At 40.0% G+C, this 144179-nt stretch overlaps 1 protein-coding gene across 1 annotated transcript; it reads left to right on the top strand.

Moving 5' to 3' along the window:
• The first annotated feature begins 29021 nt into the window (after positions 1–29021).
• LOC126452257 (uncharacterized) lies at positions 29022–140847 on the top strand. The gene is made up of 10 exons (XM_050091049.1): positions 29022–29172; positions 57762–57941; positions 64463–64619; positions 75563–75728; positions 130016–130149; positions 130229–130388; positions 132425–132600; positions 134324–134476; positions 136495–136673; positions 139785–140847. Exons 1-10 carry the CDS (start codon positions 29072–29074, stop codon positions 139966–139968), a joined length of 1590 nt encoding a protein of 529 aa, XP_049947006.1. The 5' UTR covers positions 29022–29071; the 3' UTR covers positions 139969–140847.
• The last annotated feature ends 3332 nt before the right edge of the window (positions 140848–144179 follow it).

Genomic DNA, 144179 nt, shown 5'->3' with positions numbered 1-144179 from the left:
TACAAATTATTTGACAGATAACAAAGTGCACACGCACTGAAAAAAATTCTTTAGCATTTTCAGAACAAATAAACAGAATGGCAGAAAATCATGTTGATAAGTGACATGAGTGTACTCGCACTGGAGTTAAGAACATATCAGCAAATGACGAAATGTATATACAATGAGTAACAAATGACGTAAGTGCATACGCACTGAAGTATTGAACATACAGAATGAGTACAAATCATATTGAAAAATGAGAAAAGTGCACAGGCACTGAAGTTCAGTAGAAAACATATTAACACCTAACATAAGTGCACATGCACTGTAGTTCAGAACATATCATCAAAATAAAAAATGTATATACAATATAAAAGACAAGAGTGCACATATACTGTACTTCAGAACAAATCGAAAAAATGTCTTCAGCATTTTCGCAATAAATAAACATAATGGCAAAACATCATGTCGACCAGTGACATAAGTGTACTCACACTGGAGTTCAGCGAATCGAAAAAAAATGTATAACCCATGAACATAAATGATGTTAGCAAAAAAATGATTTTCACTATGTGACAAGAATTAGGATAGGAAAGGGAAGGATTGCATCATGGTTGTAGCACTTTAGATTGCACACAGCTGTTCTGAAAGTCCATATCTTTCCACAGAAGTACAACACCAAGTGACACAATTTGAAGTTCTTTTCCCATCAGAATTTATCAGCGTAGCCAAGACACTGAACTGTCGTAGTAATATTCCATGTTTTCATTTTGGCAGTACATTAGGTACACCAAACAGTGGGACCATAATAACGTCTCCATCGCTCACAGTGGTGGACAGCATGTCGTGTCAACACCACGCTCTTACAAGGCACACCAACGTAGAATTAGTGCAAAACCAAATATAGTGCTCCATGATCACTAGGATAAACAGGACAAATGGACATTGCAGTAATTCAGGGTAGTTAGCTCATAAGGTGAAGGACATTAGGTCACATACCAGTCTTCATTAGTAGCTTGCGGCATTCATAGCCCAGTTATTGAACATTTCTGTACCAAGTATGTAGTATTACAGAAAAATGTTCATTAATTGTTTTACATATAATCAGTAGCCTTCTTTTCCTAGTTACAAAGCATTATTAAATAATCGCATTCTTTTCCAGTTACAAAGCATAATTAAGAATCATTAGCCTTCTCCTAATTACAAAGCATTATTAAACAATCGCATTCTTTTCCAGTTACAAAGTATGGCATAGTTAATTAATCATTTGTCATTCCAATATAGTATTAATCATTAGCCTTCTCCTAATTACAAAGCATAGCATCATTTGTCATTTCAATATAGTAAGAATCACATTAATCAATATAGTAAGAATCATTAGCCTTCTCCTAATTACAAAGCATTATTAAACAATCACATTCTTTTCCAATTACAAAGCATAATTAATCATTTGTCATTTCAATATAGTAAGAATCATTAGCCTTCTCCTAATTACAAAGCATTATGAAACAATCGCATTTTTTTTCAATTACAAAGCATAGCATAACTAATTAATCATTTGTCATTTCAATAGTAATAATCATTAGCTTTTTCCTAATTACAAAGCATTATGAAACAATCGCATTCTTTTCCAGTTACAAAGTATAGCATAGTTAATTAATTATGTGTCATTCCAATATAGTAATAATCATTAGCCTTCTCCTAATTACAAAGCATTATGAAACAATTGCATTCTTTTCCAGTTACAAAGTATGGCATAGTTAATTAATTATTTGTCATTCCAATATAGTATTAATCATTAGCCTTTTCCTAATTACAAAGCATTATGAAACAATCGCATTCTTTTCCAATTACAAAGCATAGCATAACTAATTAATCATTTTCCAAGTGACATATTATTCATTGCTGTTCAGCATTACTCAGAACTTTCTCAAATTGGTATCACTATTTGGGACTGGTAATACATTTTTTTGTTAGCAATGCATTGCGTTGGGATCGATAATTAATTGCTGAGGCATAACACTATTTGCTTTTGACCTATTGCTGCAAATGAGGATAGGTAACGTCATTCGTCATGAGTCAGCTGTAGCAAGGTTATGTAACAAGGCAGTACATGTGATCACATTTATAAATGATAGACACAAATGGGTAAAAAATAAAAATGCAAGTACTAGAACAGGTATAATAAGTAACAGGTTTAGTAAGTATCATGAAAAGCTTCTCCTGGAAAAAATACAAAATGGATTATTGACCTGAAAGAAGAAACGCACACTATGCTGAAAAGTAGTGAACTTCGAATTAACAGGTAGTGAAATGTGTATAAAAATGTGTTCCATAGCTGTCCTTTCCAAAACCTTCAGTCATTATACTGTGCAATATAACACCTGCTGTCAAAACGAACTGCAACAAATACTTAAATAACTACATACCATAAATACATAACTTCAACATTATCCTCATCTGTAAAGAAAAAACTTCATTATCAATCACTTCATTATCCATATTATCATAACTTCATTATTATCATCACCTGTAAAGAAAAACTTCATTATTCATAACAGCATATTCTTCATCATTATTCATCAGTATTCATTATCATCTGCAAAAAAAATCACTTCATTACTCATTACATAACTATTCCTTATCTCTAGCATATTTCATCACTAAAACTAAGATGTGTAGTTCTGTCTGACAGCCTGCATCAATCACCTTGTATTCTGAAAGAAAAAATTAGTTAAGACTGCTATTCTACGATGAGCATAGTATATTCTTGTTAATGCTTGTTAATCCTGATCCATTTACTCTTCCTCATAAAGTTATTGCATCTTCTTTCGTTTATTCCGTAGGTGAAATTCCCATTTCTGTTGAATTTATTTCTTACACGCATCATTTCTTTCTGAAATTGATGAACAAAGATTAATGTCTTGCATTTAAATCATACACCCACTAAATAATGACTGGTTTATGGTAACATAATTAACCATACAGCATAACATGACAGAAAACGTAATATGTCAAAGACATTGACAGTGTTCAGATGCAAAAATGTACACAGAATAATACAATGCAGCAGCAAAAAATGTAAAACAGTCACGATCTTGAGGAGTCATAGGGCAACAAAAATGTCAAAGTCAACTGCTGTGTGTTATATCTTAACTATTTCACAGTGCATACAAACAAAACTGGAGTACAATCATATACACAAAAAAAATGGAAAATGTGCACGGTCTGATGTGTAACGACAAGAAAAGCGACCTGCTAACCTTACCTTGCCGGGCACTTGCCAAGAAAAAATACGATAATCATCAGTAATTAGTCAGGTGAATATAATTGCATTAGTAAATGGCATCATAGTGTGTTGAATCATACAGTGTCTTCATTCAATAAAGGGTTTAATATTTGACCAATGGTGGTTGCCTTTCGATTTTCTGGTTCTCAAAGTTTCGACGTGTACAACATTGGGGTGAGGGATGCTGCGAATCCGATATGGACCTGCGTATAGAAGTTCAAATTTACTGCACTTACCTTTTAATTTACTGGATAAATAGTGTGTACGTACTAATATTTTCTGTCCAACGTGAAAGTCGCGGCGTGTACAAACCTGTTTTTGCTGTCTTCTCCGGCGCTCTGCGGCACGTTTGATGTTGTTCAGCGCAATGTCAATTATTTCGTGGTGTCTTAGTCGACGACATTTAGGGAAGTTTACTAATTCTTTAATTTTGTTTGGTGGTTGAACGTTTTTCAATATAACAGACGGAGATAGCATAGTGGATTCATTTGGAATGGAATTAATTACATCTTGGAATGTGTGTATCCCAATCAATATGTCTTTTGTGGCAGTATATTCGGCACAGCTTACCAATTTCTTTCATTAATCTTTCACAGGGGTTCGAAGAAGCATGGTACTTGGATATATAGATCGGAGAAATGTTTCTAGCTCGTAACATACGTGTCCATATGCTAGAACGAAATTGAGATCCATTGTCACAAATTACTTTCATCACATGCCCTACATGAAATAGAAAATGTTTTACAAATGCTTTCGAAACAGTTTTAGCAGTAGCTTTGCGTAATGGAGTGAAAGTAACAAATTTTGAAGTGAGCTCAACAGCGACAAAGATGTAGCAAAAACCTCTGTTAGTTCTCGGAATCGGACCAAAAATGTCTACAGTGGCCATGTGTCTTAATTTAACAGGTACAATGGGATATAAAGGAGGAATATGTGAAGTGGTGTCTGATTTAGCTTTCTGGCAAATTTTACAAGACGCTAAAACTCGTCGTATACGTTTCTCCATGTTGGTAAAATAACAGTTCTGTCTCAGTATAAGAAAACATTTTCGTGCTCCGTAATGTGCGTAACTTAAATGAGTGTACCAGATTAGTTTGTTAACCAGTTCGTCAGGAATGCATAATAACCAATTGTTGCTGTCAGGATGAGAGCGGCGAAACAGAATGTCATTGCGTACAGTGTAGTGGTTTCTAATCGTAACATTATTCCTATCTTGCCAAAGGTGTTTAATTTCTTTCCACACATTGTCTTTATTTTGCTCTTGTGCTATGTCCTGTAATGACGATGAAATAAAGTTTTCAAATGCAACTTGCTGAATGTACATGACACTGAAATTTGTTTTGCAGAAGTTGGTTGCTACGTCTTGCTGATTGTTGCCGAGAGAACGCGATAGTGCGTCTGCTATAACATTTTGTGTGCCGGGAATGTGAACTATTGTAAAATTAAATTCCTGTAAATAAAGTTTCCATCTGCTTAATCTGTCGTGAGTGAATTTGGCCGAAAGTAAAAATTGTATCGCTCTGTGGTCTGTGTAAACGGTGGTATGTCTGCCATAAAGAAAGTGCCGAAATCTCGTAAAAGCCCATACAACACATAATGTTTCAAGTTCTGTAACAGAATAATTTCGTTCAGCAGGTGACAGAATGCGACTTGCAAATGCGATGTTTTTAATTACTATTGAACCATCTTCTTCAATTTCCTGGAAAATGTGTACGCCTAAAGCGGTATTGGAACTGTCGGTGGCAATGGAAAAATTTCTAGTAAGATCTGGGTGCGATAAAAGTGGAGCATTCAACAAAGCATGTTTCAGGTTCACGAATTCAGAGTGTGCTTCCTTATCCCAAGACCAAATAGTGTTTTTACCTGTTAATTGGCATAATCTAGGTGTATCTAAAGCAGAGTGATGAATAAATTTACGAAAAAAATTAATTAAGCCAAAAAAATGCGTAATTGCTTTTTTGTCGTAGGAATAGTAATGTCACGTAGAGCTTGAAGTTTTTCCGGATCAGGTGCAATGCCTTCTGCTGAAATTACGTGTCCAAGAAATTTTATAAAAGTTTTGCCAAAGTGCGATTTACTAAGGTTAACTGTAAGTCCTTGAGCATGAAAAGTTTGCAACAGTCGTTCTAAAATCACATTGTGTTCAGACCAGTTAGGTTCTGCGATAAGAATGTCGTCTACATACGTCGTAATTCTGTCCTTCAGTTCTGTCGGAAGTATTGTGTTCAAACCGCGAATAAAAGCTGCTGAAGAAATAGTTAATCCGAATGGTAATTTGCAAAATTGATAACAGTCGCCGAAACAGAGAAAAGCTGTATATTTTCTGCAATTTGGATGAAGTTGAATTTGCCAAAATCCCGATTTCAAATGTAATGTGGAATAAATAGCAGTACCATGAAACTTCTGTAAAAGTTCCTCTAGTGTCTGTGGTCGATCTGTTTCATTAATAATAATGTCATTAATGTGACGTGAATCAAGTACGAGGCGAAGTGAGCCATCTTTTTTCTTAACAATATGTAGCGGGTTTATGTACGGACTAACTGCCGGTTCTATAATTCCTTGGTCAAGCATATCCTGCAATTCTTTCTTAACTTGTTCTCTATGGATATACGGAATGGGATAATGTTTAGCTTTAAATGTATCGTGCTGTTTGACTTGAAATTCATACATAAATCCGGACATAGTACCAGGAATGTTGTCGAAAACTGGAGCTTGCTGTAAAAGAATTTTGTGTAACTGCGCGCGTTCGTCGTCTGTATTTGCACTGCTCTCTTTAACCTTATCAGAAATCATCTGCATTACGTCGTAGCCAGCTTCGTCTGGAGTGTTATAGTTGTGTACATACGTATCCGTGAACAATGTGGAATTACAATCAATGTTACGTGTTGCGGAAATGACCTCTGTGCGATTAATTGTTTGTTCTTCCGCAGATAAAGAGTGCTGAAATTCTAAAGCAAGTTGTACATTTTCATCCTTTAACATTAAATAAGAATTCTGAAAATCAATGACTGCGTCGTGTTGTACCAGAAATTTCGTACCTAAAATAACGTCTGTTGTCAATAAAGGAACAATCCAAAAATTTGAGTGGAAAGTATGACCTCCAATACAAAATGATAAATGCGTCTGTAATTTAACGTCTACTCCTTTACTCGATACTGCTCCTTTTACTTTCGTCTTGCCTAAAGGTAATGTGGGATAAGTATTCTCTTTGTTGCACTCGTTGAAAGTCTCCTCATTTATTACTGATATAGGTGATCCGGAATCGATTACTGCTGAAAATTTCGATGAACCAATTTTAATTTCGATAACAGGATGTGAAATAGTTTAGTGAACAAATGGTCTTTCCTGCAAGAGAGTGTCTCTGATATCGTCAAAAGTAATTACATTTTCATGAATAACATTCTGTGTGTCTAAAGTAGTACTTGTATTATTGGAAGATGCGACCTGTACAGTATCTAGTCAGATTCTATCTGATGTGTTTCTATTTTCAGCTGGATGTTGTGGCATTTCTACTATTTGAACTGTTCTATTACTTCTTCCAGACGTATTACGTTCTGGATGGTACCTACTGTCGGGTTCATTCATGAGAATATGTTCTTGTTGATTACTTTGTTGCTGGTAAGACCGACTGTTATTATATGTACGCCGATAATTGTGCTCATCGTTTTTACGTCTGTCGTGATAGTCATTCCTATACGGTGCATTGCGATAGGAATTGAAATATTGTCTTCTTTGTACGTAGTTGTTTCCTTGCTGTCGTGCGTTACTATTTGTTGGATCTGTGACTATACGTGCACGCGGCGGAACATTAAAGCCTGGTTGACCTTGTGCATTACATTGTTGGTTACGTATACTAACCGGTTGACTTTCATGCTGTTGCGGTGGAAAACTTCTATTGCTACCAAAATGTGCTTCCTGTTGCTGAAAATTTTGACGATATTGATAATCTGAATTTTGTCTGTGATTTAAGTTCTCGTAGTTGTCGTTCCTAAAGCGTCTGTTACTTTTCCTATTGAAATTACGTCCCTGATCATAATTACTGTAAGTATGTTGACCTTGGTTATTATACGAAAAGTTTTTGTTTACAAATGAATAATCAGATTGCTGTACTTCTAAAAGCTGCAACAGATCCCTGAATGCTGAAATGTTTTCTTTTTGCTGGCCCGTTAGAAGTGACACTCGTAATGACCGTGGTAATTTGGAAATGCATAATTGTATAAGTGCAGATTCACTGTACGGTTCACTCAGGTATTGGTTTTGTTGTACCATGTGCTCAAAAAATTGCGTCACACTGGGAAAATTTGAGTTCTCGTAATTCGGCAAACTAATTAACTGATCTTTAATTCCGCGCTGTGTCGTCTTCGACCAGTACGCTGATAGAAAAGCATTCTGAAACTCTTCTACCGAATAGCACTGTCTCGCGATCGGTCTCATACGAGTTGCCGGTTCGCCTTCCAAAAAGCTGCAAATAAATTCAAGTTTATGCGTAACAGGCCAAGTCGGTGGAAAAGCAAAGCTAAACTGTTGTATCCAATCCAGTGGGTGAATCTGTGTTCTGTCGTTTTTAAACACTTTAAACTTTCTCACTGACAGAAAATGTTTGTAATCAAAATCATCGTCTCTGTGTGATAGAACAGGTTCAGGATTGTAAGAGAATCTATTGAACTGTGGTTGTTCGGAATCTAAGTCCCGTACTCTCTGTAGATTACCCAAATTATACGCGCTGCGTGAGTCTGACAAATGTTCATAAAGTGGCGTCTGTTGTGGTAAGTTATTATTAACTGAAATACTTTTCATCTCTGTTACTTCTTGTTGTAAACTCGATAACTTTCTACGCAACGTGTTATTAGACGAATCGATTTCATTAATTGTCTGCTGTAAATTTTGAAATTCAGGTGTTTGGTTAAATGAAACCGGTGCAGTATCATCTGATATATTATCATTATCACTTTCAATAGCATCAATACGACTGGCTAATTCATCATATTTTTCAGTCAGTATTTTTGCCTGATCATCGGTTTTAGAATCGGATGCATTAATCTGTTTTTGCAGCTTACGTGTAGTTTCGCTCAGTTTTTTAACATCAGCTTTGATGACATCGCAATTCTGTGTTAGTTCTAATTGTTCGAATCTGTCTTGTCACTGTTTGAATATTTACTGTGTGTGTATCTGTTTTTGATTTAAGATCAGAAATTTCATCACGTAATTCCGCGTTCAACTGTTCTATGGTATTAATTTTGTCGGACACTGTAGTAATATTATTGTCTACATACGTTTTTGCCTTCGCAAACATTTTACGTTTGTCTTCCTGTCTCTGTGCTGCGATTGTTTCCATTACTTGTCGTTTCACTTTGTTTTGATCCTGAATAAATTTGCGGAAACGCGTATCACTGTTTTGTATATGGTGATTAAGACGTTCGTTAATTTGAGAGTTCTGTTGTTCGAATTTCGCGTCTATCTTTGCGTCCATTGTGCGCGAAAGTTCTACCGTCATTGCTTTAAACTCTTCCCGTAATTGTGTAGCTTTTTCAGACCATTGTTTAGCGACTCCGCTAATTTCGTCTCTGAGTGTGTCTGTTGCGGCTGTTTGCATTTCCCTTAATTCCTGCGCAACAGACTTAATTTCTTCGCTATTTTTTTTTTTTTTTGAACAAGCCTCAATTTCCGCGCGCAACTGTTCCTTAGTGTCATGACACTGCGCGGCAACAGCTCTAATTTGTTCACTAAGCTGTCTGGAATTGTCTTCTAATTTTTCATTTAACTGTCTGGAATTGTCGTCTAATTTTTCATTTAACTGTCTGGAATTGTCATCTAATTTTTCATTTAGCTGTTTGTTCTGTTGTTTGACCTGTTCACTAAGTTGTTTGGAATTTACATCATTATAGTCTAGTTTTTCATTAATTTTATTAAATTTTTCATTAAACTGTTTGAAATTTTGCCGCAAAAATGCCATAATTGGATCCGATTCAAAATTAGCATTTCTATTCTCTGTGCTATTCAATGGTCGATCTGGAATTGTCTCGTTTTGCGTGACAATTTGGTCATTCTGTAATTTACAAAAAGGTTTGCCAGTTAAACATACACTGTCAGTCCCTATTTCGGAATTAAATAAATCCGTCGTACTTTCACTACACTGACCATTTTCATTCGAAAAATTTGTTTGTATGTTACTTGAATTTTCCAAACCGGTTGTGTTAAGCTGGGTAGCGCTCATTACAATGGAGCGTCCTGCGTCATCAATTGTCGTCAAATTAACAGAAGAGACAATTGAGTTTGTTTGTTCATCATTAAGATAAAAGTCATCATTAGTGGTTGGAACGCATTGACTGTCAGTGAACGCAGGATTGTCATCATTACACTGCGTGTCACAATTACTATCGGTCACGTTGTTTAAGTCGGTAAATTCATTCATAATACCTCGCGATACACTATTCACAGTCTTTCGCGGCATTTTTACAGTAGTCACAATTATTCACAAAACAATAAGCACAAATGCAAAAGCAACACACAAATACAATAGAGCAACGAATTGCCGTTGACCTGTAGAAAGAAAGTCACAAGATTAGTAAAAGTGTAGCGCCAAATCCTAATTATACTTAAGCAAATAAGAGCAGATATCTGACAATTTTTCAAAAGACTCTCAACGAAATACGATCCTGGACTGGGTGTCGCCAAGTGTAACCTCCCCACCGAAATTTTAATGACAATATTTAATAGAAATGGAGCCAGGCGTAACCTCCCTAGCAATTAAATTTAATGACAATAAAAGTGAGAATCGCAATCTGACTCAAGGTGTAAGCTGTCACGAAAATAATGAAAAACAATTCAATGCTAATGAGACTTCAGTGACAATGTAAACTCAATTAAACCAAAATATCGGTCTTTGGCCCTGTGCAAAAAAAAAAATCAGAATTAATTTCTTACCTCATTGAAACTGTTTGTCAAATTTCTGCTCTTATTGTTGGCCACGGCTTGGAGGAACTGCATTGCAAATAATATTTTTTTTTTTTAAATTTAACTGAAACTTTTCTTTAAGGGAAATGGAAGGAAATCGTTGATTCAATTAAATGCTTCTTTTGTTAAAAATATTGCTTTGAAATCAAAATTATTATTGGGGCACTTGTTGAAAATTAATTACAATAAATAAACTTTACATTATCTGATGATTACCTTAATTAACAATATACCTCATTCAGCATCTTGACCAGAATGCCATGTGGACGCTCGCCGACTCCTCACACACACAACTGCACTCGACTGCTACTACCGGCATACTGGACGCAACTGAACTGAGCTACTGCTATCGACAGACAGTACTGCACGACGACTACTAGCGTACTGCTCGCAACACTCGCGCGGTCAAGTGCAGACTAACCACGATAAAAGGCTCTCTGGTCAAAGATTTTATCATGCCTCACCATCGCTGCTACGTTACATACGTGTTTCAACCCATCATTAACAGGAAAGCTACGTGGAGACGATATGCAGCCATTCAGGGGCCCCATATTCCCAAACAACGACCGAATTTTTATGTATGACAACTCGCCACGTCACAGGGTCACAAGTGTTCGCGATTGGTTTGAAGGGTATTCTGGACAGTTCGAGCGAATGATTTGACCAGCCAGATCGCACGACATGAATGCCATCGAAAATTTACGGGACATAATTTCAGTTCGCGCACAAATACATGCATCGGCAACACTTCCGGTATTACGGACGGCTATAGAGGCAGCAAGGCTCGATATTTCTGCAGGGGACTTCCAGCGACTTGTTGAGTCCATGCCACGGCGAGTTGCTGCTCTAGGCCAGGCATAAGGAAGTCTGTCACGACATTAGAAGGTGAGCCGTGACTTTCTACATCTACATCTACATTTACACTCCGCAAGCCACCCAACGGTGTGTGGCGGAGGGCACTTTACGTGCCACTGTTATTACCCCCCTTTCCTGTTCCAGTCGCGTATGGTTGGCGGGGAGAACGACTGCCGGAAAGCCTCCGTGCGCGCTCGAATCTCTCTAATTTTTCATTCGTGATCTCCTCGGGAGGTATAAGTAGGGGGAAGCACTATATTCAATACCTCATACAGAAACGCACCCTCTCGAAACCTGGACAGCAAGCTACACCGCGATGCAGAGCGCCTCTCTTGCAGAGTCTGCCACTTGAGTTTGCTAAACATCTCCATAATGCTATCACGCTTACCAAATAACCCTGTGACGAAATGGGCCGCTCTTCTTTGGATCTTCTCTATCTCCTCTGTCAACCCGACCTGGTGTGGATCCCACACTGATGAGCAATACTCAAGTACAGGTCGAACGAGTGTTTTGTAAGCCACTTCCTTTGCTGAGGGACTACATTTTCTAAGGACTCTCCCAATGAATCTCAACCTGACATCCGCCTTACCAACAATTAATTTTATATGATCATTCCACTTCAAATCGTTCCGTACGCATACTCCCAGATATTTTACAGAAGTAACTGCTACCAGTGTTTGTTCCGCTATCATTTAATCATACAATAAAGGATCCTTCTTTCTATGTATTCGCAATACATTACATTTGTCTATGTTAAGGGTCAGTTCCCACTCCCTGCACCAAGTGCCTATCTGCTACAAATCTTCCTGCATTTCGCTGCAATTTTCTAACGCTGCAACTTCTCTGTATACTACAGCATCATCCGCAAAAAGCCGCATGGAACTTCCGACACTATCTACTAGGTCATTTATATATATTGTGAAAAGCAATGGTCCCATAACACTCCCCTATGGCACGCCAGAGGTTACTTCAACGTCTGTAGATGGAGCGGTCTAAGGCGCTGCAGTCATGGACTGTGCGGCTGGTCCCGGCAGAGGTTCGAGTCCTCCCTCGGGCATGGGTGTGTGTGTTTGTCCTTACGATAATTTAGTTTAAGTAGAGTGTATGCTTAGGGACTGATGACCTTAGCAGTTAAGTACCATAACATTTCACACAGAATGAATTTTTTTTAACGTCTGTAGACGTCTCTCCATTGAGAACAACATGCTGTGTTCTGTTTGTTAAAAACTCTTCAATCCAGCCACACAACTGGTCTTGTATTTTTTTATCAGGCGACAGTGCGGAACTGTATCGAACGCCTTCCGAAAGTCAAGGAAAATGGCATCTACCTGGGAGCTTCACCTTAGCGTATAAGCCTAGACGATTCTGCTCTATCAGAGTCCGTAGAAAACATGGCATCTTTGTACAGCGTAGAAGTTAATAAGCATGATTTGAAAGAAGAAATTTTGCACTTAAAAAGATCCATGCAGCTACATTTGGGTCTGAGTCACTTTCCACTCTGCTCCTTCTGAATGCTATTCGTTGGTGCACTTTTTAATAACATAGGGTGCTTTCAAATATAATGGTAGCCTTACGGATTTTCTGAATTTTGATTGTTACTGTTGACCAAGTAGAGCGGTCATTCAGCTTTCTTGCAAGAGCAAATTGTTTGAGAACTACAACGAGGCAACGGCAGATTGTTGGATTAGCTCTGGTTCGAACTGAGTCAGAGTTGGCTCAGTCATTAGCTCATACCGGGATTATAAGTAAAGTTCAGATTTACGAAAAGCTAGATAGAAAGTAAAATTTTGTTAAGTCTCGAATTTATGTGAACTGCGAGCATCAAAAAAGGTTATTGAAAATGCATTGTTTGACTTTTTTACATTAATATTTACTGACTTAATCCAGAAAACCAAAGTTTAATGTATAATTTGGGGGAGGAGCTTAAGAACAACTCCCCGGTGTCAGAAAATCGTGGAGCCGGCACTGGACATAGTATAGTAAGTCAGGTAATGATGGAAAGCATAGGAGGTAAGAATTGTAGAGAGAGCAAAAGCAGAATCAAATGGACGTATATTACATGAGTTGTGCAGAGAAATGAAGACACTTGCACAGGATAGACTGGCGTGAGAAACTGCAGCAAAACCAATCTTCGGACTCAAGACGGCCACAACAACAACAGCAACAACTCGTTGTTGATGTTGTTGTCTTCAGTCTGAAGACTTGTCTGATGCCGCTCTCCATGCTACTCTATCTTGTGCAAGCCTGTTCATCTTTGAGAAACTATTGCAACCTGCATCCGTCTGATTCTGCTTGCTGTATTCATCTCTTTGTCTCCCTCTACCATTTTATCCCCCTCCTCCACCCTCCCCCTCCGCCACTTGCCTCCAGAGTACTACAGTAGATCCCTTGACGTCTCAGAATATGCCCTACCATCCAATCCCTTCTTTTAGTCAGGCATTGGCATAAATTTCTTTTCTCATTAATTCTGTTCAGTACATTTCCATTAGTTACGTGATCTACCCATTTAATTGTCAGCATTTTAATGTAGCGCCACATTTCTAAAGCTTGTATTCTGGTCTTTTCTAAACCGTTTATCGTCTATTTTTCACTTCCATACAAGGTTATGCTAGATACAAATACTTTCAAAAAAAGATATCCCAACACTTAAATCTGTACTTGATGTCAACAAATTTCTCTTCTTCAGATGCGCTTTTCTTGTCCTTTTACATCTTCTCTACATTTTAAATCTTCTTTACTTCGGCCAACATCAGCTATTTTGTTGCCCGAATAGCAAAACTTATTTATTACTTTAAGTCTCTCGTTTCGTAATATAATTCTCTTACCATCACCTTATTTAGTTCGACTGCATTCTATTAGTCTTGTCTTGCTTTTGCTGATGTTCATCTTATAGCCGGCCGGAGTGGCCGTCCGGTTCTAGGCACTACAGTCTGGAACCGAGCGATCGCTACGGTCGCAGGTTCGAATCCTGCCTCAGGCATGGATGTGTGTGATGTCCTTAGGTTAGTTAGGTTTAATTAGTTTTAAGTTCTAGGCGACTGATGGCCTCAGAAGTTAAGTCACATAGTGCTCAGAGCCATTTGAAGCCATTTCATCTTATACCTTCCTTTCAAGATGCTGTTCGTTCTGTTCAACTGCTCTTCCTGGTCCTTTACTGTCTCTGACAGAATTACAATGTCATCGGCAAACCTCAAAGTTTTCATTTCTTCTCCATGGATTTTAATTCCTACTCCTTATTCTTCTTTTGTTTCTTTTACTGCTTGTTCAGTATACAGCTTGAATAACTACGGGGCTAGGCTACAAACCTGTCTCACTCCCTACCCAACCACTGCTTCTCTTTCATGCCCATCGACTCTTGTAACTGCTGTCTGGTTTCTGTACATGTTGTAAATAGCCTTTACCTCCCTGTATTTTACACCTGCTACGCTCAGAATTTCAAACAGAGTGTTCCAGTCGACATTGTCAAAAACTTTGTCTAAGTTTACAAATGATATAAACGTAGTTTTGCCTTTCCTTAACCTACAGAGTGACAATTATTGAACTATGTGAAAAAAAACGCAAATTAGTTACAAATTACTGCTTTCGAACACATTATTCAACATGAAATCGTCACTACAGATACTCGGATTAATGTTACGACATGTTCGATATGCCTGCCATCATTGACGGTGATGTGGCGCAGACGAATAGCGAAATTCTGCATGACCCTTTGAAGTGTCGGAACATCGATGCTGCCGATGACCTCCTGAATGGCTGTTTTCAGCTCAGCAACGGTTTGGGGGGGGGGGGGGGGGTTATTGGTGTACACCTTGTCTGTAATACAACCCCACAAAAAGGAGTCACATATATACAGATCTGGAGAATACGGCGGCCAATCAGGGCCCTCGCCTGGGGCCTCTGGGACCCCATAGCCAAAAAACTGTTCCCAGATTGCTCCTCCAGGACATGAAACACTCTCCTGCTTCGATGGGGTCGAGCTCCGTCTTGCGTGAACCACATCTTGTCTAAATCAGGGTCGCTTTGGTTAATGGAGATGCAATAATCCTCCCAAACCTTCCTGTGCCTTTCGGTAGCCACCGTGCCATCAAGTAATATCGCACCAATTATTCCGTGAATGGACATCTCACAGTCACCCATTGAGGGTGAAGAGACGTTTCTATACAAAATTGGCCACTTGTCGACAAACTGCCTGTTGCCTATTATGTGATCTTCGATCGACATTCGTCCGATGATTTTACTGACGTTTCGCCAGCACGGGTGGCTGGCATTGTCAAAGCTTAACCCTCCATTGCTGGTGATGAACTGGAGTGGAGCTCGCGGCTGTAGACTATATGTACCTGAAACGTCAATGTCCGAGGGCTTCTCCACGGTCATATTCGCTGTGGTTCTCCTCTTGCTACCTGCGATGGTCGTTCTTTGCAGCACGGGAAGCCAGGATCCGTTTACCTTGAGGCTTTCTTCTTTCTTGTTGAAGCTATTCTCGTGTTTGCGGTTTTCTATAGCTTCTCTGAACAAGCAGGTGTGATAGTTCTTCTCTACAGCCAGAACTTCCATGTCGGGGAATTTTACTTTATGGTCAGTCTCATACAATGCATGCTCTGCCACGGCCGATTGCCCAAACACGGCGTAAAGACGATTTTCAAACAGACTGAGAAGATCAAATTGTGTCTGAGAGCAGCAAAGGAGAGAAGGGACCCACTTGCAATATCAGGTATATATTGCATACCATGCACGTGTGAAAAGGTTTGTGTCGGAATGACTGGACGATCGATCACAGAACATAAGCGACATTGCGGGTTGGGTTTGTTCAGAGAAGCTATAGAAATACAAAAATACTGGAACAGTTTCAACAAGAAAGAGGAAAGCCTTAAGATAAACGGATCCTGGCTCCCCGTGCTGCAAAGAACGACCGTCGCAGGTAGCAAGAGAAGAACCGCACCGGTAATGGTCGCGGAGAAGTCCCTTGGGCGTTGGCTCGCCAGATATATAAAATATCCTGCGGCCGCAAGATCTGCTCCAGTTCACCACTAGCAATGAAGGGTGAAGCTCTGACAATGCCAGCCACTCATGTTGGCGAAACGTTAGAAAAACTATCAGACGAGTGTCGGCTGAAGAGCCCGAGACAGAAGCCAATAGGCAGTTTGTCAGACTACTCTGATGCGAAATGCGGATTCTCAGTCCCTCAAATGTACCAATTTTGCTTATCGATGAGACTATCCAAATGAAAGTGGGCTTCATTGCTAGATCAAACCATACATCACATGCTAATTCCCATCATGCCCCATGGCTAACCGTGCAGCTGAATGTCCTAACGCAAGCTGTTCAGAAGTTATGATGCTTTTATTTCATATAGTTCACTAACTGTCACCTTATATCTTTGAAACGTCCCCTTAGAAGAATTATGCATGACTGTGCTTAAACTGACACACAGTACTTTTAGCGCAACGCAATCTGACTTTCAATAATCCCCACAAAAGAATGGCCCTGACTAGCAATAACCTATACCTTTCATGAATCATTTACCTCACAAAAATCTTCATTACTCTAACTACTGCAATACAGCGAGCGCCACTACTGCCAGCTAAATAAAAGATTCAAACTACTGAAGGCACTAACTACTTATAGGCATAGTTAGCAAATGAAAGATTTGATAGAGGACAAACAATGTATTTACCTTAATGGTGTTCAAAAGTCATAATATATATAGCAGTTCATGACATCCAGTCTTACAAATTTACTGTCTCTGATGGACACATGTCCAGATCATCCGCTCTCAAAACTCCGCCATTTCTCTCCCCACATCCACCACTGCTGTCGGCTCACCTCCAACTGCACAGCACAGCCAGTGATTTTCATACAGAGCGCTACATGGCGGTGGCGTTACCAATATAAAAGCCTAAATAGCCTACTCCCCACAAAAAATTATACAAATTGTTTTGGGCAGTGGCCAATACAGATTTGAAAAAATTTTTCATAGTTACAATAACAAAGATATAAAATGCACACACTTATTGATACACTGTTGGTCAAAAGCAAAAACTGTCCTCATAAAGACAGTCCTGATCATTTATCACAATAGTAATTACAGTTTTTTTCTCAAAGTCTCATTAGTAAAAGAAATTGCACACAGAAGTAGTGGATTTCCATGTAGTCTTCAAGAAGGAGTGTTGTCCTTCCAATGGAAAGACAGTGCTGACTCTTGACATGCAGACAGGCAATGGGCCACAACAGAGAAAACCCACAGCAGAGTCAGTCGAAGTTGAAGAATATTGGTAGGTAGGTCATCACAGAGCAGACCACTGTAGTCTTGTTAGAGATTACGGTATTGGTAGGTAGGTCATTTGGTAGGTAGGTCATCACAGAACAGACCACAGTAGTCTTGTTAGAGATTATGGTATTGGTGGGCCACCAGAGGTGCAGACCCACAGCAGTCCTTGTAGAAATAATGGTATTGGTGGGCCATCAAAGATGCTGACCCACTGTAGTCCTTGTAGAAATAATGGTATTGGTGGGGCATCAAAGATGCAGACCCACTGTAGTCCTTGTAGAGACGGCCAGCAGACATATGTTGCGTCTGTGCAGGGGCACAATCACCATCGAAGAGTCTTGCAGACATTATAGCATGTCCATAAACCACCACTTGTGCACTCACAAAGTTTTTGGAGTTGACCTTAGAACCAGCAATGCTGTTAACCAGTCCCTTGCTGAATTATAAACACATGTGCAAACACTAACGATCCCAACTTCTCACATATTGTGCATATACTATGACCAACAGAAACATGTGCACTGTAATGAATGCTTACAAGTTACTTAATTTGTTGAACTGGTGTCCATTACAATTTTATAACATAAGAATACAATTACAAAGATACAGAAAACATCATTAAAAACATAATAATACAGGCAACATTTGTAGTAATACAGGCTTTACAAAAGAATAGAAATAAACATATACATCAGTGTTACAAGAATTATGACATAAGTAAACATATAAAATAATGAGAATAGTTTTCAAAACCTTAATTTCACACATGAGCATTGAAACAGAACAGAATTAATAATGTCTATAAACATCTTTACAAAGAAAATAACATATTATTAACGCAAATTATATTTGAGGATAAAAGTACTCCTCATCATAGTGAATGTAGCTTAGTACTAGAAAAATTCTACAACATAAACCTTATTAGCTAAACACATAAAGACAGGAAAAACACAAATACACAAGGGTACACAAACACATAGCGGAATAACACAAAAGGAGAGGACAGGGTTTGTATTACTGCAGTAATTTGCAAACAAAACTTTCTTTTTCTTGGAGAACTCCCTTTGTTCATCATTATTCCCAAAAAGTCCTATCTAAACCTGCTTTCTGTATTCTATTCATCCTCTTTTAAAATAAATATTTCTCATTGTACAATACTCATTTTTGCCAAAATCTTTTTCATATAACTTCTCAATGCATTCTTTCCCTATTCTTCATAGTTAGTTTCTTATACAGTCTACCCCCTCTTAAGCTAACGTAAATCTACTGAGCTCAGATGCTAAACTACGGGAAGAGGCAATGCAGCAGTACAAAACAATTAACACAAACAGCAATGACTAAAAATACAAATTGGCAAAGCTAGCAGCAGTAAATCTAAATTAGCAAAGCAAATGCAACATTACAACTAATATGAGCCAATGTGCAGCAACAAGAAAAATAAATCAGCAGTAAAACTGGCTTAACAGAGTAATACAAAGTGAAATTCAGTGGCACTATGCCTGGCAAAAAGCAGCAGCAAATGCAATAAGTAATATCTAAACATGACAAAGCTCAAGCAGAAAAAATAGTACACTAAAGATGGCCATGTTTAATACATATATCACATCTTAATACTAGAGTGATGCATCATGATAACTTACTCTAGCAGACAAGTTACCAAATCATTGACAAAAATTATGTATGCAATTCCTGTGAAGTGGAAATATCTTTTTGTGCTCCCTCTTTTTTTTGGAAGTAGATCATAAAATTATTATTTACTGGATCTGTAGGCGTAAAATATCTATATTAGTACATCTATTAAATTTTATTTTAACCAATGTGGCAGCGCAGCTAGAAACTAGATATTAAACAAAGTGAGTAAATAAATTCAAAGCATGAAACATCATTCACTAGGTAAATGGCGTCTCCAAAGGCAGTAAAAAAATCTCTCAGCTAGAAAGACAATAGATGTAAAATGTTTCTCATCATTTCATTATGCATTTTAGTAAATATCATAAATTAAGATCTCCACAGTGTAATCATGTTTTCAAGTTTGAGTGTGTCATATTTGGGATGCTTTCTACAAAGAAATGTCAATAGCGAGGATAATGGCCTCTTTTTTTCTCCACCTAATGGTTTTCTTTTTTCAGGCGGCTGGCACAGCTGGCCGCTCACAATGCATTACATCAATGTCACTTACCTTTCTTACCGAAATATTTACGACAGCAGTTTGCACTGCAGTGACAGTCTCATATAAAAAATTTCACAGGTCGAGAATTTGCATTACAAATGTGTAGAAACAAAATCCCATAAATATAACAGTGTCCAAAAAATTTTCGCCAGCATTGTGATACATTCACGCATGTACACACATTTCATAACTCTTAAAGTACGATTTTTGGTTTCCAACAACATTTTTCACAAACCAGAGTCCCTAACCACTACTCATTATTCCTTACCTTATTACACATATACATATTCGTCGACACTTCTTCAATATTTCATCATAACAGATACATAGCATAATCAAATTCCTCATATAGCATCATCTTATTGATCATAAACATACCTCAGCAGCATAATACACATCGTCGTCGTAATAATAACATCATAACACCTCAGTCAAATCTTAAAAACGTCGTAGCTTTCTGCAATAATTTCAAAACCTAAAAAAAAGTTCTCTGCTCATTTCAACAGTGTCATCTACCTCAAACGTACTTTAAAAATCATGAGCCCATACCAAATACATAATTCAAAGCTCTCATAGTATCACAATGGTTCCAAAAAATATGAACAGTTCAGTCAGTGCAGACAAAAATACAATTTCATAAATGTGGAATTATCCAACTGTGTAATTGTGTAAACATGTGTCACTGACATAGTAAAAAAATATTTGTTTCTCTGTTAAATAATCAGATAGCTGTGTAATTCTGTGTTAAGAGAAATATGGTACCGATGTGTAAAGTTGTATAAGCAAATACCATATTAGCTAGGGCTCCTTGTGCTTGCCAAACACATGGTACACAAAGTAAGCGTGTATCCCCCTGAGGATTAATGTAATTATACCCTCAGGTGTTACAGATTACAGCAATGGAATGAAACGTATCACGGAAAACCTTTGTATCATTGTAATTCAAAAATCTTTAAAAATAAATGTTTTAAGTACGAAATTAACCACTCAAATGCGCGTCCTGTAGCGCTAAATGTGTGTCTTGCTATAAGATAATTCTGTGGAACTGTCGGAGTTATCGTCCTCTGTAAGCAAAGTTCTGCTGAAGCCAATGTACTCACCTCCTCATAAATAAAAGTGAAATCCTTTGCGTATAGATATCTTAGCTATTACGCTTATTGCCGTGATGAAGAAAGTACTGTGCTGTAACGTATTGTTGTGCTATGGAAAAGGCTGTCTCATTGTAGCTATACCACAAAAGTTACTACTGAAACATGTTTTACTTTCCAGAAGAATTCAGAAAAACTGTGCAGATATAAAACAGATACAGCGCAAAAGCAATAATATAAATTGTGTCACTCATTAGTAGCGTCGTGATATAATCGTGTAGCCGTCAAATAAACTAACCACTGTGTCATCTGGTATCTCTCACAAAGTACTTTAAATCCAAAATGTATTTTCATGTAAACCAAAATGTTGCATTACAATCTCATTAGCAGTACCGGTACATGTTCTAAGTATGTCAGCCTTATAGTCGTTATGTAATCGTGCAACTAACAAGCAAGAATGTACACACACAATAACACTGTGTCGTCTGTTCACTATAACAATGCACTCATTAATACTGTCTAAATAAGTTCCCTAAGTTCTTAACTGGATAGTTAACTTTAAAGCATAGTTGCATGTTAACAGTGCATGTTAAAAGTGTGACAAAGAGTACTAGTAACGTGAAGTGAAAAATTTTATAGCAAATACTAAGTTAAAAAGCAGATTATATCTCAAAAAATGGATTTACATGTGAAATGTAGTGTAATCCTTTACTCTTCCTAGTGCGCAGGGTTTCAAATTGAACGCAATTACCATGCAGTATACGTCGGGAAAGAATACTGGAATTTTTCTCAATGTTGGCGTCTATGTTATTTTTCTCTGAGCCAGCCGGTGCACGTGTCTGCCTGCGGTGCGAGTCATTGTCTGTCTCTTCGTTGGCGCGCGTCGTTATTGGGATTAGGAGACCTAACTTCTACAAATTCACCTTGACGAGAAGGCTCTGCCCTGTTTGAATCTCGCCAGTTCTGATGAAATTCAGGTCTGTTGTTAAGATTATATCGTCTGTTGTCATGTCGGTAGTTCCTGTAGTTTCTTTCCTGTCGGTTAAGTGGTGGAGAATTTCTCCCTGAATTATCACTGCACGGTGGACCGTTGCGTCTGAAGTTATTCTGTCTCCCTTGATAATAATTGTTTTGGTTCCCATATTGTCTGTTTCTATGGTTATCTCTGTCATATTCATTACTATGGAAATGAGATCTTTCTCTGTACTATTACTCTGCCAGTGGTTGTCATATGGGTGGTGTCTGTTTTGTTCACGATTTGAATTGTAAGAATAGCCTTGTTGTGTCCAGTTATTATTTCTGTCATCGCGGAATTGTGACAGATGTGACCTGTAATTGTTGTGCTCCTGTTTTCGAGGTCCGCGATTGTCTGTGTCAGTTTCCAATTCTTGTAACAGTCCCTGAAATGCTTCAATGTCGTCTTTGCTACGTCCTGCCAAAATCATATGTCGTAAATGTCCAGGCAATTTGATTAACCAAATGCGGATGAGTTCTGAGGGGCTGTATGGGTTTGACAGGTACTGATTCTTGTGCAACATGTCTTCAAAATATTTCACAAGACTGGAAAATTCAGATTGTTAGAAATGTTTCATCATTATGATGCTATGTTTTAGTCGGTCTTGTGCATCTTGAGACCAATATGCTGAGAGGAAGGCATGATAAAAATCTCCTTCACTGTGACAATCGTGAATGACCTATCGCATTCGGACAGCTGGTTCATTCTCTAAATAGCCACACATAAATTCTAATCTGTGCTCTAATTACCAGCTGGGAGGAAAACAATGAGAGAATTGATGGAGCCACGCTTGTGGATGAATGTCGTTGCCGGAATTCTTAAATATTTTGAATGTACGTGTAGTAATAAACAGCTTGTAGTGAAAATCATCATGTCGGCAAGTCGCATATCGGTCATTGTTACTTCGTTTTGGCGGTTCCATCTCAAACTTCGGTGTACCTTGCCAATTTCTTTCATAATTTCCGAAGTGCCTCGTGTTATTATTTTGTGGCTGTTCCGTATTTCTATGTCCCTCTTCCCGTATTGGAGCGCGTGTGTCCTCTGAAATATGTAATTGTCGTATGAAATGAAATGATCGTATGGCATTGTTGGCCGGGAGGCCCCATGCGGGGAAGTTCGGCCGCCGTATTGCAAGTCCTTTTTAGTTGACGCCACTTTGGCGACTTGCAAGTCAATGATGATGAAATGATGATGAACACACAACACCCAGTCATCACGAGGCAGAGAAAATCCCTGACCCCGCCGGGAATCGAACCCGGGACCCCGTGCGCAGGAAGCGAGAACGCTACCGCAAGACCACGAGCTGCGGACTAATTCTCGTATTACCTGCGTTAACTGATCTTGTACTTCCCGGATTTCTCTTTAGTATTGTGTACTGATTTGATTTTGATTTTGTTTGAATTTTTCTAATTTGTTCATACTCTTCTTTGTCAGTGAAGGCTACGGGTCTTGTGTCATTCAGATCATCATCTACCTTTGTAGATAAGTTAAGGAACTGATCCGAAAGTTCGGCTACTTTCTCCAATAGTGAACAGATTTCCTCAGTGTGTTTTTCTGAACCAAGTTTCAGAGTGTCAATTTGTGTTGAAATCGTATCTACTGTGTCCTTTAAGTTTTCCTGAGTTTTTGCAAGTTGCATAACCAAATCGGTAGATGCAACTGAGTCAATTTTAGCTTGCAAGGTGTCGTGATTTTCATGAACAATAGTTTGCAGTTCTTTTATGGCTGATTCGTGATTCTGTAATGCATTTTCATGACGCGAAAAAATAGGTTGAAAATGCTCACAAATTTGTGTTTTTACGTCATTACAGACTTTTTGACATTTCGATTCGATTTTAAGTAACTCAGCAGTTAAACCTTCACGTGTTTGTTCAAGTGTTTGTTCCATTGAGTCTAACTGTTTGAACCTGTTGCTGTGTTTGTCTCTGATTTTGTTCCATTGTATCTAACTTTTGAAGATTTTGTCCCATTTGTTTCTGATTTTGTTCAAGTGTTGTGTCTAACTTTTGTAGCCTTTGTCCCATTTGTTGCATTAACTGTAATAAGGATGCATTGGTGTCTGAAACATGTTCCTCAGTGCTATTCGGCAGTGCAATTGAACCGACAATATTCGCATTTTGAAAAAAGCAGAAAATGTGTCGTGACTTATTTGAGAAAATGGTGAGGACGCAAAACCTGAATATACAGTATTTGAAAGATTGTGTCCTGTCATTTCGGATTCCTGAGGCGAGCTGTTGCCAACCGATCGATTGATAATGCTTCCCTGTTAACTAATTGTTTCACTGTCTACACCATTATTTGCAGCCCTCTCCATTTCCCTACGCAGAATTACCAAATTACTACTTTGAACATTAGTTAATTCATTACACGGTGGCGCTAACACACTGCTTTCGTCTTCACTGTCATTTCTTAGTTTACTTTGGAGCCTAGTATTACGTTTTTCACACGCCATCATTGTCACAATATTTCACATGATAACACAGAAAAGCCCAATTTGAAGAGCAAACTAAGAAAACACATTAGCATAGCACTGAAAATAATATCTAGTTAATTGCAAGTGCAGCTGCGAAATACTTGGTGCAAATCTGCATCCATGCCACAACTGTTGTACTGTACAAAAATGAAAAACTACAACTACAAAGAAGATTCTCTCTATAATTACGCGCTAGCAAATAAACAATAGCTACACTAATTACACAAACTACAAGAAAAAATTCCAGTGAGGTATCCTCGGCTAAGGATCGACATATGAAACGTCCCCTTAGAAAAATTATACATGACTGTGCTTAAACTGACACACAGCACTTTTAGCGCAACGCAATCTGACTTTCAATAATCCCCACAAAAGAATGGCCCTGACTAACAATAACCTATACCTTTCATGAATCACTTACCTCAAAAAATCTTCGTTACTCAAACTACTGTAATACAGCGAGCGCCACTACTGCCAGCTAAATAAAAGATTCAAACAACTGAAGCCACCAGCTACTGATAGACATAGTTAGCAAATGAAAGATTTGATAGAGAACAAACAATGCATTTACCTTAATAGTGTTCAAAAGTCATAATATATATAGCAGTTCATGACATCCAGTCTTACAAATATAATGTCTCTGATGGACATACGTCCAGATCATCCGCTCTCAAAACTCCGTCATTTCTCTCCCCACATCCACCACTGCTGGCGGCTCACCTCCAACTGCGCAACGCTACACGCTGTTAAAAGCCAACTGCCCAACACTACAATAGCAAATTCCAACAATGCCACCCAGCCACAGACTGCACACAACACAGCCAGTGATTTTCATACAGAGCGCTACGTGGCGGTGGCGTTACCAATATAAAAACCTAAACAGCCTACTTACGTCTTCTATAAAGAGTCGTGGTGTCAGTATTGCCTCGCGTGTTCCCACGTTTCTTCAGAATCCAAACTAATCTTCCACGAGGTCGGATTCTGCCAGATTTTTCCATTCTTCTGTGTTGTTGTGGTCTTGAGTCCAGAGACTGGTTTGATGCAGCTCTCCATGCTACTCTATCCTGTGCAAGCCTCATCATTTCCGAATAACTACTGCAACTTACATCCTTCTGAATCTGCTTAGCGTAGTCATATCTTGGTCTCCCTCTACGATTTTTACCCTCCACGCTTCCCTCCAGTACTAGTCTGGTGATCCCTTGATGCCTTAGGAAGTGTCCTACCAACCGATCCCTTCTTCTTGTCAAGTTGTGCCACAAATTCCTCTTCTCCCCAGTTCTATTCAGTACCTGCTCATTAGTTACGTGATCTACGCGTCTAATCTTCAGCATTCTTCTGTAGCACCACAGTTTGAAAGCTTCTCTTCTCTTCTTGTCTAAACTGTTTATAGTCCAAAGTTTCACTTCCGTACATGGCTACACTCCATAAGTTTCACTTCCATACGTGGCTACACTCCATACAAATACTTTCAGAAAAGACATATTGGCACTTAAATCTATATTCGATGTTAACAAATTTCTCTTCTTCAGAAACGCTTTCCTTGCCGTAGGTAGTCTACATTATATATCATCTCTACTTCGAGCATCCTCAGTTATTTTGCTCCCCAAATAACAAAACTCGTTTACTACTTTAAGTGCGTCATTTCCTAATCTAATTCCCTCGGCATCACCTGATTTAATTCGACTACATTCCATTATCCTCTTTTTGCTTTTGTTGATGTTCATCTTATATCCTCCTTTCAAGACACTGTCCACTCCGTTGAGTTGGTGTTTCAGGCCCTTTGCTGTCTCTGACAATTTAAAATGTCATGGGCAAACCTCAAAGTTTTCATTTCTTGCACTTGGACTTTAATTCGCACTCCATTTTTTTTCTTTTCTGTTCTTTACTGCTTGCTTAGTATTCAGATTGAATAACATCGGGGATAGGCTACAACCCTGTCTCTACTTTCTCTACCACTGCTTCCCTTTCGTGCCCCTCAACTCTTATAGCTGCCATCTGGTTTCTGTGCAAACTGTAAATAGCTTTTCACTCCCTGTGTTTTACTCCTGCCACCTTCAGAATTTGAAAGAGAGTATTCTAGTCAACATTGTCAAACGCTTCCTCTAAGTCTACAAATGCTATAAACGTACGTTTGACTTTTCTTAATCTATCTTCTAATAGATGTCGTAGGGTCAGTATTGCCTCGCGTGTTCCCACATCTCTCCGGAATCCAAACTGTCCTTCCCCAAGGTCGGCTTCTACCAGTTTTTTCATTCGTTTTTAAAGAATTCGTGTTTTTTTGCAACCAAGATTTATTGAAATGATACGTCGGTAATTTTCACACTTGTTAACGCCTGCTTTCTTTTGGATTTGAATTATTATATTCTTGTGGAAGTCCGAAGGTATTTCGCTTGTCTTATACAGGGTGGTTCACTGATAGTGACCGGGCTAAATATCTCACGAAATAAGCATCAAACGAAAAAATTACAAAGAATGAAACTCGTCTAGCTCGAAGGGGGAAACTAGATGGCGCTATGGTTGGCCCGCTAGATGGCGCTGCCATAGGCCAAACGGATATGAACTGCGTTTTTTTTTTAAATAGGAGCCCCCATTTTTTATTACATATTCGTGTAGTACGTAAAGAAATATGAATGTTGTAGTTGGACCACTTTTTTCGCTTTATGGTAGATGGCGCTGTAATAGTCAGAAACGTATAAGTACGTGGTATCACGTAACATTCCGCCCGTGCCGACGGTATTTGCTTCGTGATACCAACTGCGGAAAAGGTCGATATCGTGTTGATGTTTGACTCCTGTTATCAAAATGCCCAACGGGCGTGTAATATGTATGCTGCTCGGTATCCCGGACATCATCCAAGTGTCCTGATCGTTCGCCGGATAGTTACGTTATTTAAGGAAACAGGAAGTGTTCAGCCACATGTAAAACGTCAACCACGAACTGCAACAAATGATGATGCCCAAGTAGGTGTTTTAGCTGCTGTCGCGGCTAATCCGCATATCAGTAGCAGACAAACTGCGCGATAATCGGGAATCTCAAAAACGTCGGTGTTGAGAATGCCACATTAACATCGATTGCACCCGTACCATATTTCTATGCACCAGGAATTGCGTGGCGACGACTTTGAACGTCATGTACAGTTCTGCCACTGGGCACAAGTGAAATTACGGGACGATGACAGATTTTTTGCACGCGTTCTATTTGGCGACGAAGCGTCATTCACCAACAGCGGTAACGTAAACCGGCATTATATGCATTACTGGACAACGGAAAAGCCACGATGGCTGCGACAAGTGGAACATCAGCGACGTTGGCGGGTTAATGTATGGTGCGGCATTATGGGAGGAAGGATAATTGGCCCCCATTTTATCGATGGCAGTCTAAATGGTGGAATATATGCTGATTTCCTGCGTAATGTTCTACCGTTGTTACTACAAAAAATGGTTCAAATGGCTCTGAGCACTATGGGACTTAACATCTATGGGCATCAGTCCCCTAGAACTTAGAACTACTTAAACCTAACTAACCTAAGGACAGCACACAACACTCAGCCATCACGAGGCAGAGAAAATCCCTGACCCCGCCGGGAATCGAACCCGGGCGTTGGAAGCGAGAACGCTACCGCACGACCACGAGATGCGGGCGTTGTTATTACAAGATGTTTCACTGCATGGCAGAATGGCGATGTACTTCCAACATGATGGATGTCCGGCACATAGCTCGCGTGCGGTTTAAGCTGTATTGAATCGCATATTTCATGACAGGTGGATTGGTCGTCGAACCACCATACCATGGTCCTCACGTTCACCAGATCTGACGTCCCCGGATTTCTTTCTGTGGGGAAAGTTGAAGGATATTTGCTATCATGATCCACTGACAACGCCTGACAACATGTGTCAGCGCTTTGTCAATGCATGTGCGAACATTACGGAAGGCGAACTACTCGCTATTGAGAGGAATGTCGTTACACGTATTGGAAAATGCATTGAGGTTGACGGACATAATTTTGAGCATTTATTGCATTAATGTGGTATTTACAGGTAATCACGCTGTAACAGCACGTGTTCTCTGAAATGATAAGTTTACAAAGGTACATGTATCGCATTGGAACAACCGAAATAAAATGTTCAAATGTACCTACGTTCTGTATTTTAATTTTAAAAAAACCTACCTGTTACTAACTGTTCTTCTAAAATTGTGAGCCATATGTTTGTGACAATTACAGCGCCATCTGTCACAAAGCGAAAAAAGTGGTCCAACTAAAATATTCATATTTCTTTACGTACTACACGAATATGTAATAAAAAATTGGGGTTCCTATTTTTAAAAAAACGCAGTTGATATCCGTTTGACCTGTGGCAGCGCCATCTAGCGGGCAAACCATAGCGCCATCTGGTTTCCCCCTTCAAGTGAGACAAGTTTCATTCTTTGTAGTTTCTTCGTTTGACGCTTATTTCGTGAGATATTTGGCCTGGTCACGGTCAATGGTCCACCCTGTACATGTTGCTCACCAGATGGAAGAGATTTGTCATGGCTGGATTAATGTAAAGAGTAACGATCTTCCAGCAGATCCTTGGGTTACTCCCCAGATTGCTTTTACGTCTGTCAGTATCGCCCCGCGATTTAGGAATCCCAGCGGCCAGGACACACACCGTACCCTCCGCCGGCGAGAGCCGCCGGTGAGCAACTGCCCGCCCGCAGTCCCTGCCTCAAGGTCAGCCGGCTGCATGAGGCCCCCTTGTTCGTTTTGGCGCCGCCTCACACGGATGCCAACGTCTGAGCGGCAGCAGAAGTGCATCTCGTAGCCACCGCCCAGGCGGCCACCCCGTACCACGGAAGCGGCTGGCGTAACCCCCCGCCCCCTTTGGAGTTTCCCACCCAGCAGCCTCGAACACCCCCGGCTATAGCCGTTGCCGAAGTCTTTGGACGAGTCGCTGCCGCTCGCAGCGTGCACAGCCGGCCGCCGGGTTGGCACTGCGCATGCGCGGAGCGTTGACCGCGCTCCAGGCAGCGGAGTCCAGCGCAGCGTCCCGCGCCGACGTATCCGCCACCGCCGCCGCTGCCCGTGCCTTCTCAAGCAGGTGAGTGCGTTTGGGTTTCCTCTGCTACCGTAACACGTGGACTGCACGTGCGCACAAATGCCAACGCCTTTGCGCCAGCTGTCTTATATCGCCTCGGCGGCGAGCACGCACTATTGTGTAGCCGAAGTGCTCAATGACCTGACATAACCGGTGCAGTGGGAACGTCAGACTACAAAGGCTGCCCGACGAGCAGACCTTTAAATAAGAAAACTGGAGAGGAATTCCGCGTTATGCAAGACACGGGTTTAGTTTTGTTTTACCCAGACGTGTTGCAGTCTTTTAAGTGCTACCTTCAATGGCATTCTTGTTTACTTCCTTTCCGAAAAATTGTTACATGTTAACCTCTTCTGTAAGTTATATGAATATTGGCTCAAAATTATTTACATTTGTAAAAGGAAGCGATCATTACACGTCACATGTCTTCCATTAGTTAAGACATATCACTGAGTGAGGGAGTGTATGTTGTTCTTTTACAATGTCTTTAAAGGTATTAGTTTTCCATTACATTTAAAAATAGTACGGATACACATTTGTTTACATACCTCAAACGACGTTGTTGCTTGAGTACGACGATTGCTTTAATTCTACCACACGTTCTACAGCCTGTCATCTGCAAACAAGCGAAACGTTTTCTATGCACTGTTTGTCGTTCATTTCCGACTGAGACTCGCTATATATATCGCGTTATTTAACGTGTTACTGGTTTTTTGATGCTGCGGTGTAACTTCACTTGACTGTGCCATGTGGAAGTACTTGTTTATTTTGTTGTTGTAGTTTCTCGTCGTTACACATGCACTTGTCAGTCAAGCGCAAAGTATCTGCTGCCATTTCATATGTTGTTGTAGCTATGTTGTGTTCATTTGTTTCTTTTGGTTTTTGTTACGTTATGGCGCGTGATTTAAAGTGTTGTTGACGTTTGAGATGTTTAGCTTCGCGAGCGCGCGCGCGTGTGTGTGTGAGGGGAGGGGGGGGGGAGAGAGAGAGAGAGAGAGAGAGAGAGAGAGAGAGAGAGAGAGAGAGAGAGAGAGAGTGAGAAGGGGGCAGGGAGAGGGGGTGGGGGTGGTAGAGGGAGAGAGGGAGGGCCAGAGACGAGAAGGGGAGGGGGGCGGAGGAGTTACGGAGAGGCATGTAGAATGAGTGGTCTGGACTAAAGGTACAGATTTTGATTTTAGAGTGTGACCACGTACGGTTTGGGGGAGGTGTTATTTATACACTTCTTTTATTGTCGCAAAGACTGTTTCGTTGCACAGTGATATGCATTTATTTTCCATGTACTTCCTTTCCATGAGCTATTGATTTTCGATGTGACTATTTTCGTCTACTGTTAATTTATGGTAGAGACAGATATTGGCTGTAACAATTTTAAAATCAGTTTCTGATTTCGTGGGGTGGTGATGTCGTGGAATTAGATCACCAGCAAATGTTGATTAGGTGCTGTTATTTTCCAGTGCTCTGACATGTTCTGTATGTCTGGTTCTAAAATTCCTGCATGTTTGGCCCACGTACTACAGATAGGAGCGACTGTAAATGGGAAATGCCTTTGCGGTCGCTCCCATCTGGCACCGCGCCGAGTGTCAACTTTGTTTGCGCGAACAATTTACAGATTGACAGCAACTGAAGGTTAATTGGTGTATACCAGAATGGCTGCATTTATCAGTGTCGATCGTATGTCTACCAACCCTGTTTTGTATTGTGTTGCTGGTTCAGTAGGCCTATGTTATAGTGTATTCTTGTGATTTTAGTATCTTGCCCACCCCGTACCTAACGAATACACACCACAGTGTAATAAAACACTCATTGCTACAATGACAGAAGTATATACATAACCTGTCGTCGTCGTCGTCCTCTCTCTCTCTCTCTCTCTCTCTCTCTCTCTCTCTCTCTCTCTCTCTCTCTCTAACACATACACGTCAACAACGCTTTCAATCACACGCCACGTCCTCTAAACAAACACGTAACGAAACAAACGAAAATCCTGCTGCTGCAACACGTGAAATGGTGGCATATACTTCGAGCTTGACGCACAAACTGTGCAAAATGCGCGTGTAACAACAAGAAATGACAATCGCAAAAAAAGTACTTTAACACTAAACAATAAAGTGAAGCAACACTGCAACATCGAAAAACAGAAAGTAGCATGCTAAATAACACGATATACATAGCGATTCTCAGTCGGGAATGGACGACAAACAGAAAATAGAAAACGTTTCACTCGTCTGTAGAAGACAAGTTGTTCTAGAATATCCGTAAACATATTGTAAATGAACAACAAACAATGGCTCAACTCAATGACGTGTGTCGCAATTGTATACTGTGTGGAAATTAATGTAAAATATGTGACACCTAATGATCGCTTCCTTTTACAAATGTAAATATTCATGTAACGTACACAAGATGTTAACATGTAACAATAATTTTTCAGAAAAGTGCTGCAACACCTCTTGGGTACAACAGAACTAAGAAGGTGTTTTTCATAACGTGGAATTCCTCTCCAATTTTTCTTAGCAAGTACAGAAAAAAGAGCTATAGTATCCAAAAGACGATTGGGCCTTTTTATCCCGAGACGAGCTCGTGTGTGTTCTGCATATTAAGCAATTTCGTTTTTTGTTTGGCTTGTAGGATGTGTATGTCCACTTCGTTTCTCGTCCAAACATGCTTTTGAAAATAAGTACCATCGTTAAGCGTTTATTATTATTATTATTTACTTTTCATGTTGACCATTGATCAGTAAGTTAGTAGTTTAAATGTCTCGATCGGAAGTGAATTGTTTGGTATTTGTGGGGCTACCTTGATGCAAATACTTTATCCCCAAAGAAGATTCAGCGATATCTCGTAATCATCAAGGCTTTTTTTTTTTAGACATACGACAAGTAGGTTGTTACACATAAGAAAAAGAAGATTTAAATATAGTTTTGATTAATTTCATGCATATATTCATATAGTACATTTTATTTATTAATTTTAAATGATAGGGTACTGTGCCTCTTACGTTTTTTCATGAGTAGTGTGACACGTTTCATGAATTTATCATCATTTTGAAGTGCTGTGCCAGTCTGTATCAAAACTAGACAGGATCACTTTGTCAGTGCTGTCCTGCCTGGCTGTTTACCAACAGTCGTCCTTGAGATGTTGTTGTTGTTGTTGTTGTGGTGGTGGTGGTGGTGGTGGTGGTGGTCTTCAGTCCAAACACTGGTTTGACGCAGCTCTCCATGCTACTCTATCCTGTGCAAGCCTCATAAATCCGAATAACTTCTGCAACCTGCGTCCTTCTGAATCTGCTTAGCGTATTCATCTCTTGGTCTTCATATACAATTTTTACCCGCCGTACTTCCCTTCCGTACCCAATAGGTGATCCCAGGATGTCTCTGAATGTGCCCTATCAACCGATATCTTCTTATGGCCATGTTGTGCCACAAATTTCTTTTTTCCCCAATTCTATTTAGGAGCTCCTCGTTAGTTATTTAATCTACCCATCTAATCTTCAGCATTCTTCTCTAGCTCTACATTTCAAAAACTTCTGTTCCCTTGTTGTCTAAAATGTTTGTCGTCCGTTTCACTTCCATACATGGCTACAAAATGGTTCAAATGGCTCTGAGCACTATGGGTACATGGCTAAACTACACAAATATAGTAGAACATCGCTAATTCAAACTCGGATGGTCCGACTGCCCGCTTAATCCGACAATCCCACTTCCGGTCTTTATGCACACAGGCCGCCGCTAGTCATGATGCTAAAAGATAAAAGTGCGTTTGATATAGCCCTTCAGTACATCGAATAAAGCTCAACGTTTACATCAACAAACATTTTGCAGATTGGGAAATGGCAAAACATCGCAGCAAAATCGAAGTTGTCGTCTGCTAAGCAAAAGAACATTACAAAATTTTTTTCGTCCTGCTTAAGAGCACAACATTTTCTATCGTGTGATTTCTCATGTTTTAAAAAGTTAAGTGCAAATCAGTTGTGTGTCAGTCCAGCACTGAAATAAGATATGTGGGGTAGTTACACTTTCACCCAGTACCTTACCGTACGATTAAAACCTATTGCACAGTACAGGCACTACTGTATGGTACAGGCATTACTGTTCATAACACTTTCGTGTAAGATATTTTAGTGTGTCGCCTTTTCTTTTCGTTTTGTTACCGTTTTAAACTGGAACAATATTTCATACAGTTATTTCCAGCTGAAAATTAAAGTTGTACTGCACTGAATTAAAAGTTATGGGTCCATAAAAGTGATCCTCTGATAATCCGATCTTTTTGTGTTCCGATCATGTTCCCGGTCCCATAGGCATTGGATTAGCGTGGTTCTACCGTGCTTTCAGAACAGACTTCCTAACACTTAAATCTATTTTCGATGTTAACAAATTTCTCTTCTTGTGGAACGGTTTTCTTGCCGTTGCCTGTCTTCATTTTATATCCTCTCTGCTTCGGCCATCATCAGTTACCTTGTTGCCTAGGTAACAAAACTCATATGCTACCTTAAGTGTGTTGTGTCTTAATGTAATTTCCTCATCACCACCTGACATATTTCGAGAACATCCCATTATTTTTTGTTGTTGTTGATAGTCATCTAATTCCACCTTTCAACATCATGTCCATTCCATTCAACTGCTCTTCCAAGTCTTTGCTGTCTCTGACAGAATTACAATGTCATCGTTAAGCTTCAAGATTTTTATTTCTTTTCCATGAACTTTAATTCTTACCTCTAATTCTTCTTTTGTTTCCTTTACTGCTTGTTCAGTATACAGATCGAACGACATCGACGATTGGTTACAGCTCTATTTCACTCCCTTCTCAACCACTATTTTCCTTTCATGCCCCTCAACTCGTATAGCTCCCATCTGGTTTCTGGACAAGTTGTAAATAGCCGCCGGCCGGAGTGGCCGAGCGGTTCTAGGTGCTACAGTCTGGAACCGCGCGACCGCTACGGTCGCAGGTTCGAATCCTGCTTCGGGCATGGATGTGTGTGATGTCCTTAGGTTGGTTAGGTTTAAGTAGTTCTAAGTTCTAGAGGACTGATGACCACAGCAGTTAAGTCCCATAGTGCTCAGAGCCATTTGAACCATTTTTGTAAATAGCATTTCGCTCCCTGTATTTTATCCCTGCTACTTTCAGAACTTCGAAGAGAGTATCACAGTCAACATTGTCAAAAGCTTTCTCTAGTCTACAAATACTATAAACGTAGATTTGCCTTAATCTATCTTCTAAGATAGGTCGTAGGGTCAATATTACCTCCCGTGTTCCTACATTTCTCTAGAATCCAAACTGATCTTCTCCCAGGTCGACTTCCACAAGTTTTTCCCATTCTCCTGTAAAGAATTCGTGATAGTATTTTGCAACCACTACTTATTAAGCTGATAGTTCGGTAATTTTCACACCTATCAGCAACTGCTTTCTTTCGAATTTTAATTATTACATTCTTCTTGAGCTGTAAGTGCATTCCACCTGCATCTTGCATACCAGGTGGAAGAGTTTTGTCATCGCTGGCTCGCCAAAGACTGACAGTAGTTTTGACTGAATGTCGTGCTTTTGGAGTCTTGTATGGACCATCTATATACTACTCCTACGTTACAGCTTTCCCTTCTTTGCTTAGCACTGCTTTTTCATCAGATCTCTTGATATTTATTGCTGATGCGTGAAAAATGAAAAAAGTAAAAGGTACTATAATGAATGTAAGCATCGAGCTAATCTAGGTAACATTTCAGATGAACGTTTTCCAATGTACAACTCAATTCTTGTGGTTTCAGAGCAACTTAAAAAAATGTAGCTCGAACAGTCCACGGGTGTACTGCCGGTTCATAGTGTCCAACGGGCACAATATTTCGGCGATCAGACATGTCGCCATCGTGCGCTGACGAACTGAGCTCCTGAGGGCGGGCGGCCGATTTAAATCCCATCCCCCCGCGGGCCGCTCTCTTCGCCGTCCGCGCCCGCGCGCCGGCGGTCGCGAAGACGTGGGCGTTGGAATCTGTCGTAGCGTCGATGTGCTTGCTACGTCCGCCCTGGTCGCCAGTTCGTACTTCTTGCTGAGAGTCTTCTTAATTACATTCAGTGCTGGGTCCCAAGCCGTGCTGAGATTGTAGCTGCAGGCTCGGTTGATAATATCTCCCCTGGTGCGAATTTCGATAGCCTCCCTTATAACGCTGTCCCAATATTTAGAGGTCTGAGCCAGGATCTTGGTACGCTCATAATCCATATCGTGTTTCTCGGACAAACAGTGCTCCGCTACCGCCGACTTATTTGGATATTTCAGTCAAGTATGCCTTCGATGCTCTCGGCAACGACCTTCGATGGTGCGTACTGTTTGTCCGATATAAGTCTTCCCACACTCACAGGGAATTTGGTATATGCCGGCCTTCCTCAAACCGAGGTCATCTTTCACACTTCCCAGTAATGCCCGTGTTTTATTGGGCGGGCAAAAGACGGTTTTAACTCGGTGTTTCTTTAATATACGGCAGATTTTCCCCGATAGTGCGCCACTGTACGGAATAAAGGCAGTGGCTACCTCTTCTTCCGTGACTTCATCCGTCTCCACAGGTTGTGGCTCACCATCACAGATGCAGCTAAAATGTTCTCAATGTTATACTGACATCACATGTCTATGTAAATAAGGGCCAGGTCTATCTCTCAGAAACAGTAAAGTGCTGCAGAAATACTTAACAATCGCTTTTGTAGGAGCTTTTGTGATGTCTCAGCTTATGTACATTGAAATTCTTGCCCTAACAGGAACTGTTTACGAAAATAGCCTGGAATAACACCGATTGTATACTCGCTGATGGTCCTGACGAGGCACCTTGACCGTCACGTGTTACCCTTGCAGGAAATCGCCGAGTCCTGCTTACGTCTTATAAACAGCAAACATTCTCACCACTATGTAGAGGATCCTATGTCCCATTGCAAAGGATGCCTTGTGAACAAATGGAGCATTCTATTCGGCTCTTACCCACCAAACTGCTGCTGCTGCCACTGCCAGTGCGGGGGCACTGTCCGCCATTTTTTTCCCCTGCAGATGAGAATTTCAGCGACAAAAGTATTTTGTGTAGATCGCCATATTACACTGACAGTTAAACCCTACAAAACTGGTCTACAAAGTGCGACAATAAAGTAATGAGACTGATTTTCTTTGCATGATGCGCCAACCCTGCAGGCTTGCATAGGCACAGTATCTTTGACCTTGGTCTATAAGCTGCTTCTAGTCCAATCGGCACATCGATGCAACTGCTCAGTCGTGAGTTGTGCTGTAATATGTTAACACGTGTTTGTGACTCTCTCACGGAAATGGAGCCGCATAATATTGCGAAATGGTATGCCATTTCTTTTTGCGTTAAATATGGTGAAAACGCAGCGACAACTTCAGAAGACTTTTGGAGAGGAGGTTATGTCAAGAGCTCAAGTTTTTCGTTGGCATAAAATTTTTAGTGAAGGCGGAACGAATATTGAAGATGAATACCGTAGTGGACGATCATCAATTTCTCAGACGTATGTCAACTTGGTCAGGGTGCGTGAACTCATACAATCTGATCGAAGATTATCCGTGAAAATGATTGCAAAAGAACTGAACATCAATTGAGAAACGGTTCGTCTAGTAACAACATTGCTGATAAATGGATTCTGCATCACGATAATGCGCCATCCCATACTGCTGTCAGTACAGCAATTTTTAACCTCAAAACAAATTTCAGTACTACCACAGCCACCTAATTCACCAGATTTCGCTCTGTGCGACTTTTTTTTCTATTTCCAAGAGTCAAAACGGCGGTCAAGGGACACCATTTTCAAACAACACAAGATGTCCAAAAAGCTGTGACGAGGGTCTTTGAGGATATTACAGAGGATGAGTTCCAGAAATGTTACCTTGAATGGCAGAAGCGCTGGAAAAAGTGTGTGCGATCAGAAGGGAACTGCTTTGAAGGAGACAACACTAAACTTGACTAAAACGGTAAGCAACTTTTTTTTTCATATCAGTTTCATTCATTTATTGTCGCACCTCGTACAGATCGTCATATACGGAAAGACACTTGCTCAATTACTTTGTTCTGCCACTTAGGATGGAAGCTTGAATATTACAGCGTGAAACCAATCTTCACGTACCATATCGATGTAGTAAACAAATAATTCGTATCCTACGCCATATAAGTCACCTCTTCTCCAGCGTCCATATTAGCTATCGAACGCCAGACACTCATACATATATCGCGAAGACATGAACTGTATATACTCCCCTCAGCACTAGATATTTCCCGCTAGGTCGGGCAGTCATCCTTTGTAGCCGACCGTTACAAGCCATCCACCCGCGATGCCTGACCAGAGCGCCCTCAGTGGACCAAAGTCACTTCCGAACTGTTGTACAAAGTCGGGCTAATTTTCCCCTTGGTACAAAGGCGTTACTGTTTCTGGCCCCGACCTGCTTTCTTGCTTTCTACACCCATCTCCAGACTCTGGGATTACAAGAAAATATGTAATTTCACATGGTTTGCCAGAACATCATACCATTTTCGCGATGCTTCTCGATGTCCAGCACATAGCAATATCGCTTGCGTAGCAGTATTGCTTGCGCAGTATAATTCCGAAGATATAGACTGGAAATTATTTCTCTAGAAACCTGACACTTTAGCGAGGTGGAGCGTGATGTAAACTACTGAAAAACTTATCTCGTCTGCAAAGACCTTTGCGTGAAAATTCGAAAGAAATAGAGGAAACTGATATTTCCGCTCTCGAATACCGATGTCAGTGATATAAGAGATTCCAAATCATCCATATAATTTACAAAGACAACTGAGGTGTTTCTCTTGCCTCGAGAACCAGCAAACGTGTCCTCCACCTGTCTTTCACCTGCTAGATGCACACACCACAATCGATGTTCTCTCAACTAAATAAATGCACGAACTGTGCAGAAGCAGTCAACCGGACAGTTTAAATGGGAGGGAATAATGGTCCAGCGCAAACACACGTCCATATTGAATCTTCTCAAATTTCCATGCGATCACGAAAGCATTCCAAAACATACTACATAGTAGTTCGCTAGTCGGCTGTCTAGAGAATGACACATTTAAGTCACCTACATTCCTACATCCCAACAGGCCATTTCGTTTGGACAGCTCCTGCTGTTAGTGGGAAACGTGAATCATTCCCGCCACAGGCCACAGCCGGCGCGCCACGAACTCCTAGACAGAATCGTCCTAGGAAACCAGCCACATACATATTTGATCGCTATATTTACAATTAAATGTTACGATTGCAGTCCCAACTGAATGACATTAGACAATGCGCGAAGTGTCGGAAATACACCCTGCTGACGGCTGTGGCTCTGGAAATACAAATATCTGTAACATTCTTATGACTTGACATACTCTTCCCTTTACTATCACAGCATTCCACGTCAAATCCATACCTTCCTTATGACTGGACATAGTCATTCCCTTTGCACATGTCGGAACACAAACACGTACTTTACAGGCCTGATGCTCAAGGCGGACCTATCACACATCCCCTATAACTACAGGGTGTCCAGAAAAGGGCTCCCTGATTTCAAAATTAAATATCTCGAAAACAAAGATCGATAGAGGAATGCAGTAAACGGTTTGTTTATTGTGAAAGCTGTAAGAAGTTTATACAGCAGTTTGAAATAATAGTTACAAAAGCTGCTAACAGATGGCGCAGTACGCTGTACAGCTCATATCAGCATACATAAGTTAAATAATCGTATGAAAACAATCTTTGCAAACAATCACATCACAAATGTTTTCAAAATGTTCACCATTGGCACTACAGAGGTGGCGCAAACGAAAAATGAAATTCGCCATCACATTTCGTAGTATCTCAACCGAAATGGATTCACATGCCACAGAGATCGCCGATTCAAGCTCTTCCAGCGTGGCTGGATGCTTCGGGTAGACCATGTCTTTCACTGTGCCCCACAAAAAAAAAGTCACAGGGAGTCAAATCCGGCGAATATGGAGGCCAATCCATGCCTGCACCAGTAAATTTGGGATATTCCAAAGCAATGACTCGATTCCCGAAGTATTCCTCAAGAAAGCGAACCCTTGTTCGGTCCGATGTGGTCGGGCTCCATCTTGCATAACCATTCAGTACATGGTCGATCCTCTAACGCTTGCTGCGTGGCGACAAATTGTTCCAAAATTGCAACGTAACGTGCGCCAGTGACCGTTTCTCGAATGAAAAAAGGGCCAATAATGCCTCTGCTGCATACTGCAGCCCACACAGTAACTTTAGGAGAATACAGGGGTTTCGCGTCACACCAATATGGCTTTTCGGAACCCCAAAATCGCCATTTCTGCTTATTCACGTATCCATTCAGGTGGAAGTGTGCTTCATCTGTAAACCAGATGCAGTCAACATCAAATCCTTCACTATCAATCATTGTGAGCATCTGATTAGCAAAGGCAACCCTTTGTTGCACAGCTCGTACGGGTATGGCCTGGTGCGTTTGAATTTTGAATGGAAACATGTGTAGGCTCTTTCTCAGTATTTTCTGCGTGCTGGAACGCTTCAAACCAGTCTCAGATGCACTTCTACGGACGGATGACATTGGATTTCGCTGAATAATTCCAGAAACTGTGGCGATATTTTCAGGCGTAACTGCGGTTTGCTTGCGGCCAACATGCCCCACTAGATCATCAGTTACGCTGCCTGTTCGTTGAAATTTTGCGAAGAGCGTACGTATGGTTTTCGCATCGGGTCCTTTTGGAACATTAAATCGTGCTTGAAAACATCGCCTTGTTGCCGTAGGACTCTCTTCTAACCTGTGGTACTCTAGCATCAGAAAAACGCGTTGTTCAATGGAGTACATGGTTTTAATCTCTTCCCTCGGTACGCTAAGCTCCTTTCACGTTTCAATAGTGGAACTGATCGCTCTGGGCTTCGTATCACTATTTATACTAGGCATTACGTATGGCGATTACAGCGCCATCTGTTAGCAGCTTTTGTAACTATTATTTCAAACTGCTGTATAAACTTCTTACAGCTTTCACAATAAACATACTGTTTACTGCGTTCCTCTATCGATCATTGTTTTCGAGATATTTAATTTTGAAATCAATATAATACTCTCCCAATAACAGATTGCTAGCGATTTGGCGTAATCGTCTTACAAACCACCAGATGTTAAAAAACACTATTGCAACAACTACACTGTGTTACTGTGATAAGCGGTCTTGGTTCTACAGGTGCACACAAGTATCCATGTTAAAGGCCATACTGGCGTTATAAATCAAGGTATGGCATTACCTACGAATGAAGTGGTTTTTCCCAGACAAATACCGTGACACTGAATACAGACGGTGACCGCCAAAGTGTATATGATCAGTGCGGTGCGGTTACACGTCGCCGACGGTAAACTTCGTAATAAAATTACCGAATTTGGGAAGTGGTTCAGCTAAGGGACTTGGTATTTGCAACTCCCTCATGCCGCCGCTAGATATTTCTTCAGTATTTATAACGCATTCTCTCTTGATGTCATGTCAGAGGTTTGGTGATATATCCACTGAGTTATAGGCGATGGTTGATTGAGAAGGATCACAAACAGTGATTGAGGTAGTAAAAAATGTTCTCTAGCTTTTCAGATCTCTAGTACTAAGTTTACCAGTAGAAATGTTGTCAATGATTTGGAATCGAGTCTTTCCATTCAACCACATACTTGCATTTTATCCGATGCAGAAGTCCTTTAATAATTACAGCCACTAGTGAATCATATTTCTGCCACTTTCATATCTAGAAACGAGTCACCTTCTTCGAACCTGTCTGCTATAGTGAAATTTTAGATAGTCCCTATGCCTCTTGTAGCTGCTGCCATTTCTGCAGCTTTGCGCATGTGATCGTTCCAATTTAAGCCGGGACTGAGCAGAAGTCGGAGAGAGCTGTATCTACCAACTTCTGCAATCCGTGTAGAAACAGAGTGACCTGAATCAGTGTGACAGAACCGTGTTTTGACCATTTGTTGGAATTGGGAACATGTTGTCATAGGTCTGCCAACAGTGTGCTCCCCAATCGACCTATTTTCCCGCCAAAATTTGAACTTCCCACCATGACATCACAACATTGCCATATTTATCGCCACCATCTTGAATCAATTTGGCAAGAATGCAACGTGAGGCTGTATGAACTTTGACCTAGTACTACCATCTCTGTAGAATTGCTCGTGCATTATGAGCCTGATCATGACAATTTTTTGTCGAACATCTTCACAGGCGATGGAACATAGGTTCATCACTTCGAACGGGATTTAAACAAGAAAGCCATGGAGTGGCAGTATACTGTATCTCTCCATTCAAGTAGTTCAGAGCCTCATCCTCATCAGGTAAAGTCATTGTGATGGTCTTCTGGGACTCTGGAAGCTTTACTCTGTTTCATGTCGTCTGTCACACTGCAATGATCAACTCTGAACTATATTGTGCTATGCTCAGGAAATGCGTCGCCGCAAAAATGGAAACAGACTCCTTCTCCATGACAGCACAAGGCCTCAAACATGTTTGTGCACCTGAGAGGAGCAAACCTTCATTGGACTGCTCTTCCTCATCCAACCTAGAACCTGAAACTCGCAACTTCCGACTTCTATCACTTTGGCCCAATGAAGGATGCATTTTATTGTGCCTCACTGTTTAGAGGCACAAAACGCGTGGGTGTTTTCAGCTCGTTACTAAATGCAAATAAGTAGGAGGTCGAGTTGATAGGAGCTGAAGGAGTCCAGGTTGCATAATATGCGGTACGGCACACTGAGAAGGATTATTATTCAAGAAACACATAGTACAATGAAACTACTTATCTTCAGTAGTTTGTAGGACTGCAGCTGCGGCTATGAACTGACAATCTCGTAACATGGAATACCATGAACTAATACAACATTTTCTCAGCCTGATGGGCCCTCCTCAGAGAATCAATGCAAACACTGCAGAACTGGCTGAGGGCCGATTATGAAAGTGCGTCTGCCTAGATTGAAATCTAGCTAAGAAGTGAGCGAGGCACACTCCAGGTCCGTCGAGCTGCACAGCCCGCTAGAGTGCGCTGTGCTTGGCAGACGACGGACTGCCAACCTTGTGCTGGCGCGGCGTTGTAGTAGTATCTGTGGCAATGTTACTACAGTCTCTGGGGACGTTAACTGGTGCAGCAAGACGTTGGCTCTGGCATCGATAAGTAGAGTGGTCCCAAGCGAGCATACAAGTCCTCCCAGTAAGGTGACGTAAGGCGGTCGCACTGAACGGAGATTATCTAGAAAAATAGGTTATTGTAGCCAAAAGAGTGGGAAATAACATGATGTATTGGAATCTTCAATAAAACCAACTTGCTTTCAGAAAAAAATTTGTTGCGTTAATTATAAACGCACGTTGTAATATCCTTAAATTCGTGTTTCATCACGTAATATGGCACGTTTTCAGTAGTAATGCAAACATGTTGACTCCATGTAGTGACTCGCGAGCAGTTTGCATTCGCCACTGCTTTCTTTGAAATTCAGCAATTTTGGAACAAATTTTGCTGTCACACGTTTCATACGCAAAAGAGCCGACAGTTGATATGACAGAATCATCAGCGACTTCTATGATTGTGATGCGCTAATCGTGTGTTATCATTACTTCCACTGTTTCCACGATTTCATTGGTTGATAATGTGCTGGGAAGCCCATGGGGCCTCGCCATCTTCAACGTCTCCACATCCCACTTCGGGAGGACGACGGCTCAATCCCGTCTCTGGCCATCCTGATTTAGGTTTTCCGTGATTTCCCTAAATCGTTTCCGCCAAATGCCGGGATGGTTCCTTTGAAAGGGCACGGCCGATTTCCTTCCCAATCCTTCCCTAACCCGAGCTTGTGCTCCGTCTCTAATGACCTCGTTGTCGACGGGACGTTAAACACTAACCACCACCACATCCTACTTCGAATCGCTTAGACCACTCGCAAACCATGTTTTACTCATAGCAGAAGCAACAAAAGCGATATTTCACGTTCATAAAACTTTGCTCCACTTCTTATGGCAAAATTTAATACAAATTTTCTGGTACATTTTTATGCAAAGTAAATAAGACACATGTCACCGTTTTAATACCTAACAACAGATTACACAACCGAAACAGCTAAATTGTACAGATACTTTTCAGGCATGTTTACCAACACAACAATTAAAAAGTTCGTGAATCGGATTAATACAACACGCCAGATTACAAAATTCCCGTTACATTTAGAACACACTTCGTACTCAGCGTTATGGACAGAGGCTATCAGGTTGATTTTCATTTTCTAGCTTTACGAAACGTTTTTGATTCGGTATCACATCGGCGCATTCTAAAGAAAATATATTCTTATGGCATATTAAATCGTTTTGTGGATGATTTGAAAATTTCCTCACAGGCATGATAGCACTCTATCCTGGAGAAGAAAGACATCTACGGATACCTAAGTAATATTTAATGTCCCCCTGGGAAGTGTAATAATACCGTTATTACTGTTCATAGTAAGGGGCCAAGTTCCTTGAGACGCAGAAACTGTTGGGCATTGTCGTGTGAACAATGCAAGTTTCTACGATTAGAGCGCGCATTTGGTTTTAAGAGTTGAATGTAGCGCATAGAGTCGGGAAAGTGAGACAGATGGTCTAGTCTCAAGGAGCATAGGCAGATACGTGAATGGAATAAAGTTATATCGAATACTAGTGACTATTTTAGTGAGGTACGCCGGGTGGACAAAAACATGGAAACTCAAAACACACAACACGTTATTATTCCTAATACGGTACAGGGTGGCGTTCAAAACAACTTCCAGTCGCCTTGGAAAGGATAAGTACAGGTCCTATATGGTTTTGTGGGGAATCGTATACCATCCTACCCTCAAAATAGTGGCGAGTTGAGGATGGGGATGGATAGCGATCACGCACCCTTCCCTCTAGAATAGACCACGAAGACTTAATAATATTGAGATCTGGTGACTGTGGCAGCCAGGGAGGATGCGACAATTCATCCTCCCTCTCACGAAACCAAACCTGGGCGATGCATACCAGTTTGTTTATAAGCGCGAGTATTGAATTGAAAATATTACTCAGTTAGTATTGAACTACAAATACAGAAAATAGTTTAAATCTTTGCAGAATTGTATAGATTCTTTGAAAACTGAGCTCTTTACCACAATACAAGAATCTTTTAACAATTATGTTCTGGATATTATGTCGACAATGCGGTGAAAATGGTACGAGGTCGACGGTGCCTGTGTGAACTGGAGCCCCATCGTCATGCAACACAGCACCACCAATGGGAAACAAATACTGTACATGAGATGGATCTGATGAGCCAAAATGGTCACATAATCCTTGGCTATAACGCGACCTCGCCGAGTAACCATGGGTCCATGGAGTACTACGATATGGCTGCCCAATTCATTAGATAATAAATTAGAGGCTACCGGGATTTTCTGTGACCTATCAAAAGCCTTTGACTGTTTGAACCACACCTTTGTCTTAAATAAGACTACTGGCCATTAAAATTGCTACACCACGAAGATGACGTGCTACAGACGCGAAATTTAACCGACAGGAAGAAGATGCTGTGATATGCAAATGATTAGCTTTTCAGAGCATTCACACAAGGTTGGCGCCGCTGGCGACACCTACAACGTGCTGCCATGAGGAAAGTTTCCAACCGATTTTCCATACACAAACAGCAGTTGACCGGCGTTGCCTGGTGAAACGTTGTTGTGATATCTCGTGTAAGGAAGAGAAATGCGTACCATCACGTTTCCGACTTTGATAAAGGTCGGATTGGAGCCTATCGCGATTGCGGTTTATCGTATCGCGACATTGCTGCTCGCATTGGTCGAGATCCAATGACTGTTAGCAGAATATGGAATCGATGGGTTCAGGAGGGTAATACGGAACGCCGTGCTAGATCCCAACGGCCTCGTATCACTAGCACTCGAGATGACAGGCATCTTATCCGCATGGCTGTAACGGATCTTGCAGCCACGTCTCGATCCCTGAGTCAACAGATGGGGACGTTTGCAAGACAACAACCATCTTCACGAACAGTTCGACGACATTTGCTGCAGCATGGACTATCAGCTCGGAGACCATGGCTGCGGTTACGCTTGACGCTGCATCACAGACAGGAGCGTCTGCGATGGTGTACTCAACGACGAACCTGGGTGCACGAATGGCAAAACGTCATTTTTTGGATGAATCCAGGTTCTGTTTACAGCATCGTGATGGTCACATCCGTGTTTGGCGACATCGCGGTGAATGCACATGGGAAGCTTGTATTCGTCATCGCCATACTGGCGCATCAACCAGCGTGATGGTATGGGGTGCCATTGGTTACACGTCTCGGTCACCTTATCTACATCTACATACATATTCCGCAATCCACCATACGGTGCGTGGCAGAGGGTACCTCGTACCACAAGTAGCATCTTCTCTCTCTGTTCCACACCCAAACAGAACGAGGGAAAAATGAATGCCTATATGCCTCTGTACGAGCCCTAATCTCTCTTATCTTATCTTTGTGGTCTTTCTGCGAAATATAAGTTGGCGGCAGTAAAATTGTCCTGCAGTCAGCCTCAAATGCTGGTTCTCTGAATTTCCTCAGTAGCGATTCACGAAAAGAACGCCTCCTTTCCTCTAGAGACTCCCACCCAAGTTCCTGAAGCATTTCCGTAACACTCGCATGATGATCAAACCTACCAGTAACAAATCAAGCAGCCCGCCTCTGAATTGCTTCTATGTCCTCCCTCAATCCGACGTGATAGGGATCCAAAACGCTAGAGCAGTACTCAAGAATAGGTCATATTAGTGTTCGCATTGGCGGCACTTTGAACTGTGGACGTTAGATTTCAGATGTGTTACGACCCGTGGCTTTACTCTTCATTCAATCCCTGCGAAACCCTACATTTCAGCAGGATAATGAACGACCGCATGTTGCATGTCCAGTGCGGTCCTTTCTGAATACAGAAAATGTTCGACTGCTGCCCTGGCCAGCACGTTCTCCAGATCTCTCACCAATTGAAAACCTCTGGTCAATGGTGGCCGAACAACTGGCTCATCACAATACGCCAGTCACCACTCTTGATGAACCGTGGTATCGTGTAGAAACTGCATGGGCAGCTGTACCTCTACACGCCATCCAAGCTCTGTTTGACTCAATGCCCAGGCGTATCAAGGCCGTTTCTACGCCCAGAGGTGGTTGTTCTGGGTACTGATTTCTCAGGATCTATACACCCAAATTGCGTGAAAATGTAATAACATGTCAGTTCTAGCGTAATATATTTGTCCAATGAATACACGTTTATCATCTGCATTTCTTCTTGGTGTAGCAATTTTAATGGCCAGTAGTGTAGATTATTACGGTGTCACCGGTGGTGCTGCGAAATGGTTTGGGTTTTATCTAAAGGGTGTTGTTGCGAAATACCTGTGCAGTAAGCAGCCAGTCTTCATCTGATTGGGAATTAATTACGTGTGATGTTCCTCAAGGTTTCATCTTGGGTCCATTGCTTTCCCTTGTGTACATTATTGACCTCTTGTCTGTTACATTGCCAGATGCTCAGTTTGTTTTGTTCACAGATGATACAAACCTTGCAATAAGTAGCAAGTCAATTACAGATTTAGAAAGGGGTACTAATCAAATTTTCACTAACACTTATAAAATGGGTTAAGCTAATTCACTGTCATTAAACTTTAAAAGACCCACTGGATGCAGTTCAGAACGTGTAAGAGACTTCCTTCCAACATAAATATAACATATGAAGACATGCAGATCGAGGAGGTTGACAGTGTTAAATTTCTGGGATTACAACTCGATAATAAATTCAGTTGGTAAGGGCATACCACAGAATTACTTAAGCGCCTAAACAAGTCTGTATTTGCAGTGAGAATGAGGTCAGATGTAGGAGATATAAATATATAAAAGTGGCATAGTTTCTTACTTTCATTCTATTATGTCATACGTATTCATATTCTGGGGTAACTCATCAAACCGAGCAAAAGTTTTTAGTGTACAAAAGCTTGTAGTAAGAATCATTTGTGGTGTAAATTCAAGAACATCATGTGGAAACCTGTTCAAGAAACTTTGTACTGTAACCACTGCTTCTCAGTATATATATTCCGTAATGAAATTAATTGCAAGTAATATATCTCTATTTCCAACCAATAGCTCAATACATAGCGTCAATACTAGGAATAAGAACAATCTACATAAAGACCTCAAATCACCTACCTTGGTCCAAAAAGGGGTCCAATATTCAGGTACACACATTTTCAATAAATTGCCATCAACCATTAAAAACTTGGTTTCAGATAAAGCACAGTTAAAACATAATTCGAAAGACTTTTTGATAGGCAACTCCATCTACTCTATAGATGAATATCTCATCAGGGGCTGTTAGGCTAGCTTAAGTAAAAGTGTCTGTTAAATTTCAGTTTTGACAGCACTTTGCCCCAACAGTCAGTATTAGGTATTTTGTGTATGATAAGTTTATTAATAGTGCTTAACAATGTTTCATTCTGACAGCGTATTAATTCTGTAAATATTAGCGGTTCCAGTTTACTGTATGGTATTCACTTATTTTTACAATCTCCTGACAAATGATCGGGGTAGTAAGTATTATATTCAACACGAGAATCATCTCATGCTCAGGTCTTTGGAATGAAAACTGAATCTAATGTAGTCTAATCTCTTCAAATCCTCACCGAACCCCCACCATGTTTCACTATCGGAATGTGAACTCGGCCAGAAATTGGAAACACCGTGAAACAAGATTCATCTGACCAAATGACTTTCTTCCAGTGGTCCACTGTCCATGTTTTATGGCTTTGACACCCTGTTTACCTGTTACAAGTATTTGCATCACTGATGTGTGGTTCTGGAATTCCAGGTCGCCCTGCTTTTCGCTGCTTCTAGCGCCCCCTTCGTGTTGTTTTGTTGCTGACAAGGTTCAGGAGTGCGACAGTCATTTCTGCGGTGACTTTTCTGTTTGTCGTCCCCATATTTTTCGTCACATTCTTCTTCAGTGATCGCCCGTCACGATCACTCAACACACGCTTTCGTCCGCATTATAACACAGCTGGTAATGTTTTCCTCGTATCGGTATAAATATTCGATACGGTGCCTCTCGAAACATCAAAACGTCGGCTGTCTTGGTTACGAAAGCACCCACCATACGAGCACAAACAATTTACCCACGTTCGACTTCGTTTAGCGTCGACATAATGCACTCGCTACTACACAGAACACTTTTCTGACCACTGCTGACACACATGGAGCGTACTAAGGGCACTGCACAGGTGCCGTTAGTGGGCAAATACGACAGGGAAACCTGCAGGCTTGACTATCATCAGCATTTATATTCAGGGATGTGTTTCTCGGGCGTTTCCATATTTTTGTCCAACCCCCGTAAATGTCGACAGCAGGTAAGAAATGTAAGTATAATAAAACGAAGAATACAGGGCGTCCCAAAAAGAATGACCCGATTTTAAATAGAATTACTTATTAGGAAGAAGGGCTTAACACCATCAAATTGCATATTAAATTACTCAGAAAAGACAGAAGTTTATAAAAAGCCATCACAAATGTTAAGTATGTCCTCCATTGGGTGCATGGACGACATATAGCCAATAGCCGAATTCATCCCAGACTGAGCATAAGGTGTCTTCTGTCACTGAAGCTACAGCACCTGATATTCCGGTTTTTAGTTCATAAGTGTCACGAGGTAAGGGAGGAACGCAAACACATTGTTTAACATATCCCCACAGGAAGAAATCACATGGTGTTAAGTCAGGGGACCTAGGAGGCCAAGAATGTAACGCCTGGTCTCGCAGTCGTGTATGCACTATCCAATGTTGAGGCACGTTGGCATTGAGGAAACTGTGCATGTTGTTGTGCCAGTGTGGTGGAGCCCCATCTTGCTGACAGATGAAATTGTCAGAGTCAAATTGTGGGAATAACCAGATCTGTAGCATTGCAAGATATGATTGTCCTGTTATGGTTTATCCTCAAAAAAGTGGGGTCCATAAACCCTGCTTTGCGAAACAGCACAAAAACATTCACTTTTGGTGAATCACGTTCATGTTTAATTGTTTCATGAGGATTTTCGAGCCCCCCCATATACACACATTATGACGATGAACCTTACCGCTAATATGGAAAGTTTCCTCATTGTTCCATGTCCGCTAGAATAGCACTGCGAAAGTCCACTCGCTTCACTTTGTCAGTATCTTGAAGAGCTTGTACCAGTTTTAATTGGTATGGTTTGAGGGCGAAACGACACCGTAACACACGCCACACTGCCATGCGCGGTAGCGCAAGTTCTCGGCTAGCACAACACGTAGACTTGTGGTGGCTCCGCTGAAATGCTCGTCGGATTTGTTCCACTGTTTGTTTAGGGACCTGTGGCCGACCAGGACTTTAGCCTTTACAGAGACACCTTGTGTTTTCAAATTGTTTATACCACTGTCGAATGTTCTTTTGTGATGGTGGTTTAGCATGAAATCGAATATGAAACGCCCGCGGAACTGCGATCGCTGATTGAGTACGACTAAATTCAATAACACAATACGCCTTTGTTGTACGGACGCCATATTGTGCGAGATTGGCTGCACGCTCCAGGTCAGCGCTCGTAGCGACATCTAGCAGATTTTTTCTGAACCTCTAGGCCATGCCGTTTACATCTAGCGCTGTTTCAGTTACCTAGTGACACTGTCTCAATATTATTACAAGTTAAAATCAGGTCATTCTTTTTGGGATACCCTGTATTAATAAAAGTATATAGTGGAAAATACAGCATCGGCAGTAAAAAGTCGTTAAGGGAAACGTGTTCGGAATTCATTGTCTCAAGTGTTTAAGGTTTACAGCCACGTATGCTTGATACGAAACTGTAATCGGTCTTTACGAGGTTTCGTCTAAACTTACTCTTTTTGCCCTAACCTATGCTCCCGTAGGGACTGTGAAGACAAAATTGGATGGATAGGAGCAGACACAGAGGTATTTAAACAGGAATTCTTCCTGTACTCCACATTTGAAAATTTGAAAGTGATCCGACCTTCAAACTTATTTTATATCCAAATGGTTCGTCCCTGGACATGGATCCCTTATGAAAACTTTATCTACCGAGTCCCCTCTACAACGCCTAGAAGCCTGGAATGTGAATTGGGAGACACCCTTTGTTGTTATAACTATATACAGAACAATGAATAAAAAGAAGGGGAAAAGAAACCTTAATAAAGCTCTACAAATCATTGGCAATACCGCCTGTACTACATTCCAATGCGACATACACAGTAACAGCTATAAATGAACGAAGAATGCAAGATGTGGGAATGAGGTCTTTGAGAAGAGCTCCCGGCCAGGGTGGCCGAACGGTTCTAGGCGTTACAGTCTGGAACCGCGAGCCGCTACGGTCGCAGGTTCGAATCATGCCTCGGGCATGGATGTGTGTGATGTCATTAGATTAGTTAGGTTTAAGTAGTTCTAAGTTCTAGGGGACTGATGACCTCAGAAGTTAAGTCCCATAGTGTACAGAGCCATTTGAACCATCTGAGAAGAGCTGCTGGCTATAAGGTGTCTGGTATCACAACAGATACACTCTAAGATTAAAAAAACGAAGCACTAAGAACGAGTTATCCGAATGGGATGGAAGTTAGTAGATATGATGTACATATACAAACAAATAATTAAAATTTCAGAAAAACTGGATGATTTATAGAGTTATTGGATGCCCTCCTGAGGACTATCGTGCTCAATTTTTTTCCAATTTGTGTGTTAGATCGTCAAAATCTCGAGCTGGTCGGAGAGTCCTGTCCATAATGCTCCAAACATTCTCAGGTGGGGAGAGATCCGGCGACTTTGCTGGCCAAGGTAGGGTTTGAAAAACATGAAAACAGGGAGTAGAAACTCTCGCCGTGTGCCAATGGGCGTTATCTTGCTGAAATGTCAGGATGGCTTACTACGAAGGGCAACAAAACTGAGCGTAGAATTTCGCCGACGTACAGCTGTGCTGTAAGGGTGCCGCGAATGACAAAGGTGTCCCGCTGTGAAATGAAATCGCACCTCAAACCATCGCTCATGGTTGTCGGGCCATAGAGTGGGCGACAGCCTGGTTGGTATCCCACCGCTGTCCAGGGCGTCTCTTCGCTGGTCATCGGAGGTCAGTTGGAAGCGGGACTCATCACTGAAGACAATTCCACTTCATTCAATGAGATTCCAGCCAGAAGACGCGTCTGGAGACGCCCTGGACAGTCGTTCGATATCAACTTGACTGATCTGAGGAGTTATTTCTTTTCATAGCAGGCCACCTTTGGTTGTCATCAACGGCACACTTACAGCACAGCGGTACGTCGATGATGTTCCACGCCCCATCTTATTGCCCTTCATGGCAAGCCATCCTGGGCTTACATTGCAGCAAGATAATGCTCACCTGCACACGTCGAGAGCTTCTAATGCTTGTTTTCATAGTTGCCAAATCCTACTGTGACCAGCACTGTGTGATATTCTGAAGGTTAGTTAGGTTTAAGTAGTTCTATATGATGACCTCAGATGTTAAGTCCCAGAGTGCTTAGAGCCATTTGAAACATTTAGTAGACCCTCAGCTGCATAATCAACAATTCGAGCTGTTGTCAACAGGAATGATGATAAGCATCATTTACGCAATATATATTTAAGCTATTATTCAGTGGCCTCGTGCTGTCGATGAAAACTTCTGGGGTTATTATCCGAATTGTGGTGTCATGTTGTTGCAACGTTTCGACAAATTTCCTTATCATCCTATGGCGAATAGTCGGATTAGGTACATGTCCAGTTTGTTCCTTTACAGCAACTGGACCTTCTGCTGAAGACCCAAAACGGGTGGAGCGGCGCCTGGGCGCGGAGTCCCGGAGCTGTCTTGTCTTTTCCCTCCGCCGCTTTCACATCAGAATGTCCTTGACATATACTTGCTAAGGACACATGCCATGTGAAATTCGGATCGAGACTGCTGTCCTGGTTGACAAGATTTCCAAAACAAACATGTGGCATTCGATGAACCTCTGTTCTGTCACTGCAGACTTGTTGGTTTAGCCCACGTGAACGCTCCTCACATGTTCTGAACAGTGCTTCGTGACGTATTGCTATGTCTGATCGATGTAATGGACGCCACACTCGCAACTGATGCTGTAGACACCAGGTGCCCCTAGCCCTAGATGGTCTTTGACTAACTTGGAACATAGTCTTGATTTTGATTGTTGACGAGAATTTGACTTTTATGTTCTCCAGTATCCTGGCAATCTTGGTTGTGGCCGATCCTGTGTACGGAAGGAGCGACAGGCGCTTGGTTTCTCCTTTTGGGTTCTTTTGTTTCTTCTTCTTGGTAGGCTGGAGAGTCCATATTATTTGCATCTTCGACCAGCAGAAGCTGTAACTCGTCGTATACGGCTCACGCTCTTTGTACCAGGATTATTAGCACAGATTTGCATTACATTGGATGGTGGCAGCTATTTGCATTTATGTACACATGCATGTGTGTCCTCTTCCTACAGACAGAATGTCCCAGCTTGAAATCGGGGATCTCTATCACTATGTTTAGGATGACTAGGCGTCCGTTTTTTCTATTTCATGATGAACCTGATGTTTTTGTGTATGCTGTTAGGGAGGCACAGGAATTCTTATTGGTTTCCTTCTTCATGCAGCCAAACCAAGAATGTGACGTCCATATAACTGTAAATCCCTTTGGTGTCAGGTGTGTGATTCTGAAAGCTGTTTCCTCAAGTTGTTCCTTATGTAGGTTATCGATGTCTGGTGCTAGAGGAGATCCCATGGTGACAGCGTCTACCTGTTCATAGAACTTTGTCAAACCGGAAGTAGCTGGTGGTGAATGCATGTTGAAACAGTTTCACCATGTCGCTCTCAAAGTGATTCTAGTAATACAGTAGAATCTTCTAGATGTACCCACGTGAAGAGAAGTGACGTAGGAGTTGACTAATAGATCATTCACTTTCACTGACGTTTTTTTCGACGTAGAGTGGAAAGTTGTGCATGAGAAGTTTTGGTAGCTGTGCTAGGTGTATGTTTATGCCTTACGTTGGCGAATTTTTAATGTTCAGTATCTGACATAGTGGAATTCCCTCTCTGTGTATTTACGGGAAGCCATAAGGCCATGGTGTTACTGGTGGTCTGGGGTAAACCAGTTGGCCATATCTCCGTGTGGCATCATAGCTAGTTGATACTGTCCAGGGGGCAATCATTTAGGTTCAGAGGTTGGTAATGGGAGATCCACAGTCATCCGACAGGGACAGCGACCAGCGCCAGCCAACCAATAGCCACACTAGTGCCATGTCCCTTGAGCTGAGGCACCTCCGGTGCTAAGGATCATGAGGACAAAGCGATCGCCCAACCGCAGTTGTGTCCAGTTCCTACAGAGTGGAAGACGGTTTCTTGGTGAACTGTTGTGTAGCTGTAGTCTAGATCATTCTAGTATCGACACAGTGTAGTCGCAGCATTCTTTACGAAAGACTTGTATCTGGAAATCATCAAGGAGTCATTTTATTGAAGTTAAGTATAACATAATAATTTCCGAGAGCTTGTATTCTCTCATTCCTTTTATTCTGCATCAGTACCATGCACTGTCCCGACAGGTCATGAGTACTTTTGGCAACGAGATCACATGGTCACTTCACCTTGTCTGGACCTGAGTTGTTGAGGAGTGAGATGGTATTCCTTGTCACATTTGGTGCAGAATACTTCTTCACTTGGTTCTATTCTGGATGCTGTAATAGCATCTCAAACGTTTGCCAACATTCCCTGACTGTAACAGCATTGTTGCATTGCCTTTGTCAGCTGCTAGGACGACTGTGTCATTATCCTCAAAAAGGGAATGTATAGCTTGCATTCTGCCACTGAGACAGCATGCTTTGGCGTTTTGGCTTTCTCAAGGGCCCTGCTGGTCTCCCTTCTGAACTGTTCAGTGGTATCAGAGGGGAGACCGCACATGGCTTGCTAGAAGCTGCTGCTAATCTCTCACTTAGGTGATATGATCTTGGACCTGGTGGAAAAATCAGACGTTTTTTCCAGCACGGATGTTGTCGCCTTATCCAGTTCTTTTCCCGTCAAACTGATGGTAATCCTCGACTCACTTGTGTCGACATTCTGCAGGCAAGCACCTGGAAGTCGGCGGAACTTGTATTATTTCAGGGTAGCTTTCTGCTTGCAGATTTCCCTCTGTGTGCAGGCCCACTAACAGCCAGGACTGCTAGGATAATGGAGACACACAACATAAATACCATTTTCCACTCAACAGTTAAAACCGAGATTATGCTCGTGTCAGTCGAAGATCAACTAGAGCTATGGGCACTTGGCGTCTGCATCATGAGTTGCAAGTGTGGCATGCGGTACATTGGCAGATGCAGCGACATAACTCACAGCACAGCTCAGAACATGTGGGGGGCGTTCACCTCAGCTGAACCGACAAGTATGCAGTGCACAGCACACCATCAATGAAGGCCACATGTTTGTTTTTGAACAAACAAAGGTGCAGTGCCACACCAACTGGTTCTGGGGTACGTTCATCAAAGAGGCAATCGAAATAAGAGTACACAACGATCTTGTCAACTGGGATAGTAGTTTCCAATTGAGTTCCACATGGATGTGGTGTTTGTAAAAATACATCAGCAACAGAATGAGATTTTCACTCTGCAGCGGAGTGTGCGCTGATATGAAACTTCCTGGCAGATTAAAACTGTGTACCGGACCGAGACTCGAACTCGGGACCTTTGCCTTTCGCGGGCAAGTGCTCTACCAACTGAGCTACCCAAGCACGACTCACGCCCCGCCCTCACAAAGGTCCCCAGTTCGAGTCTCGGTCCGGCACACAGTTTTAATCTGCCAGGAAGTTTCACATCAGCAACACTGTGACGTGAAAGCAGCAGAGGCAGTGGCTGGAATATCATCTATCCTGGAGGCATGCGACTGGCCGATCCACTGATCCCTCAACAGAGGGCCTGTGGACGTACATTGCTATCAATAAACGAACTGGACGTGAACTCAACAGTTATCCTGAAGATGACGAGTAAAATTTCGTTTAAAAAGTTGTAACAAGACGACTATGCTGATAGTCTGAGAAGATTTCATCACTGAAATTCGGTGAGAAAGCCTGCATTCCCATAAAGTTGTGTCTTTAATCCAAGGTGTAATTCTGGCTTCTTCTCTTTCTTGTACCTTTGTGTCACATCGATGCAGGGTCGGCATGGCTAGTAAGTGATTTGGGATAGTTAATTTAAGTGGTGGCCAGATGCTCTTCCTATTGACACTTCTCCCATCCCAGGACGGACTTGTGTACCTCAGTTGTGTGCATTTAGTGTTATTCCTGTGGAAGTGTGAGAGAGTTTTCTAAACATTTGTGAACTGTGTAACTGAAGTGGTACTGGGGTATCAGCCCAGTATTCACCTAGTGAGGCGTGGGAGACCGCCCAAACAGCACATCCAGGCTGGCCTGCACACAGACCCTCGTCGTTTATCCGCTGGGTGGATTCAATCTGGGCCCGCACACCTCCCCGTTCCGGAAGCGGCGCTTTAATGCGCGTGGCTATCTGGGTATGTTGTGTGATTATTGTGGCTGTTTGGAGATAATTTATACCTAATTTCCAGATTTCATTAACCATGACAGCAACTACCATATTTGCATTTATTTCACCTGGCAAGATTAGAGGCAACAGAGCCTGGCTTATTTTGGAGCAGGTATCTTTAGAGACACTATAGTGTGTACGGTACATGAGGTGTGCACCACAACGTTGTTCTTGATGTAGTCACCGGTTCAAAAACCCGTTTGATGCAGGTCTCTACGCTAGTCTGTCCAGGGCAATCCCTTTCATTTATGCATAATTTCTGTTTTGCATATTTAATGTATCGTTGACAGTTGAAAAGGTTATACGTGTTTTAGAGAGCTCGGTAAATTTTTGCTTTCGAAAAAGATACATCAAAGAATTTGCATTAAATTTTGCTTGAAAAATGGAATAAAGTGCAGTATCGCGTTCGAAACATTGACTGTGGCTTTTAGCGAATTTCCTACGACTAAGACAAGAGTTTACGAGTAGGATAAACGTTTCAACGAGGGTCGAGAAGACGAAAACGACGACCGCCCTGGACGCCCGAACACATCAGTTACTGACCAAAATGTGGAAGAAGTAAAGAAAATGCTTCGGGAAAATCGCCAAATCACCATCAGAGAGGTTGCTGGCGACGTCGGCACTTTCTTTGGCTCGTGCCAAGCAATTTTTTCGGATGTTTTGGGCATGAAACGTGAAGCAGCAAAATTACCAAATATAACGTTGCGTAGACCTCTCTCAGGAACTGCTGAATCAAGTCGACAGCAATCCAGAACTTCTAAAGAAGGTTACAAGAGGTGACGAAACATGGGTATATGGGTGCGATGCCGAAACCAAGGCCCAATTGCCCCAATGAAAAATACCTGAAGAGCCAAGACCGAAACAAATTCGACGAATTCGATCATGTGTGAAGGTTCTTCTCATTCTTCCGTCCGATTACAACGGGAAAGTGCATCATGAGTTCCTGCCTTTTGGTCGTACGGTCAATAAGGAATTCTACCTGGAAGTTATGCGCCATCTGCCTGAAGCCGTCTGACGAAAACGACCATAATTGTGGCGAAACCACTCATGGAAACTGAGTCTCGTTAATTAATGCTTCTGCTCACACCTCATTGCTTATCTGTGATTTTCTGACAAACAAAACAGTTATGATGCCTCAGCGACCATATTTACTGGGCATGGCCCCTTCTGACTTCTATTCATTCCCAAGACTTAAGAGAACCATGAAAGGACATAGTTTTGCCATCATTGATGAAATGATAACAGAATTGCTGAAAGAGATGAACATCGTGATGAAAAGTGAGTTCCAGATGTGCTTCCAAGATTGGAAAAAGCACTGACACTAGTATATTATATCTGAGGGGCATTGCTGTGAAGGAGACAAAGTTGATGTTGAATAAATAAAGATTCTTTAAGAAAAACAAAATTTGCTGTTACTTTCTGATTACACCTCATACATACTTAAGACACAATACACACATTCGTGAAGAAAATGTGCCAGACTATCAGATAAAAGTGAACCTTTCCAACTAGGCAGCTGAACCTGTCCCTCGGATATTCCCCGCCTACCTCAATATATGGCTTTACTTTGATAACTGTTACTTTTATCTTAAAAATACCTAAATTTATCTGTTAGTGGTAAATTAATGCCTTTGTGTATGCTGACAGAATTATCATGAAGGAAGAACAAGAAGAAGAAAATTTCCATTAAAGGTGCATGGTAAAGTGAAACAAGACAATACTGTTTTATGAGTCATTGTGCAGTGTGGTCAGAGAAAACCAGCTTGCATGCCTCCTCAGACTTCTGAAATGCCGGCCGCGGTGGCTGAGCGGTTCTAGGCACTTCAGTCCGGAGCCGTGCGACTGCTGCGGTCGCAGGTTTGAATCCTGCCTCGGGCATGGATGTGTGTGATGTCCTTAGGTTAGTCAGGGTTAAGTTGTTCTAAGTTCAAGGGGACTGATGACCTCAGATGTTAAGTCCAATAGTGCTCAGAGCCATTTGAACCATTTGAACTTCTGAAACACTTTAATTCTGTGCAGGATGGGTACCCGTGTAGCAGCTACTGCTGGGCATTTCCCAGACAAGAGCCTATCAGGAGTGCCACGACTACTGGAAGACCTCGCTCGGCTTGCCGAGGATCACGATTCTGCAGACATCGTCTTTCTTGTGGGGCGAGAGGAGGTCCCTGTTTATGCTCACAGGCTTATACTCATGGTCAGGTACAGTATATGGACTCTTTTTTATTGTTATATATAGTCTCACCAGTTAGTTGGGAGTTACTAAATACATTTCATATGATGGTGCAATGCCAATCTTTTTAAAAATTAATTTTACAAGGAAACAAAATGGCTGACCAGCACTTACATTCAAAAGCAAATAAAAACAGAAAAAAACTATCCTAAGTTTTGGAATTATTAGTCACTTGCTGAGGGAGGAAACAAGGATCGGTTGACAAAGGTTACTCAGACCCCAAGTTGAGAGTGGTTCCATCCATTGTGAGGGCAAGAGGAGACAAAGATGAAGGGAGAGGTGTAAGAAAGAGTTGGTACTCAAAGTTAGTACATTGGTGAGCACTGTGTCAACTTTAGACCACAGACAAAAGAAGTACAGAGAGAGAAGTAAAGATACATTAAGTTCAAGAGAAATGAGAAGTGAAAAGAATAGTGCAACAAAAAACTAGGATAAAAGCAGAATAGGGGGCATTAGAAAACCAAAAGGAGAAAGAGAAAGGGAAACATGAAGATAAAAGAGTAACAGAGTAAATAAATAAATGCTACAAAGCAGCACGTATATTAATAAAAGTTAAGTGAGGAAGGGTGGTGTCACACATGGATATGTTGTTGATGGAGTTCCCAGTAAACTAGTGTTAGGTTGGAGGATCCAAATGGCCCATGTGGTACAGCAGACACGCAGGACCCTTCATTCATCCTGTAGACCATGCTCAGCAACTGGTTACTGTCTGTAAACACAGACAATTCTGTCTCCTTTCATCTGCTCAGCTCAGAATTTCATCTCCTGACGTGGCATTCAGTCAGCACTGAGGGGCCTGCTGGGACCTGAGGGGAGATGCGACTAATGTCTCAATTACTGCTGGAGGGAATTGACTCGATGAATTCTGCAGGCTGTCCATAAATCCGTAAGAGTACGAGGGGGTGAAGATCTATTCTGAACAGCACGTTGCAAGGCATCACAGATGTGCTTAATAATGTTCATGTCTGGGCAGTTTGGTGGCCAGCAGAAGTGTTTAAACTCAGAAAGTGTTCCTCGAGCCACTATGTAGCAATTCTGGAGGTGCGGGGTGTCGCATTGACCTGCTGGAATTGCCCAAGTCTGTCAGAATGCACAATGGGCATCAATGGATGCAGGTGATCAGACAGGATGCTTACATATGTGTCACCCCACAGTTGTATCTACACATATCAGGGGTTCCATATCATTCCAACTGCACATGCCCGGCTCCATTGCAGAGCCTCCGTAAGCTTAAACCGCCCCCAGGTGACATGCAGGATCCATGGATTCTTGAGGTTGTCTCAATACCCATTCATGTCCATCCACTCGATACAATTAGAAACGAGACTCGTCTGACCAGGCAACATGTTTCCAGTCATCAACAGTCCAATGTCAGTGTTGATGGGCTCAGGCGAGGAGTAAAGCTTTATTTCGTGCAGTCATCAGCGATACATGAGTGGGCCTTCAGTTCTGAAAGCCCATACTAATGATGTTTCGTTGAATGGCTCTCACACTGACACTTGTTGATGGCCCAGCATTGAAATCTACAGCAATTTGCGGAAGGGTTGCACTTCTGTCACGTTGAATGATTCTCTTCAGTCGTCTTTCATCCCATTCTTGTATGATCTTTTTTCAGCCATAGTGATGTCGGAGATTTGATATTTTATCGGCTTCCTGAGATTCACAGTACACTCATGAAATTGGTTGTATGGGAAAATCCCCACTTCAACACTACCTCAGTGATGCTGTGTTGCATCGCTCATGTGCCAACTATAACACCACGTTCAAACTCACTCAAATCTTGATAACCTGCCATTGTAGCAGCAGTAACTAATCTAACCACTGCACGAGACACTTGTTGTCTTATATAGGCTTTTCCGACCAAAGTGCTGTATTCTGCCTGTTTACATGTCTCTGCATTTGAATACACATGCCTATACCAGATTCTTTGGTGCTTCAGTTTTCAGGTGACTGAAAAGTACATCGTGGAGAATATGTGTTACCAATATTAGTGACACACAAAGAAGGGATGCGACTCATAGTCAAGCAACATAGGGGCACCGACGTATCTTTTGGTGCAGCACTTGGCGAGCATGCTAAGACCTTATGTGGGGAAATATGTGCACCATATTTGGAACTCGACGGGCTTCATTGGCTGCCTGAAGGAGATGACAGTACAAGAATCCGACATCATGGCCAGCTTCGATGTCGTCTCATTATTCACACATGTCCCGCTGGAAGATTCTCTCCACTTAATCAGTGGGAAATTAGGGCCTGACATGACACAACTATTCAGGCACGTGTCAACATCTACGCACTTTGTCTTCAATGGTCAATATTACGAGCAGACCGACGGAGTAACCATGGGGAGCCCGCTCTCCCCACTGGTGGCCAACCTGTTCGTGGAGAGTTTCGAAGAGGGAGCACTGGAAGCCACCGAACTGAAACCTGTATGAAACTTCCTGGCAGATTAAAACTGTGTGCCCGACCGAGACTCGAAGTCGGGACCTTTGCCTTTCGCGGGCAAGTGCTCTACCATCTGAGCTGCCAAAGCACGACTCACGCCCGGTCTCACAGCTTTACTTCTGCCACTATCTCGTCTCTTACCTTCCAAACTTTACAGAAGCTCTCCTGCAAACCATGCAGAATTAGCACTCCTAAAAAAAAGGATACTGCGGAGACATGGCTTAGCCACAGCCTGGGGGATGCTTCCAGAATGAGATTTTCACTCTGTAGCGGAGTGTGCGCTGATATGAAACTTCCTGGCAGATTAAAACTGTGTGCCCGACCGAGACTCGAACTCGGGACCTTTGCCCGCGAAAGGCAAAGGTCCCGAGTTCGAGTCTCGGTCGGGCACACAGTTTTAATCTGCCAGGAAGTTTCATATCAGCGCACACACCGCTGCAGAGTGAAAATCTCATTCTGAAACCTGTATGCTTCTTTCGCTACGTGGACAACACGTTCGTCATCTGGCCACATGGACAGGAACAGCTACAGATTTTTCTACAACATCTAAATTCGGTCCACAGTAACATTCGGTTCACCATGGAGACTGAGAAAAATGGAAAACTACCCTTTCTTGATGTCCTAGTGGAACGTAGGTCTGATGGCTCACTGGGACACAGTGTGTACAGCAAGCCTACACACACTGATCTGTACCTACATGCCTCCAGCTGCCACATCCGGCGCAGCTCAATGGAATGCTCAACACCTTGGTACATAGAGCACACTCGATCTCTGATGAACAGAACTTGCCAACGGAACTCAAACACCTGGAGACCGTGTTCCGCAAGAAAGGGTATGACAACCACCAAATACAAAGGACCTTCCGACAACAGAAGTGCAGCGAGAACCGAGATGAAGAACAACCCGAAGAAGAGAAGCAAGTTCGGGCCTTTCTGCCGCTTGCTGGCAACGTGTCGTCAAAAATAGGGAGACTGTTAAGGCGACACAAGATTGAAACTGTCTTCTGACCACCAGCAAAGATTCGTGACCTACTAGGAATGGCAAAAGGTGACGTAGGCCTTAAGAAAGCGGACGTATACAAAATCCCGTGTGGCTGTGGCAAATCCTACATCGGCCAAACACTTCGCACATTCGAGGACCGATGCAAGGAACATGAACGTCACACCCGCATACGCCAACCCAGCCATTCCGCCCTAGCAGAACATTGCATTGAAACCGGACACACAGCGAAATTCAAAGAGACAAAATTCTGACGGCCACAAGTGCCTACTGGGACAGTATCTACAAGGAGGCCATAGAAATTCGCGTAACAGATAACCTCATCAACAGGGACACCGGGTTTCAGCTTAGCAAGGCCTGGAAACCATTATTAAACACCATCAAAGAGCAATGGCGCGAATGGACGCGAGATCCTTCTGCGACGGCGGACAGAGATGAACTGCGGCGCCTACCACCGGACGTGGTTGCAGCTAGCCCAACCCCCCCCCCCCCCCCTCCCACCACGCGGCACTCCGCTGGTCGTCCGCGCCGGGGTACGACTTGGGACACCGCGGACATAAATACCACGGACACAGCGCAGAAAGATCATTCCGATGATGGCGGAACGGTTATTCGCCGAAATATCATGGAACTTCGACGATCGGGTCCGGTTGGACACCCTAGAACCTTGGATACAGCACATTCGCCGGGAAAGCCTCAGATCACATAGGTTTGACATTGTCTGCATAGGAAATTGGAAGCAAGAATGATTAGCATTTAACACCCCCTTGATAACTTTTGTAAAAGGTGATCTACATATGCAACCAATCTAGGCACAACCTGTTTTATTCACAACTAGTGATATACATATAGGATGCTCTTCAGAAACAGTGCAATCAAGTCAATACTCCACAGCAAAGTCCATTCCTTGCAGTGTCAATGGCTTGTCTGTTACAAGAGACCACAATATAAACACCAATAGCACCCTCACTGCACACTCCACAGATTGAACCACAACTGACCCAGGCAGCCTCTGGGCTGGCTTAAGTATATGCTGGATTCTGGTGTGGTCTCATTAGAGAGCATCCCTGATGACAAGTGCCCTCTTGAGTAGTGGTGCCACTGCAGTCGACAGTAATGTTATGTCTGCTATTCGGTTTCCATAGCGACATCAGATAATACCAACACTACCCTCCCCAACCCCCTCATCGCCACGCCAAATCCCAAGCAGCGACCAACTGTCAGGGAGAAGATGCAGAGGTGCATGATCCAGAATGGACCAATCCTGGGAAAGGCAGTGGGTCTATGCCCATGTGAATCACTGCAGAAAGCCAGGGCAGGGCGAAGCTCAATGGAAGATTCACGAAAAGACACAGGACTGGAGCATCAGTCTGGGACAGCAAAGCAAGTGGCTGCTGAACAGAATGGTGAAGGCAAAGTTGATTTCAATGGCAACTAGGAAGTCTATAGGTGGAAGGTTCAATAAACATCACAGTGGAGATCACCCATGGATCCAGATGGGTTGGTGTCTGAAATTACTAGCCCACACCATGGTACGTATCTGGAAGGCAGAGAGCTCGGCAATGATGAGTGCTGGCAGTTTGAACTGCACATCCAAGACAGTGCTCTTGGGACAACCCTATGTCAGGTTGTCACCGTTTATTGGGGTGGCCCTGTAAGTTGCTAGAAAATGACAGAGGGAATTAGGTGCAGCATTAGACATCATTTCCTTGTGAAGCTAGGTTTTGAAGCAGCAGATATATGATTCCACATGACTGTTGAAGGCATGGTGAAAACTGTGATGCAAATGTGTTGTATCTCACTATGGGCATAAATCTGTTCGAAGTCATGTAAGATAAACACTGTCTGATTATCAGAAACCAAATGCATGGGGTCCCTTCAGGGGTAAAGATTTTTTTCAAGGGCAACTGGAGACACATGGAACATAAAAAGGAAGTGAAAAATATGGCAGCAAAATAAAGTGGGTATACTCCCACAGCTCCCGAGTGTCAGGCCAGGAAGAGGACTCCTAAGGAGGTGCAGCTTGATAGTCCCAATAGGCAGAACATTGGCAAGCCAGTTCTGTGATGATGAAGTCAATATTTGACCAGAGTACTCTTCATTCAAAACAGGTCCCAATGGGCAGCGTGCATGAGACACAGCACTTTTGGTTGAAAAAAGGGGAGAATCAGAATGTAGCAGTGGTCCTCTTGCAAGACCCCAAAACAGAACCTCTTGGTGTAGGTGTAGTTGATGCCACTGTGGTCCGTAAGGATGCAATTTGGGCTCAGAAAACATGTCCAACCACCTGTGTCATACAAAGTGATTCTTGCAGGCATTAGCCATGACATCACATGATGTTAAGGGAAAAACTGATTGGTCAAATCCAGATCTGAATCAAGCTGGAAACACACCAATTTAATTGGGGGAAGACTGGTATGGGACCAAGGGAAATTAAACTGCACATCGGTGTTTGCATGTACCATCACTGCTTGATAATGGATACAATAATGTAAATTAGAAAAGTACAGAAATGGGTGGTCCAATCTGCTAAGCAACACTGAGGGCCAAGGTTAGTGAGCAACACATGATGCTCCATGGCAAGATGAAATTTCTGTGAAGTGTATAAATGATACCAAGGGCCTCCCACTCTATTTAAAGCCTGAGAAGATTGTTGATAGAAAGTTGGTTCAATGGGTAAGACAGTTCAACTAGGTTTGCAATGAATTTTCCATAATAGCATATGCTTTTAACGCTTTTATATTCATGGGAGGCAGCATTTTATTTATTGCTGCAACATAATTACTTGTTTGTTTCAGTCCGCTTCCAAAGAATTTGAATCATAAATATACCAAGATAGGCTTCATGGAAGAACACTTGTGCAGATTGCATTTCAGCCATATTTCAAAATATTGCAATCTGGGATTGGTTCACTAAAGTTTAACTGTGTGTTTAAACAGTTATTAATCAATGGCCAACTGAATATGTCACATAAATTTAATATTGTTATAGTATAGTATGAAATTTTCATCATTGTGATAATGATAGACCAAATGTTTGTGCACAGGTGTAAAAGCTTCCAGACGGCCAAGCGTGGTGAAGTGTGCCGCATCCCGGGCTGCTCTGTGTCCCCAGCAGCTCCAGGCACGCCCACCCCAGTGCGGCTGCCACACTTCCAGCCGGACACATTCCGCAACTTTATGCTATATGTATACACTGGAAAGGTATGTGACTGTTTTCTTTCTCTTCTTTTTATTTGCCCTCAGCCCAGTAGTATGCCTGTGCCAAATTACATCTATACAACATCACTTCCTTTGCAAAGCTTCACTACTCACAGGCCATTTGCCAGGCATTTTTACCAACTTAATGTTTGTACAAATGCTACTGAAAGAAACAACAAAAAAGCAATAGGAGCAATGTTCTTAATTGAAATGAGTCAAGATATATGTGGGAATGTCAATCCACAGTAAAGCATGAACAATTTTAAAGCCACGCACTTTCTAAAATTGCTAGTCAAATACAAACAACACTACAAAGTAGGTATCCACTACACAGAACATGCAACACATTGGCAGGAGAAACAAAGATGTACAGAAATCAGAAAACAAAGGTACTCAAACTTCATTTTTCAGTGACAGCCTTCGACTAATTGTAATTGTTACATCACACAACCCCTCCCCCCCCCCCCCCCACCCCCACCCCCTACCCCTGTCCTGGTCCCCCAAACCTCGTAGAACAGAGCTCCTGGGATGAAGGGATGTTTGTGACATACAATCTTGCCTGCCCTTGTGCAGAATAGATGTGAAGCAGGCACTGTGTGGCAAGGCGCTGTGGACGGACATAAGTTTAAAACGCAGTTCTTGATTTGTTATAATAAGAATGGAGGCTCTCTTGCGGGTGGTCTCAATGGCAGCTGAAAAACTCCAAAGGAAATCTGATGGGCTTGCCATATTTCGGGGTAATGCTTTCCACTCTCAAAGGATATTTTTGGCTCAGAAATGGGTGGTTTGGGCAATATGTGGTATAAGTTGGCAAACTCTTGTCGACCCCTATTTATTAGTCTGGGTATTCTGGCATTGGCCTCTCAATATATATATTGTTTACTGTCATTCAGCTTACTCCCAAGAATTAGTCCCTTTCACTCGGTTAATACTAGGCAGAAATCCAATCTGCATTTGGATCAGACTTCCTTGACTCTTGTGCAGAAAGATTTGCAGTATACTGCTGCATTCATTTTCAATAAGCTACCACAAGAATTCAAAAATCTTAGCAGTAATCCACACACCTTCAAATCAAAACTGAAGAGCTTCCTCATGGGTTACTCCTTCAATTCTGTCAAGGAGTTCCTTGGAAAATTAAGCTGATTCCTATGTTATATTGTTGACTGCGTTTACATAAACTTATGGCTTGCCATTTTTTGGGTTCATAAACATTTAATTTTATCTGTTGTTACTTTTATGTTTTAATTTCATGTACTGATACATTCCATGACCTAGGAGATTTGTTTCTCAATTTGGTCCTATGGAACGAGACATGTAAAATAAAAAATAAAAAAATTTAAAAAATACATTAATTCTGCTACTGAAACACTAATATTAGGTTTGAATGCAGCACTTAGAGCCACCAGTACTAGAGGTAAAGGTGACAACCAAGATGAATCATCATGCATTAGGGCAGATTCTGAAATTGGTGTTAATGTTCCAACATTCCATTACTTGCTGGGTGATAACTGATTGTATGATGATGTGTAAAATCACATAAGTTTACCCATTCGTGGAACAAGGTAGACTCAAACTGACAGCCTTGGTCCATAATTACATCAGCTGGACAGCCAGACAGAGAGATAGCCAAGTGATTAGAAAGGTCTGTGTGACTGTTGCCACTGGAAAGTAAATGATGGGCACTGCTTCAACATAGCAGGTAGACTTATCAATTGCCAAAAAAATATACTTATAGCCTTGAACAGGCATGAAAGGTCTAACCAAGTCAATATGGATATGAAAAAAATGCTGTGTAGGTTTCTTGAAAGAACAATAGATTTTTTGACATGGTGTCTTTGATGAAATAAAAAAAATTATTACGTAAAAAAAAGTGAATGAATGGAAATAAGGAAGAAAGGGCTTTAAATATTTTTGTTATTTGCTCTTTCAGTACGAACTTTGTTGTAGAACACCTTATTTACGTGTGGTAATAAAAATTCATTTAGACAGAATTAAGCACATTTAAAATTACGTGAACCTTAGCAACCCTCTCATGCTGATAAATTCATACTAACTGATTAAGAACATTTATTTGAAAATTGTATAAATTAAATTGTTTACGTATTTCGGCCTTGGCACACATTTTCTAAATGCAGTGGTTTTTTAAATATTTACTGAATTCTTTCCCGGCGTTAGCTATGGAACACAAGATTGTCTCTGTTAGCATAAAATGGTTAAATATTGCCAAGCCGATCTGAACGTTTAATTATCATTGACAAAACACACTTCACTATACGTTTAAGTTATTTGCTTTAGAAATTGAAAGAACCAACAGATTAACGACTTCAACGTTAATTATCCGCCTATGAATGAACAAATGTAAAACCAGTAATGAATTCCATCAGCCTCAGGATCGCTGTAAAAGAAAAATATTTTGTAATTCACTGCTAATTTTATCTGCTCCCGATTTACGGGTTTGGTTAATTTTTTAGCGGAACAATTTTTTAAATGTGCCGCCGCTGCAAATCGTTCGGTCGCGGCACAGCCCAGCAACACCAACGATAATCGCTAAAAATGCTGAAAATTCTTTAAAACAATATTATAGATGACACGGGCAAGCTAATTTACATTAGTAATACACAATTTTGATAAATTATAATGTATTTAGACCACAACAATAATTAAACTTACATTACTTTGTAATTTCTCCTCTAATGGCGGCTAAAGATAGATACAGACAAAAGAAGTCTACTCATTCATATAATGCTACGTCCAAGGTTCCTCTCTCTCTCAACTCTCGGGGAAGACGACAAAGAATGCACATTATGTATTCCTATTTATACTATTGCTGATTGTGAATGTCTCTTTGTAATCTTACAACATTATTTTCCTCTGTGGCTGTATTTTACATTTTTTTTTCATCGCGGATATTAACATATTTCGTAATTACATTATGAGTATAGAAATATTACAATCATAAATACATCGAGAATATTATTACAGAAAATATTACAATAATAACCAACGTCCTTTATACAAAATTAAATAATATTTTTGTTAAACAATTACAGTATATATGAATTGCTTCATAGCGGCGTATATAGTACAATTAAATTTTAGTTTATTAATAGTGTGTGTGTGCTGCCAGGGAACGTTACATGTCCCACCCTAGCCGCCTGGCAAGCCAAACTTCTTGCTTGATGCCCGGCCATGCAAATCTATCAGTCATCTTTCATATACAGCAGTTGGCTACAGGTTGAGCAACACCACAAACTAAGTCACAGACTTATATCCAGAAACCAAATGGAACAAAAGGTCATGGTCTGTTTTGAGAAATATTGCACCGCACTAGGAAATTGTCCATTTGAAGGTTCTGTAGATGCAATCCCATACCTTGGTTCTTGGTTGGATCTTGTGGTTCCAGATCAGCGTCCTCTGCCATAAATTTTGGATATCAGTAGTACACTGACTGATAAATTTCAAATGGTGGAATTGTATTTGTGAGAATGAGTCCAGCGGGGTTTTGAAATCAAATGGAACTAGTTTTTGATTAATAAAAACTGTGAAGTCGAATGCTTCCAAATTCAGCCTGAAACGCTGAATGCCTTCATATACTGCTAACAGTTCTTAGTTCATGACCCTACAATTTGTGGGGAAAGAACCTGAGCAGTTGCCACATACCTCCTAAGTGCTGTTGAGGAGCTGCCCCTACTGATGTCTGGCTAGCATTGACGACAATAGCCAGGGGTGCAGAAGGGACAGGTTGTGTACTAAACACATGACATCTGTTGAACTGGACTTGGCGCTGTTGAACACCAATAACGTCTCTGGTGTCCAAGTGACAGGGTGCTGACCCCTTCAAGTTGGCCCTGACAGTATTGCAATGAGCGACGCCTATAAAGCTGAAGCATGGGGAAGAAGGTGTCTGTAGAAGTTTGCCATACCCAGAAAGTGACATAACTGTTGGAAGGTATCTGGAAAAGCAACAGAATGAATCATTTAAATCTATTTAATAAAGGCTCAATGCCAAATAGTTAACCCAATGGCCCAAAAATTTCACTTATTTCTATCTGAGAACATAATTGTCTTTGTTGATCTGTAAACTGTGCTTTGAAAGTTCATCAAAAGTAATTCATTGATGTTTATCATCGTCTGATGGAGATTTTGAGAGAACTAACACATCATTCAAATATGTGAAACAGCAGGGCAGGCCACAAAGCACTTCATTGATGAAACACTGCCATGATTGATATGTGTTTTTTAGACCAAATGGCATTCTGACTAAAAGTTGTGATCACTGCCATTTGCGATATATCTGCAAGTACCATGGGGCCAGGTGATAAACTTTCTGGAAATTGATGACAATGAATAGCTGAGCACATGCTATAACATCTATAAAGTCCTAGAGATGTGTAATAGCATAACAGCTTGAAGTTATTTGCACATTCAAAGTATGACAGCCCTGTAAGGATGCCACAAACTGTCTTTCTTCTTTACCAGATGTAGGGGTAACACCCACGACATGTCTAAACTTCAAATAACACGTGTTTAATAAATCCTCAAATTCTTTCTTCACTGAGTCATACTTTTCAGGTGTCAATCTGTGAGCCCTGAAGGTGACCAGCAGTCATGAGAGATGACTAGTGTTGTGTCCATTCCAGGGCAGGGGGGGGGGGGGGGGGCATAGGCAGCTGATTCATGTTGGACAAGGACATCCAGGGATGGATGTTTTCATTTAACTTCCACAGTTCAGTCCATGCTTTTTTTTTAGGGCTTCAGTATATTCACCAATATGAGAACATAACACTTCATTTTCTTTAACTACACTATGTGATAAAAAGTACCTCCAAAAACATATGTTTTTCATTAGGTGCTTTGTGCGGCCACCCACTGCCAGGTACTCCATATCGGTGACCTCAGTAGTCATTAGACATCGTGAGACAGCAGAATAGGGCACTCCATGGAATTTTCGGACTTCAAACGTGGTCAAGTGATTTGTTGTTACTTGGGTCATGCGTCTGTACACAAAATTTCCAAACTCCTAAACATCCCTAGGTGCACTGCTTCCGATGTGATAGTGAGGTGGAAACGTGAAGGGACACGAACAGCACATAAAGGCCAACCTCGTCTGTTGACTGACAGAGACCGTCGACAGTTGAAGAGGGTTGTAATATGTAGTAGGCAGACATCTATCCAGACCATCAGACAGGAATTCCAAACTGCATCTGGATCCACTACAAGTACTCTGACAGTTTGGCGGAAGATGAGAAAACTTGGATTTCATGGTCGAGAGGTTGCTCATAAACCACACATCATGCCAGTAAATAACAAACGATGCCTCACTTGGTGTAAGGAGTGTAAACACTGGACAATTGAACAGTGGAAAAACGTTGTGTGGAGTGATGAACCATGGTACACAATGTGGTGATCCAATGGCAGGGTGTTGGTATGGCAAATGCTCGGTGAACATCATGTGCCAACATGTGTAGTGCCAACAGTAAACTTCGGAGGCACTGGTGTTATGGTGTGGTCATGGTTTGCACGGAGGAGGCTTGCACCCCTGGCTGTTTTGCATGGAACTACCACAGCACAGGCCTACATTGATGTTTTAAGCACCTTCTTGCTTCCCACTGTTGAAGAGCAATACGGGGATGCTGACTGCATCTTTCAACACGATCGAGCACCTGTTCGTAATGAACGGCCTGTAGCGGAGTGGTTACAAAACAATAATATCCCTGTAATGGACTGACCTGCTCAGAGTCCTGACCTGAATCCTACAGAACACCTTTCGGATGTTTTGGAACACTGACTTCATGCCAGGCCTCACCGACTGACATCGATACCTCTCCTCAGTGCAACACCATGAAGAAAGGGCTGCCAGTCCCCAAGAAACATTGCAGCACCTGATTGAACATGTGCCTGCAAGATTGGAAGCTGTCGTCAAGGCTAAGGGTGGGTGAACACCATACTGAATTCCAGCATTACTGATGGAGGGTGCGACGAACTTGTAAGTCATTCACAGCCAGGTGTCTGGATAATTTTGACCATACAGTGTATGTATGCTAAGTTTTCAAACAACTCATTGGCAATGCTCACTATGGTAAGCAATTCCTCTTTCAAAGAATAACATGTGTTGACATGTGAATCCACAAAACGCGATTGGGTTGCTGCCACACCTAAAACAGAGGTGTGATCCAGTTCATGAGAGTTGTGTGAACAACCTGTATATCTGTAAACAGTCTCACTGTTCAGGCAGAGTTGAGCCTTCCATATGGAAACATCAATACAATAGTAGTGTAGGAAATCAGCTCCAAGAATATGTTTGGCAGCATCAGCAAATCAGGAAAGTCCACTGCAATTGCTTCTTAAAACTGAAGTTTGCCACATTGATTTGTTTTCCAAAAATATGGATTTTTTAGTTGTTGGTTGCAGTGAGCCAGCAGGTAACAGAAGATTGCTTTTTCAGTTTCACCGGTGCAATACTCACACCTGATCCTGAGTCAATTAACTATATTCACGAAATGCAAGTGTCCTGGATATATAATAATCAATGTGATGTACCAAAACTGTTAGTAGCAGAGTGTCGATTTGACGTGCCAGAGTCAGATTCCTGATACCAGGAAGGAATTCTTCTTGTTGTGTTTGATTGTCATGAACCAGATTCAGATTATATGAAACAGGAGATGCTTTATTTGCTATGATGGTGGAGTGTAGGCACTTCATATAGAGCAACCAGTCATGCCTATACCCAGCAGCTGTTGACAGCATGGTAGTTGCAGCAGTCATACAAAAATGGAAATGATACCAATACCAGTTATGTAACTGCTTGCTAACATCATGCCAAGAGCTGCATGGCTGGTGTGCTGAGGACTGCTGGGACTCTCTGAGATGAAACTGCTGCTGGAGAGCACACAAGTTGCACTGGAGAGAGCTGCTTCCCTCTTAACAGTGTCCACTGTAACTACACTTACAATGCCACTGCCAGTTTGTGGGGTCCCACATTCATTGTCATAATATAACAAAATATTATGCAACTAGTCAGCAAAGATTAACTGGGGATCTGAGTTCACAGAGCTATTTGAAACCAGAGCACTTTTGATAGCAAAAGGCAACTGACTGGATCACACATGTTTTAATGTTGCCTCAGAAACTTCAGATTCAGTCACCAGGAATCTAAGATGCCAACAGAATTCAAAAAGTGATTTGTCACAAACAACCTCACTTTTCAAAGCTTGCTGAATTTGAAGATCTGTTTGTTTGTGCACTCAACAGAGCAAGTTGTCCTTAACATGTGTATATTTGCACCCAGATGGCATGGTATGAGCAATTTCAGGCAATAACAAAAGAGTTTGAATGTCTAATACACTGATGGTCAGAATGAACTGTAGGTTATCATGATAAATACCATATGCAGTAAACAGAGGTTCCAAAAACTGGAAACACAGGTCTTTTTTTTGTGGTGTGTATGGCAGAGTGATGAATTTTCTTCCTGATGCAGAAGATGCAATGCAGCTAACTGACAAATTGTTCATAAGCTACATATGAGTCAATGTACTGTGCACTTGTCTGATATTTGTTGCCACTAGAGGAATGGGAATCATTTCTTCCAAACTGCACAATGACTGTTCCAGCAAGTCAGCATCCATAGTAACTTGCCGAGTATCCTCATGTTTAATGTGATTTTGGTCATCCATGGCCTTGTTTGGGGTCACCACTGTGTAAAAGTTGATCCACAGTGAAACTCAGATGATATTACAGCCACACACTTATTTAAATTGCCAGCTGAATCCATGTGACACTACAAACAAGATACTCATTGAACAGAAGATGCGACACACTGGTGGGAAAAACAAAAATCATACAGAAATCAGAGTTCAGGAAACAAAGATAACTGGTGATCTGTTATTTCAGCTGCATTATCATTATTTTATAGAAATTATTTTTTCCACACATTTTTGTTATTATTTTACAATGGTTTCTTCTACTTCAAATAAGACTGACATAGGAGTAATTGAGGCTTCCTTCTTTCAGTACTTTGGTTCCAATGGTGAATTTATAAAAACATTCAGAGATATCACCAACCAATGTAAATATCTCCATTGATATCCACAGTTGTTCTCCGCAAACAACCACAGAGTGTGAGGCAGAGGGCACTTTTGATACTATCATGGCCCTCCTTTCCTGTTCTATTCCCGAATAGTACGTGTGACAAACAACTGTCACTAAAACACAATATAAACTCTAATTTCTCTTATTTTCCTACAGTGGTCATATTGCAAGATTTATGTTGAATGGAAGCAATACATTGACTTGACTCTTACTGGAATACACGATCACAGAATTTTAACAGTAAACACATCTGTGATGTAGAGAAACACATTGCTTTTCTTGCAAAGCCTGGTTCTGGAGTTTGATAAAAATCTCTGATACTCTCAAGCTTACTAAATGAACATGTAACAAAATGTGATGCCATTCTTTGGATCATCATGATCTTCTCTATTAATCCTAACTCCTGAGAGTCACAGAATGTTTAGTGATACTCAGGAATTGATTGAACAAGTGTACTGTGACCCATTTCTTTAGTTGGTAAATTACCTTTCCTTAAGAATGTTTCAATGACTGTCCACCATGTATCTGTTTTTACTGCCACTAATTTTATGCTGTCATTCCACTTTAATTGATCCTGGACAGCTACCTTTACATTTTTACAATTATTACTGATCCATTTATTTATCATCAGTTGTGCAATCAAACAGTAATGATACTTTACAAATATTTATGCACAATACATTATATTTATTTATGTTTAGGGTAAACTGCCAGTTCGTACACTGAGTATCAATCTACTGCAGGTCCTCCTGCATTTTGCTACAATTTGCTCGTAATGTAGCTTTCCTATATACAACAGCATCATCTGTGAACAGTCTCACAGAACATACAACATTATTCACCAGGTTATTTATAAATATCATGAACAGTAATTACCTGATAACATTTCCAAAGTTAATTTTACATCTGACAGTTTTTCCCTGTTAAGAATGATATCTTGAGTTCTGTCTGTCAGGTGGTTCTGAATGAAGTCACAAAGCTGGTATGATATTCTGTAAGCTTGTATTTTGTTCACTGAGTTAACAGTGTGGAAATATTTCAGTTGACAGAGAACTTGACCTCAAACTGTGCACCATTATCTACATCCTCCAGAATCTCATGGATCAACTCAGAAAGCATAGTTCAAGAAGATCTTTATTTTCTCAATTCATGTTAATTTATATGGATACCCTCATTCTCTAAAAAGATCAGTAATAATTAGTAGAGCTGAACCACTTTAATTGCACTGAACACAAATCAACAATGTGCTTTGAGAAACAATGCTCTTATCATTAGATGAGATGATGAGAGCATTGTCTCCCAAAAGACATTTTTTATTTGTATTCAGTACAATGAAAGTGGCTCACTTCTACCAACTATTATTGATAAAATTATACAAACTGCTACCTCTTATCTGAAAAATGCATAATATTAAATTTAAAAAGATCACAACTTGTAACATGTTTGATAATTCTTCACAGTGGATTGACATCAACAGTATGGGTCTCTAATTATATGCGTCAGACTGACAACCCCTTTTTAAACAGAAATGACTTGTGCTTTTTGAACTCATTCTTTGACATTTTATGTATTGTGATGAAAAATAAAATGAGGAAGTTATATGTCATACCTAATGGAAACTCTTGTGCATTTTAATACAAACATATTTATACCAGAAATACTCATTAATCATCAGCACTATGTGCAAAATTCTATTGGATCTGAATAACATGCTAAAAGTCAGTCACCTCATAGAATAACTAATCAAGAACTTAATTAACACTTCTTGTACTTAGAAGTGTCTCTCATTATTCAGCTTGAAAACCGTAGTGCTAGGTTTTTTTTTTTTTTTTTTTTTTTTTTTTTTTTTTTTTTTTTTTTTTTTTTTTTTTTTTTTTTCCTCCACCTGCTGTTGTTTTGACCGAGGTTATGCAGGTAAAGCAAATGACAAATGACATATCATTCAGAAAAAGAGAATAAGAATACTTTATAAGTACGTAACCAAACATCCTGAAGAGGTCTCTTCCAAGATCTTTGGATTCTTACACTTATTTCCTAGGACATTTATTTGTTGCCGATAGTAAACATTCACTTCAGTTGTACAGAGATACTCACAACTGTAATAAAAGACAGAGAAATAATTACTCTGTAGATTTTACTTCCTTGTCTAGCTTTACGAGTGGGATTATAGGTCTTCAACAAGCCCCTACCAAACACACAGCAAGAAACTGAGGAACCCTGTAAATTCAAAAGACTCACTCCTTCTTCAAATTACCTCATATTTAGACTCAGAAAGTGAAGATGCTTGTTAGGTGCTTGACAAGTGGTGATAATCACTGTAAATAAGGGTATCTATTGTTACAGCACAGTCTATCAAGTTATGCGATTTTGTAAATGCCTCCATGGCATCTCCTCAGTGTTGCCAAATTGTATAGATGGCTATTGTTTCCACCTGCAGCCATTAGCACCTTTTAGTTGAAAATTCGCAACAGTGCTGCCAGCTGTCAGAGATTAACTTACATGCCTTCACTATAGTAACGTATAAAAGGTTTACATTGACTTGCTTCATATCCCTGTAGGTTCTCCTTCATAATGGGCTCTACAGAACACAATGAAAACAATTGAATTACTGGTTCATGGATGTTTCATTGTTGGAGATAACTGACTGCATTTTTTATTACTTTCATTTTCATAAAAACTACATTACTACATTGCACTGTAATGGATTACATATTAAGCTATATTGACGTATAATGTTAAACTAAAAAGTTACCTAATTGATAATAACTGCTCTTTTCCGTAACTAGTGGAATAGTTGTTAATTATTTGAGTTCTCTGGGCCATAAGTGATGAATTAAATTAAAAATATGTAATTGCAGATCATACTACAGGACAGTGGTGTGTTTGAGATGTTGACCTTAGCACAAGAATTAGGAGTAGAAGAACTGAAGAAAACTTGTGAAGATCATGTAACATCAACATTGTCAGTCCTGAATGCATGCACATTCTTGGCCGCTGCTATGGAAATACAGGACCAGGCAGCAGGTAATTCATTTATTTCTAGTTTGCTCCCAATTATAGATATATATTTTCATTCATTAGTACTGAAGACTAAAGCTCCTGAATTGTAGCTGGCACCAAATGATAAGTAAATATATATTTTGCTCTTTATTTGGTTAAATATAATGTTTGTGATTCATCAACATCAATTGAAATACTTCACATGAAATGTTTGATGATTTTTCATTTTTTTAGTGTAACTATATATTTTCCTTTTATATAGCAATGACTAGTCTGAGGGGACACAAATTTCTTCCATGTCTCATATGGTACCATTATGAACTGTTATTAACAAAGAGATTCCACACACACAGATAATATTAATGTCTCTTACATAATGTGATGAGCTATATTCCCTGAGTTTCAATTGATAAATGCAAAACTCTGATCAACAAACTCGGTTCAGCTTATTGTCTTCTTTAAAAAAATTTCAATGTCTGGATCTTCTACATCTACACTCCGCAAACCACTGTATGGTGCATGGCAGAAGGTGCCTTCTGCTACTACTAGTCATATCCTCTCCTATTCCACTGGCAAATAAATTGAGGGAAAAAAGTTTGTCTAAAAGACTTTGCACGAGCCCTAATTCCCTGCAGCTAATAATCTTCATGGTCCTTACACAAAATGTATGTTTGAGGTGAAAGAATTGTTCTGTAGTCGGGTTCAAATGCCAGTTCTCTAAATTTGCACAACAGTGGCTTGTGGAAAGTGCATTGTCTTCCCTCCAGGGATTCTAATTTGAGTTTACAAAGCATCTCCATAATACTTGCATGCTGATCAATCCTAATAGTAAAAAATCTAGCAGCCCACATCTGAATTGCTCTGATGTCTTTCTGTAATTCAGCATGGTGGGGATCCTAAACACTTGAACAGTACTCAAGAATGGATCTTGCTAGTGTTCTTTATGCCATCCCCTTTGTGGATGGGCTGCACTTTCCAAAATTTTCCCAACAAAATAAAGTCAAAAATTTACCTCCCCTCCCACCAACCTGATGTGCTCATTCCATTTTATATCACTTTGGAATGTTATGCCTGTATATTTAATCAATGTGACTATGTCAAGCTGCACCCTGCTAATGCTGTATTCAAACACTACAGGACACTTTTTTTCCTACTCATCTGCATTAACTTACATTTTGTTATATTCAGAGCAAACTGCCATCCATCACACCAAGGAAATTTTGTCCAAGTAATTTTGTATATTCCTACAGTCACGTAATGACAACACCTTCCCCTGCACCACAGTGCCAGCAACAAACAGCTGTAAATTGCTGTGCACCCTGTTCATCAGGTCATTTATGTACATAGAGAATAAAAGCAGTCCTGTTGCATTTTCCAGGGAAGCGCTTGTTTCTGATGAAAACTTGTCAGTAAGGACCACATACTGGGTCGTCTTACTTAAAAGTCTTCAAGTCACTCACATATCTGGGAACCTAGACCATATGCTCAGACCTTCATCAACAATCTGCTGTGAGGCACCATATCAAATGCTTTCTAGAAATCTAGGAATATGGAATCAATCTGTTGCCCTCCAACAGTGGTTTGTAGGATATCATGTGAGAAAAGGGCAAGCTGAGTTTCACATAAGTGATGCTTTCTAAATCCGTGCTGATTCATCGGCAGAGGCTATTTTGTCTCAAGGAAATTTATTATATTCAAACTCGGAATATGTTCAGGAATTCTGCACCAAATTGATGTTAACAATATTGATATGTAATTATGTGGGTCCATTCTTTTACCCTTCTTATAGACAGGAGACACCTGCACTTCTTTCCACTCACTTGAGTCTTTTTTGGTGAGCGAGAGATTCGTGATAAATGCAGGCTAAGGAAGGGGACAATGCCGTAGAGTACTCTCTGTTAAACTGAACTGGGATTCCATCTGGACCCAGCAACTTATTTATTTTCAACTCTTTCACTTGCTTCTCCATGTCTCACATGCCATTTCTCATAAAACTACTAGCTTTCATTTCAGAGTTTCACTCATTCTTCTTAGGCAATGTAGTTACAGCCAATAATTATGTATTTTACAAAAAATTAACAAAAAAGTATGAATACTGGGCATCATTCCTTCAAGAATGTATGAAATCTTATTGTAAATTAATAGTGCATTTACTCTGTAATATTGTATGTGGCAAAAACATGAATGCAAATTCCAGATGAACCATGGCCACAATACAAACTGTATTGGAAAAAATTCAGTGTAGGCTCTGTACTTCTCTTTAGTGCAAAAATTATCATCCTTTACCCTGGTGTAAAATTTTTTCAGCACATATGCTGAAAATATTTGGAATCTCTAGACATTCAAGACTATATTGAAAGGAAAACTCAATCAAGAAAACTCATAAATTGAGAGACAGAATTGCTGGCCAGTACTTACCTTCAGACGGTATATTATATAGTACTGTCAATAGACATGTACAAAAGAAAAAGTGATGACACCATTCTATCTTTTGGAACTGTTACATCCTTGCTCAGAAATATCCTGTCCTAATCCTTCTCAAAGATCAGTGTCCCAGAGTTTGAATCCTAGACATGAAGACCAGATCCACCTGTTAACTACTATTGTGGTTTGTACTGAAGTTACATAACCTGCAGTTTGCCACAAACTGATGTTAATTACTAGAAGCACTATCACTAAAGATTTCCTGGAAAGTAAGTGTATGTAAACACAAAATTTTTGAGATATTTAATGGGCTTCTACAAGTTTTGGCTCATTTACATAATATTCTTATTGCTTTACCATTGTAGATTTCCCATCCACCTGCTTAGCTGAGTGGTAACGTGTTTGCCTAACAAACAGCAGGTCCGGGTTTGATTCCCAGCCGGGTTGGAGATTTTCTCCACTCGTGGACTGAGTGATATGTTGTCCTCATCATCATTTCATCATTACCAACATGAAAATCATCCAATGTGGCATTACCTGAAATTTGACTTGCAACTTGGCAGCCGAACTTCCTCGGTTGGAACCTTGTGGCCATCAATGCCTCATGACCATTTCATTTCATTTTGTAGATTTCCTGGGAAATAACTCTAAGAAGTCTGAGACCTTTAAAAGGCCTTTACAAGAATCTGTCTTATTTACATACTACTCTTATTGCTGATGTCTGCTTATGAAGAGTTATTATCCAGGGAGTTAAATTTCTGGGGAAATACAGGGTGGAGTTACATAAAATAAGCTACCATTTCCTCTGAACCAGGTGTAGGCCTCTTCAACTATTACCTGAACTCTGTCCAGTATGGCCGAGTCTGAATTCTTAATTAATGTGCGTGTGTCATTAGGAAATAGTACAACTTTGAACAGTGGTTTCATAGTCACTGGAAGGCTATTTGCATAGGGGGAGAACTGATGCACATCCAGTAGTAAACTTTGTGAATCTCATATTTTATATTCTCCCATTCTGAGTTTAACATTACTCCTGTGTAAAAGTATGTCAATGTGATCCTCTACCTTTTCTTATAAAGTTTATGCTCCAACCATGCTAAAAGATGGCATCAATTTCCCAAGAAGAAATTCTACCGGCAGCTTTCCTTTTTATATCACTGTGTGAAATAGAAGCTGTTTATGTAAATGTTGTAAACAACAGTGTAATGACAGTTTATTACAAATACATAGCACAGAGTTACCTGTACTTTTTAACAGCTACTTCTCTTTTGATAATGTATACCATGATTAATTCCACATGTCTGAAAGTTGTCTTTCATGGTGTAATCAGTGGAACAAAATGATTGAACGAATGAGTCAATGAGATTCTCTAGGCGAACGTCTTCCTTGATGTGTCATATGGCTTGGAGACTAGATGTGTCTATGAATCATTTATTTTTTCTTATTAAAACACATCTAGATGTACTCTCACATCATTTTACACTAAAGAGCAAAGAAACTGGTACACCTGCCTAATATTGTGTAGGGCCCCTGCAAGCACACAGAAGTGCTGCAACACAATGTGGCATGGACTCGACTAATGCCTGAAGTATTGCTTAAGGGAATTGACACCATGAATCCTGCAGGCCAGTCCATAAATCAATAAGAGTATCAGGGAGTGGAGATCTCTTTCTGAACAGCATGTTGCAAAATATCCCACAGATGCTCAATAATGTTCATGTATGGGGAGTTTGGTAGCCAGCAGAAGTGTTTAAACTCAGAAGAATGTTCTTGGAGCCACACTGTAGCAATTCTGGACATGTGGGGTGTTGCATTGTTCTGCTGGAACTACCCAAGTGTGTCATAATGCACAATGGACATGTGTGGATACAAATCAGACAGGATGCTTACATATGTGTCACCTGTCAGAGTCACATCTAGACATATCAGGGGTCCCATATCACTCCAACTGCACATGCTCCACAACATCACAGACCCTCCACCAGTTTAAACAGCCCCCTGCTGACACGCAGTGTCCATGGATTCATGAGGTTGTCTCCACACCCATCCACTTGATACAATCTGAAATGAGACTCGTCTGACCAGGTAACATGTTTCCAGTCATCAACAGTCGAATGTGAGTGTCGATGGGCCCAAGTGAGGCATAAAGCTTCTTGTCATGCAGTCGTCAAGGGTACACGAGTGGGTCTTCGGCTCTGAAAGCCCATTTCGATGATGTTTCATTGAATGGTTTGCACGCTGAATGATTCTCTTGAGTCGTCATTGGTACCGTTCTAGCAGGACGTTTTTCCAGCCGCATTGATGTCAGAGTTTTGATGTTTTACCATATTCCTGACATTCACAGTACACTCATGAAATGGTTGTATGAAAATAGTCAGCCTTTCAGGCATTTTGCAAATAGTTTGTAAGATAACATAGCAATACACCCAGAACAATTTTAATGGAATTTACAGCAACTGTAGAAACCTACATATTTATATAATTCATGTTTTGTATTAACAACTAATCAGGTAACCTTAGGTCTGAAAATAAGAAACTCCTGTGACAGGCTATCAACAGAAGACAACGGGAGACTGATATGACAATTCCACAAGAAAAATTATCACAACTTTGCATTGTAGTTCACAGCACTAATGTTGTGGCAACTTTTGGAGATGGGCTAAAAGTCAAGTCTTCCAGATCAGCGACAATATCCAGGAGATGCTGCAAGTCTGATAGCTTCAGTCTAGATATCTCCATTAGTTTCAGTGCTTTGGAGGCAATGGACAAAATTATTCACATGGTTCAACAAGTTCATAAGCAGCTGGAGAATACAGGGTGTAATGTGCAAACCAAGGCTAGAAATAAATGAGCGTGAGGACATCAACCACTGAGGTTGAGATGAACAAGTTAAATCAAATGCTAAGAATACCGTATGTGTGTAATGTCTTTTCTTTCATCTTGTCTTTGTAGAGTGCTAACTATGTTGATGTAGGTGTTTTGAGTTGCATAATTATTTGTGTTAATAAAATGGTTACATTTTGTGGCATCAGTAAGAACATCTTATGCTGCCTAGACACTGTCATGGATGAAACCACACTAGCGACCCACGAGGAACATGCAATATCTACGGATTTAGGAAATGCAGGGCACTTCCTTTCCACCAAACAATTAAAATTGTGAACAACCAGTGTATCGGGACCTTTTGCCTATACTGATTGACCTTTTAGTGGATTTTGTGGTGCAACAAACAGTATGGTATGGAACAATACAAGTAAAACGCTACACCTGAAAGTGATTTCAACCCTCCTCCTACTCATGTACAAGAGCATGTGGATCACATGTATCACAATTCTCTGTTTTCTTCTGTGGATCTTATAAGCTTCTTTCTGACAGGAGCAAGAGCAACTGATATCAACAGATGTTACTAGACCTACATCATATTTTTGCGCCCAAGTCCATCATTGTGTTTATTTAACTCCTGATATGAAGTGTGCTTTCGTTCCGGTTATCGAAGCAACAAATCTGATTCTGCCACTTTGTCGAACCCAGATGGCTGGGTCACACATGAAGTTATCTACTGCATCATGATGAATCAATGGCATTGTGTTCAACAAAACCCTCAGAATGAGTCATTTAGTGCCATACTGAAAATCTCCAGTGATGTCCACACTGTGCAGCATGTGTTACCTTAATTGCCACAGTTTCTTCATCCCATCACCATATCACCATATGCCTTTTGCAGGTCTGAGGTGGCTGGGTTGCCTTATTGCAAAGGTTAAGCAAATCACCTGAACAACAAATCCACCAGACAATTTTCTCGGAACAGTTGAGTGGACTACTCCTCACAGATTTGGTTCCATGTATGAGCCTAGTGGATCTGAAGTTGATACCAAACAATACATTAAGGACCATAGGGCTGAGTAAATTGCCTCATGTTATTCAAGTGTTCTTATCACGAATGAAGGGCTCACACATGAGGCCACACTACAAATTGCTGATTGTGTTTTTGCATTACAAGATGAATGCTCGTCTTGTTGCCCAGCAGCCACTAACAGACCAACACATGACAGCCATATAGCATGATAATGTGATGCTCAGTAAAAAAGCTGGGCTGAACATAATTATTTATGTTACTAAAGTGGTTACATTCATGATGCACCCCCACAGGACAACGCCTCCCAACTCCTGAGGCGCAATGCAGTCAGCTGACAATAACAGACCAGCCAACACTGCATGCTATTCAGAATTCAGAGTTTAACAGCAACTGACAGAGTGTGTTGGTGCTGGTTCCATGCATATTTCGGTGCTGCTGTACTCAAGTGCACCTCCTCATGTGAGCACTGAAATGTACTTGCTATCTTTGATAGATGTCAGAGGTCATGGAATTAAGAAAGTATGCCACAGCACTATATATGTACACCAAATTAGTTTGCTAAACACATCCACACACACCATGGCTGTCTACATTCTTGACATGGGTACCAACCAAAGTTTCTAGTTGACTCAGGTTCCAAGATAAACATGATCTCGAGCACAGCTGCTATCCTCACACTTCAGCACCCTTGGTACAGCATACAGCTATGAATGTTCACATGTAATGATGTATAGTTTCATTACTCGCACTGTTGACTTAGGCATGGCAAGGAAAAACATTTACATGGACTTTTATGTTAGGTAACCTCAACAAATGTGTTAGAAGCTGACTTTTTGCATCACTATCACTAAGGCCCTCATCTAAGAGAGGAACTACTTTTCAACAGAGTGACTGATGCTTGCATTCAAGGTGTGGTCAGAGGACCTCCAGTTTCAGTTGTTCCAGAGCACACAGGGTCCTTAACATCTTCAGAAGATGAACTTCCTACAGTTGAAATGCTCACTAGGCAAACAGCCAACTATGATGACTTAGTTGTACATAGACACTGACAGTAAGCACACAGCACACTCCAAATAGCCAAGATAGATGACAAAGATATTAGACATGCCTAATGTTCTTAGTATTCGATTTAACTTGTTCGTACTGATGTCAGCTATTGATGTTGCCACAAGGGTCTTTTCACTAGGTAGTAGTTGTGGGAGCACAATGTTAGAACTGGTTTGTAGATGTTTTGGTGGTAACTACCAAGTAATAAAATGATTTCAGAATAAGTGTGGAGCTCAATGAAGTCACCTACACTTTAGGTTTTTTGGAGAGATTTTTGGGAATGATGAACTTGTAATTACAGTTGGGGATGCAGACAATAGTTTGGACAAAACCTCAGTTACATAGTCAAAGATTATTTAAGATAAGTCTCATTTATTGTTCCATCTTCAGTGGGGTGGGGTTTGTCATCGTTGTTGTTCGTTCATACTGTCTCACCTTAATTGTACACCTACCTCAGTACGGCTTCCTTATGATTTCCCTTCACTCTGCAGTAGTAGATACTCACTAGGCCATGTAGAGCAGCATTGACGAAACCACGACCTAATACCTACCACACAGAAGCCGCGTAACTCAAGTTGCGAATCAGTTCCTGTAAATTCATTTTAAGAAATTTCGGGTGGTGGGAAAATGCAGTTTACCTGCAGTAAGCCTTCGCAAATTCTAGTAAACTGGTTTTTTATTCTTAAGGAAGCACATTAATTTGCTATCAAGTCTGAATTTACCATTTTTACTGCTCTATCATTCCAAAATTTCACACGGAAAAGCAGCCAGAATATCTACCAGTCCGACCTGATTAATGTTCGCTACTACTGTAGCGAGTTGAAACTTCGGTCATATCAGTTGTTGTCTTCAAAGTTAGAAGTGCTCGCCTAAATATTCCATAAAACACTCGGAACATGCCACACAGAATTTCACTAAGACCGAAATATCACACACTCATAATACATCATTTAATTAATCAAATTGTCCTCAAAATGTTCATAACTTAAACAGCCTAAGTCACAACACTTCCTAACAGCAATGAACTCAACAGTTCTTTATTTTACATGTTATTTTCTCAGTGACATTTAGCATGATGTTACACATACGAAGGTTGGTAAGCGACTCCCTCGATGCCACCCCATTCTCTGCCTATCTAACTTTCTGCGTGCAGGAACAGCTTAATTCTGATTGTCTAATGGTCTGAATGACCACTCAGAATGATCCTTCCAGATCATTCTTGCGGCAAAACTTGCCTGAGCCAATCATAAAATCATTTACGTCATTCCAATACCATTTTCTAATATAATATTTAATAAAATACACTGAAATACAAAATAATCTTTAAATTAATTTAGAAACTTATTCCACTTCTAACTTTTATTCTGGCTGCTCTCTTACAAAAGCAAGCACGCTTCAACATACGTCATCAGCATCATGGTTGCACCACAATTTTCCCATGATTCAGTTTCATAAGTTTTTACATAAAATAGTATTAAGTTTTTTCATATGTCCCACAGACACTCTCTCATTAATTCTCATGTATACACACAACAAAATAATAAGCAGGTAATAATTTTGAATGATTTTTTTACACTATGAAATGCAGAGTAATTAAAGTTTTGAAAATAAAATTCCAGTTAAGTGATTTTATACACTGAGCACTCTGGTTATAACTTTAGATGATGATAAAAGACAAACTGCTATTGTTCCTAACTGAGTTTTGAAACATAAGTGTCGGTTTTATGGCTTTTAAGTAATTTTCTCAATTTCAGTAACTGAAACAGATAAAAATCTGAGATTTTAACAGGCTCTTCTACTTAATAACAAAAGATGGTATACAAAGTTTGAGCAAAATTGGATGATAATTACTATGGTTTATTTAGATTCATAGGGGATATGAATTTACATTCCTACTAGATGTTACTGGAGACCATTCTCATGGCCGATAGTGTCAGCTCCGCTGTGAGTCATGGCAGAGAAACAATCCTGCAGCCACCGTGATACGTGGCTGCGTGCTATACTGTACTGAATGTTATTCCGTAATAACTTGCTACATTACAGTCTCAGTTGCACATTTTTAATTATATTATATGTATCAACCACACAGGTTCATCTTCAGATCTAAGTAGTTGCGCCAACAACCTGTCTTGTCCACTCAGAATCACATGTGCTTGACATGTGGTTCTGAGAAGACAAAACAGCTTGCTTCTGAGTGATAAAAACATGGAACCTAATTAAAGATGTGCAACTGAGACAGGAGAATAACTGAGGATTATCTTAAATGTCTATACAGTTGCTGAATATCTCAAGACAAATACACTGGGGCAACAAAAGTTATGGGACAGTGGTATGCACATATACAGATGGTGGTAGTATCACATATACAAGGTATAAAAAGGCAGTGCATTGGTGGAACTATCATTTGTACTCAAGTGAATCATGTGAAAAGGTTTCCGAAGTCATTATGGCTGCACAATAGGAATTAACAGACTTTGAATGCAGAGTGGTAGTTGGAGCTATACGTATGGGACATTCCATTTTGGAAATTGTTAGGGAATTCAATATTCTGAAACCCACTGTGTCAACAGTGTGCTGAGAACACCAAATTTCAAGCATTACCTCTCACCACGGACAATGCAGTGGTCGACTGCCTTCACTTAATGACTGAGAGCAGTGGCAGTTGCATAGAGTTGTCAGTGCCACCAGATAAGCAACAATGTGCGAAATAACTACAGAAAACAATGTGGGCTATATGACGAATGTATCCTTTATGAGAGTGTGTTGAAATTCATCATTAGTGGGCTATGGCAGCAAGTCCCTTTGCTAACAACACGACATAACCTGCAGCACCTCTCCTGGATTTGTGACCATATTGGTTGAACCCTAGATGAATGGGAACCTGTGCCTGGCTAAATGAGTCCCATTTCAGTCAGTAAGAGCTGATGGTAGGGTTTGAGTGTGGTGCAGACCCCATGAAGCCATGGACCCAAGTTGTAAGCATGGCACTGTGCTCACTGGTGGTGACTTCATAATGGTGTGGGCTGTATTTACATGGAATAGACTGGGTCCCCTGGTCCAACTGAACTGATCATTGAGCAGAATGGTTATATTTGGATACTTGGAGATCACCTGAAAGCATTCATGGACTTCATGTTCCCAAATAACAATGGAATGTTTATAGATGACAATGCACATGTCACCAAACCACAATTGTTCACAATTAGATTGAAGAACATTCTGGACAATTCAAGTGAATGATTTGGCCACCATGATCATCTGACATGATCCCGTTTATGGGACGTAATCAAAAGGCCAGTCCATGCACAAAACCCTGCACCAGCAACACTTCTACATCTACATCTATACTATGCAAAACACTGTGGGTGTATGGCAGAGGGTATGTCCCACTGTACCAGTTATTATTCTCCTGAACCCTATGTGAGCGATAGGTGGGGGGATGTAGTATATTTCTAAAGCAATCATTTAAAGCTGGTTCTTGAAACATTGTTAACAGATGTCCTCGGGAAAGAATACTTCTATTTTCAAGAGTCTTCTAGTGCAGTTCGCTCAGTATCTTCGTGACACTCTCCCACAAACATGTGACCATTTGTGCTGCCCTTCTCTGTATACATTCAATATTCCCTTTTAGTCCTATATGGTTCAGGTTCCACACACTTGAGCAATATTCTAGAACCGGTGACATGAGTGATTTGTAAGCAATCTCCTTTGCAGATTGACTGCAGTTCCCCAGTATTCTACCAATAAATTGAAATCTACCACCTGCCATACTCATGAGTGAACCTACACGATCAATCCATTTCATATCCTTGCAAAGTGTTACAATCAGGTATTTGTATGAGTTGGCCGATTACAGCAGTGGCTCATTGATATTATTGTCACAGGACACTACATTTTTCATTTTGTGAAATGCAAAATTTAACATTTCTGAACATTTAAAGCAAGCTGTCAGTCTTTGCACCACTTTGAAATCTTATCCAGATGTGACTGACTATTTATGCAGCCTGTTTCAGATAGTACTTCATTATAGATAACTGCAGCATCTGCAAAATGCCTGATTTTACTATTAAAATTGTCTGAAGGGTTATTAATATACAACAAGGGCAGCAAGGATCCCAACACACTTCCTTGGGGCACACACGAAGTTACTTCTACACCTGATGATGACTCTCCATTTAGGATAACATGTGCATCTCTCCTACCACTAAGTCCTCAATCCAGTCTCAAATTTCACTTGATACCCCATATGATTGTACTTTTGACAAAAAGCATGGGTGCGGTACTGAGTCAAATGCTTTTTGGAAATCAAGAAACACTGCATCTACATGAGTGCCTTGATATAAAGCTTTCAGTAAGTCATGTGACAGAAGTGCGAGTTGGGTTTCACATGATCATTGTTTTCAAAATCCATGCTGGTTGGCCTCAAGGAGGTCATTCTGTTCAAGATACCTCATTATGTTTGAGCTAAGATTATGTTCTACGATCCCACAACAAATTGATGTCAAGGATATTGGATGGTAGTTTTGTGGATCACTTCTACTACCCTTCTTGTAGATGGGTGTGACCTGTGCCTTTTTCCAAGAACTGGGCACTGTTTTTTGTATGAGGATCTACAATAGATAATAGTTAGAAGAGGCGCTAATGCAGCCACAAATTCAGTATAGAAGCTGACAGTGATTCCATCGGGCCCTGGAGCTTGGTTCAATTTTAACGATTTCAGCTGTTCCTCAGCACCACTGACACTAAAACTTATTTCATTCATCTTTTCTTTGGTACAAGGATTATACTGTGGCAATTCCCCTGTGTTTTCCTTTGTAAAGGAACATTTGAAAATAGAGTTAAGCATTCCAATTTTTGCTTTGCTACCATCAATTACAGATCCTGCCTCACTCACTAGGGACTCATTGAGATATGACACTACTGATTTTTTATTTAGTTTACTGAACATGTATAGCTTTCTGCTTGTTTTAGTTGTCCTTTATACTTTGCTAATCATTGTTCCCACAACAGCATCATGTTCACTGATACCAGTTTCAATGTGGACATCCTTAAAGAAGTCAGGTCTGTTTGTTGCCATTAGATCCAATACATCTTCATCATTTTTCAGATGTCTTATCATGCCCACCACTAAAAGAAAACTATGATTTTCCTGATTAATTGTTGGATGATTAAAGTCTCCACCAATGATTACAGTATGATTGGGGAACTTACATACAAGTGAACTAGGTTTTCTCTATAGTTACTTCAGGGGATGAGTCTGGTGGGCAATAGAAGGATCCAAGTATCACTGTATGTCTACCCCCGATACTGAGTCTTGCCCAAGCAATATCTTGTGCAGCTTCAATTTCTGTCTTGGTGGATCTGAGTTCCTTGTCTATTGCAAGAAATACACCTCCTCCATTTACCATTTGCCTATCCTTTTCACTCAAATTTTCCCCAAAAATCAAAACTCTGACTGCTATCAATTTCGGGTTTCAAACAGCTTTCTGTACCTGGTATAATGTGAGCTTCAACTGCTTTTCACGAGTGCTTCAAACTGTGGCACTTTGTTGTGAATGGTTCAGGAGTTTACCATTTAGCATTTTAATACCTTCACCTGTGTAAGGCATTCATTTTGATCTTACACTGCCACTTAGGGTTTCCTGCAGCTATTGTTATATGGATTGGATGGAGAGTTGCCAAATCTAAAAATGCTTGTGTGCTCTCCACTCAGAGTCAGCTACCTGAGCAGCAGCCTCTGATGTGTAGTGCACACCTGACCCATTTAGGGAGACTCTACAGTTCTCAGTGCTATGGCGCAAGACCAGGAAGTTGCAGCCCAGCTTGTCACAAACTTCCGAAATTATGGATGGCTATAGGGTAGCATGGCACAGTATTTCTACAGGGGACTCTCAATGACTTGGTGAGCCCATGCCACGTTGAGTCACTGCAGTACTTCGGACGAAATGAAGTCTGACATGATATTAAGAGGTATCCCATGACTTTTATCACCTCAGTGTATGTTGGCGACAGTGACTCATGAATCACATCAGGCACATAACTGAAAAAGTAGCTCACACTAGTGTGGATATTTTGTCACTCTTTGAGTGGTGTGACAGGCCTTGGATGAAGCATTCCAGAATGTGTTAATGTTAATGCGGAGCTTGGAAAGTCATTCAGGAGCGTGTGATGGGATGTCCATGTAAGGACGTGACTGATCTATTGCCCCTCAATCAGTCATCCTGTATTATCTATAGCATGATCTGCATCTGAGTGCTTGTGGTAACAGACTTCTTCCATGGCGCACAACATCCAGGCTGACCAAACCAGCATCCTCCCTAATTCACTGATTTCCGAGGTTTTCACTGGGTCTGTTTAAGGTCAGTTATAATGAAAGATAGCACAGCAGTTGAAACAGCCAACAGTTGTGCAAAATACTACAACTTGGACTAATCTGTGGATCTGAAAGAAAACTCATTGAGTGTGCTCCATCAAAACATAAGCCATATGCACTAAAAGAATTTCCCGTATTGATATTTCAATATGCAGGTTGAATAGTAGAGGCTAAAGATCACATTCCTTTTTTTAGCCTGTCTCTCAACACTTTCTGTGTTGTCTGCGCTGAATCTGCGATATGCTGAAACACATAGAAAACAGCAAAACTTTTGAACATAATCCTGCACGTTCTGAACAACTTTAGCACATCCCATGTTCACAGGCAAAATATCAATATCTGGATTAACTCTAAGTCAACATATTGCAGCCCCCTTCTGAAGTTGTTATATTACTGTTGGGTGGACATGCCACAGACAGCACATGAATTGTTCCTCTGTCTGATTTGTTATAGTTGATTGAGGTTAGGTTCAGTGTTGGATTAACAAATCTATTAAGCCACATGTTTACTTCCACTTACTTTTTATTCAATGACCATTACTAGGAGCAGACAAATGGAGTTGCGGTGGGAAGCATGATGTCACCTATTATTGCAAATTTGTTTATGGAAGACTTCGAGAAAATGCTTGGAGTCAGTAGCTTCAAAACCAACATGTTTTTCAGATATGTAGACAATCCATTTGTTTTTTGGTCTCACAGCAGTGAGAATTTAAATGTCTATTTAGAACACTTGAATGAAATCTACATCTACGTGATTACTCTGCTATTCACAATTAAGTGCCTGGCAGAGGGTTCAATGAACTACATTCAAGCTGTCTCTCTACCGTTCCGCTCTCGAATGGCACACAGGAAAAACGAGCAGTAAAATTTCTCTGTATGAGTCCTGATTTATCTTATTTTATCACGATGATCATTTCTCCCTATGTAGGTGAGAGCCAACAGAATGTTTTCGCAATCAGAGGAGAAAACTGGTGATTGAAATTTCATGAGAAGATCCCATCGCACTGATAAACACCTTTGTTTTTAATGATTGCCAGTCCAATTCATGTATTAAGTCTGTGGCAGTACTTCCTATTTTGCGATAATACAAAATGAGCTGCCCTTCTTTGAACTTTTTCAGTATAATCCATCAGTCCCACCTGATACGGATCCCACATCGCACAGCAATACTCTAGAATAGGGCGGACAAGTGTAGTGTAAGCAGTCTCATTAGTAGATCTGTTGCATTTTCTAAGTGTTCTGCCAATGAATCACAGTCTTTGGTTTGCTCTACCCACAACATTATCTATGTGATCGTTCCAACTTAGGTTATTTGTAATTGTATTCCCTAAGTATTTAATTGAATTTACGGCCTTCAGGTATGTGTGACTTGCGTAGTCGAAATTTAGTGGATTTCTTTTAGTACTCATGTGAATAACTTCACAGTTTTCTTTATACAGGGTCAATTGCCACGTTTTGCACTACACAGATATCTTATCTACATCATTTTGTAATTCATTTTGGTCATCTGATGACGTTACAAGGCGGTAAGTGACAGCACCATCTGCAAATAATCTAAGAGGGCTACTCAGATTGTCTCCTATGTCATAAATATAGATCAGGAACAATAGAGGGCCTATAACACTTCCTTGGGGAACGCCAGATATTACTTTTGTTTTACTTGATGACTTTCCATCTATTACTACGAACTGAGGCCTTTCTGACAAGAAATCATGAATCCTGCCACACAACTGAGGCGATATCCCATAGGCACACAGTTTGGTTAGAATACGCTTGTGAGGAATAGTGTCGAAAGCCTTCTGAAAATCTAAAAATATGGAGTTAATTTGACATCCCCTGTTGATAGCACTCATTACTTCATGAGTATAAAGAGCTAGTTGTGTTCCGCTAGAACTATATTTTCTGAATCCGTGCTGACTGGGTGTCAATAAATTCTTTTCTTTGAGGTACTTCATAATGTTCGAATACAGTATATGTATCGACATTAGTGATATGGACCTGTAATTCAGCAGATTACTCCTATTTCCCTTTTTGGGTATTGGTGTGACTTTAGTAACTTTCCAGTCTTTAGGTACGGAACTTTCTGTGAGTAAGTGGTTGTATACAATTGCTCAATGTGGAGCTATTGTATCTGCATACTCTGAAAGGAACCTGACTGGTATACCATCTGGACCGGAAGCCTTGCCTGTATTAAGTGACTTAAGCTGCTTTGCTACACTGAGGATATCTACTTCTATGTTTCTCATCATCGCAGTTGTTCTTGATTGGAATTTGGGAATATTTACTTCGTCTTTTTTGGTGAAGAGGTTTCCGGAAACCGTGATTAATAACTCTGCTTTGGTGGTACTGTCATCAGTGACTTCACAGTTGTTACCGCGCAGTGAAAGTACTGATTGCGTCTTGCCACTGGTGTGCTTTATATGCGACCAGAATCTCTTTGGGTTTTCTGCCAGATTCCGTGACAGAGTTTCGTTGTGGAAATTATTAAAAGCAATCTCGCATTGGAGCATGCGCTATGTTTCAATCTTCCGCAAAACTTTGCCAATCTTTGGTATTTTGTGTTCTTTGAAATTTGGCATGCTTCTTTCGTTGCTTCTGCAACAGTGATCTGACCCGTTTTGTGTACCATGGGGGATCAGTACCATCACTTATTAATTTATGTGGTATATCTCTCTCAATTGCCATCGATACTACTCGTATCTCTTTGAAACCATTCCACATCTATTCTATGTTTATGTGATCAGATCGGAAGGAGTGGAGACTGTCTCTTAAAAAGCCGCCAAGAGCATTTTTATCAGCTTTTGATGGTTGTCAGTGTTACGGTATTCAGCCTAGCAGTAACTGCCTTGTGGTCGCTAATACCTGTATTCATCATGATACTCCCTATTTGTCCTGGATTATTTGTTGCTAAGAGGTCAAGTATGCTTTCACAACCATTTACGCTTCGAGTAGGCTCATGAACTAGTTGTTCGAACAGTTAATAGTTTAGTCCAATCGTCAAGTATAGCCTTTACCCATACTATTTCGCAGGAAGTATCTACTTCACTTTCACTACAAGGCAAACTACTTCTGATAGCAATAAATACTCCACCACCAACTGTATTTAGTCTATCCTTTCTGAACACTGTTAGATCGTTTGAAAAAATTTTGGCTGAACTTATTACTGGCTTTAGCCAGCTTTCTGTGCCTATAACTATTTGAGCTTCAGTGCTTTCTATTAGAGCTTGAAGCTCTGGTTCTTTCCCAACGGAGCTACGACAATTTACAACTACAATACCTTTCCTACAACTACCTTACTGTGGTTTACCTGCCCCCTTTTAGACGGACACCCTTTCTATGGATTCCTGAGACCCTCTAACCTAAAAAACTGCCCAGTCCCTTCCACACAGCCCTCACTACCCGTGTAGCCACTTTTTGTGTGAAGTGGACTCCTGACCTATTAAGCAGAACCCAGAAACCCACCATTTGGTGGCGCAAGTCAAAGAATCTGCAGCCTACACAGTCACAGAACCGCCTGAGCCTCTGATTCAGATCCTCCACTCGGCTCTGCACCAAAGGACCACAGTCAGTTCTGTCGATGATGCTACAGATCATGAGCTCCGCCTTAATCTTGGAAGCAAGACTGGCAGTCTTTACCATTTCCACTAGCCACCCAAAACCAGAGAGAATCTCCTCTGATCCAAAGTGACACATGTCATTGGTACCGACATGGGCTACCACCTGCAGTTGGCTGCACCCTGTACTCTTCATGGCATCCGGAAGCACCCTTTCCACATCCAGAATGACTCCCCCCAGTATGCACACTCCATCTACCTGAATATATATTCCATGATGGAGGAATGTTGATGGTACGTTGAGATATGCTTTTATAGGAAGCCTACTCATAGTGACTTGTTTCTCACGGTGTGTCAGCATGAAGGGAAACTGTGTATCTTTTTTCTGCGAGTCCATGTCATTTCAGACCCTGAGAGTTTGCCAGCTGAGCGTACCATCTTGGTGTCACCTTTCATCAGAACAGATATAGTGAAAGGTAGATCAGATGTGCGTTGCACAATCGACCAACTGTGCACCAAGTGAGTGATAATAGCAAGTTGGTACAAGGAATATGGCCTTTCTGCCTTATGAAGGAAGCACTCCCATACGATTGGTTATATTTTCTGGAAATATGAAGTGAAATATGTTTTCCATCCTCAACCTAAGATTAGGGTCCTTTTAGATTCCCATTAAGGATTGTGATGATTGATTGTGATTGATTTGTGTAAGGTGAGTGTCTACTGCAACAAAATAAGCTTAAAAACCAAATTTCTAGCTCCTTTCATGACTATGCTTCTTTATGTATCACCTTGTGAAGAGTCTTCATTGGTAATCTGCTGAGATGACAACTTTTGTCTAGAACGTTGTAGGTACAATAGCTCTTAGTGTACAGATTCTTCTTTCTCAAGTAAGGTCTTATTATAAAACTCAACTACACCATTTTTTGTGGAGTTTAAAGTGTAGTCACTAGATATTTAATTCTTTCCTTTCTGAAAATTTATCAGTAGTTTCTTTCAAACTCATTTTTGTTGTCTATGCTTGAGGTATAAATTCTCTTTCAAGTTTGATTTTTTTACAGTGTTTAAAACATTTCTGTCATTTGGCCTTTTTTAGGTGTTTATAAGGAAACTTCACTCCAGTAAATGATTTGTGAGAGCAAGGAAGTGTCAAGTTTAATTTAGTTGTTCTCTTTATATTATCCATAAGATTGTCAAGCTATATGCAGCCAGTTTCTTGTAAGGTGTACACTGTTATCTGTTTAGAATACCTTGTGAACTGAGCTTATGCTGGCATTACATCTTCATCTACATCTATACTCTGAAAACCATTGTGAGGTGCATGACAGAGGGCATGGCTCACTGTACCAGTTATTAGGGTTTCTTCCTGTTCCATTCACGTATGGAGTGTGGGAAGAATGATTGTTTGAATGCCTCAGGGTGTGCAGTAATTATTCTGATCTTATCTTCATGGTATTAGTGATTCACAAGGGTTGTGGTATATTCCTAGAGTAATCATTTACAGCCAGCTCATGATACTTTGTTAATAGACACTCTCAGGATAGTTCACATCTATCTTCGATCTCTGTGACACACTCTCACAGATTAAACAAACTGTGACCATTCATGTTGCCCTTCTCTGTATACGTTCAATATACCCTTTTAGTCCTATTTGGTTGTGTCCCACACACTTAAGCAATATTCTAGAAATGGTCAGAGAATGCTTTGTAAGCAGTCTCCTTTATAGATTGATTTCACTTCCCCAATATTCTGTAAGTAAGCCGAAGTCTATGATCCACTTTACCCATGACTGAACTTACGTGATCATTACATTTCATATCCTTACAAATGTTACACTCAGGTATTTATCAGTAGGTTGATTCCTACTGTTACTCATTGATATTATAGTCATAGGATACCATGTTTTTGTTTTGTTTTGTGAAGTGCAAATCTGTACATTTCTAAACATTTAAATCAAGTATCCAGTCTCTGCACCACTTTGAAATCTTATCAAGACCTGTTTTAGTAGTAATCTCTGCCTTGCATATTACCCTGTTTTCCACCTTCAAGCTCTCAGTTTTTCAAATCTCGTCCAGTGCAGACCCCAACAATCAGTCTTTCCTTCTCATCTCATAAGTCTCCCCTGGCCTGGCATTCTGGGTGACTTTTCTGCACTGTACCCCTTTCCCTAAACTTCTTCAGTCCTTTTCCTTCACCCCTTTTCCATCCCCTTCAACTCTTCTGCAAGAAGAAGAAGGAGGAAGAAAGAGCCACTGGCTCCGATATGTTGTAAACGTTAAATCCTTTTTGTGTGTGTGTGTGTGTGTGTGTGTGTGTGTGTGTGTGTGTGTGTGTGTGTGTTTTTCCCCAACTGCCACTTGGTGAGTAGATTTTTTTATCTATCCATTTACATTTATACTGCATATTTATGGAGCTTCTTTCATGTAGTACTTCATTATAGATAACTGCAGCATCTGCAAAATGCCTGATTTTACTATTAATATTGCATCAAGGTCATTAATATAGAAAATGAGCAGCAAGGGTCCCAACTCAATACCCTAGGGGACACCCATAGTTACTTCTACATCTGATGATAACTTCCCATCCAAGATATTTGATTGATTTGATTTATTTTGTGTTCGATACGTCCAACTGTGTTGGATACACAAGGACGTGGAACGAGTCAGTTTTTTACAAATACAATCTGATAATCTTATAGCATATACAGAAATTTGAGTACACAATTATATAAAAAATATATCTAAAAACAAAGATGATGTGACTTACTAAATGAAAGTGCTGGCAGGTCAACAGACACACAAACAAACACAAACATACACACAAAATTCAAGCTTTCGCAACAAACTGTTGCCTCATCAGGAAAGAGGGAAGGAGAGGGAAAGACGAAAGGATGTGGGTTTTAAGGGAGAGGGTAAGGAGTCATTCCAATCCCGGGAGCGGAAAGACTTACCTTAGGGGGAAAAAAGGACGGGTATACACTCGCGCACACACACACGTATCCATCCACATATGCTTGTGTCTGTATATGTGTGGATGGATATGTGTGTGTGTGCGCGAGTGTATACCCGTCCTTTTTTCCCCCGAAGGTAAGTCTTTCCGCTCCCGGGATTGGAATGACTCCTTACCCTCTTCCTTAAAACCCACATCCTTTCGTCTTTCCCTCTCCTTCCCTCTTTCCTGATGAGGCAACAGTTTGTTGCGAAAGCTTGAATTTTGTGTGTATGTTTGTGTTTGTTTGTGTGTCTGTCGACCTGCCAGCACTTTCATTTGGTAAGTCACATCATCTTTGTTTTTAGATATATTTTTCCTACGTGGAATGTTTCCCTCTATTATAACCATATCATTAATTATATAAAAATTTATACAGTAAATTCTTTGGGCAGCAATACAGAAAAAGAAAATACATATTTTTTTAGAATCATTAAAACACTACAGAAAACAGATACAGAGCACATACAGATACAGAGCTCAGGTTAAATAACATTCTTAGTGGCATTATGTCAACTTGTATTATATCATATTAAAATATTACAATTTATTTAGTTAAAAATTCATCTAGACTGTAAAAAGCTTTTTCTAGCAGAAATATTTTAGTGCTTTCTTAAACTTACTCTTGTTATGAATCTCTGTCTTTATTTCGGCAGGAAGAGCATTGAAGAGTTTTGCTCCGGTGTAGTGGACACCCTTTTGTGCCAAGCTCAAATTTCTGAGCTCACTGTGTATGTCATTCTTCCTCCATGTGTTATGCTCATGATAATTACTGTTTGGTTGAAATATCTCTATATTTTTACAAACAAAACACACGAGAGAAAAAATATATTGGCATGTAGTTGTGTATATTTTAAGTTTACGAAAACTATTTCTACACAAGTCTCTTGGGTGCAAACCACATATAATTCTTAAAGCTCGCTTCTGTGCAATGAACACTTTCCTTGCTAATGGCTGGTTGCTCCAAAAAAATAATTACGTACTCAATGAGAGAATGAAAATGGCCATAGTATGCCACTTTTGCAGTGTTAGGTTCAACACATGTAGTGACAACCCGTAAAGCAAAGGTAGCAGAGCTAAGCCTCTTACAGAGATCAATAATATGTGCAGACCAGTTCATTTTCTTGTCAATGTGCATTCCAAGAAATTTTGTTGTTTCCATTCTTACTATTGGTTGATTACCAGATGTCACACTTATCTCTCTCTCTTTTTCTGTTTTTGTACAGAATTGAATAAAGCTGGTCTTAATGGAATTTAATGAGAGACAATTCGCCTTGAACCAATTAACCACATCTGAGAGTATGTGATTAACGAGTTCCTCAAGATTGTTGTCTGTTCTACTGCTCATAAAAATTGTGGTATCATCAGCAAATAATGTAAATTTACATGGCAGGCTTGTACATGATGGTAGATCATTTATAAAAATTAGGAATAATAGTGGCCCAATAATTGATCCCTGAGGCACTCCACATATAATGGAACTCCATTCAGAATCTGATGAAGTGTCAAATACTCCACCCGAGCTATTCAAGACAACTTTTTGTTTTCTGTCTTGGAGGTACGACTGTAGCCAGTTGCCTGCAACACCATTTATTCCAACTAATTTTGCTTTTTGCAAGAGAATCTGGTGATCAACACAGTCAAATGCTTTGGATAAATCACAGAAGACACCAAGTGCTAGAATTTTTTCATTAAGGGTTTCTAGGACTTCATTTGCAAGTGCGTAGACTGCGTCTTCTGTTGAACGGCCCTTTTGAAAGCCAAATTGGCTCTTGCTGAGAACTCCATTCTTCATGAGATAATCAGTAATTCTTACATGTATTAGCTTTTCTAGAATTTTGGAGAAAGCTGTCAGCAAAGAGATAGGTCGATAGTTAGTTAGTTCAGCTTTATCGCCCTTTTTGTACAGGGGCTTCACAATGGCATACTTAAGTCTACTGGAAACAACACCTTTCTGAAGGGAAGCATTGAAAATATGACAGAGAATGTCCCTTATCAACACACAAGAATATTTTAATAAATTACTAGATATATTATCAACCCCTGCAGAGTTCGTACTTTTTAGAGACACGATGATTTTTTGAATTTCTTCTACAGTACAGGATTAAGGTGCATTTCTGAAATTGTGTTTGAATATACTGCTTGACAAAGAGTTACAGCTTCATCAACATTGGGCTTGCAACCAATCTGTTGAGTTTCTGATAGGAAGTGTTTATTAAAAATCTCAGCCACCGTTTTGGGGTTATCTACTAGGGAACCTTCATATCTGATTTTATTTACATCTTCTTTGCTTCTTGTATCTTTTCCTGTTTCTTTTTTTACAATGCTCAAATTGTTTTTATTTTATTATTAGAATTATCTATTTTCTTCTCATAATAAAGGGCTTTTGATTTCTGTATTAGTTTCTTCAAAATCTTTACAGAATCTTATTGCAGAATAAGTTTCCCTTTCGGTTTTACATGAGTGTTTTATACCTTTTGTAATCCAAGGCTTACTTACAGAATTGGAAGCGCTGTTTCTGACCCATTTCTTGGGAAATATTTCTTCAAAAAGCGCACAGAATTCATTTATAAAACAGTTAAATTTACTATCAACATCATCATGGCTATAAACTAAAGACCAATCCATTTGCTGCAACCTGTGGTTGAAAGTTCCTTTTGCCTCTTCATTCATTACTCTTATGAATTTCCATTGAGGAAATTCTTTTTTGAACAGATTAACGTCAAAAAGAGTGAGAATTTGTCCATCATGATCTGAAAGCCCACTTATAACCTGCCTGACAATATAATTCTGATGTCTACTTACATCTAAAAAAATGTTGTCTATCATAGTTTGGCACTCGGATGTAATCCTTGTTGGGAAGTTTATTACTGATGTCAGATTATTTAAGGTCATCACAATCTCAAAGTCTATTTTATTCTTATTTTCTGTCAAAGTTTATATTGAAATCACCTAAAACTACAATATCCTTCGCTTTTGAAAGTAACCCTGACAGAAGGAGTTCCATTGAATGCAGAAAAGTTTTTGTGTCACCTGAAGGAGATCTGTAGACAGCCAACACTATTATTGGGTGGAATTCAGTTATTATTTCTGTGGCAAATGCCTCAAATTGTTGTTCCACTCAATATTTCTTAATATCTATAGCTTTGTATGCTACACTGTCCTGAACATAAATTGCTACTCCACCTTTATCTTTACTTTCCCTACAGTAGTATGTTACTAAACTATAACCTACTGTAGATGGCAAGGCATATTTTTCAGTAACATGGTGCTCAGTTAAGCACAAAATCTGAGCATTATTTATACTGTCCATTTCACTAATGTTAATAAGGAGTTGATCTGTTTTGGTTAAGAGGCCCCTTATATTTTGATGAAAGAAAGTGATGCCTTCCTCTTGCTTTTTCATTCTATTAGTGCTGTTACCTGAGTGAGGATCCATTGGAATCTGTCTTTAGACGGGAGAGAGGAGACACTTGACACTACCTACTGTTGTCCCTTCTTTTTCTTCAGGCTCACACATAAAAAATCGTTGAGATGAGGAGGCGGCTCAGCATTTCTTCTGTCCAACAGCCTTCTATTTGTTGTTGATGGTGACGCTTCAAATGTTGGTTCTGCCACTACTGCTGTGTTTCCTTGTGAACTTGGAGTCTTCTCGTTTTTCGTATTTTCATCTAAAATAATATTTGGGTGATGAGTAACAGTAGTTCTTTTGTCGTTGAAATCGATGTCCACTGTTCTTTCTGTTAAAATTTCGTCTTTTTTTACATGTTTTGCTGGTGTTGATGATGTTTCTAATGAAATTTTTTGAAGTGTTTTCGTTTTGGAGTCAGGCTTGTCAGATATTCTTTCCAGAAGCCATTCAGGTGAAGTCCGTGTTGCGTGTGGAATCAACGTCCAATACTGCTTACATCAACGCATTTCACGTTTTTAAAATGTCTGCAGATTTTTTCAAACTGATTGTTGGCACTTTTTATTTCCCTGTTTACACATGACCATCTTACAAGATCATAGCGATGCGGAATATTGACAAGTATTACATTAGTGTGAGTGAGGTTCCTGAGACACTGTTTAAGATCACGCCTCGCACTCGCTGTTTCATTTTTGTAGACGTCGTTTGCGCCTCCCAGAAGTACAACGAAGTCTTTATCATGCAGATTTTTTGCCTCTGCGGATACGGCCATTTTTTTAATTTCGCTAAGTGGGCTCCCGGTTTCACTATACCGCACGAAAATGTTTTAGTTAATTCTTTTAGTTTACTCGCAAGTCCACGACCATGGCTGTCTGAAAACACAAACAGTTTCCTGTTATTGGAGTTCACAATGTGCGAATCGTTTTGTATTATTTTACTAAACACTTCGGCATAATTTTTGGTCTGCACATTTACATTGACCTCATTCACAGTTGTTTGCGTCAGTAAATTTTCTTCTTTTACCTTATTCCTCACAGTGCCGTTTTGCTTTTCCCATCGTTTATGCGAACTGTAAGTTGGATTTTCACTATCGGCGGTCGAAAGTACTTGAAATGTGTTTTCGTGCACAAAGTTTGCGTAACTTTCGCAGGTTTTCCGAATTTGTACTTTGGTCTTGCTGTTTTTGCACTTTACATTTGACCACTTTTCCGCAACGGACGAACTAACTCGCGCAAGTTTTAGCGTGCTCAGTTCACTATTTTCTTGTTGTATTTTCGAAATGTCCGTTTTCAAACTGCCGATTATGAACTGTAAGCTCGTTATGCGTTCAGTCAGTGTCTTGATTTCCTTACAATTTTCACACGATTTCTTTTTTACGGCAAAATTTATGTTTTTCTGGAATGACACTTGCTTAACTTTTACTGTAGCCGCCATCTTGATACATCTGACGATAACTCCCCATCCAAGATAACATGTTATGTCCTCCTTACCAAAAAGGCCTAAGCCTTCATAAATTTCACTTGATACCCCACATGATCATGCTTTTGGCAGGAAGCATTGGTGTGGTACTGAGTCAAATGCTTTTTGGAAATCAAGAAATACTGCAACTATCTGAGTGCCTTGATCCAAAGCTTTCAGTATGACATGTTAGAAAAGTGTGAGTTGGGTTTCACATGATCAACGTTTTTGAAACCCATGCTGGTGGGCATTGAGGAGGTCATTCTGTTCGAGATACCTCGTTATGTTTAAGCTCAGAATATGTTCTATGAACCTACAACAAATTGTTGTCAAAGATATTGGATGGTAGATTTGTGGATCACTTCCACTACCTTTCTTGTAGACGGGTGTGACCTGTGCCTTTTTCAAGAACTGGGCATGGTTTTTTGTTTGAGGGATCTATGACAGACTATAGTTAGTACAGAGGATAACACAGCCACAAATTCAGTATGGAACCTGACAGGCATTCCATTGGGCCCTTGAACTTTGTTCAATTTTTAACGATTTTTGCTGTTCGTCAGCACCATTGACACTAACACTTAATTCATTCATCGTTCAGTGGTACAAGGATTAAATTAGGGCAGTTCTTCTGGGTTCTCCTTTGTAAAAGAACATTTGAAAATGGAGTTAAGCATTTTAGCTTTTGTTTTGCTACCCTCAATTTCAGATCAGCCTCATTCACTAGGAACTGGACAGCAACTTTGGTGCCTCTAACAGCCTCTACATATGACCAGAATTTCTTTGGGTTTTGTGAAGGATCACTTGACAAATTCTGCTATAGTAGTTGTTGAAGGCATTACGCTTTGCTTTCTTGGCAGCCAAATGCGTTTCACTCAGCATCTCTCTATTTATAGCCCTATGGTTTGTTTTACACCTATTATGCAGTAATCTCTGTTTCTTCAGAAGTTTCTTTGTAATGACTATATAACATGGAGGTTCCCTCCCATTATGAACTGTTCTACTGGGTACATATCTATCCAGTGCATGGTCAATTAATCTTTTAAACTTGAGCCAGAGTTCCTCTACATGCTCCTGCCCTGTACTGAAAATTCCAAATTCCTCACTGATATATGACACTACTGATTTTTTTATCTAGTTTGCTGAACATCTATATCGTTCTGCTTGTTTTATTCATCCGTTGTACTTTGCTAATCATTGTTGCTCCAACTGTGTCATGGTCACTGATACTAGTTTTGATGCAGACAACCTCAGAGAGGTCATATCTATTTGTTACTATTAGATCCAGTATACAGGGTGATTCAAAAAGAATACCACAACTTTAGGAATTTAAAACTCTGCAACGACAAAAGGCAGAGCTAAGCACTATCTGTCGGCGAATTAAGGGAGCTATAAAGTTTCATTTAGTTGTACATTTGTTCGCTTGAGGCGCTGTTGACTAGGCGTCAGCGTCAGTTGATGCTTAGATGGCGACCGCTCAACAGAAAGCTTTTTGTGTTATTGAGTACGGCAGAAGTGAATCGACGACAGTTGTTCAGCGTGCATTTCGAACGAAGTATGGTGTTAAACCTCCTGATAGGTGGTGTATTAAACGTTGGTATAAACAGTTTACAGAGAATGGGTGTTTGTGCAAAGGGAAAAGTTCTGGACGGCCGAGAACGAGTGGTGAAAATGTAGCACGCATCCAGCAAGCATTTGTTCGCAGCCCAGGAAAATCGACTCGCAGAGCTAGCAGAGAGCTGCAAATTCCACAATCAACTGTATGGAGAGTCCTACGAAAAAGGTTAGTTATGAAACCTTATCGTCTGAGTACCTGAACGTCAACTACCCGAGGCGATGGATCGGTCGCCAGGCAGCCCGTGACAGAGCACTTCATCACTGGCCTCCAAGAAGCCCTGATCTTACCCCCTGCGATTTTTTCTTATGGGGGTATGTTAAGGATATGGTGTTTCGGCCACCTCTTCCAGCCACCATTGATGATTTGAAACGAGAAATAACAGCAGCTATCCAAACTGTTACGCCTGATATGCTACAGAGAGTGTGGAACGAGTTGGAGTATCGGTTTGATATTGCTCGAGTGTCTGGAGGGGGCCATATTGAATATCTCTGAACTTGTTTTTGAGTGAAAAAAAACCTTTTTAAATACTCTTTGTAATGATGTATAACAGAAGGTTATATTATGTTTCTTTCATTAAATACACATATTTAAAGTTGTGGTATTATTTTTGAATCACCCTGTATTTCGATCATGAGTGGGGTTCCTAACTATCTGCTCTAGGTAGCTAACAGGCAGGAATTTTTGTAAGGTTTCAAGGATATCTTATACTGCCCACACTGACAAAACTGTACCTGGTCCACACAAGTTGATTTGAGCAATGGACTACAGATTTTTCCTACAAATTCTGCAAAATGTGTAACACCCACTTGTACATTAGCAGAGCCACAATCTGCTGGTGTTCGCACCATCCCAGTTGAGCAGAGAAAGTCTTGAGAGTTTCCTTTGGTTTTCAGGCATCAGCAAGTTTTAGTTGCTACAAGTATAGTGAAGGATTGGACTAATAACCACATTGGAAAGCTTAATCAATTACACTACGAAAGACCTTGTGTGTGGAAACTGACCCATGAGCATAACATGAACAAGAATGTAAACAACACGGTGTACAAACAGATGGTTGAAACATTTGTAGACGGTATTCCAACTCTGAGCCAAAGTGTTTTATCTACACTGCAGAATTTCAAATAAGGTTTCAGAAAATAAATTTTTTGTTTGTGTGGCCATGTACTTTTTAGTTACATTATAATTATTGAAGGTATTTTAATTATGTCTTTGCCTCTACAAGGACATGAGTATTTTGTCACCAAATACATTTCGTTTTATTCAAATAAAATATGAAACATGTATTTACAGTTTGGCTTGCTTTCTAGATTTAAACACAGTTTATTACAAAAGATGTTGATATACTTATGATATTTTATGTCCGATTTTTGCTCACAGTAGGAAACAATGTCTGCTTGCTCTTTTTTGTAGTGTTCTCATGTTTGACACTGTTGTTTTCCCCATAATCCCACTCTGCGTTGCAGAACTATGCATTTCTTGATGTTAGACATGTCATGTTACACTCCAGAAACTGTTCAATACAAATCAGAAGACATTTCCTGGTGTGAAAGAAAGTCGGACAAGAAATACCGTAAGTAAAATCAACATCTTTTGTAACAAACTGTTTTTATATCTAGAAAGCGAGCCAAATAGTGAATACATTTCATTATAGGTTACTGACTAGGCCTTAACTTTAATAACACAAACTGTATTTTGTGACAAAAATACACTTTATCTTGTAGTTGGGAAGACAGATGTAAAATATCTGCAGTAACTTCAGAACAAAGCTCAGGAAGGCGTGTGCTTCTTTAAAGAAGAAAATGGGGGAGGGGAATGAATTGTATAAACCAACTATGGTGAGTGTCTATAAAAAGTTGCTTCTACTGTGTTCATTATTGTATTAACCATTACAGTGTTGAGTCCAGTATTTTACAGATATTACGAATTACTATTCTTTACAAATAGGAAACAAAGAATAGTGTTGTGAAATACCTGTGCAGTAAGCAGTCTGTCTTCATCTGACAGGGAATTAATTACATGTGGTGTTCCTCAAGGTTCCAACTTGGCTCCATTGCTTTTTCTTGTGTACATGAATGACCTCTCGTCTGTTACAGTGACAGATGCTAAGTTTGTTTTGTTTGCAGATGATACAAACATTGCAATAAATAGCAAGTCCAGTACACATTTAAAAATGGGTGCTAATCAAATTTTCACTGACACTAATAAATGGTTTAAAGCTAATTCACTGTCATTAATCTTTAAAAGATCCATTATATGCAGTTCAGAACCTGTAAGACATTTCCTTCCAACATGGGTATAAGATACAAAGACATGCAGATCAAAGAGGTTGACAGTGTTAAATTTCTGGGATTACAATTCGATAACAGGATCAGTTGGTAAGGGAATACCACAGAACTGCTGAAGCACCTAAACAAGTCTGTATAGCAGGTCAGCAACTGGAAGCAGTTAATTCCATAAATTATCTGGGAGTACGTATTAGGAGTGATTTAAAATGGAATGATCATATAAAGTTGATCGTCGGTAAAGCAGATGCCAGACTGAGATTCATTGGAAGAATCCTTAGGAAATGCAATCCGAAAACAAAGGAAGTAGGTTACAGTACACTTGTTCGCCCACTGCTTGAATACTGCTCAGCAGTGTGGGATCCGTACCAGATAGGGTGGATAGAAGAGATAGAGAGGATCCAATGGAGAGCAGCGCACTTCGTTACAGGATCGTCTGGTAGTCGCGAAAGCGTTACAGAGATGATAGATAAACTCCAGTGGAAGACTCTGTAGGAGAGACGTTCAGTAGCTTGGTACGGGCTTTTGCTGAAGTTCCAAGAACATACCTTCACTGAGGAGTCAAGCAGTATATTGCTCCCTCCTACGTATATCTCGCGAAGTGACCATGAGGATAAAATCAGAGAGATGAGAGCCCACACAGAGGCATACCGACAATCCTTCTTTCCACGAACAATACGAGACTGGAATAGAAGGGAGAACCGATAGAGGTACTCAAGGTACCCTCCGCCACACACCATCAGGTAGCTTCCGGAGTATGGATGTAGATGTAGATGTAGATTTGCAGTGAGAATGATGTCAGATGTGGGAGATGTAAATATACGAGGGTCGGTCAAAAAGTAATGCCTCCCATTTTTTTTCTACTTAAAGAAATTAAGTTAAGTGAAAAATTTGAATTTGGCGCCATTCCTCAAACCTTCTTCTGCAATCCACTGCAGTAGTAACTTTCTGTGTCTACAGGTGACAGCACAGCAGAAGTTTGTAAGATGGCCGACATCGATGTTCGTTTGAGACAGCGTTGTGTGATTGAATTCTTGAATGCAGAAGGTGAAACGCCCATACGCATTCATGAAAGACTGAAGAAGGTGTATGGTGTTGTGATAGTGGATGTCAGCACTGTTAGACGATGGGTTCGTCGTTGTAAGGAAGCTGAAGGGCAAACACCGTTGACTGACGAAAAGCGGAGCGGCAGGCCGGTGAGTGCAGTGACTCCACACAACATTCAGCAAGTTGATGACATCATTCGTGGTGACCGTCGGGTGACTGCAGATGAAGTGTGTCGCATTATTTCTCTTAGTAAAGGCAGTGTGATCACGATTATTAAACAATTGGGGTACTCAAAAGTTTGTGCACGGTGGGTTCCAAGAATGTTAACCGATCAGAATAAAGAGGCAAGGAAAACAATAGCCTCCCAACACTTGCAGCGCTTCCGTTTGGAGGGAGATGAGTTTCTGAAAAAAATTGTGACCGGGGACGAAACATGGGTGCATTTTTTTGAACCCGAATCAAAGAGGCAGTCAATGGAGTGGCGTCACACAAGCTCGCCGAGGAAGAAAAAATTCAAAACTGTGCGATCGGCAGGGAAAGTTATGGCAACAGTTTTCTGGGATACAGAGGGTGTGATTCTGGTTGATTTTTTGGAGCAGGGATGCACAATAAATTCTGTTCAATACGTCACAACCCTCAACAAACTTAAAGCACGTCTTCAGCGAGTTCGCCCAACAAAATCAATGGCAGATGTTCTTCTTTTGCATGACAATGCAAGACCACACACCAGTCGTCACACCTCTGACGAGATTGTCAAAATTGGATGGGAAGTTTTGCCTCATCCCCCATACAGCCCTGACCTGGCACCATCAGACTTCCATCTGTTCGGGCCACTAAAAGAAGCTCATCGTGGGATTCATTTTGAAGATGAGGAGGCTGTCAAAACATCTGTGCGTCAATGGCTTAGGAAGCAGAGCTGTGATTTTTACCGTGCTGGGATACATGCCCTTGTTCAAAGATGGACCAAAACTGTAGAGATGGGCGGAGATTACATTGAAAAATGACAAAATGATCCTCAATGTTGTGGTTTTCAACCTATGTAATTGCATTTAAATTTGCTGACAATTAAACGTAGAAAAAAAAAATAGGAGGCATTACTTTTTGACTGACCCTCGTATTTAAAAAATGCATACTTTGCTTACTTTAATTCAGCTATGTCATACGGCGGTCATATTCTGGGGTAACTCGTCAAAACGAGCAAAAGTTTTTTTTAGTGTGCAAAAGCGTGTAATAAGCCTCATTTAAGGTAAATGTAAATTCAAGAACATCATGTACAAACCTGTTCAAGGAACTCTGTACTGTAACCACTGCTTCTCTGTATAGTTATTCCTTAATTAAATTTTTTGCAAGCAATGTAGCTCTGTTTTCGACCAATAGCTCAATACATAGTATCAACACAGGGAATAATAACAATCTTGGTACAAAAAAGGGTCCAGTATTCAGGAACACACATTGTCAATAAATTGCCAGCAACCATTAGAACCTTGCTTTCGGAGAAAGCAAACTTTAAACAGAATTTGAAAGACTTTTTGATAGGCAACTCCTTCTACTCTATAGACGAATATCTTAACAGGGACTATTATACGAGCTTAAGTACAAATGTCTGTTAGATTTCAGTTTTGACAACACGTGGTCACAGCAGTCAAGATTAGGTAGTTTGTGTATGAAAAATGTATTAAAAGTGCTAACTGTGTTTCATTCTGACAGTGTATTAATACTGTAAGTATTACGAGTTCCAGTTTGCTGTTATGTATTCACCTATTTTGGTAACCTCCTGACAAATGATCATGGTAGTGAGTATTATATTCAAATGTTTTTTATGTTATTCTTTCTGACTTGTTCCGCACGTACGAGAATCATCTCATTTTTGGGTCTATGCAACGAAAACGCAATCTAATCGAATCTACCGAAGGATCAAGAATGTCCTCTCCCTACTGTATTGTACCTTTGCAGTTCTCAGAGCAATATCCACTATTCTGCATGAAATTCACATGTCTGGTATGTTGTCTTTCGACAATCCAACTTGTGCCACTTTTCTTTCGAGAAACATATCAATGCATAGCGCACAAATCGCCAGCGACAGCCGCAGTTTTTCTTCCTAATATTGACCATATTAATTTCTTATCGACGATATAAATGCATTCTAAAATTCAAAAATGTACAACAATAAAGTAATACCTAAAAACGTCGCACTGTACAATGTAATGTCGGTCAGAAAAAGTCACAAGTACCGAAATCCGTCGACTGTGGCCTCTGACCTGTCGAGCATTCACCGCATTTCGTGCTCTGGATCCAAGGATAGATATCGAAAATCTACCAATTTATGCCACACACGAAGTGATCCGGCTTCCAGGCAGATCTCCGACACTAGATCCGATGGGCAGGACCTGCACATTAGTGGAAAACGACGGAACTGAGATCGGTGGGCCGTCATCAGTCAAAAATATCCGCGAAACCTGTCCGTGGTTCTGACGTTGCCAGGTATTCTCTGGCGCTAATCAGGTCATATCTGCTGCTGCTCTGTTGTTGGCTTGTAGTTCAAAAATGGTTGAAATGGCTCTGAGCGCTATGGGACTTAACATCTGAGGTCATCAGTCCCCTAGAACTTAGAACTACTTAAACCTAACTAACCTAAGGACATCACACACATCCATGCCCGAGGCAGGATTCGAACCTGCGACCGTAGCGGTCACGCGGTTCCAGACTGTAGCGCCTAGAACCGCACGGCCACACTGGCCGACCTGGCTTGCAGATCCACTTTGTTTCGTTCTTCGCTAAATGACCACCACAGCATGATTTTCAGGAAACAATGTCACTTACTTCTTGCAGTAACTATTTCTCAAACAAAACTCTTGTGACAGGAATAACGAATTTTGTAAATGTGGCTTGTACTCATTAGGTAAACTGGTGAGTAGAACGGAACCAAACGATTCGTCTTCTTTCAAACTGAAGCCACTCAATTATATTTAATAATTCTGTCCCACAGATGAGAAATGTTCTAGATATGTCACTAAAAGGGTTGTCAGAATGCCTATTCCTCTTCATAGCTGGTCCTAATAGACTTCTCTGAGTCTGTTGCATCCTGTTGTGTATTTGTACGCTGAAAAGCCAAAGAAACTAGTACACCCGACTAATATGGTGTAGGGCCCCCATGAGCACGCAGAAGTGCCACAACACAACATGGCATGGACTCGACTACAATATGAAGTAGTGCTGGAGGGAACTGACACCATGAATCCTGCAGGGCTGTCCATAACTCTGTAAGAGTACGCGGGGACGGAGGTCTCTTCTGAACAGCACATTGTGAGGCATCCTAGATATGCTCAATAATGTTCATGCCTGGGGAGTTTGGTGGCGGAAGCGTTTAAAGTCGGAAGAGTTATCCTGGAAGCACTCAATAGCAATTCTGGACGTGTGGCGTATCGCATTGTCCAGCTGGAATTGCCGAAGTCCGTTGGAATGCACAATGTACATGGATGGATGCAGGTGATCAGACAGGATGCTTACGTATGTGTCACCTGTTGGAGTCATATCTAGACGTATCATGGGTCCCATATTACTACAGCTGCACATGCCCCACACCATTACAAAGCCTCCATCAGCTTCAACAGTCCCCTGCTGACATGCAGGGTCCATGGATTCATAAGATTGTCTCCATACCCATCACGTTCATCTAGTCGATACAATTTGAAATAGACTCATCCGAGCAGGGAATATTTTTCCTGCCATCAGCAGTCCAGTGTCAGTGTCGAGCCGCCCAGGGAAGGCGTAAAGCTTTGTGTCATGCAGTCATCGATGGCTCATGAGCAGGCTGTTGGCTCCAAAAGCCCATATCAATTATGTTTCGTTGAATGGTTCACACATAGACATAGACATGGCCCAGCATTGAAATGTGCAGCAATTTGCGGAAGGGTTGCAGTTCTGTCACATTGAACGATTCTCTTCAGTCGTCGTTAGTCCCATTTTTGCAGGATCTTTTTCCTGCCGCAACGTGGCGGAGATCTGATGTTTTACAGGATTCCTGATATTCATGGTACACTCGTGAAAAGGTCATATGTAAAAATCGCCACTTCATTGCTACCTCAGAGATGTAGCGTCTCATCGCTCATGCTCCGATTATAACACCACGTTCAGACTCACTTAAATCTTGATAACCTGCCATTGTAGCAGCAGTAACCGATCCAACAACTGTGCAAGGCACTTGTCTTATATTGACGTTGCCGAACACAGCGCTATATTCTGCCTGTTTACACAATTCTTTATTTGAATACGTATGCCTATAACAGCTTCTTTGGCGCTTCAGTGTAGTATTTGAATGGTGCACGTAAATTGTCAGATAAAATTATCTTTCCTTTTATGGTACACGCATTGATTTCATTTGTTTGTCTATCCATATTTAATGACCTATGTTTCGACGAGATGTTAATCACAAATGTTCTTCCCTTTTTCCATAACTGTCCATTGAAGATGTAATGAGATTTAATGCTATCTTTCTATAAATATTTCGCTCAGTGTGTGTCACTAAGGGGGTTAAAGTAAAACTTATTAATAAAAATGGGCTTTGCTTCTGTTCATCTAGGGGCAGATTTAGTTACCTGAAATGCGTCACTTTAATATTCAGTAAAACTGCAGAATGGTTGCTGACAGCTGGTCAAAATTCCACTAACTGCTAATTTGAAACATATCTGCAGATTTTTAATGTTCAAATGTGTGTGAAATCTTATGGGACATAACAGCTAAGGTCATCAGTCCCTAAGCATACACACTACTTAAATTAAATTATCCTAAGGACTCGAACCTCCGCCGGGACCAGCCGCATGGTCCATGCAGATTTTTAATCACTAACACTATTACCAGTGATTTCAGTTTTCACAAGTCAAATTTATTGTCCAATCAACTCGTGGAATTGTTTGGTGAGCAACACAAGCTATTGTGCAGCAAGAAATGATATGACAGGAGTTCCGATGGTGGATAACAACACACCATAAATTTAATAAACTAATAAACTAGCTGTAAAAACACCAGACTGTGTCCAAGCTACAAATTCCGACAAAATATCCTCACTCGAACCGACACAACTATTAATCGTTCTGTAAGTCGATCAGATATGGAATTCAAATGACGTTTCCACTAACTGCTGTAGCACGGTCCAAACTGAGTCCAAATAATTCCAAGTCCTGTGATTGCACCAGAAACTAAGTCGAAAACTGCACAAAATACGTCAGTCCACACGAAACGCGAAGTATTTTCAAACACCTATGTCGCGGCTGGATCACCGCTCATACTGACCTAAAGAACTCAAAACCAGATGGACCAACCATGAGGCTCTGACAGCCAGATAGCCACTAGGATCCGATAGACAAACTATGTGGAACCTGGCCGCAGACATTTCAAAGCCTCTGTCACCCCTCCAAAGACTAACCCCTTCTCTAACTGAAACTTTCCTAGCAGATCAAAACTGTGTACCAGACCGAGACTGGAACTCGGGACCTTTGCCTTTTGCAGGTAAGTGCTCTACCATCTGAGCTACCCAAGCACGACTCGCGCCCCGTCCTCACTGCTTTACTTCCGCCAGTACCTCCCTTCTCTAACTCTCAGCATCTCCCATCTATTTTCGTAATTTTTAGGTAATACCGTGATACTTCTGAAGAGCATAATCATAGTAGTACCGAAACCAAGCCCAGATTTATTTATTAAAGGTTCCAGGAACTGATTGGTTGTTTACTAACAGTTGAAAATAAAAAATGTTGGGTATATGAAAGGTTTGTCCAATACCAGTAATGAAGTAATTGTATTACGATGAGTCATTTGTAAATCGTTATCGAACGATAAAATTAATTTAGAGTACTTCTGCAGATTATTTGAACATGAAAATGTGCATTGAGATGAACAGTACTTAAAACATTAAATATCAAGCGTTCCTGGGGTGCAAATAAATCTTCTCTTACTACTATTATAAAATTTAAATTCAGTTATCATAGCAAAAATTTATAATTAAGAGTGTATTCTATGCAATTTCACATAAAGCTTGTGGAATGAGACTGGTTTCTGTAAATGACGATACGTTAATAATACTCACCAATTAGAGGAACTGTCAAAGGTTAGGTTGAGATTACCATTACTTAGAAAGTTTAACTACATATTGTCATTTTCAGTAAAACTTTTTCAGGTATTTGACCGCGTGATCATGTTATTACGCATAGCAACGTTTGGACAATTGCAGTAGTAACCAAATAACAGTAGGGCGATGGTGTCACACATTTCTTAAAGTTTAACTGAAGATGACTTAGCTGTGATAGCCTTCCCAGTACGTTTTGACACTTTACAAAATATTTATATATATTTTATACATGTGAAACAAGCAGAAGACTGAGATGAAAGCAGTAAAAAGTGAAAGATTGTGATTATTTTCTTCTTTGCCACAGTAACTATTTAAGCGAATAAATAAACATGAAGAAAACAGAATGAACAACTTTTCATGTGGCAACTGTGGAATATGATTTGGGATGGTGAGTGAAAATATATAATGGTAAGAAATGTTTGACAATGCATGCTTGTCGCCATATGCTAAGTGTCATTTATCTTTTCTGAATGGCGCGTATCGAGAATGATGGTAATTTGCAAATTTTCAATGCATTCAGAAAAGCAACTGCAATTCATACCTTTTCCATTCAATCTTTGACGCCCAACATTTTATCTTTGATAAGTATAGGTTATCATCTTTGGACGTTCACGCTTGCCGGTGGAAGTTTGTTGGAGGGAATAGAAAGTGTGCATTGTTTTATTATACGTTTCTTGTGTGGTGTCTGGTAGCGAGGTTTACCCTACCTGTGAAGATGTCGTACAAAGGGCCACAAAAAGTCCAGAAGGTGATGGTGCAGCCCATCAACCTTATCTTCCGATATTTGCAAAACCGATCGCGAGTGCAAGTATGGTTGTTCGAGAACGTCTCTCTTCGTATAGAAGGCCATATTGTGGGATTCGATGAGTACATGAACTTGGTGCTAGACGACGCCGAAGAGTATCATACGAAGACGAAGGCAAGAAAAAGTCTTGGAAGAATAATGATGAAAGGCGATAATATTACCTTGATTCAAAATGTCAACCCACAGTCTATGGGGGCAATGTGAAAGACAAACTGCCTGTTGCCAAAATCGGCGTCCGTGTGGATTGCTGCCGATACAGTGCATAGTGTGTGTTTGTGGAACTGTCAGACTTCCAGTGTGGAACTAAAGTTTGTGTTTTTTCAAGCGCTTATTATTTAATTACATTTCCATTACCAGAGACTGAAAATGTGGACCAACCTTGTCAAAGGCAATTCGAAGTCTTATCATACGCATAATACTTGTCGAAATATGTAATTATTGTGATTTGTTTGATCGGAGGTGTGATGTTTCTATATCTTCTTTTTTTTTCTTAGTACAGTTTTTCTAACGAGTGATTAAATGTGGATTAAAATACTGTAATAAGCTTCACAGCAAATTAATATTATAATTCACAATGAGTAAGACCCACAAGAACCATAGTTTTTATAAGATTTAATTTATTTAGACAATGGTAACATTCGGGAAATCTTTCAGAGCTGAACTAATTCGTAAGTGACTTGATGTGTAGAGTGCAGTGCAGGGTACAAGACAACCTGGGTCATTATACTGCTGAATGTACAGAGAGTAGGCTTTCCCTTTGCTTTAGCCAATTTAAACTATAGGTTAGTTGTTATGCAACTAGTAAAACAAGCAGCCACATGCACTTCTCAGAACTTACATTTGTGTGTATCAATGTGTGAATAATAGTTTGCAATATGATGTTCACTGCATAGTTTACCTGATAACTGGTTCACATTCACTTTTAAAACATTTGTGCTGTCAGCCATTTTATTTTGTGTGTGTGTGTGTGTGTGTGTGTGTGTGTGTGTGTGTGTGTGTGTGAGAGAGAGAGAGAGAGAGAGAGAGAGAGAGAGAGAGAGAGACAGACAGACTTGAGAATAGTTTCTTTAGCTGTGAGGCCAATGTTTCTTGTAGCGAGATAAAGATCTACTCAGTTATTTTTTGCATGTCTCTGAAAACAAACTTTAATAAACATGGGAAAGCTATTGTTGAAGGTTAAATGAATATCCTTCTTTCATTTTTTGATGTAGGAATTTTTTCGCCGTGCTTCAGGTGTAGTAAGTATACAGATCTGCTTAGCTAGGGGTGTATATTTAGTTTAATGTTGTCACCATCTGTATGTCAAAAAGTGTGTGCGCGCACACAGTTTTTATTTACAGACAAGGCAGAATCATGTCCGAACAAATTGAAATAAGAATTGATTTTTGTAAGTCGATAAAACTAATTAGTGAGCAAAAGATTGCAGTATAAACAATTGCTAAATTCTCCCTTCATTTTTCTAAGGTGGGGTCTGAACATCAGATAACCAGGTGGTTTTCAGTCATTTTCATCTTGGCACACCCTTTCCACATTGGAATGATAAGTACTCCAATCCTAATTTTTTGCCGCCATCCATCATGACTATCACAAGTCTTCCTAATTTAAACACAAAGTAAATTTAATTAGTATAGTAACTGTATTACTTGCTGGGGACTAGTGCAGCAGGGGATACAATCCGTCGGCTTTGAACAATGACGTCACAAGTCGCCAGAGAGCATGTATTACAGAGATGAAAGAGCTGAGGAGAATGTTGAGAAACAAAGGAATGCGAGAGAGATAAACATTGATCTTGTCAAAAGCATAAGTGTGTTTTGACTTTAAATTAAAAAAAAATCTCACGAGATAGAATAAACTGATCCTACTTTATTAAGCAGCTCCCTTCAGTACCTAATAAGTGTTTTTTGGCTTTTTTAAAAAAAAAATCTCACGAGATAGAATAAACTGATCCTACTTTATTAAGCAATATCTTGTCAAAAGCCGAGAAGCGATTCTTCTTAGTGTTCTAGCTCCCTTCAGTACGTAATAAGAGTTTTTTGGCTTTTTTAAAAAAAAAAAAAAAAAAATCTCACGAGATAGAATAAACTGATCCTACTTCATTAAGCAATCAGTAAAGAAACGAAACTGAAACATAACAGCAAAAGCTTTTAGATTTACATTCAATTATTTTAATGATAGTGCTTATCAGAACACAGAACTGCTTTATTATCTATGCCTCGAAGTGAAGTCTTTACGATCTATGACTAAGGAATGACGTCATTGTTCAAAGCCGATGGATTGTATCCCCTGCTGCACTAGACCCACTTGCTGTGCGCTCTTGTAATCACATCTGAGGAAAAAGGGAATTTCTTATAAGTTATAGTATATGAGGATAAATTTAATTATATTAGAATTTTCAAAGTTTATCTTGTAATCATAACTATTTATTTCATAGTACAGTTATTTTTATAAAATCTAGAGATTTTTAACAAATTAGTTTTTTTTATGGAAGTGGCCAAAAAGGCATTCTATAGTTGGATGAAAAATTTAGTTGTGGATAGAGTAATATTTACACTCTATTAAGAAAGACATTTAAAGAAGAGAATTTTAACTGTAATTACTATTTGATGGAAGCTCTGTGTGTATGATGATGCACTAGCTCATGGCAGAAACCTTTTTTTTTGTGAAGAAATAAAATGAAACCATTGACATGGTTAAGACAAGTGTAGTTTGAACACATGATGCTGCTAATCAATTTAAACATAGGTACAAAAGAAATAAGTGATCTAAAAAAGTATTATTGAGATGTCTTAGTTATTCTAGAGGTAACGCCTATTACACCAATGATGTCACTAACACATGGTGAGGAAAAAAATAACTGGAGTGGAAATGTCAAAATGGAATAATGTTCGGATTTAAGAGTGTGTGTTCATTGCTCAATAACCTGCTATAAGATGATGTGGCGCACCCGCAGTCGTCTTGCAGGTACATCTGTTTTGAGTTAGGCATTTTGATTACTTTTCACAGTATATTACCATGTAAATTTGTTGTAAATAACCCACTACAGTTTAAAAGGGACAATTTATTTTATTTATCGTATCAAAGACATCACCATTTTACAAAAAAAAAATTATATTACAATGCAAGAGAAGCAGTTATAATACAATAATACATGGTTATAAGGTAAATTAACTACAATAATATAGAAAAGTATGTGACATATAATCATAAGCGCTAAGGATGCGAAACAGAGCGATTTTTATATCCCACGTGAAGCCCAATACACTGCAGCTTGAATAGCCTTGTCATTTGCTTCAAATAGGTCTTGAGTCGAACACGGGTTCTTTAGTTTCCTGCAGACCAGTAGGTGTTGTGTGTCTTGCTGTTCTCCACACTCGCAGGGCTCGTCTGCACTGATGTAGCCCCATTTTTCCAAGTTTGCTCTACATCTTGATACGCTTGTTCGTAGTCTATTCAAGGCTTTCCAGGTCTTATATGGGAGTTCAGAGCCAGCTGTGGGTTCTTCCCTGGGGCTATTCCCTGGTCTTCCTGGGTCCACATTGTACCACAGCTCTTCTCGTCGTGCTCTAGGCGATAAAAGAGTTGCTTCAGTTGTTCGTAGGAAACTCTTCCTTGATTTAAGTCGGCGAGGTTGAAGATTGTATCCGAACATTGGATGCCTGGGATCTGTCTCCTGTTTGTTTCTCGATTTCTGCGGCAGTCCTTCTTCTGATGTCTGGCGGGGCTATGCCCATGAGGTGGTACAGCTGAAAAGGGACAATGATGTAAATAATTACTAAACCAGATGAAAATGACATTCATTACTCCACATTATGGTTGTCTTAAGCACAATGTTGCAGCTAAAATTTTTAATCAGTTAATAGTGATGTAAAATGTCTTAAAGATACCAAAGTTAAATTTGAAAACAAATTGAAAAATTTCTATTTCACTACTATTTGTATTACATGGAAGAACTTACTTTGTGATTGTAGGCATAATTAACCATCAACAGTACTTTTTAAAAGTGTAAGTGATGAGCATGTAACCATAGTTACATATGAATGTGTAATAAGAATGTAAAATAACTCGTTCTACATTATCAGAAACCATAGTCTTATACAGGACACTAGCTGCCCAAAATAACGGACAGCAGTACTTTATGGGGCAGAATAATTAATAGCCCCATTGGAAATTAACACATGAAATGCTGAACTAAGTTCATGGAAAAGAAGAAATGCTGTAAATCTAGGTATATGCCACAGTCCCGTAAACATAATTCACATAGGCATCATGAAGACAAGATTAGACTAATTATAACATGCACGTTGGTATTTAAGCAATTATTCTTCCTGTGATCTATATGTGAATGGAAAAGGAGAAAGCCCTAATAATTAGTACCATGAGACATACCCTTAGCCATGCTGTTCACAGTTGATTGTAGATGTGGAAGTATGATTGTGGCACTTGTTTACAGAACTACACAACAAGAAAATGGTAAATTTAACCCAGTCTCTCCCAAACCCATTTACATTTTTCGTAATTGGTGTTTGTTATATGAACCTACCTAATAGGCACCAGAGATTTGTCTATTTAAGCAGCTTATCTGACTAGTGCATCGTTTTTGTAACAAAGTTGCATTAAACATGGTTGGGTCATACTACAGATGAATCTTTTACTAAAATTTGAATTTTGCATTGCCATTCATTGGCTTCACCAGCTCTATCAAACTGTCACTTTCCAATGTAACCTACACCTTGTGCAATGCTACAGATGAGGCCACACTACATCTCTGGTTTTGGGGGAGACCACTATCACACACCAGTTATACAATTTGAATGCCAAAGTTTGGTCAGAAGTAACACTTACTTGATTCTAGAAGTCCATTAGTTTGTGCCTGTCACAACACTTTCCCTCTGACAGTCTGTCTGGTTTGTCAGTTTGTTTGCTGCACTCTTATTTCCTTTGGTGACAAGAAATTGGATTAGGTCAGAAGTCCTTGTCTCCAAGCATTAGATGTTAAATTTTGCTGTGTATGGGACACTTGTATACAATGAATTACTACATGTGCAGACAAAGTTGACACTCGGCGTGGTGGCTGATGGGAGCGACTGTACAGGCATTTCCAATTTATAGTTGCTCCCAAAAGCAAACACGCCAAGTGTCAACTTTTTCTGCGAGAATAATAATATCAAGTTGGTTATTTAATATTTTTCATGAGTGACTTGAACTACAATGACTTTCTCTTTGTTGAAGTAATTACATGATTGTCAGTCTTTTCTCTTTAAATCTATCAGAGATCTCTTTGTTTACCCATTTCATTGTTTTTCTTGCTCTCCCAGAAATTTTGTACATGTATCTCTCCATTTTTGCAGAGCCACTCTTGGTTTTTAAACAGAATTTGCATTGGAAGACCATGTATTACTGTCATAAACCAAACTATTAATACACGCTAATTGTAAACATTCCATTTTAGACACATCAGGCAAAGTTGTGTGAAATTTTTGGTTTTTAAAATTCAGTCTTAATCACACCACGTATGTTACAAGAACATAGGTGACCGGTTTCGGTCATATCACATGACCATCATCAGACCCATGGCATCCTTTGAAGATGGTAGGTAGAGCACTCTTCTCAGTTGCTGTGATGTTAACTGGTTGACATCACAGCAACTGAGAAGAGTGCTCCACCTACCATCTTCAAAGGATGCCATGGGTCTGATGATGGTCATGTGATATGACCGAAACCGGTCACCTATGTTCTTGTAACATACGTGGTGGGATTAAGACTGAATTTTAAAAACAAAGAAATTTAATCACTGATACAAAAATGTTTATTAAAATTGTTCAAAGTTGTGTGAATTGTTCCTGGCCATTTTATATTTTTATTGCTTATTTCTGTTTGTATCCATTCAGTAGTTGAGGCAAATAATATGTCATCAGCATCAGTGGGTCAGCACATAAATACATTTATCAAATGTTCACCCAAGAAAGGTGAAGAGTATTATGATATTATTTCTACTATTTTCAGGCATGACGACATATTGACTGTGAATTCTGCTCGTTGCTACATCTTGTACAGCAGCCAAAATGAATACAGCTTGCTAGTTATTTGGCTTTTTCTGTACACCACAATTACAACCTCTTGTTATAATATGGAATGTGTCAGTTTTACGAACGTATAGTACGAGGTTTGCCCAGAAAATAATGCACCACATTTTTTTCTTCACCAATTCTTTATTGAACATAATGAGAATTACACACACCAAAAGAATGGTGTTTTATGTACACATATTTTTCCATGCAATCTCCATCCATTTCTATGGCCTTCCTCCAGCATGAAACAAGGGCGTGTATGTCCTGTAGGTACTAATCCTTGTCCTGGTGGCGGAGCCAGTGCTTCACTGTGTGAATCACCTCCTCACCATCCTCAAAATGTCTCCTACAAATGGCATCCTTTAATGGTGAATGACATCAGCTCACTGCAACATGTCAGGTGTGACAGCCTCGGATGGTCTCCCCGACTGCTGCAAATCATGGAGCTCTGCCGAACCACCTTCCACTGAACTCACCCTCCGTGCCCAGCGACTAACTGATGCTATCTGTCAAAAGTGACGGAAACTTGACGCACTCACTCAGGAGACTTCAAATAATATATACGTAACGTTTCATATTAATAGCATTGTTTTCAGCCGAAAAAAAGTGCATTACTTTCTGTGTGGCCCTTGTATATTGTCTCACTGTAACATACTGATCATTCAAATAATATTTATCATGCATGCAGTGTTTTATACTTAACTATCCTTGATGTCTTCCTTTTTTCATAAACCTTCAGAAAATGTTCTGTGGAGGAGATTGATTTGCCAAGCAGATAGGCATTTGGTCTGTGTTTGAAGTTAATTTTGTTTGGGAATTCACAGTTCAAAAGTTGTCATATTGAGTAATCCACTGAAGTGCATAAGCAGTTATGGTTGCAGTTAAATTCTGAACATTTGAGGGTTCCTGCTTTATAAGTGCAGGGAAACAAACGTAACTCACTGGAAATTAGTCCCATCACTTGTTAATGTTATACGTGTGTTAACTTTATATCACAGCTTCATCATAACCCACACACTCCCAGCAAAAAAATCAATTATGTGTGCACACCATAGATAGAGGTGGCTGAATGATACACCACCCATTGTTACAGTGTATTTCCCCACCACTCGTCTTCTTATTTGCACACCATCCTAATAGAAATAAATGCAAATAAAGAGTAAGTATACGTCAGTTTGAAAGTAAGAATGCCAAATGAGAACATATGTCTAGTTTCCACTTGACACGATATCCATTATAGCTTTCTCATAGTCAGTGTGCACACTAACGGGACAACCATGGGTAAGTGATTATCTTCAAATAAGGTTCATAGTTTCTTATGTACAGTTGCTCCAGAATCCATCTTCTTGTGGCCATTCCATTCTCCCTATACATTTCCCACTTCTGCTTAGTAATGTGGTATAGTACGATTGCTGTATTGTGCAAAACAGTTTTGTCACTTCTCACAATGACAAGTAAAAGTTACGTTGCAGTTTAATCATTGGATATTGCGCTACCAAATTTCTCCAGTGCACACTCGTACTGTTTATTACTATAGCCACGCCATTTGTAAACCCTAAATTTATGATTTACATGTACAGCCACGTGAGGGATAACCCGTGTAAACCAGCATGTAAATATTGTTCATAATACTGTATTGGTACTTCGTCTGAACACTCTCAGAAGACACAATGGTACCGACCAACCGCCATGTCGTCATCAGCCGATAGGCATCTAAAGATGTGAATATGGAGGTGTATGTGTTCAGCACACCGCTCTCTTGGCTGTTGTCAGTTTTCATGATCAGAGCTGCTACTTCTCAGTTGGTGTCACAAGGGCTGAGTGCATCCCACTAGCTAACAGCACTCTGCAGACCCGGACAGTCACCCATCCAGGTACTAGCCTAGCCCGACACGACAGCGCGTAACTTGGATGATTTGACAGGAACCCTGTTGGCACTATAGTGATACAGTGATTACTAAATCAGTCAGTGAAGATGAATGGATTATTGGCGTCTGTAAGTCATTTAGAATGGAAGCTGCCTGCTGTGAACCAGTCATAAGTCAGTTCCACTAATCCCCTTGCGATGTCTAGTAAGTACCTATCTGGACACTCAATCAGTAGACTTGTATCATCTGGGGGGAAAAGAGAAAAAAAAAAAGTTTCTTGGGAGACCTCCAGTGCCTGTGGTAAATCAGTTATGTAGGTCAAGAACATGAAGGGACCAAGAACTGAACTTTCTGGGGCTCGCTATTTAATGTTTTTTTCACTCTGACTTTGCATTTCATAGTATCTTTTGTTAATGAGACCCCTCTGTCTTCTACTGTCTTATAACGCAAGGGGAATATCTGTAATGCCACATTATGTTTTCATCTAGAGTTTTATGATATGCACAGTCAAAAGCCTGGGCAAAGTCACTGTAAATGCCAAGTGGGTAATTTTTCTTGTTTGGTTCTACCTATAACTGATAGTTCAGAAGCCCACTCATGGAGAAAATATATCAAATGGCAACAAATGGAGCTGACTTCTTCTAATAATTTCCGGGTATGCAGCCGGATCCCGTCGACATTCTGCCACAATGTGGCTGCATACCCGGAAATTATTAGAGGAAGAAATACGCCGGGAAAATTTCAGGAGCTGACTTTTTTGAGGATGGTGATGTTGAAATTGGTATCATGTCAATGGTGTAATTGTGGCATCATTGATCACCCAAGTACTAAAGGCAACTAAATCAAGTAGAAAGATTGACTAGATAGACAGTGGTACTACATCCCAGAAAGGAACTTTGAAACATTTAGCTCTGAGCAGGAGAATGTAGAGGAACTGGGTCTCAACATTAGAAGAATAATTGATGAAGCACTGGAGAGATATGTTACTAGATGAATAGTCCAACAAAAACCATCAATAACATAAAATTATTTAATTGGCTAGCTAAAAAATCTACTCACCAAGCAGCGGCAGAACACACACATAAAAGATGATGTGATAGGCAAGCTTCCGGAGCCAGTGGCTCCTTCTTCAGGCAGAAGGGTTGAAGGGGAAGGAAAAGGGGTAGATTTTAGGAAAGTCAACTGTAACCGTGGGGAGACACCGTCTTTCCTTCTCATTCCGTATGGTAAGTCTGCCCTGACCCACGGTTCTGGGTGACTTCCCCAAAATCTACCCCTTTTCCTAGACCTCTACAGTCCTTTTCCTTCACCCTTCTTCCTCCCCCTTCTACCTGAGGAAGAAGCCACTGGCTCTGAAAGCTTGCCTATCACAACAGTCTTTTATGTGTGTGTTCTGCTGCTGCTTGGTAAGCAGATTTTTTATCTATCCAGGTAAATAATTTTAGAAGAATAGTTTGTAATTGAAAGGAGTCATCCATGGTATACAGTCTCTGTAAAGAAACTCTAATGAAATAGTGACTACTGCATAACAGATGAAAATCAAAGCAAAGGGCCATAGGGAGAAATGCTGAATTTAACGTATTTGAACACGGGGAAATACATGATGCCTTCAGTTACTATTGTAGCCAAGTCACGAGGCCACTCACAAAACAGTGAATGAAAAAGCTATTGATGGCACCAAAGTTAGTGTTCAAGACAGTTGTGGACAGCACAGAAACCAAATGTGATGGCAGAGAAACAAATTGAAATCCTGAAGTACTAACCCAGTTTCATTCTCACGCCACTGCAAAAATGAGTGATTCAGATATTAGTGTCTGCAGCATTGAAAAACAGCTGAAATTGCTAAATTCCAACAAAGCTCCATGGCACAATGGGATCCCCATCAGATTCAACACAGAATTTGTGTCAGAGTTAGCCTCTCTTTGAACCATAAAAAACTGTATATGCCTTGAACAAAGTAAATAAGTTTGTGCAGTGGCTGGAAGGAAGCATAGGTGATACCCATTTACAAGAAGGGCAGCAGAATCAATTCAGAAACCGCCTTCCAACATCTTTGACATACACATGTTGTAGAAGTTTAGAACATATTCTGAGGGTCAAATGTGATAACATATCTTGAATGGGATGACTTCCTCCATGTAAACCAGCATGAATTCCAAAAATATCCACACGAAACAATGGTAGATGCAGTAATATTTGACTTCCAAAAAGCATTTTACTCAGTACCTTACTACCACTTATCAGTGAAAGTATGGTTGCATGGGTTATCACACAAAATTTGTGACTGGTTTGAGGGTTCTTGTTTGGGAGAACAAAGCATGTATCATGGATCGAGGGCCATTGACAGATCTAGATATAATTCAATATATGCCCCAGGCGTGTTGATAGTCTCTCTCTCTCTCTCTCTCTCTCTCTCTCTCTCTCTCTCTCTCTCTCTGTGTGTGTGTGTGTGTGTGTGTGTGTGTGTGTGTGTGTGTGTGTGTGTTAATCTTGTGAGAGGTGTTCTGATAAAACTGTGGAAAATATTAGTAGTAACCTACAAACTTTTGCAATGGTGCACTTGTGTATGATGAAGTACTTTTCTGAAAATGCTGCAGAAATATTTAGTCAGGTCTTGGTTGCATTCTAAAGGACACAATAACTGGCACCTGATTTTAAATGTTCAGAAATGTAAAATTTTGCACCTCATGAAACACAAATCTGGAGTATGCTGTAACTACATTATCAGCGAGTCGGAATGGGAATCACTCAACTCTCACAAATTCCTGTGTATCAATCTGCAGTGATAAGTAGAATCATCACAGAGGCTCAGTTGTAGGTAAAGAAAGTGATAGACATAGGTTCATTGGTAGAATACTGGGAAAATTCAATCAGTCTGCAAAGAAGAGTGCATAAAAAAACACACGTGTAATTCAGCCTAGAATTTTGCTCAAGCATTTGAGACTGACAGGATATTGATCAACAAAATGTGTATGATATTATAATGATGATAAAAGAGGCTAAAGCAGTTTACGAATATTTTTTTTATATCGAAGCAATCACAACCCTTAACAAGCTGTCCCAGTATGGATGCCATGATGCCATATTTGTTATATTTACAAAGAAGAGAAACACAAAAGGTAACAGGTTCATTTTACTACAAAAGATGCTGAAAAAGCTGAACAGGTAGACATGTCCAACACAGCCACCACGTAACATGTAAAAGCTTCAAGAGCCATTATTAAGTTAGAAGTATAAAAATGTACGAAACACTCTATGTATCTTGTTTAAGGGACCATGAAGACACGATTACACTAATTACATTGTGCACAGAGTCCTTCCTGCACTCCATACTCAGATCAAATGGGAAGAACCTTTAATACATGGTGCAATGGGAAGTACATTTTGCCATTCATTTCATATTGGAGTGCAAAGTATAATTGTAGGTGCTGCTCTATATGTTATGGCAGACACTCAACACATGCCATAGGTATACTTCTCCTTCTTAGGAAAAAGGTTGCACTTGTTGGGTCGCACTTAAGTCCTGCTCCTTGTAAACATGAAAATGCAATTCATTGCATGTCTTTTGTACAGGTGAAGATACCAGTACAATACAAGGCATATTTTTATCATCATGAATTGATGGATTCTCCTTCTAGAGGTAACTGTATAATCTCCTGAATCCTCCTTGGAGAAACGTGTGCCAAATACTAATATAGATAGTCATTCTTTTGGCTGGCGTATGGGATGTAAATGTCTTGATTATTACTATAGATGTAGCTGCATTACTTAATGGTATTCATTCAAAGACCTTTAAAGCCTGAAGGAAAGGTATTTCATCTTTCAAAGCAGGTTTCATGGAACAAGCACAGTAAAACTTCAGATTTGCCAAGGGCTTAAAGATAATATGTCCCTCAAAATTTGTCACCTACCTGAGGCCAGTTATAAACAAGAACTAGAATTCCTGGCACAAATCTTATAGTGTAGGAAGTGGAATGCCTGCACCAATTAAAGTTACAGTTTTGGGGTTCTAAAAAATCCACCCCAAAAAAGTATGAGACTGACAGTTACATGACCACCAGGATATGAATTTTGTGACATACTTGTTGATTGTTTGCTTGTTAAACATGCATTTAACTAAACTAGCGTGCTTGATTTACGAAACTGGGCAGTGTTCTACACATGAGGAAGGTGGATATCTAAAAGTTTGTAAGGTTAATTTGGTGGCTGTACTGGATCCACTTGATAAGAAACTAGTCACTGACTTACATATTCATTATATGACTTCCCTGTACTCAGTCTATGAACAGTATTGTGCTATGATGCTGAGAGTGCTTGGTCCTGTGTGTGAACAACAGCAGCAGAACTGGTACTGCTGTTGTGTAAAAGAAACACAGCTTTGGTTTGCTGTGTCCATGGGTGTTGACTGTCATTGGACTCCATGGTTCATGCAGCACGCTACTTCAGTCTTCTGATCTATTGGCATATTGGGCCTATGTGTAATCTGAAAAGCTTGAATGATTTCAAGAATTTCTCTAACAATAGGTCTACTAATTTTAATGCCTAATGAAACATTTCCTGGTCTGGTTTGTACCGGACAACAACTTCTGCATATAAAGGTTACACAAGGGAGTGTAAAGGTGGCTGGTATTACTTACAGATCTTCCCATGAAGATCAGCTACCCAAACTTAACAAGATTGCTTTGGTTTCTTCAACAGCTGGTGAAACACTAGTTAAGATGTCCCTAAGTGTGTTTGCTTATCATAATATATTGTAAGCAAATCATAAATTTTGGAGAAAGAAATTACATCGGAGACTGCTGATGGGGCAAGGTTTTCAAAACAGCTGATACACATCAGTGCCTGATTAAGCTGCAGCCAGTCTTTGTTTGAATCACAAAATACAGGAAATAATGCTAGAGGTAATGTAGGGAACACAATGATGGGGGCAGTTGCTTGGTTGCCGTAGCTTTTGTCTGTTGACACAGTGTCACCTGTTCCAGTAATTGTTTTTGTTCTGCCTGCTGTTTGTAGCATGCTTCTGGTTGTAGCTTCTGCTGCTGTTATTGTTCTGTAAGTTTGATGTCTGTTCACTCTATCATGCTGTGGTATAGTTTACTTTGTTGTCTGATGGTCCTCATTGTTAACATTCTGTTAGCAACAGTTTTGGTATTTATGGATCTCAATAAAAAAACTCAAAAAGTAGGAAGTAGAGGAATTACTGTGACCATGCAGTGATCAGTTGTGACATGCAAGTCCCCAATAAAGACAATCCACTCATTTTTAAGTGCTATCTGGCATTCTGCCAGATAGCTCCTTATTTGTGGGCAGGTTGTTATAGTAGATATCTATCTGAGGAAACAATGTGAGAAGCAGTTTAGTGGTAAAGACAACCAATCACTGCTGATGTTTTGTGGCTGATGACTTACAACCTTGGCAGAGGAAGGACTTAGCCCAGGTATTTGTCAAGCAATTGGCAGCTGAGGCACACTTTGCTCTACCCTGCCCCTGGTAAGAACGTGCCCTAGTAGCAAAAGTGTCTCTGGTCACTGATTGATACTAAGATCTCTGTTAGATACTAAACTGCTCATTAAAGAAATTCATCATCCACAATGTTAATTTTTGAAAAGGGTGGTAGTGTGCACACCTACAACAAATTTAAGCCAGAACTCTGTTTAGTAATCTATAAGGGCCAGAAACTATACATAATTACAAAAAAATCATGTATACACAGCCCACAAAATTACTGGTTTTGCATTGATAAATATTGTGAAAATGATGTATGGAACATATAACTAATTAGCTATGTGTGTGAACTTTTGAATACCACCCACTGATTAAGTGTTTGGGTGGTACCTGGGACTACAAGGATGGGCAAAACCAACACAAACAAAATTGTTACCTGGCACTTGCAGATAAGTTCAATATGGCCTCAAGGTGATAACCAAGAAAAATATGGAGAATCGTGTGCTTGTCTCGCGAGAACTGTTGAAGCACGTTCAAAATGACTGTGAGTTTTGGAGCCATATGGTAACTTGAAAACAGATCTGTGTGATTCCAAATCAAATTTCTGAAATTAAGAGGAGACAAGCTGGTCTCTCCTCACCTAGGACAGGTGTAAGCAAACAAGACAAAGGCAAAAGTGATGTTCATTATTACTTTCATGATATGAGGTTGGGATGTTTTGAGTGGCAAGTCTTAAACAGAGATTTTATAGTGAAACCCCTATTTTACATTTTCGTTTGGTCCAGACTTCGAAAAATTGAGGAAAGTGCAGAAATAACGAAAATGAAGAAAAACACACACACACACACACACACACAAAAAAAAAAAGCAGAAACACATGTGATTGGCATGTATGGTTAAAAATCACAATCCTCTCCAATGCTTTGTATAAAATCTGTCTAAGTAAAGGAAATTAATTGTACAATACAGTCTTTAGACAATAATTTGTGGTAATGAATTTAGTTCTTATAAATCACAGATGTGTAACAGCAAGTAAACATTTATCAAAAAATTGAAATTGGTATCTGGTATGAGATAATCAAGCTATTTTCAGACATGCTATGGCCACAAATTATGTGTTCAAAACACTATTTTTTAAAGACCATTCTTTGTGCTCCCCCAGAAAAAAAGCTAAAGTTGATGATGTTGAATTAAACGAAACACATCAGAGAAGCTAAGTGATTAAACCATAACATAAATGCGGACATCTGCTTAGTGACAAACTTTGTCGCCATTGCTATTACTGTTTAATGCTTTTCTTATGAGCTGCACTTCTGATGCCCACCACCATTTAAAGTGTTATTTTAGAAACTCCCTGACAGATTAAAACTAGACTCAGGAGTTCGATTCTCGGTCCGGCACACAGTTTTAATCTGCCAGGAAGTTTCATATCAGCGCACACTCTGCTGCAGAGTGAAAATTTCATTCTGGTGTTATTTCTGGTTTGATGAGAGAAACAGACGTGAAAAAATGAGTTTACTTCCCCAGTTGACAATACGAGCTTATCCGAAGTTGGCTCCATGAATTTCTGTACATGGCATAAAATATAAATTTTACACTGCATAAAACATAAATTTAAAAAAAATCTCAGGTGCTACAGTTTCGCTTCATGCTCTCTGTCACTGCTGCCAGTCTTTATGATGGTGCAGAGTATATAAGTGAGTAGTGTATGTAGTTGTTGCAACTGTATCGTGTCAAATTTGAATATGAAAGTCTTTAAAATGTGCTGTCTCAAAACCGTTGCTCTATTTTCATGTAACATCTCTGTCGTAGCACATCATCTACACGAAAAGTATATTTTCAGCAGTTTACAAAATGCCTTTGCCCCTCCCTGCTCTGCCATCGTTGAAGGGCCACTCTCCCTCTCCACACATCCAGTAAGTGAGCTCATTGTATGTGTGTCAGTGTGGTATGGTGGCTGTGTTGCCTATTGAGTGACTTAACAAGCTGTCAGCCAATAAGAGTTCACTAGCCAGAAATGGGTGAAGGGTTGACAATTGATATTGTTGCTGAATACAGTACATCAGAAATACATGCAAAAAGATGAGACTGAGTTTATAAGTGACACAAGAAAAGGTGGTGACTGGGCCCCTTCGTCATGTATTTTCTCCATTCAGAACACTTCATCTTGACTGTCTTGCTTTTCCATTACCGCTACAACCTAGCACTACTTGTATCATAATGGCACAGTGAAGCTGAATGTTGCAAGTTTTTTTGACAACTCCGATAATGGATCAGATCAGCATTTCCTCTCTCACATCTCCCCTCTCCACAACAGCCTAAAATATTCCCTTAACTCCGCCACCACCCATGGTGCGAACCATCTGTCATTTGTGGCACTTATAACTTGTTTAGTCATATCAGATGTCAATAGGAAGAAAACGGGGGTGAACTCAAGCAAGACGTCGAGTAAGAACTTAAAATTGAGGTAAACCTTACTAAGAAGAAATGTAAAATTGGGGAATTTTATAGCATTGGTCTTGCGGGTTTTTCAAAGGGGCTACGAATTTATGGTGTATAATTATGAGAAATGTAAAATCGGAGAACATAAAATCAAAGTTCCACTGTATTTTGATGTGCTTAAAATACTGAAGCAAAAGGCCAGCTGAAAAAAAAAGAAAGAAAAAGATCTTACCATTGACTGGTGTCTGCACCATGACAACACTCCTTGCAACAACTGTGTGCTACTCAGTAAGCATCTGACCAAGAACATTGTAGCAATGCTGCTCCAAACCTGCCTTCTGATGACACACATTCAGACAAGCACAACCCACACACACTTGACCTGTGTGTTGTCTACTTTACAAAAAGACCTTTTGGTCGAAAGCTCAACATGTGTGGCAGTGTTTTTGTTATGTCTGTGTGCGACTCAACATCTCTTCTACATGGTGAGTAGCAATCTTTCCTTTTCATAATATTGTTGTTGTTCCAACCAGGAAATAATACAAAATAGATACACTACATAACTATAAAATTTTGAGATAGAATTGTTGGTCATTAGTCACCTACAGGAGACAAAATGGACTATATAGAAGGATATGATACCATCCTAGGCTTTGGAGCTACTAGTTCCTTCCTTGGGGGCAGGGGGTAGACGACTCACAACCCCACCTGTAATGAGGATGAGAGGAGACAGAGATCAATACATAACATGGTAAATGATTAATGGTATTACATAATTAAATAAATGACTGTAAAAACCAGGCACTGCATGAATTATCTGCCTCATACTATTCTATCAGAGAAAAGGCTACCTGTGAAAGTACCACTTCATATACCAGACCTGCAATAATTTTTCTGTAATTTTATGTGGACATGGTTGCCATCCAGCTGTCCACCCTAATGAATGATCACAGCTGAACTGTGGCTGGGAGCAGAGTTTACCACCAGGGGCAGAACATAGTGCTACGCACAATATGCTCAATTTCAGTGGCTGCCTCACAAATTATGCTATATGGCTCCTACCCCCCCCCCCCCCCCCCCCCCCCAAGTTTCTGTTCTGTCCACTAACCAGCTTTTCAGAACTACATATATGGGAGTTGTCCTTGAAACACACCCTTCGATGTTGTAATCCTCCTGTCATCAAGCTCTGTTAGTCCCTGGCCCACATGCACCAGGCCTCTAAGTTTAATCATCTGGCACCCACATTCTCTTTCCTAAATTGTATGGCCCACAAATTTGCATATAATAGGAGTTCTTTATTGAACCAGTTTCTCTGCTTGCACAGCAGATAGATCATGTGTGTGGGCCAGCTACATAACTTTCCTCACTAGGGCTTTTGGTCTATGATAAATCTTAATAGTTTTTCTGTTTTATTTTGGTAACTGGGAGTATTTACACTGGGTAGGAGCTGATCATTTGCTTCACATTCTGTTTAGCTTCATAAATTATTTTCATTTTCTACCCTCTGTTGCAGGTGGCAAGTGTACCAAATCATTTGTGGAACGATGCATTTCATACATCGGAGAAAATGCCACAGGGTGTGTTAAGACCAATTCATTTCTTAATTTGCCAAAGGAAGCCCTTATTAAGTTGATTTCTTCAGATTATGTAAGAATACTAAATCTGCATCCAAATATTGCACCAATTCTGTTCACTACAAACTGACTGATAGTCTTCTGTTATCCAGCTTGCACTTGAAGAAGAAGATGTGTGGCGAGCTGTGTTAAACTGGGCCAAATATCAAGCAGGTGTTACACAACCAACTGCCCACTGGACTGAGGAGGAAAGAGCACGAGTATGCCAGCACCTTGCTGGAGTCATCAACCATGTTCGACTTTTACTTATAGGTAAATGGCCCTATTCATGAAGGTAAATTTATGGTTATTGCTGTATTACATGGAGGCAAAGGAATTGTATGCTTGTAAAGTGTAGCTAGACAAGCTCCTCATGGATGGTTCAAATGGAGCTTTCACTTTGAATGGATGAATTCAAGAAAGACTACTTTGAGTTGAGTTTGTTACAAGTGCTGGAAAAGCAGAAATTTGTATTGCTTACACAAAATTTTAAGAGCAAATTTATTATTTTGGTGCAGCACAAGAGGATGCTGTAAAATTGTAAATGCATGTATTTGTTGTTATTGAGATACTAGTGAGCATTAATTCAAAAATAGCCAGTAATTAATCAAATGAATCAGAAACATGGACACCTTCAAAATAAGCACATCACCCTGGCTATGTAAATAAGTACTTATTTGAATTCAGTTCACTGACATGAAATGCATGGAAGTAATGGCTATTAAAGCAATGAAGATACAAATACACCAAATGACATGAATGAAATAATGATCAGAAAAACTGGACAGCAACACAATGAATATGCTATGATTAATGAAAATTTATGCTTACAAAAAGCAGAAAATGTGGTTTCAACGTCTGGTCGGGCATAAATTTTCATTAGTCAGAACATCCTCGTGTGATAAAGGTTCCAATTTAGTAAGAAATACATGGCAATAAAAACAGGGATGAATAACTTTTCGCCGGCCGGTGTGGCCGTGCGGTTCTAGGCGCGTCAGTCTGGAACCGCGAGACCGCTACTGTCGCAGATTCGAATCCTGCCTTGGGCATGGATGTGTGTGATGTCCGTAGGTTAGTTAGGTTTAACTAGTTCTAAGTTCTAGGGGTCTGATGACCTCAGCTGTTAAGTCCCATAGTGCTCAGAGCCATTTGAACCAGCCGTTCTGAACAACTTTTCATATGAAAATTCATTTTGAAGTGGAATAAGATCTTAAGATAATGGCAAGAGAGGGTGAGAAAAAGGTTGAAAGAGAAGTTCTCATACAGTGTCAAGGCAGGATATGAAGACGTGTAAAGAAAAACGGGCTAACCCTCAAATGTAAAAAAAAACTAGAGATAAGTGTAGCCATCTGTTGTTGGGTACAGGAACCATCAAATTGACATTGGTCTCACATCTAAATATCACTTAGGGTTGAGATCAGTGTCAGTTTTAACACTACGCAGATGGCAACACTTACCTCTAAGCTTTTACATTTAAGGGTTATCCCATTTTTTCTGCGCATGTCTTCATATGCTCTTGTACATATTGTGCATTATCTGTCATTCCCTAACATATACTAATTTTTCTAAGGATTTAATCATCTTGCATCACATTATGTTTTGTACACTCTTCTATGGCAGCAAATTCAAATAAAGTGCCTTGATTTTTCTCAAGTTTTGCTTCCATTATGAAGCATAATGGAAGCATAATTTCAGAACTGTCACTTTTGTGTCAGCTTTACTTTTCGTGTAGCAAATTGATCATCATCTAACATGCCCTCAGTTCTCTTTCCTATTCTACTGTACGTTATTGCAGACATACAGGCCAATACAGTAATAGCTCTCGAGAGAGTGGAGACAACACTTTGGAGTTGCTGAGATAGTGTCACTATGTTGTCAAGTCATTGTCATCCTCAGATGTTTGCTCAAAGGTTTACATATAGAGATGTAACTCATTATTATATTAGGCAAACCTTTTTTGCTGTTATTGAATCCTGTATTATTTGACTGAATCCAGTTGGTATTAATTATTTTTACTTACTGTGTGCCATAATCTTTGTTTGTCACTTGTTTGCAAAATATGATATCTTTATGTAAATTTTTACATCCTCCCTTTCGCGCTCTCTCTCTCTCTCTCTCTCTCTCTCTCTCTATCTCTATCTCTATCTCTATCTCTATCTCTATCTCTCTCTCTCTCTCTCTCTCTCTCTCTCTCTCTCTCTCTCTCTCTCTCTCTAACATTATCATCATCATCATCTTTTCAAAATTATTGTTTTGTTTGCCACTGCTGTCACATCCTGGTCAGTTAACATGAGCTATCTGCTTTATAGACAGCCAGGTTTTTGCAGAAGAGGTGGAGCCCACAGGAGCTGTGCCAATGGAACTCTCTTTGGAAAGATACCGCTATGCAGCTCTTCCAAACAAATTCCGTGAGAACTGTGAAGATAAACGTCTGCAGCCAAGAGTTTTTCTCAAGTTCTTCCCAGATTCACAGATCCTTGTGCAGGTGAAACACTCATGTGTGGATTATGCTTACTGCTGCAAATACTGGTCATGTATCAAATATTACATAGCTTTGTACAAGAGTGAGTAAATAAATAAGTCAAAAACACAGTAGTGACATGAGTGCTGTGAGTACCAGATTAAAATTTATTTTATTTTCCAATGCACTCCCATAGTGACTTTAAAAAACTATCCCATCATTTGACTAGGCTCTAAAACCTACAGTTCAGAATTCTGGTGAAAACTATAGCACCCAAAGAGTGATCTCTTGGCCTACAGTCTCATTGTCTTGAAAGTGCTGCCCACCCAGGTTTATAAGGGGCCTAAATGGCTGAAACTCAATGGAAGCTGTGTGGTGGATGTTTGAACTATTCTCAATGAAATGTTTGCATTTGTCTTGCTCTATGAGAACAGGCACTGTTGTACAGATGATTCATGTCCCATATCATGAGTCCAGGTTGTTTGTATTTTGTGGCCTCTCAGATTTCTTGCAGAATGGCACGATAGGATGTGGCAGCAACAGTCTGACCTTAGGGTTGTAATTTCACCAATATGACATTTAGTATGTCCAAAAACACTGTCGTGATAGCCCTGAATGCCAATGGTAGCCTTCAGAATGTAGATAAAGATGTGTGCATGAATGTCAGCAGTGTTAGAAGATGGGTGAAATGCTTAAAAGGTGGGAACACGGGCATCCAAGGTGAGCACTGTAGCAATCACAGTGTAACTGCTTCCATGTAACTTCTTGCTTGTAACTGCTTCCACTGTGCACAACAAGAAAAGAGTTGAATTCATTAAGAAGACAGATGTATCACATGGACAAATCACTTGCAATAGGATATAGTGCAGTGCACAAAATATTTCAAAACGTGGGTTATCAAAAATTTGGTGCCTGTTGGGTCCCACACGCATTGACAGAAAGCCACAAAGTTCAGAGAACAACTGTCACTCAATATCTTCTTAAGTTCTTTGAAGATTTCAAAAAGGAAGGGGAAGACTTTTTGACTAATATTAAACCAGCAATGAAAATTAGACTAATATTGTAACCAGCAATGAAAACTAGTTCCACCATTATGAGCCTTATACAAAAGACTGGAGTATGGAATAGCAGCAACCATTTGTCGGAGGAAGTTATGGGCAGTGTCTTCTGGGATGCAGGGGGTTGCATTGTGGTTGATCTTGTTCAACTTGGATGGACCAGAAATGCTGTTCACTTTGTGCAGACACTTGTAAAGCTTCTTCATTCATCACATGGTAAGTGGAAGATTATCCTACAGCACAGTACTCTGTGGCTTCACAGGGCTTGTATCACTGTGAAGAAATTAGATCAGTTGGGTGTGGGAATGGTGGAAAATTGATAGAAAAATTTCTGGATTAAGATTATGTATATGGTTAATCTATAAACTATAAATTAATATTCATAAGAATGGCGTGGTCATGAGTTTCATAATGGCCCTGACATTTGAAGTGTATTGTTTCATACTGCCAATGCCCAGTAGCAGTTGTTTTTCTAGTTTTAGATTGTAATTTAATTTTGAATTCTATTTCCTATGCAAATATTTCCAGAATATATGTGTTACTTTACTTCTGTAAGTATTCTCATTGCAATCACAATTTTTTTCATTACAAAAATGTCGTGTCACTGATTTATTTTCCATGTCATTTTGGTTTCTTTGATGGGTTCCTTTCAAAGTTTCCACTAGTTTTATACAAAATTATATCTTCAGGACAAGACATCTTATCACAGAGTGTTAAACAACTGGTATGGCTCTGCAAAGCAAGTGTGGAGACTGGTGTATCGTGCATCCACGCACGGCTATTCTGCAGAAGCATTCCACCGCCATTGTGATGGGATAGCACCGACATATGTGATTGCATTGGTGAGTTATCAGTCTATCATTTTATCAACAAGAATTATACTTTTGTAGAGAAGAAGTTACTAATATGAAAATTAATATCTAAATATTTGAATATGTTGTGGTTTATGTCATAACCTGATTTTACAGTGCTACGTAAATAGTGCAGCTGGATCATTGTAAGTTTTTCATTGAATGGAGGGAGTGAACGTAGCCACCCACTACATAGTTCAGAGATTGAGCAGTCAAAAGGCACATTAATAAAACTGAAATTGTTGCTAAAGTTTCAAACATTGCTCTTTGTCAGAGCTAACTAACAAAAAGACTAAACAGCTGCATTGTCCCACCTTAGTAGCTTGGTTGTGATGTTGTGGTTGTATGAGGTGGAGTGACTGAAAGGAGAAAGGAGGTGAAGGGCGTAGGGAATAATTGCTGGTGGGTGGGCGGGAGAGGTCACAAGAGGACTGGATAGGAATGTGGCACTGGTGGACTCGTCCTGTCATTGGCGTGGAGAATTGTCTATAGCACACAGTGAGGTGGAGGAATGGGGTATGAAGGGGGGGACAGAACAGATGAACTATGGAGAGGAAAATGTGAGAGTAAATGAATGGAATGAAGAGCAAGGGACAGATGTGAGTATGGGGCAGGGGCTAGTGAAAATTAAAGGCAGCAGGATTGCAGGTTTGGAGGATATGTTGTAAGAACAATACCTGTCCATATAATTCAGAGAACTAAGAAGGTTGAAGATGATTCAAAGGGTATGGGTTGTGAAGCAGCCATTCAAGTCAAGCATGTTACGCTCAATAGCTTGTTCTGCCACTGGATATCAACTCTGCTCTCAACCAGTTTGGTGGTCACCATTCATTCAGGTGCGCAACTGCTCTGTGGTTATTCCCAGACAAAAGGCTGGCCAGAAGTTACAGTAGAGCTGATGTATAATGTGGCTGCTTTCACAGGTGACTCTGCTTATGACAGGTTAAGATATGTCTGTGATGAGTTTATAATAGGTTGAGGTGGATTGATACATAGCACAGGTCTTGCATCTGGGTTTTCCACAAGGATACCATCCATGGGGCAAGAGGCTGGGAGTACAATTGATATAAGAATGGTTCAGGATATTTCATATATATATAGCATAGAAATTTCATAGGTATATCATAAATACTTTGTTAATATATCATTATTATTTTGTAGAAAATAAAAGGTACCTGCCAACTTTCTGACCCTTCTACATATATCCCCATAGTGACCCCATTATAGATGTCCAGCACAACCTCCAATTCCTCCTCAAATTTCTAGGCCTGTCCCAAAACCTCTTTCTTGAATCCCTCTTCCTCCTCAAGCCAACTATGGAATTGACCATCCAGTTGTAGAAAATGCCGCCGAGTGTAAAATGCTCAAGTTGAATGGCTGCTGCACCATCTATGTCACCTGGACTCTATCCTCTCCCCCACAAGACCAGCTTCTCTGAATTACTTAGATGGGAATTGTCCTTACATTACATGCTCCGATCGCACAGTCTTCCTGGCCTTTATCTCTGCTAGCCTCCTGCCCCACACTCACGTCCACCCCATCCCAGGACCCAATTTCTTTCAGCCCATACACACACTCTCTTCCTAGCATCTCATCTTCCCCTATTCTGTTCTTCCTCTCCCAGTTCACTCCTCCATATCCTCATGTGCTCCATGAGCTCACCAGTGATACTGCCAAGGTCACATTCCTGTACTGTACACCTGTTGCTTCTTCCTTTCATATTCATATCCAGTACAACTGCTGCTTCACTTTCTCAACTATCAGCCACTATCCCAACCCTCCCTCCCACTCCTTGCCTCCTTACACCCCTTGTCCATCCAACACAATTCCTCAACCCAGTCGAGCTGCAAACCTGTATAGAAGTTTTCACTTTAAGCACAAAGTTGCAAAAATTCACAGGAATTATTTTATTGACAATTTTTTGATTCTTTAGCTGTCACATTTCATTGACATTATTTTTCAGCATGTGGCTTATCTGAAAATATGAAAGTTATTTTCTTTGTTACTAGGGTGCAACATCAGAGATTTGTGGCGGTTTCAGTGATGTCCCATGGGAGAAGACAAACATTACAGGCCACTACATTCCTTCACAAAAGGCTTTTCTTTTTACACTGCCAAATAATCCAGATTTATCACCAACCAAATTTAACATAGTAAAGAAGATGTTTGCAATATGCTACCATCCAGAGTAAGTAACAAATGATCACAGTTATTCAGTTTGTATGATGAATAAGATGTGATTTTAAAATATGACAAAATGTAGATTGGATTTTCAGCAGTCTCCATTGTGAGTGATTATCAACTTCTTTTAACAGGCATCACTAAGGAGGGTAGCATCATTCTGTCTTCTCATATCTCTGAGCTATACCATGAAAATTTTAATTTGACATGAATTCTTGCTCCCATAACTCCTTAAAGTAAAAATATGGTTCTGGCTCCTTTCTTTCCTGTCTTATGTCTCCCCAGCTTTACTATGTCCACAGTGGGGCCAGTATTTTGTTACAACTACCTAAAAGTTGTGTTTTGGATCAACATCTCATTTGATTAAGTTTTAGCCTAAATTGATTGTTACTTGTGCACACAAGAAATAATTAGGGTTTATTCCAACACTGGTATGGTAAATTCACAACATTCATCAGTTATTATTATCTGTGCCTGGGTTACCTTGAGTCACTTTGGCTGGTGTTCAATGTGTGAATGTCTTCTGGAACAGTAGTTGCCAGAGTGAAGCAATCTCTCAGCTAACAGCCACAAATTTTAGTGCTGCAATTATCTCACAAATTAATGGAGTGAATGAAGATGTAGATAAAATATTAAAATATAGATAAAATTTTAAAAAGGATGTCCTGATAAAAAAGAAAATGACAAGATGGAATCTTCAGCATGAGGGACGACAAGGACAAGATTAGACAGATTACTGCACGCACAGAGGCATTTAAGCTACAATTCTTCCTGTGTTGCATATGTAAATGGAATGGGAAGAAGCCCTTGTAACTGGTATGATGAGAAGTACTCTTGTTTATGGATTTCATAGTGATTTGAAGAGTATGGATGTAGATGGAGGGATATGTAGACATCTCTTTTCATGGAACTGTAGTTTATTCATCTCATGTCACACATTTGCAGTCCATTTGGTTTGTGTACAGGAGAAATGTAAAAAAATTGGAATAAAGTTACAGTAATTTTTACACTATTAAATACTAAAATATTTCTTGGAACATGTTACACATTATATCCAGCTCAAATTTCCTGTTTGTTGTGCATAAATTCGCCCACTGAGTAATAACATTTCAGTGTTAGTGCCTCATACAGTTTTCTTTTAAGAGGACCTAAATTCATTTGCATTAACTTCTTCCTTTTTAATTTATTATAAACTTTCATTCCCACGTACAGAGGTACCGGTACCTCAAAATTTTCTTTATCTCTTGTGTCACATGAGTGAACAAAATGGTTTCCCTCAAATAATTCATCTCGGATATATGAAAAGAGAGAATAATCTCAAGTGGTTGATAATATTTGCACTGCAAATGCAAAGCTGCTCCATTTGTTTGCCAGGTACTCAACATGTGCCTGCCAGCTCAAATTTTTATCCGGGTTTAATCCTACGAATTTGACTGAGTCAACTTCTTCTATATCTTGGGGGTTGTGAATAATCTTAACCTGCTCATATTTTGACTGTTTGGTTTTGAATTGCATCACATGAATCTTAAATATGTTGAGATCCATCCCATCTAGCTGGAACTATGTTTCTAAGGTACTGAGGGTACTGGTGGACGATTAGGGGATTTTTTCCAAATCTAGATTTTTCAACTAACACAGAAGTATCATCTGTGAACAGAACTGGAGGGAGCTGATGCTTAACGGTAAGTCATTAACATAGAAGAGAAACAGGACTGGACCTTGTGGAACATGCTGAGATACTTTTTTCTATTCAGAATGATAATTTGCTTTCTGTTTGATAAAGAGGATTTAAGCTGATGCAGGATACTTTCCCTAATGCCATACTTTCCAAACTTGTAAGTGAGCAATGCATGGCTTACAGAATCAAATGCCTTTGTGAAGTCACACAAAACTCCTGCTGCCTTATTACTCTTGTCTAATTGTCTTATTTTCTCTGTAAAACTGTTCACTGCACCTACGGTGTTTATCCCTTGTTGGAAACCAAATTGATTGTTTAAATAATAGAATATTTTGCAGTTAACTTTTGGATTTGAGCACCAGCAACTTTTTCAAATATTTTAGATATGACTGGGAAAATTGAGATAGGACAATAATTTCCCATGACCTCTCTTTCTCCCTTTTTAAAAGTGGTTTGACTTCATCATATTTCAGTACCTCTCGAAAGCAGCCCTTTTCAAAACATTGATTTATCATTTGAGCTAGTGGGTTTGCAATTTTGTTGTGTACTTCTAATAACTTTCATGGATGATATGATACTAATTCTGATATTGCTGGATGAAAATAATTTCTGAGCAACAAATGTGGAATATATAATTTCTTTCTCTGTTATAGTACTGCTCATCAGTTTGTTTATACTCTGCCCCATCTACTGATGAAGTTCCAGCTTTGTGACATCTGAAATAGTAATTTAAAGCTGCCCTCAGCTTGAAGATTGTTTTAAGCTCTGTAGGGCATTACTAGGTTACATACATTAAATATCTAGCAGTATGGATACAGAGTGATTTAGCTGAAGAAAAGGCTGATGCTAGACTCACTGGAAGAATTCTGACGATGCTTAGTCTACCCAGAAAGGAAGTATGGCTGATACTTGAGTATTGCTCCCCAGTCTGCACTTCTCACCAGGTAGAACTGATAGAAGAAAGAGAAAGAACCAAAGAAAAGTAACATATTTTGCTGCTGTTACATTTAATAAATGTGAAAGTGTCATGGAGATGCTCATTCAGTTCCAGTGGTGCATCATGGGGGGGTTTACTGTTAAACTTCTCAGTGTCTGTGTTCTTAGAAGAGCCAGCCAACATGTTACTTCCTGTTACATATCTCTCATTACAGACCAAGAATATAAAGTCAGAAGTTTAAGCTCCTAAAGAAGCTTACCAACAATCCTTCCTGTGCACAATTAATCAGTGGAACAGGAAATGGGGATTGTGATGGTGACGCATGAATAATTCATTGCCATAAACAGTACAGTAGGTCATGGAATATGGGTGCAGATGTTCTGTATTATGTTGATATCATTTTCTCTTTCTTTTTTTAATCCTGCGTACTGCAGCGAGCCATAAGTCATGTCTATGCCATAAGTCCTCTTTGTGGGTGCTGCAGTAAGGTTTTTTTGTTTCAGCTGTGGCCCCATCTTTGGAGCTGGAGCAGATCTGCTTATTTCGAGCAACTGCAACAACAACATGGACAGTTATTCCAATTTGCCACATTCCTACGATGGAGAAAATGCCTCGTGTCTTGCTCTTATGGGAGATTACAATTTTACCGTGCGTGATTATGAGGTTTTTACACCTGCTGGAAAATAAACTGCACACTTCAAGTCAGGTTGTGGCATTTATGTGTATTTATAGGTAACGAAGTTTCCTGTTTACTTAATTTCATTCATATAAACAATGTTTCCTGCACTGTGAAAGTACTTGGGGACTACAGTCCAAATCTGGATATGAGGGCCACAATTAAAATCATGAACAATCCACTTTTATGAGTGTTAATTATTAGACAAACTATGTACATAATCTTAATCTACAGACTTCTCTGTCTCTTATTATTATAATCTCAATTTCTTTGCACACAATTTACATGTGATTCTGTAAATTCGGAAATGTTTTTGCAGTAGAAGTCCATCATGGTTATTTGAATACCCTTATGCACCACTTTCAGGATGCCCTCTTCAGTAAGAAACTGACTGACAACACACTGTCAAAACAGAACACCGATGTCAACCATTTTGTAAACATAGCCTATGATCACTTGATAGAAGTTATTGATGTCACAGTGTTTCAACTCATAGTGTAAAATCTGTATATTTAGATAATACTTTCATTTTTATTACATTGGTTCAGTTGCTGATGAGACAGATTGTTGCTCAGGCCTTTCAGTATAGCATTCATATCTGCATATTGCAATCAAGAAATCAATAAGATGAGTCCACGTGTCATTTTTAGACTGTTTGCAATAGTGCTTGTAGAACTATACATATGAATTCCTTTATTTCTTTTACTGAATGCAAATACTATTGACAGCAATGTGTTATCCTCAGAAAGTTATCTCAGTTTTAGGCATCAAACCTGTAATAATCATCTTGAAGACAACAGATGATCAGCGACTGAAAACCTGAATAATCTGAATACTAGTATTGTTCCTACTGGTACAGAGAGTTGCAATAAAGGTTTCTTTTTTAAAAACTTCTTTTTATGTACTTCATTTTCATTTGTTCATAGTGGGCCCCCTCTCCCTCTTTATGCACATATGAACTGTACCTTAAAAATAAAATGTGAACTTTTAGAGGCATGCTCTTTAATAAGAGCAAGGATATAAAAATATTAGGAATATGACTTATTGTGAGAACATTTTTCTACAGTAGGTGGGTGTTATCTTCTATTATGAATTCCAATAGGGTACAGGTGCAATGGATTTTTCAAATATAACAACATACTTAACTACAAGGTTGTATGTTTTTATACGTTTAAGTGGTCATACCAGTACATCATTCAAAAGTTTAAAAACTTCTCATCATAGAGAGAGCTTATTTTAAATGTCTCAGTGGCTATGCTCCAACTAAGTAAAATTCATGTCATCTCTAACATGTCAGAGTTCCATTTCTCAGAAAAGTCCATAGTCATGACATGCATAACTGAATTGTGCCTATATTGGGTAGTGAGGATTGTGGTCTGGTTTGAGATACAGCCTCAGTTACCATATCAGTCGAGCCACATCACTGATGATTATCCCTTACTTAAGTGGCTGACAATACTGGAACATTATTATTAAAATGTAGCATTTAACAGATAGCATACATTGACACCATGTTATTCAGATAAGTAGGGAATCTCACTAAATAACCACAGAAATTTACCCAAGAAGGGGCAACATTGTACAGTTGTAATTTTTGATGTAGTTGATTCAGTGAGTATCGAAACATGTTAATCCCTAACAGTGAAATTTGACAGGAAGCACAGAAAAAGTTATAGTGTGTCAAAAGATGAATAGTGAATCATTCAATACATTTGAGGTAGATTATTTTCTTACATAAACGGAAAAGAATTTTGCTATTTGAAGAAGCCTCTGTATGAGTTGTGGTGGGGATACTGATGTGGAGGGGGTATTGATCTATAGCGGTGTATGTGCCATTTTCAGTAGGTGCAAAGGCTTGGCTAACTGAGCATGATACATCTGTTGTGAAGGAGTGTATTTGTAATGGTGATTCTGTGATTACTACTCAGTGAGCATTTCGCATTAGGTTCGAACTTGGCTGACATGATTCTGTTCTTTATAGAAAAGCAATTTCAGTTTGAATATCAGACTTTAGAGTATCAGGTTCTGCACTGAAAAGAAAACCTGCTGGCTGACCTCAGACTATAACAACACCAGAAAATGTGATGCGTGTGTGAGCTTCCATCCAGCAATCTCCAAAGTGTTCAGCACTTAAACATGCAGCTGTCCTGCGATTGTCTGACAGGAGTGTAAGGAGAATCCTGCACAGAGATCTTCATATCCATCTGTACAGAATGACAGTTACCCATGAATTAAATGTGAGATAGTTTGAAACTCACAGAACTGTGTGTGGGGACATTCTTCAGAACATTCCCTGTCACACTGTTTTGATTTTTCTGATCGGGCCCTCTTCCAGTTGTAAGGTACTATAAATAGACAAAATACCCACTACTGGGTAGCAGAAAACCCTCAGGAACATCACCACTGACCACTTCACAGGCATTGTGTGACAGTTTGGTGCACCAATACTTAATTTTGTGTGTGGGGTCCATATTTTTTTGAAGAAGATGGTGTAATGGTTAATTCAAATCACTACTGTCATATGATAGAGACCTCCCTCTGACCTAAGTTAGCCAGTTTATTGGGGATGATGAGGAGGGAGAAATTTGGTTCCAACAAGGTGGAGCCACGTCACACTTCTTGATGTTCTTGAGAAATTTTGAGAAAGTTGTTAACTGAATGCCTTCTCCCTTCATGGGGAGACATCACCTGCCTCCCTCCCCCCTCCCCCCAAGATCACCCAATTTATCACTTCATGATTTTTTTTCTTTGGGGGCACATAGAGGCTCAAGTGTACAAATATCACTTCGCAACCCTGTCTGCACTTAAGGAGGCAATCACCCAGGTAGTGGCTGGTGTTCCAGAAATAACATGAAGAACTGTGGAAAACTTCCAGGAAATGCTTTGACAGGGTGTCAACAGGGACACCATTTACTGGACATAATTTTTTACAACCAGCTAGTGTAAAATGACGTAGTGTTCATTGTTCACAAATAAATGTAAATTCTCTGTATCTTTCTTTGTTTCTTTCTAACCACCTTTTGACATTTGGTAGGTCTTTTTGCTAGACCCTCTATATGATGCTAGTGCATGTTTTTATATTAATAATATGATTACACATGAATACTTTTTGAGTTAATTATGTGTCATATGATTAAATACAGTTATATGCACCAAGTTCAGAAATAAAACGAGAAAATATTTTTAAAAAACTGTGTGTTGTTGTCTTCAGTCGGAAGACTGGCTTGATGCAGCTCTCCATGCTACTGTATCCTGTGCACGTCTGTTCATCTCCAAATAAGTACTGTAACTTACACTCTTCTTAATCTGCTTATTGTATTCATTTCTTGGTCTCCCTGTCCAATTCCCCCCCCCCCCCCCCCTCACCCCACCCCCCCACTTTCTTCCCTCCAGTACATAATTTGTGCCCTCTTGATGTCTCGGAATGTGTCCTATCAACCAATCAAGTTGTGCCACAAATTTCCTGTCTCCCCAATTCCATTCAGTACCTCTTCATTAGTTATGCAATCTACCCATCTAATCTTCAGCATTCTTTTGTAGCACCACATTTCAAAAGTTTCTCTTCTCTCCAGACAAAAACCTTCAGAAAAGACTTTCTAGCACTTAATTCTATATTCGATGATAATTCTCTTCTTTAGAAATGCTTTTCTTGTCATTTACAGTCTACATTTTATATTCTCTCTACTTTGGCCATCATCAGTTATTTTGCTGCCCAAATAACAAAACTCAGCTACTACTTTGTGTGTTTCATTTCTTAATCTAATTCCCTTAGCATCACCTGATTTAATGTGACTACATTCCATTATCCTTGTTTTGTGTTTGTTGTTGTTCATCTTACATGTCCTATCAAGACACTATTCAATTCATTCAACTGCTCTTCCAAGTCCTGACAAAATTACAATGTCATTGGCAAACCTCAAAGTTTTTATTTCTTCTGCCTGGACTTTAACTCCTGCTCCAAATTTTTCTTTGGTTTCATTTACTGCTAGCTCAATGTATATATTGAATAACTTTTCAGGGATAGGCTACAACCCTGTCTCACTCCCTTCTCAACCACTGCTTCCATTTCATGCCCTACAACTTATAAGTGCCGTCTGGTTTCTGTATACGTTGAAATAGCCTTTTGCTATGTGCATTTTACCCATGCTACATTCAGAATTTTGAAATTTTAGTGTTCCAGTCAATGTTGTCAAAACCTTTCTCTAAGTCCACAAATGCTATT

Source organism: Schistocerca serialis, unplaced genomic scaffold (genome assembly GCF_023864345.2).
Source record: "Schistocerca serialis cubense isolate TAMUIC-IGC-003099 unplaced genomic scaffold, iqSchSeri2.2 HiC_scaffold_843, whole genome shotgun sequence".
Classification (NCBI taxonomy): Eukaryota; Metazoa; Arthropoda; class Insecta; order Orthoptera; family Acrididae; genus Schistocerca; species Schistocerca serialis.
The sequence above is the reverse complement of the archived record's forward strand: the minus strand, read 5'-3'. Positions and strand labels throughout refer to the sequence as shown.

Coding starts and splice junctions, on each gene's coding strand:
- LOC126452257 (XM_050091049.1), top strand. CDS start 29,072: ATGCGCGGAGCGTTGACCGCGCTCCAGGCAGCGGAGTCCAGCGCAGCG. Junction 134,477..136,494: donor CGACATATGTGATTGCATTG/GTGAGTTATCAG, acceptor CTTTGTTACTAG/GGTGCAACATCAGAGATTTG. Junction 136,674..139,784: donor GCAATATGCTACCATCCAGA/GTAAGTAACAAA, acceptor TTTTTGTTTCAG/CTGTGGCCCCATCTTTGGAG.